The sequence below is a fragment of the Jaculus jaculus genome, chromosome 5 (genome assembly GCF_020740685.1).
Source record: "Jaculus jaculus isolate mJacJac1 chromosome 5, mJacJac1.mat.Y.cur, whole genome shotgun sequence".
NCBI lineage: Eukaryota > Metazoa > Chordata > Mammalia > Rodentia > Dipodidae > Jaculus > Jaculus jaculus.
In genome coordinates this window covers 55,140,198-55,257,843 of record NC_059106.1, presented here as the reverse complement: position 1 = coordinate 55,257,843, position 117,646 = coordinate 55,140,198, and the positions used below count along the sequence as shown (strand labels likewise).

The 117,646-nt window shown below is 46.4% G+C and overlaps 1 protein-coding gene and 1 long non-coding RNA gene across 3 annotated transcripts; one reads left to right on the top strand and one right to left on the bottom strand.

Annotated features, from left to right (window-relative positions):
- Nucleotides 1–30,509: 30,509 nt before the first annotated feature.
- Zbtb40 (zinc finger and BTB domain containing 40) lies at nucleotides 30,510–111,531 on the bottom strand. 2 transcript variants are annotated; one of them, XM_045149426.1, is made up of 19 exons: nucleotides 111,374–111,531; nucleotides 72,021–72,763; nucleotides 71,068–71,201; nucleotides 57,249–57,441; nucleotides 56,528–56,670; nucleotides 52,290–52,482; nucleotides 50,683–50,819; nucleotides 49,524–49,725; nucleotides 48,711–48,844; nucleotides 47,049–47,217; nucleotides 46,259–46,726; nucleotides 45,039–45,245; nucleotides 41,214–41,378; nucleotides 38,056–38,270; nucleotides 36,513–36,675; nucleotides 35,809–35,895; nucleotides 34,497–34,723; nucleotides 32,394–32,584; nucleotides 30,510–31,142 (listed from the first exon to the last, which is right to left on the bottom strand). In XM_045149426.1, the coding sequence occupies exons 2-19, from the start codon at nucleotides 72,694–72,696 to the stop codon at nucleotides 31,130–31,132; spliced, it is 3,717 nt and encodes a 1,238-aa protein (XP_045005361.1). In that variant the 5' UTR covers nucleotides 72,697–72,763; nucleotides 111,374–111,531; the 3' UTR covers nucleotides 30,510–31,129. The 2 variants fall into 2 exon arrangements, with proteins under 2 accessions (XP_045005361.1, XP_045005362.1); XM_045149427.1 differs by having other exon boundaries at nucleotides 30,510–32,584.
- On the top strand, nucleotides 104,315–112,398 carry LOC123460734. The gene is made up of 2 exons (XR_006637162.1): nucleotides 104,315–104,449; nucleotides 111,414–112,398. It is a non-coding gene; the product is annotated as an uncharacterized LOC123460734 (long non-coding RNA).
- Nucleotides 112,399–117,646: the final 5,248 nt, after the last annotated feature.

Genomic DNA, 117,646 nt, shown 5'->3' with positions numbered 1-117,646 from the left:
ACGGGCGCAGGCACGTATCGGCTCCGTGGACCGGGGCTCGCGTGGGGCACAGAGACAAACTCCGCTGCGCTAGGAGTTAAAAACAACAACAATCCCCACTTGGGTTTAGAGAGGCCTCGGGGGACGTGCGCTCGCCCTGGGAGCACCCGACAGGTAGGAATTCCCGCTGTGAGGCCGCAGGCAAGTTTCTCATCCGGGCTGAGCCTTGGCTTCGGTGTCTGGAAAAGCAGGACCCTCTAAACCCTGCCTGGTCGGTAGCACACACCCTTAAATCCCAGCACTTTGGGAGGTCAAGACAGGAAGGTCGTCTTGAGTTCGAGACCTGCTTGGGGCTAAAGAGTGAGTTGCAGGTCATCCTGGGTTAGAGGGAAACCCTACAAATCAAAACAGCAGGGATCCCTGTGATGTCTGAGAGCCAGGGTGAGTTACGTGAAAGGGTCCAGGTGAGCTCCCAGCATCCTTCAGGAGGCACATGGCCCAGCCCTCCATGGTGCTGGGGATCTTGCCCCGCTCCTCCAGTCCCCTGACTCAACCCTAGCCCAGCATACACACACACACACACACACACACACACACACCCGCAGAAGGAAGGGGCTGATCCCGGAAGGCTGGGGCGGGGTTGGGGAGCGGCTTTCAGAAGTCTCTTGAAGCAGGCCACCTTCCAGCTCCTTGGGCACTAGTAGCCAGCAAGAGACCTGCAGCCTCTGGAGGCTGACCTTGACAAGTGTAGGTGCCTGTGGGGGCAAGACTGTGGAGGCCACCATCTCCTGGCTGGCACAGCCTTCTGTGGCAAGACCACTTGGGAAATCACACGCTGGTCCTTTATGCACACTTGCTTTAACATCCCCCACCCAACCCCCATGGCCCTGCAGGGAGGAGCGACTAAGGAAACTGACACCAGGAAAGACCATCACAGACTGCACAAGGTCACCAAGCTAGACGCTAGGAAGGAACCCAGACCATTTGGCTCCAAAGCCCATTTCTTCCCTTGTCATGGAAGCAGGGCACGGTCTCATTTAGGAGCCCTTCCTAGCAGCTTGGACTGACTCAGAGATGTATGTATGTCTCCTGCTCCCAGAGGCATTCAAGCAGATACCAGCTAGAGATCATTCATGGAATGTTGTTGAGGGTCTGGGGGCCTAAGGGGCAGATTTGATGAGACCCAGAGTGCCCATGTGAGACCGCCTGTGACACTTCCTGAGAGAGTGTCCAGCTCCAGCACTGGACATGTGAGCTGGTTGCATGTATTGTTAAGAGCAGTTGTGTATCCAGAGCTGTTAATGTGGTATGGTAATGAGGAATTGATTTTTAAAGCCAGTGTGTGGGATGGCCACAGTTCATCGATGCAGGACCCTACGTCAAGGTTTCTTGGCTAGAAAATCCACCACACCGGGGGAAGTCAACCCTGGGGCATCAGGACCTTGCAGGTCACAGTAGTCACAGCCCCTGGGGGCATTCCCTCCTCCAGATCTAGCTGCCAGAAACCTGTGTTAATGGGGAAGCTTTGCTAGGGGTTGGTGTCTAGTTCCCAGGCAGAGGTGGGATCAGAGGGAACCTGGGCTCTGACCATTGTACAGATGAGAAACCCAGGGACAGCTAAGGATCCTTGAGGGACTACAAGAATCCCAAATCTTCCTTGGCCAAATGAGAAATCCACCATCCCAGCCCTCCGTGGCACACTGTAGCAGTTGTCCTGCATGCACCCTCTCCCGGGAGTCTCTTTTGCCCCTGTCCTCTGCTGTCCTGTGTCAGAGGGCAGCAGGGAGAGAAAGATGCCACTAGGTCCATTCTACAATCCCCTGGGCACAAGGCAGCTGGCAGGGAGCTGAGTGGCAGCTGCAGGGCACCAGGAGGGTTGTAGATGGTCAGAGACAAGGATCCATAGCATTGCCAGTCACTGAGCCCTCAGGCTGGACGCTACCGTCTTGCTGAAGCCTTTTGGTGCGGATGACAGCGAGGTCGGGGAAGACCAGAGACTGAGGTGTCACACAGCGCTGTGAGTGACACGTGCAAGAATCTGACAGGGGTCGTGTTTTCTCCTGCTGGATTCTGAGCGGGGGAAGGGCAGGGTCCTGGTGCACCATAAATAACTGATGAGCTAGCATCCAAGAGGCCACCACCCTGAAGGACAGAATGTCCAGATGGCACACTGCTGGCTGCCTTTTCAGCTTCTGGACAGCTCCACGTCCCCGTGTGGTGTGACTCACCTGGCTGCAGGAGCAGTGACTGCTCCGCCCAGCAGCGCTCTCCGGTCCCTTCAGCACTCTGCAACCCCAAGCTGCCGGGGCCCTTGGCTGGGTGGAAAGCCACACCTTCCCATCTCAGGCCTCTTACAGGCTGTATGTGGGAGCTTACTCCAGCCTCACTGACACCCTGACTGGCTGGCAGTATCCTCATTCGTCTACTTGGGACCACTGAGACTCAGGAAGGTGGCATGAGACCTCTCTGTGGATACGCAAATAATGGGGCCTGGCTGGTGCTCCCGGACTCTTCTTGTCGCCGGGATGGAAGAAATGGCTCAGTGGTTAAGGGCAAAGCCTGCTGGCTGGGGACAGTTACACACACACACACACACACACGAGTGCACATGCAAATAAATAGATAAAATTTTGGGGGGCTGGAGAGATGGCTCAGCGGTTAAAGGTGTTTTCTTGGAAGGCCTAATAGCCTGGATTTGATTCCCCAGTACCCATATAAAACCAGATACACAACGTGGCCCATGTGTCTGGAGTTTATTTGCCGTAGCAGGAGGCCCTGATATTCCCATACTCACTCACTCTCTGTCTCTGTCTTAATAAATAAATAAATGGCTTAAAAGGGGGGGGGTACTGTGGATACAGCTCACAGTTACAGGCACTTGTTTACAATGCCTCATGGCCCAGGCTCAACTCCCCAGCATCCACATAAAGAGAGATCCATATGTGGTGCACACAGTGAAGTTGATTTGCAGTGGCAAGAAGCCCTGGTGTGTTCATTCTCTCTCTCATCCCCTCCAAATAAATAAAAATATTACAAAATAAAAAAGAATTTATTTTATTAATACCTTTGTTTTTTTTAAATTTTATTGTTCATTTTTATTTATTTATTTGAGAGTGTCAGAGAGAGAGAGAGAGAGGCAGATAGAGAGAGAGAGAGAGAGAATGGGTGCGCCAGGGCCTCCAGCCACTGCAAATGAACTCCAGACGCATGCACCCCCTTGTGCATCTGGCTAACGTGGGTCCTGGGGAATCGAGCCTCGAACCGGGGTCCTCAGGCTTCACAGGCAAGCGCTTAACCACTGAGTCATCTCTCCAGCCCTTGTTTTGTTTTTTTTTTTTAAATATCTTTAATATATTTTTATTTATTTATTTGAGAAAGAGAGAGAAAGAAAGAGAGAATGGGCACACCAGCGCTTCCAGCCAGTGCAAATGAACTCCAGATGTATGCGCCGCCTTGTGCATCTGGATAACATGGGTCCTGGGGAATCAAACGAGGATCCTTTGGCTCTGTAGGCAAACACCTTAACCACTAAGCCATCTCTCCAGCCCCTGTTTGTTTTTTGGAGGCAGCGTCTTATATATCTCAGACTGACCTCAAGCTCCCTGAACTTCTGATCCTCCTGTCGCCACCTCCCCAGTGCTGGGATTACAGGTGGATGACACCATGCCTGGTTTGTGCAGTGGTGGGGATTGAGCTCAGGGCTTCATACCTGCCGGGTAAGCATTCTGCCAACTGCACTACATCTCCAGCCCAGTGTGGGTATGTTGAAGGCAGGGCAGAGCTGAGTGGGTCTGTGTCTCAAGCGCATCATCTTTGGCCAAAACAGAAGTTGTGTGTGTATGGGTGAGCCATAGGGGAGCATGGCTGTGCATAAGGGAACAGCCAAAGGTTGTAACCCCACCCAGACCATCCATGTTGCCTTGCCATGGACACCTCAGAGGAGCCACCCCACATCCCGCTGCTGGCCTGGTCCAGAGCTGGCTGGAGGAGGGGCTGGAGGAGAGCTAGAAAAAGCCTGGATACCCAACCGTAAGGCTTCCTCACTCAGTTTCCATTTTGGGACATGCTGCGATTGGCCTGCAGGAGTGTGGCACTGGTCCTCCACTGCCCGAGTGCCAGGCTCCCAAGAAATACAAGATGACCTTGCCCTTGAAGAGCCTGGGGCTGGAGGGGAGGCAGCCCTGCAGCAGCGGGGAGTATGTAGCTAATGTCCTACAGCCAACTGTCACCACACCACAGACAACACGGCGAAGCTTTGTTCGCCACCTCGAGAGTACAGGCAAGAGCGTCTGAAACAGAAATATAGCGTGTGCCACATACGCAATTCAAATTTTTTCCATATCACATTAAAAAGTAAAATGAAATAGAAATGAGATATACGAATATATGTGTTGACTAGATGTTGCTGCTATAGAATATTAACTTATGTATCAATTCACCAATTCAGCCAGCATTGGGCTCATGCCTGTAATCCTAGCACTTGGGTGGTGAAGCAGAAAGATCAGGAGTTCAAGGTCATCCTCAACTATATAGCAAGTTTGAGACCAGTTTAGGCTACATGAGACCCTGTGTCAACAACAATAACAAAAACAAAAAAGGGGGGGGGAGGAAAAGAAAGGGAGGGAGGAAAGAAGGGACAAAGAGGAAGGGAGGAAAAGAAATTCACTAGTCCGGCAATCATAGATGGGGTCCTCCTGTGGCTCAGTGCCAGATCTCCCTAAAGCTTGTGGACCATCCCAGACCCAGCTCCTGTTCTTGATGAATTTCTGTATAACCTCAAAGCAGATAAATAGACAAACACCAAGATCTCATCCCAGGTAAAAGGATATTACAGAAACTGTAGGCGCCAAAACTTAAAATCAAATTTACAATTTAAAAATACATATTTTAAAAGTTCTGTTTAAGCACAAATGCTGAATGTAATCTAGTCCTTTCTCAGTGTCTCAGAGTCATCCTGTAAAGGATTCTTTGACTCAGTGAAGAAGCCCAGAGGTGAATTGGTTTGAACCACTGTGTGGCAGTCTAAGACAGGTGTCCCTGGGACCATCAAGGTGGGTGGACTGATTTGTCCTTGCACTAGGTGACCCTGGGCAGTCCTGGAATTATCCTCTTCTTCTCCGGTTGGCGCTCGCCTCTTCCCTTTGTTGTAAGGAGAGTTTCCAGCCTCCTCTGAAATTGCTGCTTCTAACCCATTGTGGATGTTAGCAATGGAAAAAAGTTGGAGTCCATGGGTTCCAAGCGGGGGACTTCATGAATAAAGTCTGTGGGCTGAAGTGGTTCCCAGGTCTCTTCTGCCTATCCCAGGCTCTCCTCAGAATGTTTGTTTTGGGGGTATTTGGAGTTGGGTAAGGGAAGCACTGTTATAAATACATAAGAAGTTTATTAATGGCCGGGCATGCACATACTAATTGCTTCCTGCTGTTTACACACCATCCATCACTTCCACATTGAGACCCACCGGCAGGCTGAGAGTGGAGTGGAAAGATCCCTGGACCGGGAGGAGCCTACCCCGCTCCATTCTTCAAGTTTAAGTCTTTTGTTCTCTAAAAACAAAATAACAAACTAACAACACAAACAATCTTGACCTCTTCCCCTCCTAGCAAATGTATCCACATCTGGGTGTCTGTTCTCACTGCCTCAAGTTCTCATCCCCAACCCATTCTCCGCTGCTCACCTCTACTCTCCTCAGCATTTTTTAAAAATATTTTTTAGGCTGGGCATGGTGGCACTTTGGCGGCAGAGGTGGGAGGATCACTGTGAGTTCAAGGCCACACTGACACTGTATAGTGAATTCCAGGACAGCTCAAGCTAGAGTGAGACCCTACCTCAAAAAAAAAAAATATATATATATATATATATTTTTATATAAATTATATATACATATATATAATTTATAATCAGAGAGAGAGGGAGAGAATGGGCATGCCAGAGCCTCTTGCCACTACAAAAAGAATCCCAGATGCCTGTGCCACTATATGCATCGGGATTTAAGTGGGTACTGGGGAATTGAATTTGGCCTATCAGGCTTTATAAGCAAGCTCCATTAACTACTGAGCTCTCTCTCCAGGCCCCTAACCCCCAGGGCTTATTAAGGCCTCAGCAGACCCTCAAACACCACCAGTTGTGGTGACATACCTGATACTCTCACAGCTGTACAAGAGAGTGAGCCTGACCTCACTCTCTCACTTCCCGGCCTGCCTCCTGAGCCCTCAGAACTGCCCATGGCCTATGATAGGTAGCATAGGGGAACACATCTGGATTATCCTCACCTGTTAGCCCACGTCCATCTCCTGGCCACTAACTAAGCTGAGCCTCTGTCAACTACTACTGCCCAACTTCTGTTTGGCATCACTGACAATAGGCATGCCCTTAGACATTTAATGCTATAGCTATCAAGGCTATTTGGTACTCAAGATCATGGTTGCCCTGTCTATGCTCTTCCCTATGGATTCACACCTTCTCAGAGTCATCACTGTGCTGTGTGGATCTCCTCATGGGTCCCTAGGAGGGTGCTGTATGTAGTCACCTCCCGCTGTGCTGTGTGGATCTCCTCATGGTCCCTAGGAGGACCCTGTATGTAGTCACCTCCCACGTGCTGTGTGGATCTCCTCATGGTCCCTAGGAGGGCCTTGTATGGAGTCACCTCCCACTGTGCTGTGTGGATCTCCTCATGGTCCCTAGGAGGGTCCAGTATGTAGTCACCTCCCGCTGTGCTGTGTGGATCTCCTCATGGTCCCTAGGAGGGTCCTGTATGTAGTCACCTCCCACTGTGCTGTGTGGATCTCCTCATGGGTCCCTAGGAGGGTCCTGTATGTAGTCACCTCCCGCTGTGCTGTGTGGATCTCCTCATGGTCCCTAGGAGGTTCCTGTATGTAGTCACCTCCCACTGTGCTGTGTGGATCTCCTCATGGTCCCTAGGAGGGTCCTGTATGTAGTCACCTCCCGCTGTGCTGTGTGGATCTCCTCATGGTCCCTAGGAGGTTCCTGTATGTAGTCACCTCCCACTGTGCTGTGTGGATCTCCTCATGGTCCCTAGGAGGGTCCTGTATGTAGTCACCTCCCGCTGTGCTGTGTGGATCTCCTCATGGGTCCCTAGGAGGGTCCTGTATGTAGTCACCTCCCGCTGTGCTGTGTGGATCTCCTCATGGTCCCTAGGAGGGCCTTGTATGTAGTCACCTCCCACTGTGCTGTGTGGATCTCCTCATGGTCCCTAGGAGGGTCCTGTATGTAGTCACCTCCCACTGTGCTGTGTGGATCTCCTCATGGTCCCTAGGAGGGTCCTGTATGTAGTCACCTCCCACTGTGCTGTGTGGATCTCCTCATGGTCCCTAGGAGGGTCCTGTATGTAGTCACCTCCCGCTGTGCTGTGTGGATCTCCTCATGGTCCCTAGGAGGGTCCTGTATGTAGTCACCTCCCACTGTGCTGTGTGGATCTCCTCATGGGTCCCTAGGAGGGTCCTGTATGTAGTCACCTCCCACTGTGCTGTGTGCATCTCCTCATGGGTCCCTAGGAGGGTCCTGTATGTAGTCACCTCCCACTGTGCTGTGTGGATCTCCTCATGGGTCCCTAGGAGGGTCCTGTATGTAGTCACCTCCCACTGTGCTGTGTGGATCTCCTCATGGTCCCTAGGAGGGTCCTGTATGTAGTCACCTCCCACTGTGCTGTGTGGATCTCCTCATGGTCCCTAGGAGGGTCCTGTATGTAGTCACCTCCCGCTGTGCTGTGTGGATCTCCTCATGGTCCCTAGGAGGGTCCTGTATGTAGTCACCTCCCGCTGTGCTGTGTGGATCTCCTCATGGTCCCTAGGAGGGTCCTGTATGTAGTCACCTCCCGCTGTGCTGTGTGGATCCCCTCATGGTCCCTAGGAGAGTCCTGTATGTAGTCACCTCCCACTGTGCTGTGTGGATCTCCTCATGGTCCCTAGGAGGGTCCTGTATGTAGTCACCTCCCACTGTGCTGTGTGGATCTCCTCATGGTCCCTAGGAGGTTCCTGTATGTAGTCACCTCCCGCTGTGCTGTGTGGATCTCCTCATGGTCCCTAGGAGGGTCCTGTATGTAGTCACCTCCCGCTGTGCTGTGTGGATCTCCTCATGGTCCCTAGGAGGGTCCTGTATGTAGTCACCTCCCACTGTGCTGTGTGCATCTCCTCATGGGTCCCTAGGAGGGTCCTGTATGTGGTCACCTCCCGCTGTGCTGTGTGGATCTCCTCATGGTCCCTAGGAGGGTCCTGTATGTAGTCACCTCCCGCTGTGCTGTGTGGATCCCCTCATGGTCCCTAGGAGGGCCTTGTATGTAGTCACCTCCCACTGTGCTGTGTGGTCCCCCTCCTGGATCCCCCGTAGGACGATCCTGCAGCCATCTCCTGCCTCCCCTACTTCCTCTCCACTTCAGCTCTTGCCCCTCCTTCAGCTCAGCCCAGGGTCCTTCTGGCTCCTGCATGGCCTTCTCCATCTCCACTAGTACTCTGTATTTTTTGGCGTCTTACCTACTTGAAGTGACTCCTAGGTTGGCATCTCCCCTCTGAGGGATCAGGGACTCCTATTGTTTCTGTACCTCAACTCCTCAGCACAGAACAGTCGGCTGCCCTCAAAATGTACCTGGTACTTTGGCCTGGCCCCGAGGCTTATCCACCAAGTGGCCCTAATGTGGAAAGGAAATCATACTGCCTGTCTGGGGCGCTGTGCAGTGTTTGGGGGAGGGGAGCCTCTGAGGACTTTTCACATCTAGAATCACATGACAGAAAATTCACTGTTCTTATTAATCTTAATAGCAGCCCTTTGAAGAGAGTTCTATTCTTATCTGCATTATTGCCACAGAATGAGAACCGAGTGGGGGAGGGGTGACATGACTTGTCCAAGATGTCGCAGCTGTTAAGTGACAGGCTCATAACCACCAAATTGGAGCACTTAACTACGAGGCTGCTGGTAATGGGGGAGCCAGAGCACTGGACACCGTGCTGGAGGGCCCAGGAGCCAGGTGAAAATTGATGCCCTTACTGGTCCCAGGCTGGTGTGTTGGTTATCAGTGGCCTTGCCAATTGTCCTCGACCCCTAGCCTGCCTGGGGTGGGGCAAGAATCAAGCAGACCCAAGGAGAGCCTGTGGCGAGTATTAGCAGTGGGGGGCGGGGGGCAGGATGGTGCCGCCCAGTCCAGGGGCCAGAGTAGGGCCCGGCCTCCTCCTGGGAGTGGGAAAAAGCAGGACTTCCCTAAGCAGAACCGGGACGCAGGGTTCCCAGGCAGCAGCAGGGACCATGTGGAAATTTCTCGGGAGGTCACAAAGACTCCCGCATACTGGTGCGCACTCAGACCTGGTTCCAACCCCACACTTAGCCCTTGTTGTGTGCTGTATGGCTGTGGGAAGTCACAATATGTAAAACGAGGACATCCTTGCCTGGCCAGTGAAGATTAACTGCATACCTGGCCCATGTGTGTTTCCACCCTGTGCCTGCCTCACCTTGCCCAGCCCAAGACCTTTCTTGGGAGCAGGAGGGGGCAGACCAGGGCTCATTATCAGAAAGAGAAGTGTTCATATCCCTGATATTAAAAGATAACCTTCTTGTCACCCTGCTCATTGGGAGGTGAGCCCACATGGCATTCTGACAGCTGGGAGCAGCTCACTGTGTTTGTGGCAGTTTCCAGAGATAGAGTGAGAGCAAGAGGGCAAGAGGAAGAGAGAAAGAGGAGGTGGGGAGGAGAGAGAGGGAACACAAGGAGCAAGCAGTAGGATGGCAAAGCCAACAGGTCAGCACCTGACGATGGGCCTTGCTGGGGAGGGGATAAGTGGCAGGGTGGTGGCACTTACGTACACCAGGGATCCCTCAGGAGGGAACCTGGCAGTAGTATCCAGCACTGAAGGCAAAGCCATCTGAAGACCTGATCTTGCTGCTCCTTGCAGATGCCAGGCAGAGGGGTGATGGGTGGGGCAAGTGGCTTGGCACTGCTGGGAAGATCTGGTTCCAGGAACAGAGCCAGGGTCATGGCCAGCATTAGCCCCTTATGTCCCCTTGTTCCCACCCTGCCAGCTGCCCCTCTGCAGGCCAACACCACATGCTTGAAGTAAGCTTTTCCACCCCACCCCACCCCACACGGCAGCCTATGCTGGTAGCCAGAGCCAGCCTCCATAGCTGTTCCTACAACCCAGGGCTCCCACGTAGGCTGCTCACTGCCCTGTCTCTGGTGCTCATCTGTCAAAGAGAGACACTGACCCACCTCTGTCCCATTCCTCCATCTGTTTTCTCCAGCGTGGGGGCTGTGGGCTGGGCAGCACATTGCCTCCACTTGGGGCACTGCTAGTCTGATGACAGGGACAAGACCATGCCATCTGGTCATCATGTCAGGTAGGAAGACAGGAGCATGAACAGCCATGGAGGTGTCCGCAGGAAGGAATCTAAACAGCAGGGCAGAGTGTGCACGTGGAGACAGAAGACAGTGACTCCAGGGTTAGAGAAATGAGGTGACTTCCCTGAGGTCACACAGCCCATCTCCTGGCCCACTGTGCTGTGGTCCTCCTAGGGGACCAGAGCAGACAAAGATACCAGGCTGTTGTGTGCCCACATTCATTAGCTCTGGGGACAGTGGAAGTGGCGTCATGTTGTTCAGCAGAGGAGGGGCAGCACACAGTTGAGAGGGGCTATTGTTTGCGGAGTACCCCTGGTGGCTGGGTGCTTTGTAACACCCCTCACCCCCGCCCCCCCGTGCAATACCAGCTTCACTCCAAGACTGCAGGTGTTCCATATCATTTGTATTAGGCCCAGAGCTGGTAAGTATCTTGTCCAAAACCAGATAGTCGGTGGGCTGAGACATGAACCCCAGGAGGCCAGCCCCTAAGTATGTCCTATTAGCCAGACGAATTCCTGAGATGGGCTTCTTGGTGGAAGCTGGAGATCTGAGGTTCAGAGATCCCCCTAGAAGAAGAGATTCCAGGTCAACTTGGATTTGTCCCAGATGCAGATGTATGCCCAGGGTAGAGAGGGGAAAGTCCCGTCTTGTTCCCACTGCAAAGCCCAAGGCCTCCTGGGGCCCAGCTGGATGCCCCTGCAATCAGGCTGAATAGCGGCCAAGCAGCTCTGCAACCCAAGGTCATTGCCTGGAAGAAAGGCAGCTCCTGCCCGCCTGTACTGCCCGCTGGGGCTGGACCAGGTTGGGGCTGACAGACAGCTCCTGGTGAAAATGATTACCTAGGGAGGGGCTGACTTGGGGGAAGGTGGTGACAGGTCCATCAGGCATGTCTCCATGGGGTGCTTCCCGGGGCTGCTGTGACAGCCCCACTTCTGGCCATGGAGGAGTGTGAAGTGAGATCAGCCCACCCGCATCCCTGTGGCGCAGACCCGGTACCACCTCCTCTTGGGGCCTTGAGGCTCACCTGTCACCAGGGACCAGTGATCAGATCCCATCCTATTTAACTCCATCACCTCTGTCTCCTTGACCACAGCCTCCGGGCGTCTTCCTGCCTCCTGCTGCAGCCCTGGCCAGGGTGCCTCTCCAAAGCAGGACACCCAACCCCTGCTGATCACCTGTAATGATGCCACCGGCTTCTATTTCCCCTGTGGCACATCTTATCCCTCATTGGCCCCGGGTTCTGCAAGTGCCGTTCCTTCTATGGGGCGATGCAGTTGGGAGGGTTCTGACATTTGTGAGGTATCCACAGTGACTGGAGTCTTTGTAACACCCCCCTGCACCACCAGTTTCACTCCAAGGCTGTGAGTGTTCCATGCCATTTATATTAAACTCCCTAGAGGTCCAGGGCAGGAGAGCGTCCTGTTGCCTCCCAAGACACAATTCAGATGTCAGCTAGAACAGCACCGTACACCAATGCCCCAATGTTGGACTGGGTGAACCAGTGCCCCCAGCAAGTCCTTCTTTTTTTTTAAAACAAAATATTTATTTGAGAGCAACAGAGAGAGAAAGAGGCAGAGAGAGAGAGAGAGGGAGAGAGAATGGGCACGCCAGGGCCTCCAGCCACCACAAACGAACTCCAGATGCATGCGCCTCCTTGTGCATCTGGCTAACGTGGGTCCTGGGGAATCGAGCCTCGAACCGGGGTCCTTAGGCTTCACAGGCAAGTGCTTAACCGCTAAGCCGCCTCTCCAGCCCCCTAGCAAGTCCTTCGTAGACCACTGGTCATGGCAACAGCTCCCTGGAGCTGGCTGTGCTATTTACCCATGCTGTGGAGGTCCACCCTGGCTCTGACCACAGCCCAGTAATGCTTGCTTGTCCTTTTATCCACCCAACCAAGTGCCTTATAGTGGCCCCCTTCATGAGTAAATGCAGGGAGCATTTGTGAGCAGGAATCCAAGGATGCTGACTTACCTAGCTCTCTCTCCACATCCTACTCAAATGTCTCAGCTCCCCGGAGCTTCTTCCAGCTCGGCTGGATGCCTGCCTGTCGGTGAGAGGAGCCTGCCAGCAGCCCAGTTCCTTCTCCAGCTCTCCCAGCTCATTGCTGAGCCCTGACTGATCCCTCAAGTTCCTGACCTCTGTCAGTCATGATGTCACCTCCTGCTCATCCTGGGCCCCTTCCCATTTCCCACTAGCCTCTTGGTCCCATTAGGTTTGCCTCTGGCTGGCTCTGTGTCACCATAACCTGTGAAGTGTCCCTGACCCAGGATCCCACCAAGGGCTTGTGCTAAGCTCGAGTACGTTCTCTCCTCTGTCCCCCAGTGGAGCTTATAAACCCCATTTGAGCTTAGCTTGGGCTACACCTCCTCCTCACCAGCACAGGGGCTTTGGGGCTGCAGATGATGAAGTTGTCAGGAAAGGAGGACGCTAAAGATGTAAACGAACCCATGAAATCCCCGGTGACAGCCGTGACCGCTGTGGCTCCAGCCATTAAGCACGGAGCTTTAACGGCCCTGAAATACACCTGAGGCGCTTGTAGCTATGCAGGCTTGACACACATGCACATGCGGCTGTGCACATGCACGCATGTTTCTGTAGTGCAGGGGGCTGCATGGAAGGGTGGGAGAAGGGAGAGCAGCCTTTTGAGGAGGGGACAGTGGGGCTCTGGGTGGGAGGTATAGACCTCCTTCCACAGTCTGCATCTCGTGTGGTCTCTCCTTCTCCCGGGTGATGCTGATCTATTTGTATAGCCCTCACTCATTCCTTGCAGCCTTTCAAAAAGGCTATGGATCCCACGCTATTTAACCATCCAGCCTCCTGGCCCCTCAGCCCACCTTCTGAATATACAGTCTGGTGCTCATGGGGTACAAAAGGATGAGTCTAGCAAAAGCGGTTTGGCCATTAAGGAGCATTCAGGGACCTCATCGTTTATCGAGTCTTCCTGATCAAATTTCAAAGCCTGGATAGAGACTCTGGACTCTGGGTTCAGGCCTTGGTTGTGACCCCTAAGTGGACAAGGCCTCCCATCCCGGAGATCAGTTTTCTTACCTGAAAAGTTTCCATCCTGTCCTGCCATGGGGCATCCTGCGGTTTGTCCAAAACCAAAGGCTGTGTGTTGGTGGCCAGTGGTCCCTGTATAGTCTGGCCAGCGGCTTAGCACCTGACAGGCACCCTATGCTGTCATTTCTATTCACCCAGCAGCAGGCACAAGGCTCACAGGAGGGGAGGCACTTGGGGAATCCTTCCAGTGCAGGGAGCATTCAGGCAGCCCCAGCAAGCCAGCCCTGTGTCCTGGCTCTTGCTTCTCCCTTCTCTTGAGGGTTTAACAACTTCTGCACCCTGCATCAGGCAAGGGCTCCCCTGGAACTCCTTTGCCTTGTCTTCTGTGGCCGCTGCTTCCTTTGGCTGGGCACTTTCCCCTCCCCCTTGCAGCAACCCTCTATCTGTTGAATTCAGCTTCCAACCATCAAGTACCAGGTCTCCACAACCCTCCCAGCACTGGGCATGGTTCCTGCACACATGTGGTCCCAGCACTCAGGAGGAGGAGGCAGGGTCATGTGTTCCAGGCCAGTCTGGGCTGCATAGCATGACCTTATCACAAAAACCCAAAGCCGGGCTGGAGAAATGGCTCAGTGGGTAAGCTGTTTGCCTGAACAGCCTAAAGACCTGGGCTTGATTCCCCAGTACCCACGTACAGGCAGATGCACAAAGTGGCACATGTATCTGGAGTTCATTTGTAGTGGCTGGAGGCCCTGGCACAGCCATTCTCTCTGTCTCCTCTCTTTCTCTCTCTCTGCTTGCCAATAAATAAAAATATTTTAAGACATTAAAAAAAAAAAACCTTGGGCTGGAGAGATGGCTTAGCGGTTAAGCGCTTGCCTGTGAAGCCTAAGGACCCCGGTTCGAGGCTCAGTTCCCCAGGTCCCACGTTAGCCAGATGCACAAGGGGGCGCACGCGTCTGGAGTTCGTTTGCAGAGGCTGGAAGCCCTGGCGTGCCCATTCTCTCTCTCTCCCTCTATGTCTTTCTCTCTGTGTCTGTCGCTCTCAAATAAATAAAAATTAAAAAAAAAAAAAAAAAAAAAAAACCAAAGTCACCTGTTTCCCCATCTGGGTCAGGTGTGTTCTTGGCCACCCCAATCCTGGAATGTCCATCTTCACAGAACTGATCATGGTGACATATCCATGTTCACCACCTCTTGAGGTTTTCTGGGGACATCTCTTGACTGTAGTCACATGCCCACCATTCTTCCTGGGCACCTTTTCTAAACACAGAGCCCCTTCTTCCTGCTCCATCTTTCCACCTCAGTCCAGTTCCTTTAGTCCTTTCCAGGGGTCAGCTGCCATAGATGATGGGAAATAGGGAGTCAAGGACTTTTATTTTGAAGTCCACGATAAAACAATTGGTCCATCCTGGCCCGATGGTAGCTGGTAATAAGACAAAACCCCAGAGAGCTTTCTACAGCAGAAAAGGTTGGTCTGGTGAGAGCAGGCACTGGTGGGCAGACAGGTGCGCAGATATAGGCAGGAAGCTGCTGGATCAGAAGTGGCTGTTGTAGGATCTGTGTTCTGAAGGACGCATACAGATGTTACCAGGGGACACTGAAGTGCAGGCTCATGAAAGAACTTAGGACTTAGGAAAGCAGCTACAATTAACACTACACCAAGCACAGGCAGGCCTGAATTTAGGGAGCCTGGCAAAGGGTCTGGAGAGGCAGGAGGGTAGTAGGTTGCAGGTGTGAGAGGTGTGAGAAGTTCCTTAAATTCTCAGCCCATCTATAAAACAGACAGGAACAGAAGCCTCCTCCTCGGATTGTTCTGAGGAAGACACATTACTGTGATCACGGCTCTTAAAGCCGGGTATGTAGGGTTTGCCGACAGCTGGGGGCCACAGGTCAGCCACAGCCAGGGTGCTAGTCTGCTCATACCAAACCTGATCCTCTCCACACCCAGAGAGGGAAAACTCCTCTGCAGTGCAGGCCTGGAGAAGAGAGGCCCGTGGGCCCAGGTCACACAGTAGAGGCGTGAGGACCTAGGAGCCCACATCTGACCTCAGCGCTTCCACTCAGACCTTGACCCCAGGGCCAAAGGCCCTCAGCTATCACTTTCCCCTGCCTCTTGCTGGTGCCCTACCTGCTTTCATGGTTCAAGATCCCTTGGGGAGAAGTGAGGAGCCTGAAGGGCAGTAGAGCTGACCCAGTGAGCCCGTTCTATGGGGAGTCCCCAGTGGTGACCATCAGTGCCCGGGTATGGCTGGGGGCTGTGGTCAGCAGTGACACCTTTTCCTGGCCCTGGGACATGACCCTGTTCCTTTTCCAGAAGCCTCGGCCTGCAGCTCGTTTCCCAAGAGGACTCATTTAAGAGCAATGACCATCTTGCTGGGGGACTTCAAAGATAGTATTTGATGAGTTTTGCAGCTTCAGCAAGACTCTAATTTGAATTTCAGGCACTGGCGTGTGATTTCCGTGCTGACAGCTCCGAGGGACGCTCGGCTCGGCTCGGCTCGGCTGTCATCTAGGGGCTTCTCCGCTGCTGCTGCACCGCCTTCCAGAGGAGAGGGAGGCTGCTGCAAGGAGCCTGGCTCCATTTGAAGCTCAGGGAGGCAGGAACTAGAGGGATAAAGAAGTGACAGGGAGGGACAGCTGTGGGAAGGAGGGAGGGAGGGACAGAGAAAGAATAAGAGGAGGAGGAAGTGCCTGGGAGAGACAGAATGTGAGTGAAGATTGGGGGGAAGCAACAGAGACCGGCAGAGAAAGGGGGGGGATAATTAGACCCAGAGGAAAAATGACAGATAGAGAGGAAAGACAAGCAGGCAGGCAGACAGACAGAGACCGACAAGGCAAAATCTAGATTGAGGGAGAGCAGAGACCTAGTCAGACTGGAAGGTACAGAGCTCAAAGGAGAACAGGGAAGAACAAGGCCAGGAGACACCAAGAGACATGCTGGGAAAGGTGGGGCAGGCAAACAGGAACCCAAGATGCCCACACAGCCAGCCTGCATTCACTGAGCACCTACTTTCCCCATGCCAGTCTGCCAGTGTGAGGCCAGGTCCCAGCCAGCACAGCACAGGCCACATCCTGAAGGATGGGCCTAGGAAAGAAAGTTCTACCCCCCAGCTCCTTCTCCCCTGTCTTATGCCCCCCGCTGCTCCTGAGGTAAGGGGTGCAGTTCCCTGTGTCCCAGTGCAGGCCCAATTTTAAACCACTTTGACTTCCACTGTATGCCATGAACCCCTCAATTGAGGGGGTGGTGAGGAGGAGGAGAGAAAGAGAGAGACTGGAAAGGACAGAGGAAAAGACAAGGCCAAGTGAAAGAAGGACCCAGGAGCTGTCTCTGAGCCTCAGTTTCTTCCTCCATAAAGATCAGGATGAGTGCCTTGTCCCTTCCTTGGATGCTTGGGAGAATAAAACCTGACTTACGTGGGAAGGGCTCAGCCCAGCACCTGTGGCTTCCAGATCTGACTTGAAGGGACTCAACAGGTTCTGAGCCTGCCACCCTCACCTTGGTACTGTCCTTCCTGGGGAGAGGAGAGACACTGTCCCCCTCCCATCTTCTCTTCCCAGGCTAGGCAGGGCTGAAAGCTTCATAGGTACATAGCCCTTCCAGGCCAAGCTCAGCTCCAGGAGGCTCAGAGCTGTTAGCATCACAGGCCCCGAGTTTACTGTGCAGGCTGGCAATTGGCCAGCGGGGAAGGAGTGGGAAAGAGAAGGCCTACAGCCCCTGGGAGCACCAGCACTCCTGGACGGGCGAAGGGACACGTTGAGTGAACTCCAGAGCTACCCTCTCCAGAGAGCCACCAGCCATAGGTGGCTGCACACACCTCCATAGGCTGGACCGATGGCAGTAGGGAAAAATGCAGTCAGTACTTGGTACTGCTAATAACTTAAGATGAAAGCCATGCTGATATCTTAGGTTAAGTGAAATATATTAAAGGCTGGAGAGATTGTGCAGTGCCTAAGGCACTGCTTGCAAAGCCTGGAAGCCCTTGGTGGTACATGCATCTGGAGTTTGTTTGCAGTGGCATGAGGCCCTGCTATGCCCTTTCTATATCTGTTTCTCTCTGTGTGTTTGCAAATAAAACATATTAAAAAAATTTAAGCTGGGCGTGGTGGCGAGTTCTCTGGGCCTTCCTAGCACTCGGAAGGCAGAGGTAGGAGGATCACTGTAAGTCTGAGGCCACCCTGAGACTTTGTAGTGAATTCCAGGTCAGCCTGGGCTAGGGCAAGACCCTACCTTGAAAAACAAAAATAAATTAAAAAATTAAAAAAATTAAGGCCTGGAGAAATGGCTTAGTAGTTAAGGCACCTTCCTGCAAAACCTAAGGACCCAGATTCCATTCCCCAGTACCCGCATAAAGCCAGATGCACAAGGTGGCACATACATCTGGAATTCGTTTGCAGTAGTTAAAGGCCCTGGTGCACCCATTCTCTCTCAAATATTTTAAAATATTAGGGCTGAAGAAATGGCTTAGTGGTTAAGGCACTTGCCTGCAAAGCCAAAGGACCCAGGTTTGATTCCCCAGGAACCACATAAGCCAGATACACAGGGGAGTGCAAGAATCTGGAGTTTGTTTTCTGCCTGTCAAATAAACAAAGAAAAATAAACTATTAAAAAATTAGGGCTGGAATAATTATCCAGTGGTTAAGGCCCTTGCTTGCAAACCCTAAGGACCCAGGCTCAGTTGCCTAGTATCCACATAAGCCAGATGCACAAGGTTGTGCATGTGTCTGGAATTTGTTTGCAGTGACTAAAGTCCATGGCATGTCCATTCTCCCTCTCTCTCAAATAAATAAACTATGTGTGTGTACACACACACACACACACACATTGTTGGGCAATGGTTGCCCACACCATGGTCTAGCTACTAGGGAAATGTGGGGGACAAGGGGACCCTTGTGCCTAGGAGTCTGAGGCAAGTCTGGACAGGATAGTGAGACTTCCTTTCAAAAGGAAAAATTAAATCTACTTGCTTCATTTCCCCCTTATTTACGCATTTGTTTGTGTTTGCACTTGTGTGTGTAGCGTAATATGTGGGGGGTGGATGTGTGCATATGCCCCGTGTGGAGACCAGAGGATGTCCCCTCCATAGCTCCTCCATGTATTTCCTTGAAATGATAGGGCTGTTTTCATTGGGTGATATTTGAAAGCATTTTAACCTGAAGCTGCCATTTTTTGGTCAGCCTGGCCAAACGGTGAGCCCTAGCATCTCTGGTCTCTGCTCCCCAAAGGACTGGGTAACAGGAATTAGTGGTCATGCCCAGCTGTTTATGTGGGTGCTAGGGAATCAAACTCAGGGGGAGTCAGGCCCTCATGCTTGCACAGCAAGCGCTCTTAACCACTGAGCCATCTCCCTAGTCCCCCATTTCCCCCTTTAATGTGGCTATTAGAAGATTGAAAATTACACCAGTGGCTCGTGTACTATTTCTGTTGGGTGCACTCTGAGCTAGAAGAAGCCCTGGACATCAGAGATTCTGCACCTCACTGCACACGTCAGAAGACTGGGACCCAGATGGAAGTAAATGGCTCTAGGTGGCAGGGCCAAAAAGCATCTGGAGCAGAGGGAGGGTCTGTGGGCCAGAGCTGGGACAGAACAAATGCTCAGCTCCAGTCTCTTCCTGGTTGGGCTCTGGCTCAGGTTTCATTGGAACGAGATTTGAAAGCTTAATTTTCTAGAGTTCAAACACCTGCCAGGTGAATTAGGTGCTTGAAAAGGCTCCTGCCAGGGCTGTCAGAAGATCCTGACCTTAGCTGGAGGCTTCACCAAGGATGGAACCAGAGAATTCATGACACCACAGCCCTGAAGGAGTATGCCATTTCAAAGGCTGCAGGGGGTAGGGGACAACGGAGCTGAACTTCTGATGACTACAGACTATGCAGTGCCCTTCCATACCTGAAAGAAAGGTAGAACAGAAATCCTGGAGAAAGTCCTGGAAATGACCCACTCTGTACACAGGCCCTTGGGTCCCAGAACACTGTCTTGAATCTGTAGCTCCTTCCTTTGTGGCATGATGTCAAGGAGTGTGAGCTTGGGGATCAGACCAGCCTGGCCACCAGGCTCTGTCCTCATTAGTCCTCTGCCACCCGATCTGCGCCCCTGCTTCCTTATCTGAAGATCATATGCTACTTGCTCAGAGAGTGGTTGGCAGGACCAAGTGGGTGACAGATGTGTTTGGCCACATGGTGAGGATGAACATTTCCTGGGCATCTGTACTGCCCAGTAGTGGGGAACAGATCTCACCCCTGGGGGTTGCAGCATGATGGAAGAATAAAATGTCAGTGTGAAAGAAACGGAAGTCATCTAAGAGAATATGGAGTTCTCCGGGCCACAAGACAAAGACGTTGTCCCTGAAGGTGACATCTGCAGAGTGACATCAGGATCCTAGGGATGTGCTTTAGGTCCCTGCAGAGGCCACTCTGGAGCTCCCAGTAGAACTGTGGCTTTGATGCCAGTCTTTGGGGGTTTCCATCCAGTGCCACCTCACAGCGTGCCCTTGGACAAGTCACTTCACAGCTTGTTTTATTATTTAATGGGACATGGAGGCTGCTCTGCCCACCTGTTGGAGTAGCCTTCAGCCCACCCCAGAGGCTACTTGTGCCTGGCCCTGTGCTGGTGAGATAGACACAGGCAACTGTGGCCAATCCCAGGTTCATGGAAGAAGAGCCCCTGGGAAAGGTGGCAACGAGGCTCCAAGAAATCTTTCTTTTGTCCAAAAGTGAGGTGACATAGTGCCTGAATGAAGGACAAAACAGGGAGTAGAGTGATGGGACTGGAGGGTGGCAGAGGTCTGGTCTCCAGGGGACTGTCTGGCCAGATAAGCCTCCAGGACTTCATCTTGGGCACTGCAGGGGGGCAGAGCAGGCTGCTGTGTGCCTGTCCCGAGCAGTTCCTTCTGACAGCTGAATGACTATGAAGACAGCTTTCGGGCCCCTGGGCCTCCCTTTCTCTGGCTCAGAGTCTCCAGGGCCTCCAGCTGCCCCAGCCCATCTCCTTAGCACGTGCTCTGCTTGGAAATGGTCCTAGAAGAGCAAGATTGTGGCTGTCTGATGGACAGCCTAGGCCACCTGTGGAAAAACTGAGCACAGAGGACCTGTGGGTGACTGTCTTTCTGCCCTACCTACCCTCTCGCCTATTCTGCTCCCCTTGTGACCTTGGGTGAGTGGCTGACTTCTCTGTTCTTGTTTCTTCGCCTATAGAATGGTGCAGGAGCCCCTTATCACAGGTAAGCTCACGTATCCATGGCTGTGACAGGTGGTGTCCATGTACTCCCCATAGTCAACAGCCAAGTGAAGTGGGTGGTGGCAGTAACGAGGGACCGTGTTTATCACTCACCCTAGAGATGAGAAGTCCAGAGAGAGATGGACTGTCAGCATGCCTGGCTAGAATTCTTTCATTCAATCAAGTTGCCACAAGCATGACACTTCTCACTGAGGGACAAAGCTCTGATGGTGGGGGGAGGTCAGGCAAGGAATTATCCTGAGCTGAGCCCCTTGTCTGTACCTCACTCCACCTGTTTGAAGGGATCAGTCTGTTCAGGCGGGTATGAACTTCATGTGCCCCCGTCCTGCCCCCCCCCTCCAGCCCCTAGAACCTTCCAGTCATTTGACTGCTTCCTTGGCCTCGATGTGGCCCCAGGCATAGGGTGTCTCCCTACAAGCCCCTCACTGTATTATGGGTTTCCTTTATGTGTGCACAGGCATGCAGAGCCAGAGGGTGACATCAGGTGTCTTGCTCAATTGCTCTCCACCTAATTGAGGCAGGGTCTCGTGCTGAACCTAGAGGTCACTGCTTCGGCCAGCCTAGTTGTCAGAGCGGGTCCTCTGACTTCGTAGTGTTATGCTTACAGACATGCACTACTGTTTTGTGAGTGCTAGGGATTGACCTCAGGGTCTCATGCTTGCATGGCAAGCACTTTACTCACTGAGCCATCTTCCTAGCCCCATCTTTGTGGGAGTTTCTCTAATCTTGGTCACCTTTGTCCTCACAGCACCAGGACTGCCCACTGAGTGTGACCCCAGCGCTGACTGTCCTCCTCTCGTTGGTCTGGGCTTTTTCACCCTCTTTTTTCAGTATTATTTCCCCATTCATGCGTGTGTGTGTGCGCGCGCATACATCAGGGTCTCTTGCCACTGCAGTTGAATGCCCAGCTTTATGTGGGTGGCTGGGGAATTGAACCCAGGCTGGCAGGCTTTACAAGCAAGCAACTTTAACTGCTGAGCCATCTCCCCAGCTCCTCCCCTGACTGGAAGTTTTAAAGATATTTTCTACCCTAATGAAAGTTTTATACTATAGATGACGGCATACTTGTAGGTATACTGTGTGCGCATTTGTGCTTTGTAAGTAAAAAGGAGCAAGTGTTTCCACCCCAACAGCCCATCATCGCCCCCTTGAGGATGCATGCCTGACCCACGCCGCTCTTGCTTGGCATTGCAAACCCATGTTCTGGCCTGGTATAATTGCTTCACCACAGTTAATCACTTCTTAGAGTGCAGACAGCAGCAAAACTGATGTCAGGGCACACTGCTGGTCAGCTGTGTGTTCTAGGAGAGCAGGAAGCTGACAGAGAGCCCAGAGGATGCGGGCAGGCAAGTTAGTCTTGTGAGGCAATGGAAAAGCTGAGTTTGTGAGAGCACTTAAAGATCATCTGCGTCTGTAAGTACAATGATTGAGATGGGGAGGCACTATGATGGAGAATGGAATTTCAAAGAGGAAAGTGGGGGGGAGGAGGGAATTACCATGGGATTTTTTTATAATCATGGAAAATGCTAATAAAAATTTAAAAAAAATTAGATAATCTGGCCAAGAAGAGTTGGCCTAAGGAAGGTAATTTGGCAGAAAAATAAAAAAGATCATTTGCATCACAGCCACTTTGCTGATGGAGAGACCGAGGCCAAGGAAGACCCAGGGCTGTGGTGGGAGCAGATGTTGGAAGGGGAGGTTGAAGAGTTTAAGGACAGTGTGATGAGAGATCAGGCCAGCTTTTACCCATCTCTGAATCCCCGTGCGTGATCCATGCCCGACACAGGTTAGACGTGGAGGGCATGTCAGAGTGTGGATGGGTAGATGGGAGGGCAGACTAACCCCTGGCCTCTTCCCCATGCTGAGGCTGCAGCTGGGGTCCCTTGGGAGATCTGGGATGACATGTGCCAGTTAGAACTTAAAAGACAACAGAGGAACACTGGCCAGGGTGATTGACAACACCTAACTCCAGGTTCATCGGTCCCTATATGAGCACTTATTGGGGTCCCAAACTGCACACACCCAATGCACTCCTTACCCCTCCCCCCACCTGCCTTCTTCAGGTCCCTCCATCATAGCACCAAAACCTCGAGGAGTCACTCTTGAGCCCTTTCCCTGCTCAGATCCCATGTCTAACCCACCAGCAAAGCCTGTTGGCTTTATGCGAACACTACCACCCTGGCCTAAGCCATCATTTTCCTTGCTTGGCTAACACATGAGTCTGATGTGTTTTGGTTGCAACCTCATTTTCATGTTTACGATGCTCTGCAGTGGCGAGACACTGAAAAGCCCCTGAAGTAGACTCCAGGCGCCCACCCTTACCCTTACATTCCCAGCAAAGTACTTACAGCAGCTCTGCTCAAAACTTCATCTGTAAAACGACCCACAAGGTCCTACATGATCTGGGTCCCAATTATTTCACTAGTCTCATTGCCAACTCACCTCCTGCTTGCTCACTGCACTCTAGCCACACTGGCCACCACAGTGTTCTCACAACACGTCACACAAGCTCCCGTTGCAGGGCTGCGCCCTTTGCTAGGAATGGTCTCCTGTGATGGTTGTGGGGCTGCTCTGGGAAAGCCACCAGGCCTTTGATCAAACCATTTGGTCAGTGAGGCCATTCCTGGATGGTTACATTACCTGCCAGAGTTTGGATATGGTCCAAGTGTGTGTTCCAAACCATCACATGCTGGCAATTTAGTCCCCAGTGTGGCAGCATACAGGTGGTAGATTCTAAGAGGGTGGGAATTAGGTCCTAGGACACCCAGAATGGGGGAAGATGGAGACGAGCGGGAGGGATAGATTTTCTACAGGAGTCTAGGGCAAGAGACAGCTTTTGTGAACGACAGTGTCTTCTGCAATGTGCCTGCACCTGGGTGCCTTTTCTTCCCCACCTGGCCACCAGTGCAAATGTCACAGGCTTTGGGACTGATGAAAGAACTGAGTTGGAGGGTGGGTTCAGCCATTTCTTTTGTGCCCTTTGTTCCTGAGGCTCCATCAAATTTAGTGCTGTGTACTGACCATCCCTGATCACAAGTGACTACTGAAACATGGGAACTAAAATCTGGCCCCTTGGTCATATAAGCCACAACTCAAGTGCTTACCAGCCATATGGGACTAGTGGTTCCTACAATGATAATTCATGCACCTCCAACTTCAGTACCACTGCCAGAATCAACAAGTAGAAGCAGCCTGTGCACGGAAATCGGAGGAGCTGGACCCCAGCCCCACTCCTAGCTAGCTAAGGAAGCCTAAAAATAAGGCTGATGTCTTGCTGTGTGAATCCCTTCACTGTAAAGAGGATAAAATGCAGAGACACCTGCTCTGAACGTCCATGCTATTCTAAGATCAAAGAACAAATGTACATGAATGAACATGAAAACAGCAGAGTACTACCTGAGAACAAGGCATGCTGGGACTCTTGTCCCACGCATCCAAAACGAAGGGTGGCCATATTTGGTCGTGCCTTTGCCATCTTCTTACCTACCATGCTCAACCTTCAAAGGACCCCTGCTTCCACCAGCTTCTTCCACTTGGGCCAGAGCAGGGGCATATGGGTGACCTGTTCTGCCAATGAGAAAGTTGAGCATTGAAGGTCTGGTTTTCCAATGTGCCTCTCAGCTGGTGGGTCAGAGAAGCACTGGCTTGAGGCCTCTGCTCCAGGCCCTGCTACCCCCAAATGTACAAGACATATGTCTCTCTCTTTTTTATTTTTGGTTTTTCGAGGTAGGATCTCTTTTAGCAAAGGCTGACCTGGAATTCACTCTGTAATCTCAGGGTGGTCTTGAACTCATGGCAATCCTCTTACCTCTGCCTCCAGAGTGCTGGGATTAAAGGTGTGCACCACCATGCCTGGCCTTGGGACATATGTCTCTTGAACACCAGCTGCATATCTGGTAGCAGGCAAGTGGGGAGAGACAGTGGGGACCAGGCCTTGTGCCCCATCACGTTTACCTTTTTATCATCATCGTCTGGCCCACAGAAAGCACCCAGAAGGACCTGGGCACCAATGTCTCTGAATACTGCCCACATGCCAGGGCCAGGATCAGACTCTTTTTATGTATTGCTTTCCTTCTCTGCTGCTGTTACCCTGAGCACCCTGCACATGTGTGCCAGGCATTGTGTTAGCCTTAGATGCCCACACAAGTCGTGGTGGGACCCATGGCCATCCTGTATTTCAAGGAAGCCCTGACTGAGCTGGTAGGTGTCAAGTGAAGATGGTGAGGCTGTGAGGGGCACAGGAGTCCCAAAAAGGGACTCAGCATGGCCACCAGCCCAAAGCAAGCAAAGGACATGCGCACTGTTGAGTTGATGAAAGTCAGATTGTGAAAACAGGTTAGGCGGAGGAGGAGGGAAGGAATGTGCAGGCGGGGAGGTTTGGAGCTATGACCACAGGCCAGATGTAGGAAGGAATGGAGGCAGAGCTGACCCGACATTAAGCAGGAAACACTTTCATACAGCAAGACTTAAGAGTGCTCTGGTCAGACGGCTGGGTTCAAGTCCCAGCTGTGCTCTCATCAGCCACACAGCACGTTCATTTCTCTGATTCTGGTTTCTTTGAAAGTGTCCACGTGTGCTAAGCAAGAAGTGCGACTGTTCACTATGAGAATATTTTCTGCACATATATGTAGTACGTATGCATGTGTGTGTGCATGCATGTGGTCAGAGGTCAACATCGAGTGTCTTCCTCAATCACTCCCCTCAATTTTCAAGGCAGGGTCCCATTTGTGGAGAATAGTTAAAACAGCAAGCCCCTTATCCACCACACTTGGATGCTCCAGTGATCCACTATGCAGATGCACTTGACCTACTGAGCCATCTCCTTGGCTCAAATTATGAGAATGTTTCTAAAACAAACATCATTCACCTCTGTAAGACAAAGACACACATAAGTGAAAACTGTTCATCGTTTGTAGACCCTGCAAGCTGTAGAGCTCCAGTCTAGGCTGGCCTAGGTGTACTGGAATGGTCTCACATGTAGCTCCTACCCAGCTAACAAGGTATAAATTCCCCAGGCATAGGAGCTACTCACCTTTTCAGCCTCACCTGGCCCACTGTCCAACACATCTGGCATGGGAACAACTTTTCCCAGGACCCCAAGTCAACTAACTAACGCAGACACCTGGTGTACCAGGCTAACTGCCTAGGTGTGTAGGGAAGAAGGCTGTGTGATCTTTGCTTTTGAAGGGGTCATAGCAAGGACCTGAAGTCACCCAGTGACAAGTTTAGTATTTCCATGCTCCCAAACTCACCCATGCTGTACTTAACAACTCTTTTGCCCCCATGCCATGATCCCTTTACTCAGGTGCAACTCTTGGGCTCCGAGTCAATTCCAGAAATCCAGCTTTGGGTTAGACCTCATATGGACCCAAGGACTTCAACCTTCCATAGAATGAAAAGCTAGTCGGCCCTGTGCCAGACCCCTAGGCCTCTGGATCCCCTCCTGTCTCTTGGCCATTGTTATCAGACCCTCCTGATGGCAGGTTCTGAATACTCTCCTGGAAGGGCCTGAGGGTCCCTGGACTGACCTTGTTCGGATGTGTTTGATCAGCTGTCTCTGGCCTGCGTGGGGGGGGGGGCGGGAAGGGGGAAGCAGTGTTTGATGAGAATGGCTGGGGAGCTGGGGCGCTAGCTTTCAGCCTCTGAGCATCTCCTCAGAGGACAAAGAAAGGAGGATGCTCCAACAGACTCACTTGCCCGCCCACCTGGCAGCAGGTATCTCTGGGAAGTCTTCTCTGAGATGTGGAAGCGGGGTTCTCCTGAGTGGGGAAAGGAGGGCAAGCACAGTGCTCCCCAGCCCCACAGAAAGATCAGGTGTGGTCCCTGTCCTCAAGGCAGTCAGAATCCAAATTGAGAATTATGGCACACTTTAACTTTGGTTGCCTGGGATTCCAGTTGTGTTGTGTCTGGACGGAGAAGTCAGGGGCAGGAAAGCTGGGGATGCCCACCTCTGGGGCTGAGCTCGGGACACATGCTAGCAGTCCCTGGAACTCAGGCCAAGAGCCAACTCTGGGATCTGGGAAATGGCAGCTGTGCCACGAGTTGGGCAGAGTGGGTGGAGTTATGCACTGTGTTGCCCAGGCCTGGGAAACGGCTCAGATCCCAGTCCAGCAGTGAGTCTGGGGCTGGAGTCGTCTCCAGCTGCAGGCCATGCTTACCAAGCGTGAGTCTACTGTCCAGGACCAACTGCAGAGGAGAGATGCGCACGTCCCTAGGGCCATGGGGCCCATGCTCCTGCAGCCCTGAGTGATGGGCAGACAAGACAGATGGAGGAAAAAGGCTTGCTCTACATCATGTCTGGCATGCCCCTTTTCTGTGAGTCCTTGAGTCCTGGGAGTATTTCTCAGGAAATCGTGCAGACCTCCACAACCATAACCTGCCTTCCTTTTTCCCCTGGGAAAAAGAGATTTATTTTGGCTTACAGGCTCGAGGGAAGCTCCACGATGGCAATGGAAATAGATGGCATGAGCAGAGGGTGGACATCACCCCCTGGCCAACATAAGGTGGACCACAGCAAGAGGAGGGTGTGCCAAACACTGGCATGGGGGAACTGGCTATAAAGCCCATAAGCCCACCCCCAGTGCCTTCCTTTTTATAAATAAAATTTTTTATTGTGAGAGACAGAGAGACACCGAGAATGGGTGCGCCAGGGACTCTAGCCACTACAAGTGAACTTCAGATCCATGTGCCACTTTGTGCATGTGGTTCTACATAGGTACTGGGAAACTGAACCCGGGTTGTTAGGCTTACAGGAAAGCATGTTAACTGCTAAGCCATCTCTTAAGCCTTCTATTTTTTTTTTTTTTTAAGAGATGGGATTTTGCCAAGAAGCAGAACCTGACCTCTTTCTCTGTGGCCTAACTACCCTTGAACTGTCCCCACCTCCCAAATTCTGGGACTACTCACACATCCCTGAACACAAGCTCACTACACTGAAAGGCAAGGAGAGCAGGGAGAAGCTGCTCTTTTTTTCCACTGGACATGCTCCCGTACATCCAGCAACCCGTGCCTTCACTCAGATGTGACACCCAACTGTGTTGCCAAAGACTCTCAAAGCCCCTGTCTCACCCTGGAGACCATTCCCCCTTAGCAGTGGGCGGGGACTGCAGCACAACCCAGCGGTACTGTCTCGCCATGGTCTTTCTTGGAGACACTGGGCACTCCTCTCCAGCTGTCTTGGCCCCGACTCTTCATCCAGGCCCTCTGAAGTATAAGCATTAACAGCCATCATCCAGGAAGCTTCTGCAGTGTGAAGTATTTCAAAATGCTGACAACTTCTCACCTCAGTCAAGCTTGTCCCAGGCCATCTTTTAGTAAAGGGGTCTCTCCAGAAGCTCCCAAGTACACCTCCTGCTGCTGTGTTTTGCTCTCCCAGCCAGCACCCTGGCCCAGGAGCTAGCTGGCTCACATCCTGTCGCATATCTAGCTGATCCCTCAGCCCATTTCCTATCTGCTAAATCCAGACTGCGCGGCCACACTCCACCTTCTCCATTATGACTGAGGACCAAGTGTATGCCAGTTAGGTCTTGCAGCTGCTCCCAACTACTATCCAGACAGCTTTGTGCTGTACAAGGACCCTGTGTGAGCAGCAGTTCCGTGGCCTGTGGACACATGTCTGCTTGTGTGCTCCAGGACTGTCCCAAGAGGAGAGCATGGAGCTTCCCCTTGCCTCCCAGGCTGGCTGTGGACCTAGCTGTGCAGCTCCTCTGCTTCCTTGTTGGCTGCCAGCTACGTGACATTTCAGCTGTTTGAAGGGAAAGGCTTCTGCTTATTTTACAGCTATCTTCTCAGCACTTGGTGCTTTGGAGGCTGAGATTCAGAAGATAAATGAAAAGTGGTGGGTGTTGTAAGGCTCCCTAAGGACTCTGTGAAAGAAGACACACACAACAGGAGAATAATGAACATTCTCCTCTGAGCTAGGGAATGTAGAATGGTGACCCATCTGTGACATCTTCCAAAGTCCAGTAAATCCAATTTTTTAATCTTGTCTTATAGTCCTGTGGGGGAGGAGCAACTGTGTTCCCCATTTTATAGCCAGAAGCTTGGGAGGTGGTGGGGAGCAAGCACCCACCCAGGGACACTCAGAGCATTGTAGGATGCATTCAGGTGGGACGTCAAAGCCTGGCTTTGAAGCACGGCCCATACTTGCTCCTCTGGAGGGATTAGGAAATGAGACTCACATGACCAGAGCACCTCCCCAGGCCACAATCAGTGTAGCACTTTGAATGTGAAGTGCCCCCATTGCTTCATGTGCTTGTGATGAAGCCTCAGTCAATCCCATGTGGTGGAGCCTTTGGGAGGAGGTGTGTGCGTGTGTCACCGGGGGCACCTTGGGGTTATCAGTAGAGCACAGTCGACTGCTTTCACCCAGATGTGAGGCAGCCTCCTGACCATACCATACTTTCCCTGCCATGACAACACTTCTCCTTGAAACTGTAAACCTGAAATAAACCATTTCCTCCAATAAGCTCACTCTGGTCCAGTGTTTTGTCCCAATGACAAGAAGGCAACTGCCACACGTGGCCTGAAGGTGCACAGCAGCCCTTCAAGCCTGGGCCCAGTGACAGTTGCCCACAACCAAGGAGAAAATGGGTAACACCAGTCATGTCAAACTCCCAGGGCATGGTTTAAGGTCCATGTTTTATTCCCTTCACTAGTATATGCAAAGCAGGAGCACTGTTTTGTACTCCAACCTACACAGCATCACATGGGGCAGGCTGCCAGGCTCAGGATGGAAATGGGCGTCACCGACCCTGCTAAGGAAACCATGACCACATCCACGATTTGGAGGCAATACAAACGAGCCCAGACTTCCATCTTCTTCCAGTCTCCCAGGCATACTGGCACACACAGGGCCTAGCAGGACAGGGATGGGCTGCTGCAGCTTCTCTTTGGAAGGCCGACTAGGGATTGGCACATGCTCTCCACCCCAGCAAACCTCCCTTAGTAGAAATACTGCCTGTGTCCCTAGTGTACCTGTCCACTCTGTGTGAGACTGACAGTTTACTCTGACTAGTTAATACAGGATCTCAGGCACACGAGATTTAGAGGCACACCCTCCCACCTCTGGACACAAAGGCCCTGTCTCCTTATTAAGAATCTGTCTGTCCCTCACCTTCATTCCTCAGCTCTGATCAGAGCTCAGGCCCGAGAGCCAGGGTTGAGGTGCCTCCCACGGCCAGCACTACAGGCAGGCCAGTGCTCACACAGCAGACCTGGGTACTGTCTGGGCTGAATGTTTTCTGAGACAGAAGAATTGGCTTTATAAAGTAACTGTGCAAGACCTGTGCCTCTGTCCCACTGGTCTGGGTTCTATTCATGCATTAGGACAGCGAGTCTTATCGGAGAGGGCCTGCTCTTCAGTCACCTACTTGCTGCCCACTTACCTGAGGTGGGTCAATTTCACTGCACAGCTCAGTCCATTCCATAGATAGCCCCACACAATCAGATTCCACCTTGGAATCTGGAGTCCCACTGGTCAAAGCCATGTATATGCCATCAACCAACAGAAACACACATGGATGACATCTCATGGGGACAGGAGAAACAGAACTACACTGTCATCAAGAAAGCCAGCAGCACGGATGAAGAAGAGCCATCGGCAACACCCTCTGCTTGGGCAGCGGTAGGAGAACCACCACCGTCTTCTGATAATCGACTCCCTGCCTGATCTTCTTGAGTCACTGTAAAACCTCAGGTGGCCAGCACAGAGGTACTGGCACAGACGCTGGGTGCAGGGTGGGCCTTCCCTCACTCCTGTGAGAACCCATGCTCCCTGCCGTGCGCGCTCTGGAGCTGCACATCTACTGACTTGCACCAAGTTCACCTGCTCCCTGGCTCTCCATGCAACAAGCCTCAAGTTTGAGGACTGAAGGAAACCAATGTCCAGTCAGCATCTAAGTCCCCATCCAAACCTGAGACAGGGTTTCTCAGTGCTGGAAAGGATCTGACACAGGTTTACAACTCTTTTTTATTTAGAAGACTGCAAAAAAATTCATTTTCCCTTAGTCCCTTGGTGGTGGTGGTGGGGGGGGGGGTCGACACACACGTGTGTAGAGTTTTTTAATTTTGCCTTTTGGCAGGAAGTTTTGGTGATACAGCAGTTCCCATCTCCACCCCATGGCTTGTGAGGTGCTGGGCTGGCATGGAAGCCTGTGCCATCCACTGTCTTCAGTGGACTTTGCCTAGTGCCAAGGGGAAAGTCAGTGCCGTGCTGCTGCTTGCAGATCAAGAACTCTCCTGGCCTGCGAGCATAGGTCTGAAGAGCTGGGAGCCTGGGCAGCAGCAGTAGAAACAGCATGTTTTCCCAGCCAGGGAGGTGAAGTCTTAAGGTTTGAGCACCATCTTCTGGTCAGTGTTTGGCTTCTAAGGCTGACTTACTTAAAAAAAAACAAAAAAAAAACCACACACCTACTTCCTTCAGCATGTGATTTCTCCAGCTGACAAGCTCAAACTATCTGCATATAAAATGAGGGGTGGCTGGCTAGGATGGGTTTGGGAAGCTATCCCACGAAGTGCTGTGTGCACCAAGCCAATTTCACAGGCCAGCTCTGGACACATGGGCAGGGTGAAGTTTCTACCTTCTGCTCCTGTTGAAACATGACCATATGTGAGCAATGACATTTCTTCCATCCATGACAAACTTGACCCCTGCCTCTTTTTACACATGACTACAAGTGAGATGTGCTGGAAAGAGGCGAGCTTATCTCTGACAGCAGGTGGCTTAGAGGAGAGTGACCAAATCTGGGTGCTCTCCTTTGCAGGAAGTCAAGCCACACAAGTAGCAGGCAGCCCCGAATGATGGGCGAACACTACTCAACCACTCAACCTTTGGGCTTTCAGGAGAGGGAGATAAATTTGAGTCTTCCTTTGTACATGGCAGGAACCAACATCTATCTAAGGGCACTTCCAAACAGATCCCACAAACCACTAATTACCAGATTACCTTTAGGAACTAAAGATAAAGGCTCTGTGTAATGCAGACTTGGAAAGATCACTGACTACACTAGCAGGGGCTACTGTGACTGCTCCTCCTATACAGACACAGGCCTGCCTGCCTGGATGTTGGCTCGTCAGTGTGGTTAGAGACATCAGATGCTCCAAGGAAGCCAGGGAGAGGGCTCTGCGGTAGGGAGATGTTTTAGCCTCGGTTAGCACAGGAGTGAGGAGTGCTCTGGGAAGGGCTGGCTGGTGAGCAGGTGGGAACAACCGTGGCAATGAGGGCTTCCTGCATCAGCACTTAACCTGCTACCTGTCCTACTGCCACACTCATGGTGTAGGGCACAGCCACTGGCTACAGGGGGCATGAGCAGAGGGAAGGAAGTCCAAGTGTGCCATGGCTGGGGTCCCTGGAGGCTGTGCTGGTGCTCCTCACCCATTTTCTTTCTTCGAGGTAGGGTCTCATTTTAGCCCAGGCTGACCAGGAATTCACTCTGCAGTCTCAGGGTGGCCTTGAACCCATGGCAATCCTCCTACCTGCGTCTCCCAAGTGTTGGAATTAAAGGCATGTGCCACCACGCTCGGCATCTCCTCACTCATTTTTAAGTGGCCAGAGGCACCAGCAGAGGCACCAAGGGCAGCTGGCATGTCAGGCTTCTCTAGCTGCCCTGGTCTTCAGCTTGCATCCACTGCTTTTTCAGAAACCAGACTTTGCCTATGATTGGGATGGTGTCCCAGGCCTGATAGCTAGCTGCCTATGGGGGGGGGGGGGGGGTCTGCCTGCCATAGAGAATGGTGGTGCTGCTGTTTTCCAACTGACAGTTCCAGGGTCAAGCTGAGCCAAGCAGCTCACCACTCAGGAGAGCAAGACAGGTGGAGGGCAGACTGGACCAGCCACTCACTTGGCCTCGCCACAGATCAGGGTAACAGTACCGTCCAGCAAATCCTCCACAGTCACGGCCACGAGCTCGGAGCTGGTCTGAGAGGTCTGAGAATCTGGCAATGCCACAAACACCTGGGAGCCAGCAAGTTGTGTCTCCTCTAAAGTGATCACTTGCTCAGCTGTGGCCGCTGACTCCGGAGTTTGGATCACCTGAAAGAAAGACCAGGAGGCAGCTCTGGGCAGTGTCCACAGGGAGCTCCCCAGAATTTACATGGCTCCTGTCTCATACTGTAATGATGATATTTATGTTTTCACCTGAGGAGAGCAATTACTTGTGCCTAATGGGTAGAGGAAATCTCACATACCAGTGATGCAAAAGAGAGGCAGGCAAACAATTTAAATAACTCTGTGCACTAAATTGCTATAATTTTGCTCAGTATGCCATCTCGGGGCACACGGACTCTATGATTACACACCAGCTAACACTGGCTCAGCTACTCAAACTGCAGAGGTAAGTGCCATGAGAGGGGAATGTCATTAGAGTGGTTGCTGTCAGCCTTGACCAAGGAAACAGGAGTGACTTACTAGAGCTTGGGCCTCCCAAGGTGGCATCTCAGGCTTCTTTGGGGCTAAGAGCCTTCCAGCAGGATGCATGGCCACAAAGCTTAGGAGGAAGAAAGTGGCTGAACTGTGGCTTTTGCTACTTCATCCACTTGACTCAGCAGCTGGTGAGGCAGACAGGGCCCTTTTCCCCTCCACAGGCCACAAATGTCCTTCCATATCTGCACATTCAGTACTAATGATGACCTTCTTGGCTCTGGTTAGTCACACCCATTCCTGCTGAACCTCCAAGATGATGCTTCTGGCAACTTGATGCCCTGGCATTTTTAAACCAGTGTGCCCAAGGGCATAGCCAGCTGGCTCCTGAGAACTACCCATGAGTGGTGAGCAGGCACAGGGGAGGCAGCCATACTCAACTCTGTCCCAGGAGTGAGAACAACTGTACTGACCAATCAACAGGGATCTATGATGGTTATTCAACAGGAATCTATCTATGGTGGTCAACCAATAGGGATCTGGCACAGTGGTTTTCAAACTCCTTTTCTGTCTTTTAAGATTCAACTTTTCCTCACCCAACTGCAAAGGACATCTTTCCTAGAAGTTTAATTTCTAGAAAAGATACAAGCAGAGTGGTTCTGACTGGCATGACAGACAGGGTTCTGTGCATCTGACTTGCGCTGTTCCCCAGAGGCTGCAGAGCATAGCTGGTTTACCAATGACTGATCCATGCTTATGGGCAGGAACAGTCGGACAGAGGAAACTCCCATCATTTCACAATCCCCTTTGCACCTCTGCACAAAGCACTGGCAACCAACAAACTCCATTTCTTTTCCTTCTCTCTGAAGAAGATGGGAGGCAGAGAACATGAAGCAGGGCAACAGGCTGGATCAAACTTGGCCTTCTCATATCAAGAAGGCTTTTCCTTGGGTAAGTAAAGGCACAGCCAAGGGCAAACATGTACTCTGTCTAGTCACGAGGGGCTTCATCTGTTGGGAGGCTTGCCCAAAACGAGCTCAGCCACCCTTCTTACCAATCTTCCCACATCCCCCAGTGCATCTCAGAAGGTGGGGAATGTGTGAGTTGGGAGGAGAAACCAAGGTCACTCTACTTTGTTAATTCTTTTCTTTTTTGTTTTTGTTTTTTCGAGGTAGGGTCTCACGCTAGTCCAGGCTGATCTGGAACTCACTATATAGTCTTAGGGTGGCCTCAAACTTTCAGTGATATTCCTACCTTTGCCTCCCAAGTGCTGGGATTAAAGGCGTGCACCACCTTACCTGGCACTTTTTGATTTTTTTTTGAAGTAGGGTCTCATTCTAGCCCAGGAAGACTTAGAATTCACTACTTTTGCAAATTCTTGTTCCAGCCTCCCTCCCCCTAGGGGCCACCAGAAGACTAGAACTATCTATTGGTAAGCAGTCCAGAGACTCTCATGAAGATCATGATACATTACTTAAGGACCCTTTGAGGCCCAGAGTCAGACTGCATGTTAAGACAGAGGAGCCTCTAGAGGAGCTCAAGGAACCCCATGTTCACATTCTGTATCCAAAGGCCCCAGAATCACCTGCACCATCTGAGAGGTGGCTGCCTGGGTCTCAGTGCCTGTCACCTTTGGGTGCTCAGATTCCAAATGGCCTTCAAGCTGAGTCTGGGATGTGAAGAGCTCCCCACAGAGCTCACAGGGGAAGGTGCTCTCCGACTGCTTGAAGTGCTCCGTGGTGACATGGTGCTGCAACGCTCCAGGGAAGCGAAAAGTGGCTGCACAGTACAGGCACCGGAATGGCTGCATCCCTGCAAGAGGAAAAGACAGAAGGATGTGCTGTGGGGATGACTGACACTGAGCAGGGGAGGCAAGAGGAAGGAGCAGTGAGGACGCAGAAACAAGAGTGAGGTTTCTGTGGGACTTTAAGGTTGCCTAGCCTGGAAGGGCTCTCCTTATAAAATGCCAAATAGAGTCTTGGTGCAAGGGAGGGACCCTCAAACTATGCCGTGTGATAATTAGATCTTGGCTAAATCTCCTCTGCTGATGCCCATTATTCATTTAACAGCAGCCACCCATGCTAAAAGTATTACATTTTCACAATCCCAAGAGGCACATTTAAGGCCTCTGAATGGGATCAGTGGTACCTCCCTCTACCGCAGGTCAGACTGCAGCCAGGTGCAACTGTCAATGACTGTATGCACAAGCATCCAGGCTTGTGGGTCAAGTTACTGACTTGGAAGATCTCTAAGACAGGTTTGTGTACACCTTCACCTCCTAGAGCCCAGGGGTCTAGAAGGGCGAAAGTAAGTGAAGAAGGGTTGGCTACGTCCCTAAAATCAGAACAAAAAAGCAATCTCATTTTATGTAACATTCAAGAGAACAAAACCAATGGCTTTCAGCTCTTAGATGGAATCTCAAGCTTTGTGCTCCAGTCCTAATGCTCTGATGATAGAGTGAACGCTAGAAAAATGGCACTGAAGACTACTCCATAAAGCTCAGCTCTCCCTTGGTCAAGTTATTTACGTTTTCCTTTTTATGCATATGTCAAGTGAGAAACAAGATAAAAATCTGTCAGATTAGACTAATATTTAGAATAACCTACAAATACTAAGTGATAAGAAAGCAGTTTAATTGGCAGCATTTTTAATATTTATTAAAAATGGTGCACGCTATAATTAGCAATTTAGATTTGATGAAATATGGCAACAATGACAATCACAACATTCACCCAGGGTTGTTTACAGGTATGTCACCATTATCCTCTGAGGTAGGTATAAACTCCATCCTCCAGATGAGGTCCATTAAGGGGGTTAGCCTAGGCTGCATAGCTGTGAACGATGGAACTAAGATTCATACTCTGCAGGAGCCCAGGGCTACGCAGAAGGCCACTCACCTGAATGCTGGCACTTGACATGAACTTGTAGCAGGGCTGGTGTGGGGAAGAGCTCCTTACACTGGTCACATTCATGGAACTTCAGATCTGTGGAGTGTGAAAGGAAAGAAGTGGTGGGGATGGACAAAAAGATGGCTCTTCAACAGATGGGGGAGATTTGGCCTGGGATGGACTGAGGACTCACACCTCACACTATTTGCTCAGTATCGGGAGCCTCTATCTTTTGGGTAGCGGGGGTGAGCATTCATGTACCTCGTGTTAAAGAGCCCAGATCTGGTTCAGACTGGTTGTGAGAATTAAATGACAACACACACAGAGTGCTTGGCTGGAGCCCTGCACACAGGAAATGCTCTGTAACTGACAGCTGTTATGATTATCCCCAAATGTACCTGCAAGGGAGGTATTAATAACTTCCATTCTGAAGAGAAGAAAATAGGCTCAGAAAAGAGAAGTCACTGCCAAGGTCATGCAGCTGGTAAGTGCTGGAGCCAGGATTTTCACCTGGATCTGTCTGCCATGAAAACTGACACCCTTCCCAGGTGCTGGCCAGCCGTCTCATGAGGGCTTTGGGGGCCTATACTGATTTGGGCTTCCAGGTTTGAGAATCGTTGCCACTTATGCGAGTGCTACTGATGGACAGGCATGACCTGGCTCTGGTGTGCTGGGCACTAGACATGGAACCCGCCCCAGGCATCTCCCTTCACCTGCATGCTCCATTTTCATGTGCTTCTTATGTTCCATAGAGCTAGAAAAAGTTTTGTCACAGGAGCTGCACTGCAGTGATGAGAACTTGGATGACCGATGGTTCTGTGCAGCAAACACATCTGGGTGGTGAGTTCGATTGTGGTACCATAAGCCAGATAATTGCTGCAAGGAATTTAACATGTTAGGTCTTAGAATGTTCCAGTAAGCTGGGTATGATGGTGCACACCTTTACTCCTAGCACTTAGAAGGCAGAGGTAGAGGGATGGCAGTGAGTTTGAAGCCAGCTTAGGACTACAGAGACCCTACCTTGGGGCGGGGGGGGGGGGGGGAACAGCAAAAGTAAAAAAAAAAAAAAAAAATCAAATGACTGGTGGTGGAACAGAACGTTCCAGCAAGATGGAGAGCTCACAAAAGTGGGGGAGGGGGTTGAGACAAGCTCATGGATCTAGAATCATGCTGAGTGCTAGAGGTTAGAGTAGTAGGAACAAGCAGCTATAACTAGCTATGAGCAAATGGAGAGGCCACTATAGGGAGGCCCATCTGGGTCCTGTGAAAGCCCTCACTACTCACAAGCTTATGTGGAGGTGCTGGGATCTTCCCTGTGATGCAAACCCTAAGGCACAGAGGGGTTAAGTGACTTGCCCAGGGCCATATCAATAGTAAATGGCTGGCCCAGGATCAAAACCTGTTCTTCTGACTGGAATATGGGTTTTGCACACTGGGCTGGCTGGCCCTCAGCACTTCTCTGGTCCAAGGATGTGGCAGAAACATGCTGGAGCATTGGGAACAATCTACAAGTCTTAGGCTCTTAGGGAACACACCCAAGTCTTACTTAGCTCCACCCTACTCATCACAGCATGAGGCCTGGCAGAGTCAGCCTTCCATTTCTGAATCATTGGCTTTGTTTCTGTCTATACTTCAATCTTGAAGATGCCAGCAAGGACTATTCTTTTCCTGTGACCAGTTCCTGACAAATGTGTTTTCTTTTTAGACCAATATGAGGATTCACTTTAATTACATTTCACGTTCCACAGAAAACAAAGAGCTTCCCTGGGAATTAAGCAAACAAACAATAACTGTCCTAAGCAACTTAATTCTGGCTGGTTGTTTTGACTCCTCCTTTTTGTGCTCATTTCCCTTGATACCTGGGTTCATTAGGCTCTACAGAATGTGAGCACCCAAGGGGAAAACCAGCATTCATCTCATAAAGCTGAATCTAAGAGCACTTGCAGCAAGAACTTTCTGCTCTGATGAAAGCTCTCCCTCTGCATCATCGCGGCCAGGCCTCCTCAGAGAATGTGAATTGCAGGTTGCATGCTTTTCTGTGTGGTGCTAGGAATAGAACCCAGGGCTCTGTACAGGCAAGGCATGTGCTATACTACTGAGTCCCTCTGCCTCTACTCACTCATCCTCTGTGAGAATCAGTCAACTGGCACAACCTGGAGACCAACTGGGACAACTTGCAATTCCCAAGCAGGGCAAAAGGGTTACCAATGAAGAGCAAGACAAGGACAGGCAGGTGCTCCCGGCTGTTGAGATCACCTGGTAGGCCTTGTTGCAGATCCCACAGCTAAAGGGCTTCCCTCCAACGTGGGTAACCATGTGCCGCTCCAGCATGGACGGGGCGCTGAAGATCTTCCCACATGTGGGGCAGGGGTGGTACTCCTTGGAGTGCACTTCATGGATGTGCTTCCGGTGATCCTGCAGAGTGGGGAAACTCATCCTGCATTTCTTGCAGTCATAAGGATCTTCTATGTCTGATTCCAGGAGGGCCAGCCACGGGAGGAAGAGGCAAAGAAAACATCACAGGTAACAATCAGTGAAGTGCTGGCTGCTGTGCACAGCAAGACTGAAGAATGTTCAGATTTCACACAGGGCCAAAGACTCCAAGGACCAGAAGTTAGGGCAGCAAGCCTGTGCCCTTCCTTCTTTTGGCCATGGGAGGTGGACTCTTCCAAAGCTTCTGGACTAATTACCCCTCAGCATCAAGTAGCTCACCTCAGTCTTTCACTTCCCACCTTACATGTCAAATTCTCCCTCTACAGAGCATCATGCTTGTCCTCCTGTCTACAGAAGACTTTTTCTTTTTTCGAGGTAGGGTCTCATTGTAGCCCAGACTGATCTCGAATTCACTATGTAGTACGGTGGCATTTTTGAGCCTTCCACTTCCCTAGGGATTTCCAACATGCTCCTAATTGTCACTGTTTCTTTTGTCACCACCAGTAGGAATAATGTTTGCTTATCTCCCCCCCACCCCACCCCTGCTTGGGATTCAACAGTAAAGCCTTCACAGCTTGCCCCTGGCGAGTGTCTCTGGCAAGCATGCTCCCGGTGCTTTAAACACATTAGTTCCTGAACCCTCCCATGGCCCTGGGAGGAAGGTCTAGCTAGCACCAGTCTTACTTTGCAGATCAGGAAAATAATAACTAGGAAATGGTCTCTCTCAAGCTCATTACCTGAGCCACAAGTTTAACTCAGTGGGACCTCAAAAATAAGAACTAGGGGGGGAGGGAGGGAATTACCAGGGTTTTTTTTTTTATAATCATGGAAAATGCTAATAAAAATTTTAAAAAAATTAAAAAAAATTAAAAAAAGAACTAAGCTGGGTGTGGCTGTGCACAACTTTAATCCCAGCACTTGGGAGGCAGAGGTAGGAGATCACCAAGAATTCCAGGCCACCATGAGACTACATAGTGAATTCCAGATCAGCCTGGACTAGAGCAAGACCCTACCTCAAAAACCCAAAGAAAGAACAAAAGAAAGGGCAGGGCTAGAGTGAGACCCTACCTCAAAAAAAAAAAAAAAAAAAAAAAAAGAACTAATGCTGATGAAGGACACATTTTCCACCCAGATGCAGAAAACGTCAGTCTTTTTCTTAAAGCAACAAAAAGAAAGATATCTTAATAATAAAATCCTCTGCCCACAAGAAGGGCCTAACCTGTAAGTCAATCTCAATTGTGCAGGAATTCATTAATTCGGAAATCCTGACATGAAGCCACTTTTAGCGTCACTGGCCAGTTTCCCTATGGACAGAGCTCTTGCAATCAAAGGTTTCACACTGTCTTTTAAGATGCTTTCACCCCAGTTTCCATGAGAAATGATATGGTCCTGGGAAACACCCAGGAACAGGAACACAGTCTGGAAGGGAAAGGAGGGCCTGGGTGCTGGGCATGCATGGGTCTTTTTGAGTCATAGAAATTAAGTCTTCCCCTTTCCTCATTCTCATGTAATTCTACTGGGAAAAGACTGAAGTAGAATGTCATTTCAAGAAGTCGAGAAGACATCAAAATTGTGGTGCTGGAACCAAGCCAATTCCCACTCATCTGGAAGTCTACCGCAGTTGGACTTCTGGACAGCCTTGCTAACTCCTTGGGGAGAACTGGTCATACTTTATGTTCTTCCTGCATGACCTAGTGTCCAGCCACATGCTGAGCACACTGGCACTCTGGCAAAGTCCTTGCTGGATAACTGACAAGAGATATGGGTGTGTTTACAGGAAGTACATGCTGTGAGACACTATTTGCCAACAGCTAGAAGCTAGTATGTGGGAAGAAGGGTGGGGGAAGGGAAAGAAGGCATGCTCCAAGGGTGACAGATGGCACTCACCAGGGGTGCTCTTATCACCAATAACAACAATATCTGGCACTGACTGAGCATTTCTGCACCAGGCATAGAAGTTCATTCAGTACATGTGATATCTCATTCTGCCAGCAATCCAAGCTGGTGGCATTACTGTTTACTCTTGTTTGGAAGGGACAGAGGAAGCTTAGTAAAGTACAGACATTATTGAAAGTCTCAAGAAAAGTAGTGGGGCTGGAGAAATGGCTTAGTGCTTAAGGCGCTTGCCTGCAAAGCCAAAGGACCCAGGTTCGATTCCCCAGGATCCACGTAAGCCAGATGCACAAGGTGAGTCATACATCTGGAGTTCATTTGCAGCACCTGGAGGCCCTGGCATGCCCATTTTCTCTCCACCCCCTCTTCCTCTCTCTCAAATAAATTAGAATAAAATGTTTTTTAAAAAGAAAGAAAAGCGGCAGGGCCAAGATTCCAACCCCCAACCCACCTGCTGTGTGCTGTGCTGATCACACTAAGGCTGCAGCAAGGGAGGCTGAAGATGACACGAGCCGGTTAGCCAGCTGATACATCATTTCCTTTGTGTGGGTGTTGAATGAAAGTGAGTCTGTCTCTATCAGCTCTGGTAGAAAGGGAGGGAACTGGGTAGTCCCCAATAACTCAGTGAGATCAGGAGGCTCTGGAGGGAGTATGTCAGGTGCCACCTAGCACAGTGGACATGAACTCAAAAAGGGCCAGGCATGAATACAGGATGAGTATAGAGGAGGGTGAGGTAGAAAATGGAAGCTGGGTAGATTGATTGAATCTCTCCAGTGTACTTCAAGCCTGTCAGCAACAGTGGTTTGCTCATTCCAACATAATTTGCTTCCATCAGCCAAACACTGCAAGGTGAACTAAAGATGAAGACAAGAAAACAGCCTAGACAGAGAGAAGCAAGCGTCATACGCTATTTGGAAATAGGACTCTTCCTGAAGTGCAGACGAGCGCCTATGGATTCTGCAGGACAACAGGGGTGGACAAGGCCCCGAATGGTGCTCAGATGTGGTAGAATCTCTGTTACAACCCTATGTGTGATCTCAGTGCCAAGCCTGGCCTATATACCTGATGTCCAGGATAGCAGTACGTACTGTGAAAGGTATGCAGGTGGATGGAGAGGCCATTAGCTTGCCGGAAGCCTTTGCCACAGTCCCTGCAGACATATGGCTTGTCCCCAGTGTGGGTCCTCACATGGCGGGACAGCTCAATGGACTGGGCGAACACAGCATCACAGTACTGACATGCATACATTTTCCCTGCAAATAAACATGAGCTTGTGAGAGCATGACCAAACACATTCCTACAAACAAAACTGAATTCTAAGACACATACCACAGAAATACGGTTACTCACAACCTACAGTAACTGGGTGAGTGTGTGAGCCTCCCTGTCAAATGCATGCACATTACAAATAGCCTAGCACAAAGTGGGTGGGACAGTTGGACAGGAGGACAGGGACAGAATCTGTCACCAAGACAATCTGTCCATTTATCAGGCCACCACAGGAGGAAGAGTTCATTCTACTGTCGGCAACTGACAGGTCCTTCCTTCTGTCTAGAAATAGAAGTTTACATCTCTTGGCAAAATCCAGTGTGCTGTGAGTCTGAGGCCAGCATAGCCTGAGACTACATAATGAATTTCAGGTCAGATGGGCTAGAGTGAGACCCTACCTAAAAAAAAAAAAAAAGAAACCAGTGTGTATTCCCAGCTGCACACAAAAGAGGCAGATGAAAGCCTTCCTGCAACTTACTATAAAGTTATCACACATCCCCTGATTCCTTCTTTTCTCCATAGGCATGAGAAACAAGTCTATTAGTAAGCCTCGAGAACTGGCAACTGTAACTGAGTCTCCCAGTTCAAGAGAGGAAATGTCATGGAGCAGGTGGGGCTCAGACCTGCTCCCCCAAGTTCAGACTCCACTTTAACTAGAACAGGCAGCCTCATCTTTTTCTGCCTTTTTAAAAAAGAGCTGGTTGGGCTCTGACATAGGATCTTGTTGGGGAACGAAGGATTTCTTGAATCAAAAGCTGAAATGCTGAGACCCTCCCTCCTATCCCATTCCAGAGGATGTTACCTTAGAGCTCTGTGCCATCTACACACTGCTAACTTCACCTTTCCCAAAACTCCAGACTTCCACATCTGACTCCCTTCTGCTCACCTCTCCACTCAGAGCTTCAACGGGCATCTCAAACTTACCACTCCAAACAGAGCTCACAAGGCTCTGGCCCTGTCAACCTCCTGCCACCCCACCCCATACCCATTCCAGCTTTTCCCACCTCAGGAAATGGCAGCTGCTCATGCCCATGCCCTAACCCCAAAGCCATACAAATCCCTTTCCTTCACATCCCACATACAACCATCATGACTTTAAAAACCATATCCCCAAATTTGAATATTTTTCAATCTCTACTAACAAGTCCTCTGCTTTGGACTACAATAACCTCCCACTGTCTATATGTCTATACTTTCACCTAACAGCAGTATGTGCCCAGAGATGGCTGGAAGTAACTGCTAAGGGTGTGAATCACCTTTATCTGAGCATATCACTCCTCAGTTCAAAACCCTCTGGTGGCTTCCTGTGTCAGAAGAATAATGACCACTACAGATGTCCACGTCCTACATGGAAAAGCTTGTGACTGAGATTGTCCTAGCCTATCCTGGTGGCCCAATGGAATCCTAGGTAAGGAGGGCAGAGAGTCAATGGAGGAGGCCTGTGGTAGGATCAGAGGCTGGAGTGAGGTGGCCCAGGGCCAAGGCAACCTCTTGAAGCTGGAGAAAACAAAACAAAACAAAAAAGGGGCTAGGAACTGAATCCCCTGAAACAACAAACACTGCTGAAACCCTGGCTTAGGCTTCATGACCCACCTTTGTACTCCTAACCTCCCAAATAGTGGGACAATTACATGTGTGCTTTTTAAAAAACTAAATATTTTTATCTGCAAGCAGAGAGAAAAAAAGAGAAACACACATTGGGGGGTGGGGGGGAATGCCAGGGCTTCCAGCCACTGCAAAGGAGCTCCAGATGCATGTGCCACCAGCTTTATTTGGGTACTGGGGAACTGAACCCAAGTCTCTAGGCTTTGCAGGCAAGTGCCTTAACTGCTGAGCCATCTCTTTAAGCCACAGTTTTTGGTTAAGTCATTAAGGTGGGATAGGACAGAATGAAAGCTAACAGGAAGACCTGCAGGGCCCAGCCTTTGTCGGACTCTGGGGATTTTCTCTGGACTCTCCCCTCTCAATTCTATTTCAGCTACCTGCAGGTCTCTGTGGTCCAGGCAAAGCTCATTTGTGCTGTGGGAGGGGCCAAGCCTCCTCCCAAGTCTCCCACCATCCAGGTTTCTACTTCAGTGTCTGCTAGCTGCCCATCTGAAGCCATCACCGACAGGTGACTGGCCTACTTCAGCCCGTTACTCCCCAGTGCTCCGTGGCTTTAGTTTCCTCCCTCCCAATGACTACACTCTGGATTTCGGGCACTGATGTCTGTTCTGCCCATTGCAATGCAAGCTGCTCAAGGGCAGGGTGTGCACATTCACAACATTCCAGGCTCAGAGCAACACTCAAGAACTTTACTCACCAGCAAGTGTTTCTTTTGGGTCTATATCATGATTTCAAGTTCCCTTAAGAAAGGACTAATGACCATCTTCAAAAGCCTGCATTCTAACAGGGGAGACTAACTAGGAATGAAATAAACTAATAAACAGATTCTTGACACATGATAAGCAGGGGAAAACACAGCAGGGAAGCTGGCAATTTCTTCTATGGTAGCCAGGGAAGAATCATAAGAAGACAAAGTGTGAGAAAAGCCTTGAAGAGGGAGGAAGTGAAACAGAGACACACCCGAAGAGAGGCATCCACAGAAGGGGACTGGCAAGAACCAAAGTCCTGGAGCAAGTACCTGGTGGGTGTGAGAGTTAGCAAGGAAATTACAAGAGGCAGGAGAGCAGTTGAGAGTGGAAGTCAGAACAGTCACCAGATTTAATCATGCATGGCCTGGCAGGCTATTACAAGGATCGTTTATCTTTTCAAATATCTTTATTTAGTGTGTGTGTGTGTGTGTGTGTGAGAGAGAGAGAGAGAGAGAGAGAGAGAGAAAGAGAGAGAGAGAGAGAGTGAGAGAGAGAGAGAGAGGGACAGAGAGAGTGAGTGAGTGTATGGGCACATGAGAGAGAGAGAGAGAGAGAGAGAGAGAGAGAGAGAGAGAGAGAGAGAGAGAGAGGGGGAGTATGGGCACATGTCAGGGTCCCCTGCCACTGCAAAATAATTCTAGATGCATGGGCCACTTTGAGTGCCTGGCTTTAAATTGATACTGGGGAACTGAACTCCAGCCATCAGGCTTTGTAAGCAGATGCCTTTAACCACTTAGCAATCTCTCACCAGTCCTACAGCTTAATTTCAAAAGTATTCGGGAAAATGCTGAGAGCAAGGAGGCAGGTGAGGTCAGTGGTACAATCTAGGTGAGATAATGGAGGCCATCATTTCTCATACTAATTGCTCCAAAAGACCTCTTCCCCAACTGGAATGGACCCAGACACATTCTTCTCCACTGTCCTGGGATTACTCTCTCTGATGCTGCTAACACTCTGTTCCATGGCTATCCCTATGTTCCCTCCTTAGCTCTCCCGCCAGAAGCTATGTGGGCACAGAGATTTCACTTAGTCACATGGCCCAATCCACAACAGATACTCCATCAGGTCTCTCTCCAGATTCAATTATACATCAAAGCACAAAGAATTCCCCATATAAACTCCAAGCACAAAGCCAGTCTCTTCAGAAACCCTCCTGGCAAGCACTCCACACTGCTGTGCACACAGGGGTTCTTCCTCATGTGCCTGGAGTTCAACCTGGATTTCCCAGTGCTATCTAGCATGGGTTTTAGGCAGCTCCCCCAGTGGCACTGCAGAAAGAGGGCACCTCACCTTCTGAGTGCTTCTTCTTGGTGTGATAGGCCAGGGCGGAGGCCTGCGTGAAGGTCATGAGGCAGTGCTTGCACATAAACGGGCGGTCGCCAGTGTGAAGGCGGAGGTGATTCTTAAGGGTGGAGTTGGCCGCAAATTTTGCTCCACATTCCTCACAGGAGAAAGGCTTCTCATCAAAGTGTTCAGTCAGCTTGTGGTACTGCATTCCTGAGGTGGGGAGGGGGGTTGCCAGGGACCAGAAGGGATACCCGCAATCAGTGTTAGAAGTCCAGCAGGAGGAAGCCAGGCATGCTACACTGGCAGGCTCAAGAGGAACAGCCTGAGCTGCAAGAAGCCAGGCCACCCTACTTTCAGCCTTACCTGCCACAATGCTCACATGCTCACCAACCCACACCCAAGGCCACCCCAGCCTCCCTCCTGGTTGGATGGTCTTACTGCATTACTTTGTACATCAGGATACACTAATCAGAAACAGGGAAGCCAAATTCACTTTTATGTTTCATTAGGGTTACCTGACATCTGGAGAGAGGGAAAACAATTTTGATCTTACAACCCATAGTTTCCATGACTTGTTTAGCTTTGGTGAGAAAGTGGTACGTGGGAACCTAAGAGCCAGTTGTTAAATTGCTGGTTAGGATTATCATAATCACTTAAGTTACCACAATGGCACTGTGCTAGGTGTTTAGTTCTGCTAGTTTCAGATTTCTTAACACTACAAAGTGTGAAGAGGGGACGGGAGAGATGGCTTAGCGGTTAAGGCGTTTGTCTACAAAGCCTCAGGACCCAAATTCTATTCGCCATAACCCATGTAAGCCAGATGCACATAGTGGCACATGTGTCTGGAATTTGTTTGCAGTGGCTAGAGGCCCTGGCGCACACATACGACATCACAGTAATGCAAGTGTGCAAAGTCGCACATGCCCAGAAGGGGGTGCATGCACCTGGAGTTCTATTCTGTCTCACTCTCACATTTAAAAAAAAAAAAGCAGTCTATTGGGCTTGCCTCAAAACTATCTATCTTTTTTTTTTTTTTTAAGTGGGAAGAGGGAAGTTATTTAACAGATGGAAAAGCAAAGGTCAGGGAACTGACTCAAGTCCAGTCGCTCTCCATCCTGACTCTAAGAACTTGTTCTGTGGCCTACGTCCACCCATACTGCATGTGGCATACAGCAGGAAGCCAACCTACACTACCTTATCCTCCATGACTGCCTTGTAAGTACCTGAGGCATGGGCAAACTCTCTTCCGCAGAGGTCACATGTCACCGGGAGCCTCTTCTTCTTCTTCTTGGGGGCGTCGGGCTCTCTGCCTGCGCTGTGGGCCTCTAGCTGATGCTTCTCTAGCTCCTTCTTGGAGTCCTTGGTCTCACTGCAATCCTTACACTGCACCTGCTTGCTCTTGGCCACCCGGCAGCGCTTCACGTGCACCTTGAGACGGCAGTAGAAATGGAAGCTCTTGTCACAGGCTTTACAGACGAAACTCTTCTTGGCAGAGTCTGCGGAGGCACAAGTGTCTTTTTCCTCTTGCTCTGGCAGAGACCCAGGCTCTCCCTGGTCCTTTTGTTCTGCAGGCTGGCACTCTCCTCCAGCAGCCTCAGCTGCCTTTTCCTTTTCTTTGTCCTTGGCTTCAAGGCGAAATCTATCACTCACCTTCCACCTTTCTGTCTCTCCGTTTTCCTTTGTCAGGAAACCTGTGTGGGAGAGGAACTCATGGCTATGGAAAGTCTGTTTCTATTATACATTATAACTTTCTAACATGCACTTAGAAGTACTGGAGACTATTTGGGATCCTTAAAAACCTCGGAGGTATCATCACTGTCATGTTTACTTCCTGCTGAACGCCATCAGCATCATGTCGCATCTGCACCTCCGGGCTGTTAGGTATAGGGAGCAAAGAAGTGGAATAAATATCTTGAGGTAGGGCTCCTTCTGATATGAACTGCAGTTTCTTTTCCTCAATAAAGAAAGAAATAGCCTTAGGGTGTAATGGGCACCTGACCCCCTCTTCCTTACCAGTGTATGCCAGCTCCTGCATGATGGGTTGCAAGCGGGGGAATGAACTGTGGACAGTGCACAGGAGGCGACAGAGTGCAACAGCTGAGACTGACTTCTCCCTGGCTCTGCTCAGCACTGCTCTGAGGGAAGCTTCAGGGCTGGCTGTCTCCAAGGAAATGCTCAGCATCTAAATGGATTCCACAAGACAGAGGCACCAGTTTAACACCAGCAGATTCTCTCCATGGCAAAAAACACTTCATTCTGGAAGATCTAGCTGCATCTATAAGTGGTTCACACTTCTTGTGATACATGTGGACAGACAAGGAAATTAGAAGGAAAAAAGGGGAAGCACATATCAAGATAGATGTACAAATAGAGATGCATTAGTGTTTTCTGTAAGAATTACCTTCATGGTAACTAGGATCCTCCCCAAGAGCTTTTCTAGATTCTACATGAAAAAGCCCAGAGAGCTATAGGATTTGGCAGCAGCTGCTTCTGTTAAGGAGATCAGGATAATTTTTCATAATATATAATTGTCTCAATGTCTAGAAGTAATTCTGTGCGAATAGTGGCTTCGTATTTTTAGACAGTCAGATGTACTCTTTTAACCATCATTTTCTTTCATAAAGAACTCAGCGTTTTAAAGCAGGTTCAAATAGGGGCTTTAAAGAGGCCAAGAATATGATTTCAAAGCTGTCCTCTTTCAGAATGTTAGAGCTATCAGCAGAGAGTCAGCACACTGAGAAAATAAAGCGAAGCCATCCACAGATGGCCACATGGAATTTTCATTTTGGAAGATATTTTATTTCTGCTCTTTTCAAGTCTGTCTAAATAAACCTGATATCCCTGGAGGCAGGCATGAGACTAATTAGTGAGGCTAAAACGATCAACTGCAGAGGCCCCAGCTCTGAAGTACATGGCGCTCTGGAGAGAGGCGGGAAGATGAGCCTTTCCTCTGGAGCCCCACAGAAACGTGCACCGCCTTCTTCCTGTCTGAGAGGCAGACCAAGGTGGGCTGAAACCTGCCCTTCTCCTATGTGGATCAAACGGACACTACAGGTACATCTCTAGATTATTTGATGTTCATTATTCTTTGCTGCTCAAGACACACACGATCCTGGGCTGGACACCATAAATCCTTCTCAGTTCCCTCCTGGATTTTCTGGGACTCTGGCCACATCATGAGAAACCTGACAGAAAATGAGCTGGCACTAAATGTTATCCCATATGGGTAAAAGCTTTGTTCTGTGTTTATCTTGGTTCCTTCAAGAAGCCAGAAAGAACATGTAATAAGACCAACTTTCTTTTCCTTCATCTGAAAGCAGCTGCTTTTGAGAACGTGGTAAAAAGACAGAATCACTGTTTCCCTTGAAATGTATCTAGGCTTGGACACTTGGAAGAAATGTAAGTTTAAGTTGCATGACTGGTTTCAAATTCTGGCTTTGTGCTTACTTGTGGGAGAGTCCTAGACATGTGACTTAACTGTTTAGAGCCTGAACTCCTTTGTAAAAGGAGGTATCCTCATTTATTACTCAGAGCTGGAGGGCTACAAGCAGAGGTGTTAGGAAAAACTTAGCAGGGTGCTAGGCACACATCTGCAGAGAATGAAGATAGTCCCAGGCTCTACCCTGCAAAATTCTCCAGAATGTGACTGCTCCCCCTACCCCCTCATACACATACCTCTTTCATGGTCTCAGCCAGGTGCTCTTCCTCTGAGGAAAAGTGCTTGAGCTCGAACTTCTGCTGGATGACCTCTGTGATCAACTTGCTATGCCTCAGGATTATTTCCAAGACAGCACTTTCTGGGGAGGTCACTGAAAAGATAGGGAAACTGGAAATTCAGCCAAACCGTGGATGCCATTTTCTCTTTCACCTCGCTATTCCATTTTTTGTTTTTTGACGTAGGATCTCACTCCCTCTAGCTCTGGCTGACCTGAAATTCATTATGCCATCTCAGAGTGGCCTTGAACTCATGGAGATCCTCCTACCTCTGCCTCCCAAGTGCAGGGATTAACAGTGTGCGTCACCATGCCTGGCTTCTGTTCCATTTTTCACAATGAGAACACATCTCATCTGCCTCCTCTCTGGGCTTGAGGGAGAAGTAAATGGCCAACAGCACTATACTAGAGAAATAATGAACTAAGCATAGAATAACTACTGGGTCATTCCTTGCTTTTTTTGACATGTAAATGTTGCATATATTTACAATGTAATGTTCTGATTACATATACATGTTGTGTACTACTGCAGCCAGGATTCATGTACCTAGCTCCTCAAATATTTCTCTGAACAAATTCAGCTCTTCCTTCTAGCCTCTCTGAAGCACACAGTTACCTTCAGCCACCTTACTGTTCATGAGAGCATGGTAACTTACCTATTGTTACTCCCAAGGGAGGGTCATGGATGACTACCTTAAGAGAGCTCTTCTTAGGTTCTGGGAGATGATGGCTGTCTCTAGTGGGGTAACACCATGGTGAAGGGCAGCCAACTTACCTGCTCGGAAGAAAGCCCTGGCAGCAGGCTCCCTTCCTATCTCTTCAAGGAGCAGGTTCAATGGGCAGGTCTTCGTCTCCTGAGCCGCTAGCAGCAGTTGCCAAATGGCTGTTGCAGACAAAGTCTGTCTTTCCAAAGCGGCTGACAACAAGGAACTAAAGCCACTTGAGCCAGAATCCCGTTTCACGATTGTCTCCATGACCTTCAAGATGCAGTACAAATATGTGTGAGATGCCGGGGTAGGTGGGAGATGAAGATGGCTCAGCCAGTAAACTGCTTGCTACACAAACATGAGAACCTGAGTTTAGACTCTACTACCCACATAAAAGCTGGACATGGGGGCGTGTACCTGTAATCCCAGTGCTGGGGAGGCTGAAAACAGGAGGCTCTCTGGGGCTTGCTAGCCAGCTAGCCTAGCCAAATTGGTAAACACCAGGTTCAGTGAGACTGTTTCAAAAAATAAGGGGGAGAGCAAGCAAGGAAAACACCCAAGACACCTGACATCAACCTCTGACCTCTACATGTATGTGCACGTGCACCTGACCACTAACACACACATACACATGCCAAAGAGAGACACAGACATTATGGCGCTGGGCCAGCTGCAGAGCTGTAAGTCTTGGTACTAGGTTCAGATAAACATTCTGGGGAGGGGTTTTCCAACATCCTTTACCTCTCTCAACCCAAGACATTTCTTTATTTTATTTTATTTTTTTTAATTGAATATACTTCATTGGAAATAGAATAAAGGACATAGGTCAGTGGGTTTAACCACCAGCATATACACACAAAAATTAATTTTTTAGCTGACACATTTCTCACCAAGCAGCTCAGGCTGCCCTTGAACTTGCAATCTTCCTCCCCTCAGCCTTTTGTGTGCAAGATTGTAAGAGTGTGCCAAATCTGGCTAGGGAGACTTTTCATCTGTAACAAAGTTCTTCATTCTTTTTCTTGAGTGTCTTTCTGTCTTACTATTGAAATCACAACTCTGCTACATGGTACTTTGCCTCAGAAAATGAGTCACCTTTTATTTCTTTTTTTCTGCTTAGCATTTCTCAACAAGCTATGCATGTGTATTTATAGCAAACGTAAATGAATATGTGTACATATGCATGTATGTATTCATAGTTTCCCTCCTTGCTCTCCCTCTCATGCTTACCTCTCTCTCTTCAGGAGCTAGGCTCTTCACATTTGAGATCACCTTTAGTAACACCTGGTTGTCTGTGAAAATCTCAGCGAGGTTTTCATGATACTGTTTCAATAGCTCAGCACCATAATCATCAGGGCTTGGATGGACTGTAAGGATATGAGAAAACAATATTGCATGATGCAGCAAGACTCCCATAGAGCTTCTCCTACAGTGGACAAGGGAGGTTGGGGGGGGGGGGCACACAAAAGAATTGTCTTTGCAGTGGAGTCAACCTCACAGCCAGCCTGGAGCCTCACACATGCGGTTCAGACTGCCCCTGGTCTACACTGAGTCACCTAGTGCCCCAGAGTCATAAAATCATTCACACTTTGAAAGCCTGTGCCTGGTAGTAGCAAGCAGTTGCTCTATAGGGGGGTGATGAGAAGGCAGCACTTGCAAGAGACTCAGATGTACAGATGCGAGGGCTGCTACTCGTGACGCCTGAGGTAAAGGACCCGTGTGGTGATTGCAAACACAAGTAGCTGCAAGTCAAGATGCTGCTGTGATGCTGAGCGGCTGTTCTGTTTAGATGCCCTCTGAGCCCATCTGTTAGGCGGTCTCTCTCAAGAATCTGTATTTCCTTGGAAGTAAAGACAAATCCAGACAGTTGGGTATCTCCCTTGGCTTTGCAGGGACTTAAATTCCATGTGCGTGTATGTAAGGGTGCACATGCCATAGGGACACATGCTCTAAGGCCAGAGGAGAATGCAGGAATGCCCTCTATCGCTCTTCTGCTTTGTGTTCTTGAGACTGAGTCTCTCACTGAACCTGGAGCTTCTGTCTTTTGGCCAGGCTGCTGGCCAGCAAGCCCCAGTGATTCTATTGTCTGTCCCCTCAGGACTGGGGTTACAGGCATGCAGAACATGCCTGGTTTCTATATGGGAACTGGAGATTGAACGTGGGTCTTCATGCTTGCTCATGCACTCTGAACCATCTCCCCAGCCTCTAGATATTTCTATTTCCCTCTTGACACAATAAATCTACTTCTGGAAACTAACCCTAAGAAATGATCTAAAGGCAAAGACCATGGCCTGCCTGTATTGTGCATGGTGACAATGCTTATGAAATCAACTGTAACTCGCCCAGTGCCAGACATCATTTTTAGTGGCCGTGGAAATGAATGTGACAGGTCTTATTCTTACAGATTCCAGAGAAGATGTGGATGAGAAAGATGAAGCTGCTTAAGGTAAGAGAGCTGCAAAATGGTGGAGTCAGGCTGCAAAGCCAGGCTGTTGAGACCCTAAGACCCACAGTCATAACCACTGTACCACATCTGTCTCCAAACGAGGCACACCAACACACTTACACACCCTTAGGATGGAAAAGTACAGCCTCCATGGGGCCCCCAGGGGACAGCCTAATAGAGAAGAGTTGTTCTTAAGACTTCAGATACAGACTTCACACAGACTGAGAATTACTTATTTGTACAACCTAGTTTCTGCTCTGCAATGCCATTTCTTAAGATTATCTCACCTCCCCAGCATGGAGCTGGGGGCGGGGGAGGGAGGAGAGCATGTTAAGTTGTTATTTCTCTGAAGGCCTAGTTCCTGTCCAGAGAGTGCACAATTAACTAATACCTGTGGTTCTGGGCGAAATGGCTAATTTTTGCAAATTCTCTAGCAGAAGGCTCAAGTTTGGGAACGTCGCCTTCACAGCCTGGAGGAGTTTTACCAAGCTCTCAGCAGTCAGGGTCTTCTCTTCAGTTATTCTCTGCAACAAATTCTCCACTGTCTCCTGGGGTGTTCCGCCCTCACAGCAATTCAGAATCACCTGCAGGGGTAAGCAATCAAGCAGACACCAGTTACTGGCAATTCAAAATGTATCTGACACACTGCAGGAAAAGCCAGCAAGACGGCATTACAGGATGCCCTGTCTCCATGTCCTCCCTGCTAGTCTCTAGCACCACTTTCTGTCCAAGTCCCTTCCTTATTCTGTTTAAATAAAAATCCACAGCATTCTCTACACAAGTAGCTTTATGAAAACATTTCCCAATTACCAGTGTGCATTATTCTTTGCTTCCATCTGCTTATATTTTTTGAAAAACTTAAAATAATTTTTGGGATAGTCTTACTGTCTAAACCCTAGCACACCTTGAATTTGCTCCATAGCCTCGGCTGCCCTTGAACTTATGGCAATCCTCCTGTCTTAGTCTCCCACAGGCTAGCACTGCAGGCATGCACTACCATACTCAGCTAAAAACCTTCTTATGCTGGTCTACATGATACGGTACATAGCATGTAACCTGAACTGTATCTTTAAAGAGATTTAACTTGTTCAAAGCCGGGCATGGTGGCACATGCCTTATTCCCAGCATCAGAGAGGCAGAGACTGGAGGATAGCAGTGAGTTCAGGTCACCCTGAGACTACATAGTGAATTTCTGGTCAGCCTGGACTAGAGCGAGATCTTATTTTGAAAAACCAAAAAACAACAACAAAAGATTTAGCTTGTTCAGACCCTGAGAATGAAAACAGATTGGAACCTAATTAACACATTTAAAATGTTTCACTATCTCTGTCCAATAAAGTTTATGATAGTACAGGTCATAATTTTAAGGGGAAAAATCTATTATTTGACTACCTTTTACTTTGTTTGCATGACTTGAATATCAGAAAATTTAGTGTGTGGCTCCTAAATAACAAAATAATAAAATCGATTTTTTTTTTTTTTTTTGACAGAATGTTGGTATGCATGCCAGGCTCTTGCTCTGTACCAGACCGGCCTCAAACTCTGGGTATTCCTGTTGACTCAGCAGCCACACTCCATTCCCAGTGCTGAAATTAACATGCCCTGATTCTTGTGAATTTTTTTTGTCCATTTTTTTCACTCAGTGGCCACATAGAAACAGTTCCACTCTCTTGTTCTTCCCTTGGTGTGCCAATGGCTTTCGGAGTCAAAAGGTCACAGAGCTCTAGTAAAAGATTGAAAAATAAAATGTGACAAATACTTCCCTATTACAATAGCATATTTCTTAATGGACCATGCACAATACAGGGGATTACTTCAATATAGGTAATCCAAAGATTTACAGTGACAGAACTGTGAGCTTTCCTTTGGGAAATGCCAGCTCAGCAAATCAGTCATGAGAGTATTGCCAGCAGATGCCATTATCAAATTAACTCCCATTTTAAAATAATGAATTTAGCTTTAAAATCAAATTGGATATGTGTGTGTGTGTGTGTATAAAATATATACATATATATAGTAAATCAAGTTGTCATATTCCCTGTCAGTACAGAGCACAGATGTTCTCATTGGGTAAGGTCTAATATGCAATAGACTTCCGCTAAATGAATCATAATTTAAAATATAAGAGTTTGGGCTAGAAAGATGGCTCGGCAATTAAGGCTCTTGCCTGCAAAGCCAAAGGACCCAGGTTCGATTCTACAGGACTCATGTACAGAACCCATGCACAGTGGCCCATGCATCTGGAGTTCTTTGCTGCAGCTGGTAGCCTTGGTGTGCCCATTTATTCTCTCTCTCTCTGCTTCTTTCCCTCTCCCTCAAATAAATGAGTAAAAATAAAATATTTTAAAAAATAAATAAAAATATAAGATCTTGAAATTAAAACTCAACTGACTTTTGTACAATCTTCATTCCAAAGCAGTCATCTGATGCCCAGTGAAGCACAGTAGGCACGGGTTTTATAGCCAGACTGACCCACTATGTTCCAGTCCTGGCATTCATTTCTGTGACTGTGGGCCAATAATTTCATTTGCCTCATATACAGACAAAGATAACACCACCAACTCTTGTATAGTCATTTACAGGATTCTATAAGATGAGGCTGTTGTTTGTACAGCCTGGTGTAACTCCTAGGCCACGTATGCTCCTTAAGAAATGACAGTGTGCTGATACTCACAGGAGCTACCTGCAAGTGTGGAGAGGATATGAAGTCCTAAGACTGGCCAAAACAGAGGCTCTCATAGACAGCTTACCCACCCTAAGCTCCTGCTTCTAAAATAAGGGTAAGATCTATCCATGAGGTCATACAGCTGTTGGGAGGGAAAAGTCAGTAATATTTAAAGGGTCTTCAGTATAATGCTTAGCACATAGTAAGCAATAAATAGGTAGGGGCTACAAAGACTACACTTACATTTCTCTTCTTCATTTCCTGTAAAAAGAACTCAAAGTATTATAAATAAAGCCAGGCACAATAGGCATAATTTCATAAAAGAAGTTCTGAAAGGCCTGGGCACATGGTCCCCAAGACATGGTGAGTGTGATTACAGATAGACATTCACCTCCTCACTTCCACCTGGTTAGGCTGCTTCATTCTTCTCAAGACAAGCAGCTAATGCAAATCTCATGGACACCCAGCTTAAGAAGTGTCTCTGTGATTTAGAACTAATTTAAGTTCTTCTGCTCCAGCCTTTTTTGTCAAGTAAACTGAAAGTGACAGAAGAAAATGACAGTGTGGCCTATCCTACTGCAGAGAATGAGGCTGGGGTTGGCTCTACCTCCAAGTGCTGTTTTACCAAGATAATGGAACAGTTTGGAGTCCATGTTCCATCTAGCTCATCAGGAAGAGGTTGGGAGGAATAATCAACTGAAATCTCCTAACAGGGAGTCAGGGACTTCTAGTGCTGTAAGCAACTTACTTAAAATGCATACTTGAGATTATCCCTAATTTAAATCTCAGGAGAAAAACAGGAGTTACTTTTTTTCTGTTTTATTATCTTTGGCTAAGTTCAAAAAACTTCAAAATTAAATATAATTTCCAAAATATAATTTTGAGATTAAAGGTTATTCCCCTCATCGGCCTCTGTGGGCACACAATATAAGATGACTAGGATCTAGGCATCAAGATGAATTCAGCACTCAGCCATTATACCAGTGCTTTCAAGACGCCTCTCCGGACGTTTAAGACACATCCTACAGTTCTAAGAATTGATGCCACAAAAGTTCTCTATCCCCATCCTTCCTTCCAGACATAGACATATTTTTAGCACAAAGTTGAAATCAATACCACCAACAAATACAGTTATCTAGTTGCCCTGAGAAGTCATGCTAGCAGTTTTATGAGGATTTTAGCAGATAGCTTGTGGGAGAGTAAATTGGTGCGACCTTCCTGAAGGGCAATTTGGCAATGTGCACCAAACACTTTCATACTCTATTCTGAAATTCTGCTGACAAATTATTCTAAGGGGATAACACTGAGATGCATGTAGAGCTTTAGCAACAAGAATGTTCTCTGCAAAATCATTTGTAGCAGAAAAAGTTGGCAACAAATGCTCAAGAATAAGTAATTAGTGACTTATAATATGCCCATTAGAATATAACGTAGCTACCAGAACCCATGCTGTAGGTACAGAAATGCACACACACTGAACAAACAACCAAGAAGAGGAAGAACTATGAGCCTGTATAACCCCTCTTAGCAGGGCTTAAAGCATGTACAAGCTCAAATCTGTTAGCTGATAATCATTTCCAAGTGGTGAAATTTGATGTTTTCTTTTTGTTTGTTTTCTTTCCTCTATTATCTACCTATTAATTATGTATAGTTTCTGTACACAAATGCCAAAATAATCACAAATGTGCCTTGACTTTCCTCACTTGGCACAGCTGCTTCTAGGGTGTCACTGGGTTGGAGCAGGAACAGCATGTTTTATCCATCCACCCACCCAGGTGTCGTGCGGCTACAAGGTGCTCAGCCTCAGTGAGCTTCAGCAAGTGACATATGGGGGCATGTGCCATGAATCTGAACTTCAGGGCAATTGCTGTGCAGGAGGTAGAAAACAGTGTGTGGCAAAAGTGCAATGTGCCACAACAGAGGCTTTCAGAGCCAAGTGCTGAGGCGATGCTTGACACAGTTACCCTTTTCTCAGGACCAGGCAGGAATTCCTCCTTGGCTGTTTCCAGGAACTCCACAATAGGTCTCAGCTGTGTTACACAATGTATCAGGTCCTCTTTGTGTTCCAGTAACAGAACAGACAAGGTCTTTCCCTCCCCTGTGCTCCCTGGGGGAGAAAGAATTAGAGACACACAAGAGAAGCTAGTCAATTTGAAGAAAATGACAGCATGGTTTGTCGAGAGAGATCTAACAGAATAGTAAAGTGATTCTCGGCATATCCTGCGCACCTGAATGCAGAATCACCATGGAGAGGAAAATACTTTATTATTCTGTTTAAACTCTATGAAAGGAAAAATGTTTCATTTATCTGTCGAAACACAAAGCTTCAGAGCCAGCCAGAGGTTAACTTCTGGTTGGCAAGGCCAGTGCTTTGTACCTAACCCAAATGAGAGCAACTCCAGCCTTTAAGTGCTGTCAACGAAACAGTCACCTGGGCACTGAAGGCACTACTTAGGACATGTGGCTTTCTGAAAAGCAGGAGGCTGTGATGGCAGAATCCTGTCTGCTGCTAACTAGGGGACAGACATAGCAACTCAGTTAGCCTGGGCATATTCAACACACAGTTTTTGAAATGACATGTAGAACCAATGAGAAAACCATTTAGTAACCAGACCACCAGGTTCCATATCACTGGGTGGGCCTTTAAAAAGCTGGGTCACTCAGTGGTCCATGGCTCCCTCCTACCTTCTGGCTGCACCAGCACCATGTCTTCTGGCTCTTGGGCAGGCAGAGCAGCTTTTACTGCAGGCATGGAATCCTGGCACAGCCTCAGCAATGACACAGCAGCCTGCATATCCAGGCTCTCATCTCGTACTTTAGCCAGGAGTCTCTGGAACACCGAAAGTCCTCCTTCATCCTTGAGACATTCCATTATGGTCTGTGAACAAAGTACCCAGAAAGACAGATTAGTCACCTACAAGAACTACATTTGACCCTCCACCTCCCCGGCAGTTCTCACCCACTGCCCTCATTTGCCTGGCAGCAGGTACAGCAAATTGCACCATCTTGTGCCTCCAGCTCTACCACACAATTCCTCCCTATCACCTCATTCAGGGGCACTTCTGCTTGAAGGCCTGCCTCAGCCATGGCCCCTCCTCTCTGCTGCTTGTCCTTCTGTACTTGTCCCACTAGACTAGAATGGTCGATTACTTTTTTCTCCTACTACCTTTCCTGAAAACAAGGGATATGCTTTCTAGGGCTCTCTATCCTCAGCAAGTAGCACAGACCAGCACACAGTAGGTCTTCAGTGTGTTTTTAACAAACTCCAATGCACTTCTCACCTAGTTATACCTTTCTGAAACTTATGACAGTGAGCATTTCTCAGGCAAAGATATCTGAATTTCAAATCGAGTGAACTGTCATTTTATTACTTGAAAATGCAATTAAAATCTAGCAAGTTAGGAAAAAGAACATTTTAAGTCATTCATATTATAAATGATAGACTATTTAGAAAGACATGGGCCCTATTACTTTTAGATATATTCTGCAATAAGGCTAACAATGTGTTGGCTTATAGGTGCCAGCTGTCAAGGAACATGCTTCACATATTAATTATCCCATGTTAACGACTGCTTCCCCTCCTAAGGAGCTTCAAAGTGTCTTCCTATAACCAGCTCACACACAGACAGCCTTGCCTCTGGCGTTGAGCCACCTGACCTTCCTGTGGCACTTGGCCTCACTACTGCCTCCAAATCACATTCTCCTCTGTCTTCATGACACTACAGTCCCATGTTGAGAATTCACCTTTGGACCAGCTCTTTTCAGCTTCTCCCAAATCCATACCTGTAAGCAGAACCAGGACTGGCCTAAACCCTTATTATTTGGGAAGACAGAGTCTTATGTAGCTCAGCTGGTCTCAGACTTGTGATCCTCCTGCCTCAACCTGTGAATGCTTTCTTTTCTCTTCCTTATGTAAAGCCCTCATATGTGCAATCCTCATGCTCCTTTATGCAGCCAGCCATGAACACAAGCTCTGGTCTCATGATCTGTTTGGATCTAGGGTCACAAAGCTCTGTGAGACATGCCTTAGATTCCAGGGGCTCGGGCCACACATCAAACAATATTCCAGGCCAGAGTAAATTATTGACAAGCCTAGTGGTCAAACAGATGAAACTAGCATTCCTTCCTTTGGGGCTGACAGAACATTTATTACATAAATGGGAGGATGGCCAATGACATGGTAGGGCCAATAGCATTACTTTGGCAAAATTTTTTTTTTTTAAATCAGGTTACAAAAATGGATTTTTTTGGGGGGGGGGGCTAGAGACCCTGCATCTCTCTCTAGTCTAGAATGACCTAGAATTCACTGTATAGTCTCAGGCTGGCCTCAAACTCATAGCAATCCTCATACCTCTGCCTCCCTAGTGCTAGGACTAAAGGTGTGTACCACCACACCCAGCAACAAAAATGGAATTTTATATGATAGTTAAATGTGTAATTTTTAAACGTTTTTTTTTTCTTCTTTATTTGAGAGCAACAGAGAGAGAGAGAAAGAGGCAAATAGAGAGAATGGGCATGCCAGGGCTTCCAGCCATTGCAAACGAACTCCAGACGTGTGCGTCCCCTTGTGCATCTGGCTAACGTGGGTCCTGGGGAAACGAGCCTTGAACCAGGGTCCTTAGGCTTCGCAGGCAAGCACTTAACCGCTAAGTCATCTCTCCAGCCCAAAATGTGTAATATTTTTATTACTCTTTTTAAAGGTACATATCTATACTACAGTATAATAATCTACACTAACGTTCCATTAGAAAATAACTTCCATGAGCATTAGGTAGTTCACCTTCTATTCCAAAAATAAAATAAATAAACAGCTGGGTGTGGTGGTGTACACCTTTAATCCCAGCACTCCAGAGGTTGAGGTAAGAGGACAGCTGGGAGTTTGAGGCCAACCTGAAACTACATAGCAAATTCCAAGTCAGCCTAGCTTACAGTGAGGCCCTATCTTAAAACAAAACAAAACAAAACTAACCAACAAATAAAAAATCATGCCTCTGGAATGAAGGGATGGCTCAGCAGTTAAAGGTACTTGTTTTCAAAGCCAGACAGCCTGGGTTCAATCCCCCAGTACTCATGTAAAGCCAGATGCACAGAATGAGCATGTCTAGAGTTCATTTGCAGTGGCAGGAGCCCCTGATAACCCATTCTCTATCTGTTCCCTTTTCTCTGTCTCTCTCTCTCTCTCTCTCTCTCAAATAAATAAATAAAATATATTAATAGAAATAAAGATATCAGTTAATTGCTTAATCCCCTTTGGCCAAATTAACTCAACTTTCATACTTTTTTGTTAGCTGGCATATAATCTCAGAACTCCCTTAACTGACAGCAGACAGGGCCCTGAAGTTAACAGCCTGCAGAACAGCAACCAGAACCCTGCCTCCTGGTATTCACACCCTTAGGCTTCTCCTGATAACTTGTTTCTGAAGAAAGGAATAAGGCAAAAGCAATGGGATGGTCCTTGAAGTTAGATTACTATGACTCACATCTGGCCTGTGTGTGTGTGTGTGTACGCACATGTGGACAGGCATGCATATGAAGGAGCATGGTGTGAGTGAACATGCATATGGGTCACTGTGCTCACCTGCTATCTCTTTCTGCTCTGCTCTGCTCTAGGGAGAATCCCTTGTGAATGAATGGCACCCCTGGCTGCAGTCAGTGAGTAGTGCGGGTGTGGACCTTCTGGCATCTGGTAATAGCCATGGGAGTGAGCTCCCCAAATGAGCCTGGAGATGCCCACAGCCCAGGCTGACATCTCAGCTGCAGCTGCAGCCTTGTGAGACTAAAGCCAGAGGACCCAACCAGGCTCCATCTGAACTGTGGGAATCAATCTGTTGTTTCAAGGCTGGTAAATGTTTCAGTCACTTCATACACAGCACATAACAGAGACCCATTCATTACTAATACCTTCAATAAACATGCTTCTTCTATTTTTCCTTGCTTTCTTTCCTTTGTTTTATTGTCTCTTAATTGATATCACATATAGCTACCTCATTCCAGCCCAGGCCAGGACTTTTTGTTTTTTCTTTCTTTCTTTTTTGGCCTAAATCTCTCGGAATACCCCAATCCTCCTCTATGGGTATGTGTGAGTCTGAGTCTGGCATTAGCATGTGAGCTGAGGGAGTGATGCTTTCACCAGCAGTGGCTTCCAAAGAGCTGCTCATTATCCTCTCTGCTGTCTCTCCCTCTGCAGAACCACTCAGCAGTGAAATTAAAACATTTGTTAACTTCATTGCTCAGCAGTGGTGCTGGGGTGACCATCTGGGAAGAGAAGCAGGGGTGGGCTGATGACAGGCCCGGGAGGGAGCAGTCAGCTGCCTGGACAGCCAGTGCTATGGCAATTACCCCAGGCTCACTGGGGCTCTGCAGGGCAGTAGGCTCTTTGCTGAAACTAAGCTCAGCCCAAATAGAAGGATGCCACATACTGCCACTGCCACAGGCTGCTATCACGTAACAGAGCTCCCAGGGCCGAACCAAACCAGTTTTGTCAAAGCAGCTGAGTTCTGTTAATCATGTATTTGGAATACCTATGACCATTAGGAAGTTGTAAGTACTTCAATAAATTCATGTCAACACAAAAAAGACTACCTATAGGAAACATGGGTCAATGTATTTAAAAATGACAGTTTCCTTTCCTTCTATGACACAGAAAAACCCAGCCAGCCTTGCCCTGAACACAAGTGTTTTCATTGAATTTTAAAACTTTCATCAGTTTCTTTCTTTTTTTTTTTTTGACCCACCACTTTTAGATTTGTTTGGGGTACATTGTTGTGCACTTGAGCCTCCCTCAGATAGATTCCAGGTAACAGAAATAATGATACAGATGAGGCTGGGGATGGGGATGGCTCAGTGGTAGTATGCCTGCTCAGCATGAACAAGGTACTGGTACAATCCCCATACTACACACACACACACACACACACACACAAGGGGGGGGGAGGGACACTACAATAGCTCCACACCATAATGGACCCAGGAGACTTGTTGCCAACATCCCTTTTCACACCAGTCCCAGGTGGCATTCCTATTGTTACCTTCAGATGTGCACCAGAGGTTAAGGAACTTGCCTTAAGTCACAAAGCTGGTAAGCTGAGTAGCCTGGAAGAAATACTAATAAATTAAACCCATTTACACTGGATTCTACCACTTACTACAATCAGTGTCACTGAGTGCTGGGTAATACGCAGGCAATGTGGACCAGTCTTCTTGGTCTCAATGATGACTATGTAGACTGACACATAGTAGAAGCTCACAAGTTTATGTGAACAAGATTCCTTTTCCTTAGAACTCTACATCAGCTTCTGGTCTGCAGCAGCATATGTCAGACTTAATGACCAACATATCTGGAAAAAGACCAACTGACTTTGACCTCTCCCAGACCTGTACAAGGAATGCCATTCACTTACTCTCAAGTAGTTACCCCAGGCAGTGAGCAATGTCCTTACAACACAAACCTTCCTACTACACAAACCTCACACAAACCTCCAAAGTGGTGACAGGGTCGAAAACAGTAGGTTCACAGAAATGGAAAAACTAGCCTTTGAAATACAGTTGAAGGAGAAAATATTACTATGTCTTCAGATTTGGGAGTCTTTCTAGAACTTTATATGAAAAGTGAATCAAGCAGCCCAGAAATTAATATTGCAAAGTTAGTTCCTTTTTTCAAGAAAGGCCACTTTAATTAATTAAAAATAAATTAATTAAAAGCAGGGGCATGACTAGGAATAAAGAAGGAAGGCAATTACAAGTTGTAGCCCAAACTGAAAAAAGTATGAGTCTAGCTAAAACAAGAATTTTCCTTAGTTCAGCCAGAAAGCTTGAGCCACTACTTGCTTTTTCAAATAGGCAAAGGATGTTACACTGGGGTCCTGGTGGCAGGAGACACTTTCGTATACCAGCCTCCAGATGGCTCCATAATCAGCTTGCTGTGGCTTCACACAATTCCAATGCCCTGCCTCTTCTCCTATGGTGGCAATCATCACTCAGGGAAAGGCCTTGCCACCTTCCATCACGATTGTTAGGAAAACCATCAGCGTCCTCCTAGAACTCAATCCAGGCCAGATGTGTGCCCTGCATCTGTGTCTCAACGAAGCACCACATCACTCACCAGGTACAACAGGCCTGAGATCACACAGCCAGGTAGGTTATTTCTACTGTTGCCAAATTATGTTATGGTGGCTAGTCCAATGTCAAAAAAATAACCAATGGCAAAAACCAACCAAACAAACAAACAAAAAACCCCCACAAAGTGTGTTAGGGGTAAAAAATGTGTTAACAGAAAAAGAAAACACAAAAAAGTCCTTTAAGGTTGTACTAAAACTTCAAATATGTTAAACAACTGAATGTTCTTGAGATCTTGTGACAATGTCTGTGCACACCCCATCTAGTACACATGTTTTGGCAGGAGGCCTTCACTGTGAAGTTGCTCTGTAACAATAGGGACTAGAGTAGCCTCAGGTTTTCTCCCTAGCAACAGGAGAGCTCAGTGCTTGGCTCCTACCAGCTTCCCAGTGAGCTAAATCAAGAGGCAGAGTGACACCTGGAGAAAACCTGGTCAGTGGCTTCCCCTAACACTGAAAGGTGCCGGCATGGATGTTATGCCATCTGCCATCATATGGGATGAGGTATGTGGATCATTCACTTCTCCAGCAGTGCTTCTCAAAATGTGGTCCACAAACCCCAAGAGAGCAAGCCACAGAGAACTTAGAGACACATCCCTGATTTTATATATTTCATGTAGATTACAACATTATTCTGGAGACTGGCAGCTCCTAGAAACAACCCCTTCACTTCAGGAAGGTATTTTCACTGGGAATGGCAGCTATCTGAAAGTGTACCTTCTGGATTAAGCCCAAGGCCACAACAAACCATCTTACATGTCAGAGTAAACAACTATAGCACCAGGATACTATAGCACTAAGTGAAAGGGGCTGAAAGACAGAGTAAGTCTACAAATACGGATGTAATGTATAAGTAAATGATAAAAGTTGCTACCTTTTGAACTCCTACTGTGTGCCTGGTATTTTACTGATTTCACGTAAATAATCCTAATGAGTTCATGATGATCCCATGATGTATGGACAACATACCCAGTTTATAAAGAAAGAACCTAAGGTATGTAAAGACTAAGCTGCTCAAGGTTACACTGCCAGAAAGTGGTGAAGCCAGGTAAGTAAAACTGTTATGTTAATACACTATTCGAGAGTGAGAAAGAAGGAATGTATGACAGCAGGGATGAGTCTCCACTGATTATGTTAAATAAAAGCAACTAGGTGAAAAAGAATACATATTCCATTAAATGTACACAATACTAAAAAAAAAACTTATCTAAATTGATAGAAAGCCAATGAGAATATTAAAGACCAGCTTCTTAAACTATAAGTTGCAACCTTATTTGGGGTGGCATAACTGAAGGTAGAGATCATTAAAAAAATGGTAACAAGGGCTGGAGAAATGGCTTAGTGGTTAAGTGCTTGCCTGTGAAGCCTAAGGACCCCGGTTCGAGGCTCTATTCCCTAGGACCCATGTGAGCCAGATGCACAAGGTGGTGCATGCATCTGGAGTTCATTTGCAGTGGCTGGAAGCCCTGGCGCACCCATTCTATCTATCTGCCTCTTTCTCTCTCTGTCTGTCGCTCTCCAATAGATAAATAAAAATAAACCAAAAAAATGGTAAAAAAAAAAAAATGGTAACAAGAGCTGGAGAGATGGCTTAGCGATTAAGGCACTTGCCTGCAAAGCCAAAGGACCCAGGTTCAATTCCCCAGTCCCTACGTAAAGCCAGATGCACAATGTGGCACATGTGTCTGGAGTTTGTTTGCAGTGGCTAGAGGTCCTGGCACACTCAATTCTTTCTTTTCTCTTTCTCTCAACATAGTACAAAAAAATTTTTTAAATGGTAACAATACAAGGTTTCTAAACAATCAACAACCAAAATCAATTCAAAATTAATTCAAAATCAAACATAATGAAGCTGAGGCACTTCTGGCTGTACTCCTGTGTTACATCAGGAGGCTTTACTGCAGCCTTGACTCTGAACACATGTCCAATTTGCATAGCGTATGCCATCACAACAAGCAACGCCAATAAGCACTGTCTGAAACACCTCAGCTCCGACTTCAGACCACTGTAAACTATGAATTTCATTATTTATTTATTTATTTATTTATTTATTTATTTATTTATTTATTTATTTATTTGAGAGCAACAGACACAGAGAGAAAGACAGATAGAGGGAGAGAGAGAGAATGGGCGCGCCAGGGCTTCCAGCTTCTGCAAACGAACTCCAGACGCGTGCGCCCCCTTGTGCATCTGGCTAACGTGGGACCTGGGGAACCGAGCCTCGAACCGGGGTCCTTAGGCTTCACAGGCAAGCGCTTAACCGCTAAGCCATCTCTCCAGCCCTAAACTATGAATTTCAATGTTTCCACTGGACATACAGAGTTTTGTGCTCTTATAGAACCATTCTGGATTACAGAAAGACTTTTAGTGTTTTTCTATCATTTCTCAGCATAGAAATATCAAATAAGTATGCCTTTGGATTTTACTGTTTTAGAATGTTTTATTTTAAAAGTTGCTGAGGGGCTAGAGAGATGGCTTAACAATTAAGGAGCTTGCCTGTGAGGCCTAAAGACCCAGGTTCAATTCCCCAGGACTCAAGTAAGCCAGATGCACAAGGTGGTGCATGCATCTGAAGTGGTTGGAGGCCCTGATATGTCCATTCTCTGTATCTGCCTCTTTCTTTCTCTCAAACAAATAAAAATAAATATTTAAAAGTTGCTAACAGGAATTTCATAAAACACAGCTAAATGAATTCTGGCTTGGAAGTAAAGCACAATTTACAACCATTTCTAAAATTGTTCTGAGCGTACTTTTGCTACCTTGTACCATGTATTTATGCACAGCAGCATGCTCAGCACCGACAATTATAAACTCAAAGTACTGATCAACTCTGAAAAAGTTGAAGATGCTCTATGTCCTGCAGTATCAGATCTAATTCTTTTTAAAAATAGTTTATTCATTTATTTATTGGAGGGAGAGACAGAGAAAGAGGGAGATAGAGAGCATGGGCATGCCAGAGCCTCTAGCCACTGAACGCAAACTCCACATGCACCATGTGCATCTGGCTTACATCGGTACTGGGCAATCAAACCTGGGTCCTTAGGCTTTGCAAGCAAGTGCCTTAACTGCTAAGTCATCTCTCCAGCCCAAGATCTAATTCTTTTTTTTCTTTTCACAAGTTGTATTAACATTTTCCATGATTACAAAAAATATCCCATGGTAAAACTGGATATATATCTGCAGGAGGATGAAAATAGATTCTTCTCTCTCTCCATGTACAAGAATTAAGTCAAAATGGATTAAAGACCTTAACATCAGACCTGAAACTCTGAAACTGCTAGAGGAAAAAGTAAGGGAAACCCTTCAACATATTGGTCTTGGCAAAGACTTTCTGAATACAACCCCAATTGCTCAGGCAATAAAACCACAGATTAATCACTGGGACCCCATGAAATTACAAAGATTTTGCACTGCAAAGGACACAGTGAAAAAAGCAAAAAGGCAACCTACAGAATGGGAAAAACTCTTCGCCAGCTATATATCTGATAGAGGATTAATATCTAGGATATACAAAGAATTCAAAAAGTTAAATAATAAGGAATCAAACAAGCCAATCAAAAAATGGGCTTTGGAGCTAAATAGAGCATTCTCAAAGGAAGAAATATGAATGGCATATAAGCATCTAAAAAAAATGTTCGGGCTGGAGAAATGGCTTAGCGGTTAAGTGCTTGCCTGTGAAGCCTAAGGATCCCGGTTCGAGGCTCGGTTCCCCAGGTCCCACGTTAGCCAGATGCACAAGGGGGTGCACGCGTCTGGAGTTCGTTTGCAGAGGCTGGAAGCCCTGGCGCGCCCATTCTCTCTCTCTCCCTCTATCTGTCTTTCTCTCTGTCTGTCACTCTCAAATAAATAAATAAATAATGAACAAAAAATATTTTTAAAAAAATGTTCCACATCACTAGCCATCAGGGAAATGCAGATTAAAACTACACTGAGATTCCATCTCACTCCTGTCAGATTGGCCACCATCATGAAAACAAATGATCATAAATGTTGGCGGGGATGTGGAAAAAGAGGAACCCTTCTACACTGCTGGTGAGAATGCAATCTGGTCCAGCCATTGTGGAAATCAGTGTGGAGGTTCCTAAAACAGTTAAAGATTGATCTACCATATGACCCAGCTATAGCACTCCTAGGCATAGATATCTGAAGGACTCATCTCATTTCCTTAGAAGTACGTGCTCAACCATGTTTATTGCTGCTCAATTTATAATAGCTGGGAAATGGAACAAGCCTAGATGTCCCTCAACCGATGAGTGGCTAATGAAGATGTGGCACATTTATACAATGGAGTTCTACTCAGTGGTAAAGAAAAATGAAGTTATGAAATTTGCAGGAAAATGGATGGATATGGAAAGGATTATACTAAGTGAGGTAACCCAGGCCCAGAAAGCCAAGCGCCACATGTTCTCCCTCATATGTGGATCCTAGCTACAGATGATTGGGCTTCTGCGTGAGAGGGAAAATACTTAGTAGCAGAGGCCAGTAAGCTAAAAAGGAGACATAAAGGGAAGAGAAAGGAAGGGAGGAGGGTACTTAATAGGTTGATATTGTATTTATGTAAGTACAATGATTAAGATGGGGAGGTAATATGATGGAGAATGGAATTTCAAAGGGGAAAGTGTGTGGGGGGTAGGGAGGGAATTACCACGGGATATTTTTTTATAATCATGGAAAATGCTAATAAAAATTTAAAAAAATATATCCCATGGTAATACCCTCCAGCCCTAGAATGGAATTTCAAAGGGGAAAGTGTGGGGGTGGTAGGGAGGGAATTACCATGGGATTTTTTTTATAATTATGGAAAATGCTAATAAAAATTTAAAAAATAGGGCTGGAGAGATGGCTTAGCGGTTAAGCGCTTGCCTGTGAAGCCTAAGGACCCCAGTTCGAGGCTCGGTTCCCCAGGTCCCACGTTAGCCAGATGCACAAGGGGGCGCACGCGTCTGGAGTTCCTTTGCAGAGGCTGGAAGCCCTGGCGCGCCCATTCTCTCTCTCCCTCTATCTGCCTTTCTCTCTGTGTCTGTCTATCTCAAATAAATAAAAAAAATTAAAAAAATATATCCCATGGTAATACCCTCCAGCCCCCACACTTTCCCCTTTGAAATTCCATTCTCCATCATATTACCTCCCCATCTTAATCATTGTACTTACATATATACAATATCAACCTATTAAGTACCCTCCTTCCTTTCTCTTCCCTTTATGTCTCCTTTTTAACTTACTGGCCTCTGCTACTAAGTATTTTCCTTCTCACGCAGAAGCCCAATCATCTGTAGCTAGGATCCACATATGAGGGAGAACATGTGGCACTTGGCTTTCTGGGCCTGGGTTACCTCACTTAGTAACATCCTTTCCAGATCCATCCATTTTTCGGCAAATTTCATAACTTCATTTTTCTTTACTGCTGAGTAGAACTCCATTGTATAAATGTGCCACATCAAGATCTAATTCTTTATGTAAGCCTATACAAGCACATCCATCTTATTGGTATGCAAATTTGCTTTTGTCTTTAGTAAATGGTCAAATACTATGAATACCAAGGGATTGTTTGAAAATGAATTTGCTTAGGATTTACTATCAGTAAATGTTTGATGTGTATACTTATATATTCAGGGTAACATAAAAAGTTGCCAAGCAAAAAAGTAGTTTTGAATACAAAAGTTTAAGAAGCCTGGACTTGGGAATGGGTGAGTAGAAGGTGATAGGAGAGATGGATTACTAAAGGACATAAATAAACTTCTGGGGGTGATGCATATTTACTGGGACTGTGATGATAGTTCTGGGGCATACAGCAAAAGTGATCAGAGGGCTGCAGAGATAGCCTAGTGGTTAAGGCACTTGGCTGCAAAGCCTAGTATCCATGTTCAAACCCCTAGGTCCCATGTTAAGTCAGACACACAGTGACCCAAGTGCATAATGTTATACATGCGCACAAGAGGGCACACATGTCTGGAGTTCGTTTGCAGTGGCTGAAAGCCCTGGCGCATCCACGCTCTCTCTCTCTCAAATAAATAAGTTAAAAAGAAAAAGTGACCAGATTATTCACTTTAAATATGTTATTTACTATGTACTAATCACACTTTTATAAATCTGTCCATAAGAAAGTATGGGGGGGCAGAATCTGATATAATATAGCAGTTCCCTAACTCTATAGTTAATTAACTTTTTTGTTATGCTGGGGCTCAAACCCAGGGCCTTACGCTTACTAGGCAAAAGCACTACCGTTAAGCTGCATCCTCAGCCCTCATATTTAATTTAATCTTACCTTTTTTGTTTATATTTATTAATTTATTTGAGAAGGACAGACAGAGAGAGAGAGAGAGAGAGAGAGAGAGAGAGAGAGAATGGGCGCACCAGGGCCTCCAGCCACTGCAAATGAACTCCAGATGCGAGCGCCCCCTTGTGCATCTGGCTAACGTGGGTCCTGGGGAATCGAGCCTCAAACCGGGGTCCTTAGGCTTCTCAGGTAAGTGCTTAACCGCTAAGCCATCTCTCCAGCCCTAATCTTCATTTTTAAAGTATTTGTTATCCTTTTCTTTCTGAAATTTTAAAATGATTTATAGACCATAACACAGTTTTAAATATAGCCACCGGGTAATTTTTAAAATTTTATTCTAGCCTCTAAAATAAAGGAAGAAATAACATAAGCCTATAATGATCACCAACAGTGAATCAGAGTTCTAAAGGAGTATTAAAGCTGTTGTCATCAAAAGATTAGAACAAGAAATGGGGAGAGGGAAGAAGGGAGAGAATGTTGTTGAATGAACCCCCATGTATAATGGATATTTTCTAAGTAACTGTTAGGTGGAAGGCACTTTTAGGCACCAGTGTTATTTAAAAAAAAAAAAGCAAAGCTTATTTTTTTAACTTTCTTTGTTTAGACTAGTATGTGAGTTGGAGTACAAATCAGTAGCAAAGGCCAGTAAGCTAGAAAAGGGAGGACTTAAGAAAGAAAGGGGAGAACTTAAGGGGATGGTATTATATATACGTAAGTAGATGAACAGATTACTGGGGGTACAATGGCCTAAGCAAGATCATGAGAAGAGATTGAGGCCAAAGGCAAGTAGAGGAAGTCTCAAGGGAAAAAATGAAAAGGTGTGTCTAGAAGTTATCAAGGTAACTGATGACAAAAATGATTGAACAGTTAAGAGAACATGCAAGTGCAAAAATATAAAACCATAATGTCCTTCGGTATTACTGGACAAAGAACACTAAAGATTTATGACCTGAAACCTCCCAGGAAAGCCATCAGGGCTAAACCAGCTGTGTAAAAAGCATATCACCCAAGACAACAATTTATGGTTACAGCTAACTATCGACTGATGTGGTTAAAAGCAATACTAGGTATTGAATTTGTTTTTTAAAAAGGAACCTGTGATGCATCAGGAAACAATGAATTGGAAGGCATCTACTGGTTGAATTAACAGTCCTTAACACTAAACTGCCTGCAGCAACAGGGGAGGACTTCCTCATCCCACACCCCATCAGATGGGCAAGCCTGCTGGGAGAGGAGGGCACCTCACTCTGCCCAAGCTCTGAGCAGGGAAAGCAGGCGGGGTCTTAGTGTGGAGCCAGCCATACAGGGTCAGGTGCTGGAGCACACAGATACGTCTGTCTCAACTGCATTTCTGCAAAACAGAAAAGGTCAGCTAAGAAGCAGAAGCATGACCATCTGGCAGTGTTCTGTCAGGTGATCCCTAAACATGTCTACACATATGTATGGTTTTCACCCTGCTGGGTGGCAGGATCATGCAGTGTGTAAGGCTTTAGCCAGAATGTGCGCTGGGGTAAGGGGAGGTAGCTCAGTGTTAGAACACTTGCATAAGTCATGGGAGGTCCTGGGCTCCATTCCTAGCACCACACAAGTTGGGTTTGAATTTTGGCTGAGTTTTCTCACCCATAAAGTAGGACTGAGAAATACAACCCATAACTTTTGTGAGGATTAAATGAGATAAATTTGTGTCAAGCTTAGCAAGTGAGTGTTAAATAAATGTTTCCCATCATGTTTTCATTCCGAAAGGTTAGGAATTATATTCCTAACCACTAAATGGCATTTGCTATGTAAGTTTATAACATTCTTTGTACATGTTTAAGTATCTGTTGTTCCCATCTCTGATATGGGGTCATCTATGACTACCATCTGCTTCATTTTCCCCTTGCTTAGTCAGGAAGGAATGTGTGATCAGTGAAGTATTATGGATCACAACTGTAGCAAGGCCAGACATTGTGATATATACCTATAATCCCAGCACTCACTGGGGAGCTCTGAGCAGAAGGATCATGAGTTTGAAGCCAGTCTAGGTTACACACAAGACTGTCTCAAAAACAAGTAACAACATGTACTCTTGAGAACACTAAACTAGAAACAAATGTAGCTCCAAGGCACCTACCTCCTTCTGTGGACCCTGAATTTCTGAGCATTCTTCCAGTCTTTTTAATAAGTCTTGGGTAACTAAGAGTGCATTTGCGAAGACACTCTCATTTTCAAGGAGAAAATTCAGCTGGTATGTCTTCCTCTCAAGCTCTGAATGCACAACAAAACAAACAGAACGCAGCTCTGTTACCTGAAATGACCAAAAAGCCACTGTAGCTGCTGAGAACCTGAAGTCTTTCTGCCCGCCCAGCACCAGTGCCAAGCAAGGCACTAGCACCCATCGCATGGCTGTCCCCTCATGCCCCCTCCACCTGGTGAAGGTAAGGGGCAGTTCTCAGAAGCAGGGATCGATGTTTCAACCTGTTTTTCTCATCTGTGGCTCACCTCGATTTTCAATTCCAAAAACCAGATAACTCTAAAAGTTGAATGCCCCAGTGAAGAGCACCGGGGCTTTTGTTTCCTACCTAAGAGAAACCTTGGAAAATTTATCAATAAAACAAAAAATTTACCAAGTGTGGGTGATGGTGCTCACCTGTGTAATCCTAGTAATGAGAAAGCAGAGGCAGGAGGATTACCTACCAGTTCAAAGCCAGCTGGTCCACATAATGAGTTCCAGGCTAGCCAGAGCTACACAGTGACACTATCTCAAAACAAAACAAAACAACAACAACAACAAAAAACCCCACAGGGCTGGAGAAACGGCTCGCCAGTTAAGGTGCATGTCTACAGCCGGCAGCTGCTGCAGCTGCCTAACAAAGTGGCACATGCACCTGGAATTCATTTGCAGTGGTTAGGGGCCCTGGCACGCCCAATCTTTCCCCCTCTCTCTTTCTGTGTGTCTCTCTACTTGCACATAAATAAAAAATTTTTTAAGTTAAAAAAGCCAGAATTTAATTTTAAAAATATCAGATGTAATAACTGACGATAAAGTACAGATTTCAATTCAATCCAAAATTAAGAGATTATTACCTGGTTCTGTGCTTGCCTCCTTTGCCTCAGGAAGTGTTTGTCCAACAGGAGAGGGGGAACGAACTTCTGCTATGTGAGGTGTCTTGCCTGGGCTCTCTGTGGGCCCCTGGCTTCCTGAAGCAGTGGGAGGGTCTACACTCATCTCCTGGGTAACCATGCAGATTGCTCCCTGTGTGTCAGCTTTCTCAGAAACCTCCAGAGTACAAGAGGGCTCCCCAGCACTCTCAGAGGAAAGGACTTCTTGAGGCTTTTCAGATTCCTTACCACACGACTCTGGGGACAGCACCGAGATGTCTCTTACTACCTGACCCTGGACAGAGCAGTTTACAAGGCTGGTCAGGAGATTTTTACAGCTAACAGCCACATCAAACATCTGCAGGCTGTCTGCTAATGAGATGATTTTGGAAAAGTTGTGCTTGCCCACAGGTAGCTTGCCAGTATACAACATTTCTAGCAAGAGGGCAAACTCCTCTGGGCTCACCACAGAGGCATCTATGGAGATGGTGTCTGTATTATCCAGGAGGGTTTTGAACAGGAGGCTGGCTGCGGCCAGCACAAGCTTATGAGCCCTGAAGTAGATGGTGCCGATGGAGATGGTGCAATCACAGAACTGCTGCTCCTTGCACAGTGTGTACAGCTGCTGCAGCAGCTGCCGGCTGTAGTTAGGGAGCTCCATGGTGGTGGCTGTGCCCCTGGACTCTTCTTTCTCTCTCCTTTCAGAGTCCTCTTAGTAAGGATCAGTCCTAGAGAGACCAACACAATACAAGTTAAACCCACACACGCACAACGGGAGGCATTGTTGTGAACTGCTGAGTATACCAAAAGGCAGCTCACTCATTCATTCGACAAGTGTTGCTCAACAGGGTAGGGCAGAGTACCCAGGCTACTAAATTAACAGTAATGACAGTAATTACATGCTTATCTAGAGAGGGACTAAACTTAGTGCTTTGCATGGATGATCTCACTTGAGCCTCATGATGACCCTGTGGAAAAGACATCATTTCCTCCCTACTTCACAGATTGGGTATAAGTGTACAGGGTCCGAGAGAAGCAGCTGAGGGAAAGCAGCTATGAAATGAAATGGTCTACCATCACCATCCACTGAGCTCCAAGCTGCAGCAACTACCTACTGTATGATATTTCTACCCACAACCCCTCTCGGGTTGGAGCTGCTGGCCAACTGAGAGGGACAAACACAGACACACAAACTTCAAACACAGCATCTGTGGAGTGCTCAACCTGTCACAGCACCAGGCAGAGGGCATCATCCCCTCCCCTTTCATATATACCTGTCACTTGGTTCTTTATCTTCCCTTTCCTCTTCATCACTCCTCCGGGGCAAGGCTCTCTTCTGAACTCCCAGTGTTTACCTCCAACTACCTTCTCAGTATCTCCAACCAGAACCTAATGGCTTTCTGAAACTTGATGTCTCCAAACCCCTCCTGACATCTTCCCTACTTCCCAGAAAGTCTACCTTCTACCCTACAGGTCATCTTGGTGCCTATGTTTCTCATCTGTCTCCTTGACTAAGCACAAGCTTGCTGGGGGGAGGTCTTTCCATCTGCTGTATCCCAGTACTAGAAATTCTGCCCAGCATGCATATTGCTGCAGACCTGGCAGAGGAAACACTAGCCAGAGGGAAGCGCAGTGCCAGGGATTTGTAACAGCAACCCAAAGTGGGACAGGAGAGCCCAAGGAAAGCTGGGTGGACAAGGTAACAGCTAACATACATCTTAAAAGATGTACCCACACGGGAAGATAAGAAAGGGGAAGACAAGGCATCTGCAGGTAGGGAAGCCTGCAGGGGGCGCAAAGTAAGAAAGCAGATCTTGTGGGAACACTAGGAAGGGAGATTCGAAAAGTAAGCCAAGAGACAAGTCTGGAGAGGCAACCAGTTCAGGGCACAGAGGAATGTTCAGGCCACACACAGGAACTTGTATTTTCTCCTAAAGATAAGGAGAAACCATTGACTGATGCAAGTCACATGGCAAGATATACATTTTATTTTTTAAATATTTTATTTATTTTTATTTATGAGAAAGAGAGAGAGGGCAAGCCAGGGCCTCTAGTCACAGCAAACAAACTCCAGATGTATGTGCCACCATGTGCATCTGGCTTACATGGGTACTGGGAAATTGAACCTGGGTCCTTAGGTTTTGCAGGCCAATGCCTTCACCACTAAGCCATCTCTCCAGCCCAGATATGCATTTTAAATATGTTACTTCAGTGTTTTTTCTGTATTACCTGACAAAAATAATATTAAAGCTGGAAGACAATCAATGAGGGCTGCAACCAGAGATGGTTACAAAAGACGGGGAGTGGGAGGGGAGAGTCAAAATGATTTCGAAGGAATAACTGTCACAATTTAGGAACTAAACATGTGAAGAAAGGAGAGAAGCAATGCCCCAGGTTCCAGGTGTGGTGAGTGGTTTGCTGAGGGGATGACATGGATGTTCGAGTGGAGGCCAGACAACCTCAAGTGTTGTTCTTCAGGAACACAATCCACCATTAAATTGTTTGTTTGTTTTGAGGCAGGGCCTCACTCTAGCCCCAGCAAGACACATAGACCTTCCTGTGTCCTCACCCCCAGCATTGGGGATTACAAACCACAACACCAGCCCAGCATTCTTATATGGGTTCCAAGGATTCAACTCAGCCCTTGTGTTTGCAAAGTACTCACACTTGCCAGGAGTGGTGGCACACGCCTTTAATCCAGCACTCGGGAGGCAGGGGTAGGAGGATTGCCATGAGTTCGAGGTTACTCTGAGACTACATAGTGAATTCCAGGTCAGTCTGAGCTAGAAAGAGACCCTGCCTCGAAAAACAAAAACAAAAAACAAGCACACTTTACTAGCTGAGCAATTTCTCCACCCCTTTTTATACATTTTCTGACCCACGAAAACAAAAATAAAAATATTTGTGAGTTCTGGCTTCCAGTCTTCACATGAAAGGCTTGGAATAACCACTGTCTTAACAACAATTCAAAAGCTTAGAAATTAACAACTCTTCTTTGATTCACTTGAGAAGAGATATCACTGTCTGTCTCTGTAAAATGGGTGACAGGCAGAAGCAGAGAATCTCCATTTAACTATCAGAAACCCAGTAGAAAAGCTTCCATGGGAACAAGTGCTAGGAACAAAATCCTAATGACGACTACTGTAGGCTGAAAGCACACACTTGCAGAGCCCGACCCTCTAGGGACTCAGGCATAGGGTCCCCCTCACACTTTCATGAAGGCTCTTACCTGGAGCTCTACTAGTTCCTCACAGGGAGTGGCACAAAGCCCTCTCTTGCTTCTTGTGTTTCTGGCAAGGAAGACAAAGGCAGCCTTTTGGAAACATGTCAGAGCACCGTTTGCAAAAAGGCCTTGCTTCAAGAGAAACAATTTGACCAGAGCCCACCTGCCAAGGTGTTATGAGAACCAGTGATCTGGAAAAGGGAATACCCAAACCCAGGTCTCTCTAGCCATTCTGTATCACCTGTGAGGCAAAAGGCCAGAGAAGCGCTAGTGAAGTGTGCAAACGCCCAGAAACCCGAGCGTAAGCATGGAAATACAGAAGACTTCCTCCCTGACTCCTCACCACTACTTCACTAACCACCTATTTACAAGCCAAATGTGAAAACACACTCCTGTAATCCCCTCACTGGGGCGGGGTGGTGGGACAAGTATCAGTAGTAGGTTCAAGACTGAAACACATACTGCGTTCCAGACCAGCCTGCCTCAAAGAACCAAAATAAACAAGACCTATTAAGTTGGTGTGGTGACTCAAGCATATAATCCCAGCACTTGGGAGGCTGATACAGGAGGACTGCTCTGAGTTTGAAGCCAGCCTGGGCTACACAGTGAGTTTCTGACCAATCTAGATTACAGAGTAAGGCCCTGTGTCAAAAACACACTCAGGAGGGCAGAGGTAGAAGGATCACCATGAGTTCAAGGCTACCCTGAGACTACATAGTGATTTCCAGGCCAACCTGGGCTAGAAAGTAAGACCCTATCTCAAAAAAAAAAAAAAAAAAAGCTGTTTATAGCAGCTCCTTTTATTCAATACAGCATGACTTTTCTTCAAAATGTATAAGGCATTCTGAAGGCAAAAAAAAAAAGTAAAAAGAAAAAACACAAGCAAGTATGCAAGCAATGGGGCAAGCAAGCAACACATCTAGGCTCAGATGAAGCAGGAACATCAGAATTATCAGAATAGGAATAAGAAAAAACATTGTGATTCACATGCTAAAGAATTTAATGGAAACATACAGGAATAGAGTATAAACTGATAAAGCTTATAAGAAAAAAAAGAAAAGAAATGCTGGAGGGAGATAGCTCAGTAATGTTTGCCTTGTAAGAATAAAGACCTGGACTGGAGAGATGCCTTAGTGGTGGTTGAGCGCTTGCCTGTGAAGCCTAAGAACCCTGGTTTGAAGCTTGATTCCCCAAGACCCATGTTAGCCAGATGCATAAGGGGACGCACACCTCTGGAGTTCATTTGCAGTGGCAGGAGGCCCTGGTGTGCCCATTCTCTCCCTCTCTCTCTCTCTCTCTCTCTCTCTCTCTCTCTCTCTCTCTCTCTCTCTGTGTGTGTGTGTGTGTGTGTGTGTGTCTTTCTTTCTCTGTCACTCTCAAATAAATAAATAAAAATGAACAAAAGAATTTAAAAAAAAAGAATAAAGGCCTAGTTTAACCCCCAGAACCCATGGGATTGATGGGATGTACTTGTTAACTCCAGTGCTAGGGAGGCATAGATAGGTGGATCCCGGGGCTCACTGGCCAGCTAGTCTAAGCTACTTGGCAAGCTCTAGGCCAATGAGAAAACTGGAGTGATCCTGCCTCAAACAAAGTGGAAGGTGAGGACTGTCACCCAGAAGTTGTCTTCTGACCTCCACACACACAGCAGCATGCACCTATCCATACTCACACACATAAACACACACACACACATATGAAAATATAAACCAAGATATATGTTAAAACAATATACACAAAACATAATCAAATTTTAGAGAATCAAGTACAGTCAGGGGAACAAAAAAAGCGAACATACTTTCTTAATTTTAGAAATGAAAGCGAAAACATCACCATAGAAGGCCAGTACATTAAGAGGATAAGAACATTATGAATCACTCTATGCCCACAAGCATAAATAACCTAGATGAATGGTGCAACCCTGATGGCATGCTCTGTGACAACTCACACAAGAGACAATCTGAAGAGGTCTACATTTGTTAAAGACTTAGAATGAAAACTAATTCTCCCAGAGTGAAACAACAGGGCCGGATGAGTTTCGTAGTGAATTTAAGGGCTACACTCTACTCATGTTCTACTTTTTCCAGAAGAAAGAAACACAGGGGTTACTTCCCAATGCATACACTCTTCTCAAGCTCACACAGAACATGACCACCACATTCTGAGGCATAAATACGCAAATTTTAAAGAACAGAAATCAGGGCTAGAGAGATGGCTTAGCGGTTAAGGCACTTGCCTGTGAAGCCTAAGGACCCAGGTTTGATTTCCCAGGACCCATATACTCCAGATGCACAAAGTGGTACAAGCATCTAGAGTTTGTTTACAGTGGCTAGAGGTTCTGGTGCACCCATTCTCTTTCTCTCTCTAATACATAAATAACAATAAAATAAAACAGGATAAAAAACAAAAGGCACATAAAAGGACTTTTATCAAAATACACAAAGTACTCTTAAACCTCAACAATGAGGTCTGGGGAGATGGCTCAGTGGATAAAGTGCTTGCCACATAAGTGTCAGTACCTGAGTTCAGATCTCCAGAAGCCACATTAAAAAGCAGGCACCGGAAATCCCAGTATGCCTACAGTAATTAACAACAGAGGCAAAGACAAGAGAGTTTCCTGGAAGCTCATGGGCCAGACCCTCTGCCTCCAAAAGAGTGGAAGGTGACGACAAACACCTGAAGTTGTCGTCTCAGCTCCACAGATTGTGGAATAAGCACACTACGCAGACAACAGGAAGACCAGTGATGGGGGTGGAGAATGAGCCAACAAAATGCAGAGGACTTAGTTCTGTGTGAATGTACAATGGCAAGTATATGTTACTGTATGTCAAAACCTACAAGTGCCCAATACAAAGAGTGATACAAACTGCTGGCTTTGGACAACAAGGATGTGTAGAGGCTGCAGAGATGGCTCGGCAGTTAAAGGTACATGCTTGCAAAGCCTGATGACCCAGGCTCAATTCTCCAGTACCCAAGTATAAAGCCAGATGCACAAAGTGGCACATGCATCTGGAGTTCACTTACAGTGGCAGGGACCCTAGCGAACCATTATCTTTTCTCTGTCTTTCCCTGCCTTCTTGCAAATAAATAAATAAATATTTTTTAAAGGGTGTGGAATACAAGCCCATGGAATCAGAAAGGTGGGCTGCTGGCAGTGGGGAAGTACGAGCTGTGGAGACTGGAGAGCACATGGAAGCTCTCCGTTCTTTCTAACCAACTTTGCTGTGTACCTGAAACTACTCTCAATAACAATTCTGATAAATAAATTTTTCTTAAGAACATAGAATTTTGGGCTGGAGAGATGGCTTAGCAGTTAAGGTGCTTGTCTGTGAAGCCTAAGGACCCAGGTTCAACTCCCCAGCAAGCCAGATGTACAAGGTGGTGTATGCTTCTGGAGTTTGTAGTGGCTGGAGGCCCTGGTATGCTCAATCTCTCTCTGTCTCTATCAAATAAGTAAGTATTTTTTTTAAAAAATAATAAAATTTAAAAAAAAAGAATATAGAGTTTTTCACCCCACCCCTCCCAAGTCCCACCAATAACATGGAAGCTGACTAGTGATTTGAATGTAAAATGCTCCCCAAAGACTCATGTGTTGGAAATCTTAATTCCCAGTTGGTGGTGCTGTTTAAATTGTGGAATCTGGGAGGTGAAGCCTTGCTGGAGGAAGTGTGTCACTGGGGGCTGGAGGCTGGCCTTGAGGTTATTATTACAGCTCATCCCCACTTGCCGTTCTAGCTCTCTACTTCCTCCCTGTGGAAATGACCATGCGATGGCGGATGTCTTCTCCTGGCAGGCTTTCCTCAACATGAAAGAAACTTCCCCTACAAACCACAAGCAGAAATAAACCTTCTCTTTTCCTCAGTTGTTTCTGGTAACTAATATGCTACCATTGTTGGACATTCATTAACACATAATTGGTCAGTTTGCTCAAACAGAATCTTTGGGACTATTTAGCCTTACCATTTAGGTATAGTTTGTTTTAATATCTGTACTATAAAAAGGCATATAGCTTGGTGTGGTGGTGCAAGGCTGCAAACCCAGCACTGAGGGGGCTGAGGCATGATTGCTGTGAACATGGGGCTAATCTGGTCTACACAGAAAGCACTCATCTAGCCAGAGCTACACAGTGAGACCTTTTCTTAAAATAGCTAAGTGAGGGCTGGAGAGATGGCTTAGCAGTTAAATGCTTGCCTGTGTAGCCTAAGGACCCCAGTTCAAGGCTTGATTCTCCAGGACCCACATAAGCCAGATGCACAAGGTGACACATGCATCTGGAGTTTGTTTGCAGCGGCTGGAGGCCCTGGCACGCCTATTCTCTCTCTACCTATCTGCCTCTTTATCTATTGCTCTCAAATAAATAAATAAATAAAAATATTTTAAAATAGCTAAATGAAAAATGTCACATGTATTGTAAGTAGGTGAACAGTCCTCAGAGCTAAGTGACTTGCTATGACAGCAGCACCAGCAGCAAGAGCAGGACAGAATTTGTATCTATCTCATGAAACTTAGGGAAAGAAAAAAATTCAAGGATATTTAAACATTATAAGTATTAACTATAGGATTTTGTGGCCAGAACTATATAGCATTTCCATAAACAACTAAGTGAAAATAGAGTAATTTGAAGAATAATCAACTGGGCAAGGAAAAAAATCCAACCAAATTCTATGTCTTGCCAGTATACAGATATTAACAATGTGGTAATAAATTTGATCAATAAAAGGAGAAGATAGTTAAAGCCAAAACATTCAAGGACCGGTAAGGGACATGTAGCGAATATAAGTTGGCAATGTTAAATTCTCAAATTTACTATGATTAACAGAAATACTAAAGAACGAAATAATATTAAAGAACAGACCTGCAGCAAAAGGCGCACTGTGGTTATGATTTAAGTGGGTCTTTTACTACAGACACACAGAAATACTGGATAAAAATCCATAAAAAATGTTTTAAAAATACATAGTCAAGTTAAAGAAAAAATCCCCATGCACCTAAAATGAAAGAGACATCACTATCAAAGCTAGAAGAATAAGTGGGAGCTGAAACTACAGTGGCCCAGATGAGTTTCAAACCCTGTACCGGCCCAGGCTTGCAGGATGGTACATTAATGCCCTCATGAAGACCAGAGAAGCAGCTTGTAACTGAAACCACACACAGAGACCATGGCTCGGTGCCCACGCCTCCTGGGTGCACAGCTAAAGCCCCTCTGCTTGCAGCTCATGGGGTGGACCACAGCTGATCGGGAGTCCTGAAGTAGGGAAACGGGCCATAGGAGGTCTGAACTGCAGGCCTCTACCACACAGAGATGTAGAAACCAAATTCCCATTCTGTATCACACAGGAAACCCAAGCTAAGAAATTAACAAAAAAAACTTGTCTCCAGTATGCATCAGAAGAAACTGGAGTACTTTCATAGCCCAAAGCATGGAGACTCACACAGGGAAAAAGAAAAACCCAGCAAAGAGGCTCACGGTCACAAACCATGTAAGGAAGACCTAAATGTGAAGGGTAAAGCCATGCAGGGCAACAGAAGAAAATTTCAGAGGACTTGAAACAGGGGTAGGAAAAGACTTCTTTTTTTTAATTCTTTTTTTGTTGGAAAAGACTTCTTAAATAGTGCCTGAAAAGCCATGTATTAAAATAACTCTGTAGACAGATTCACAAATGGGAGATATTTGCAAAGTTTAGAAGCATAGAGGAACTTAAATCTAGAAAATATAAGAAATTCCAAGAATGCTTAGAAAAAAACTTAAAACCTGTTGAGGGGAGGGGAAAAGACAGACAAACTGGCCAACAAGTAGTAATAATGGTTGTTAATAGTCACTGGTATTTATTTGATACTATTACACTGAATGAGACCAACATTGACATTATTCCCTTCTAGTGGTAAAAAGACTAAGGCCCAGAAAGGTTGAGTAATGTCTTCAAGGTCAAACAGTAATGGTGGTAGGACATGGATTTTAATCTAAGGTATTATAGCTAGGTACATAAAGTGCGATAGCTATTCTGGAAAAGCAATCTGGCAATACTTAGTGAGGTATTTTGTACATGTACGCCTAGTAGCCCCGAAACAGCCTCCTGAATATATACTCTAAAATAGCATTCACACGTGCACTAGGACATGATGCTCACTGAAGCAGTGTTTGTGGTGGTACAGGTGAGAGGCACTCTACATGTCTATGGCTAAAGGACCATACAAGTAAAACCATAAAGTGTACACTGTGGAATATGGGGCATTTGACAGGAAAAACATCCTGCTATTCAGACAGAAACAAGGACGCACCTTAAACACCCAGGATTGCATGAAAACAAAAACACAAAATAAAACAAACAACAACAACAACAAAACCCAGGGCTGGAAGGATGGCTTAGTAGTTAAGGTGTTTGTCTGCCTGCAAAGCCAAAGGACTCAAGCTTGATTCCCCAGGACCCAGATTAGTCAGATGCACAAGGAGACACAGGCAGATGGAGTTCCTTTGCAGTGGCTGGAGGCCCTGGCATGCCCATTCTCTCACTCTCTCGTTCTGTGTTAAAAAAATAAAATAAAATAGGGGCTGGAGAGATGGCTTAGCAGTTAAGGTGCTTGCCTGCAAAGCGAAAGAACCCAGGTTCAATTCCCCAGGACCCACATAAACCAGATGCATAATGGAGTGCACACGTTTGGAGTTCCTTTGCAGTGGCTGGAGGCCCTGGTGTGCCCATTCTCTCTCTCTCCCTCTTTCTCTCTTTCAAATAAATAAATAAAGCTAATCATATTTTTAAAAATAAAATAAAACAAAATAACCTAACCAGATCTATACATAACACTATGACAGAAGTTACAAGCACATATAATGACACCACATGTTAGTCAAGAGTATATACACAAAGACAATTTACCAAATACATTATAGTGGGTGCTTGTACAGCGAGAGAGAAACCACAACAAGAGCTAGGGGTGGGCTGGAGAGATGGCTTAGTGGTTAAGCGCGTGCCTGTGAAGCCTAAGGACCCCGGTTCAAGGCTCGGTTCCCCAGGACCCATGTTAGCCAGATGCACAAGGGGGCGCACGTGTCTGGAGTTCGTTTGCAGTGGCTAGAAGCCCTGGCGTGCCCATTCTCTCTCTCTCCCTCTATCTGTCTTTCTCTCTATGTCTGTCACTCTCAAATAAATAAATAAAAAACGAACAAGCCGGGCGAGGTGGCGCACGCCTTTAATCCCAACACTCGGGAGGCAGAGGTAGGAGGATTGCCATGAATTCGAGGTCACCCTGAGACTCCATAGTGAATTCCAGGTCAGCCTGGGCTAGAGTGAGACCCTACTTTGAAAAATCAAAAAAAAAAAAAAAAAAGCTAGGGGTGATAAAACAAGAGGAGCCCTACTCAGACAAATACTAAAGCATCAGAGAAGAGGCAGCTCCCCAACAACACCCCCCAACAGAAGAAAAACATAAAAGAACAGGTTGTATGAAGAAATGAGCCATGCAGCATCACCATGAAGGAATGCAGTACATGCAGGAACCAGGCAAAACACAAACCTTTCCTAATTCTCACCTACTGATGCATTACAAAGACCAGACATAGCCAAGAGAAAGTAAGTGGCTTTGAAGAGAAGCCCAAGCAAATTGCCCAGAAGGCAGCAGAGCTTACAGGAGGAAAGCAAAGCCAAACTCAGGGGCATGGACCACAAGGAGAAGGCTGGTCCCACCTGGCAGGTCTTCCAGGTAGAGGCAATAAAGGGAATATGCAAGAGATGCAATCTGGAGACACCACATCTGAATTTTCTGAAATTATAGACAGTCATGAACCTTTACAATGAGAGTTAAAAATATCACCAACACAGAAAGAATTTAAGCAAACCAAATGATATCATGAGAATGACAAATAGGATACAAGCTTCTCATTAAAGCCACCTGTCAGAAGAACTACAGGACTATTTTTCAAAGCTTAAGGGATATAGCAACCAAGTACATGTAAGACGGTAAACGACCATCTGAGATGAGTTTCAACTTAAGAGATTCATAAGACTGTCATCTAGAGAATTACTGGAAGAGGGAAAATAAGCCAGAGAGGAGGAATGATGTGTAAGGAAAAAAAAAAGCCACAATTCATAAGCTTCATACCCGCTAACTTAGTTAAGACAAAAAGGACTGATAACCCCAATGTTGTAAATACTGAGTAACCAGAACTCTCTCATATGGATGGTGAAAGTATAAACTAGAACTACTGGAGAAACTGCACAATTTCTTCTAATGAAGAATAAATTATGTAAGCAACATGGGTGAATATTAAAAATGCTATGTCAGAGAAACAGACACAAGAGGGTACATACCACAGTGGCCAATGCTCAGGAAACACAAACACAGGCAAGCTAATCCTTGATAAAAATCAGACTGAGGGCTGGAGAGATACTTAGCAGTTAAGGTGTTTACTAGCAAAGCCAAAAGATCCAAGTTTGATTCCCAGTACCCAGGTAAAGTCAGACGAACAAGGTGGTACATGTGTCACGTTTATTAGTAGTGGCTAGAGGCCCTGGTGTGCCCATTCTTCCCCTGCCTCTGATCTGCCTCTTTCTCTCTCTCAAATAAATCAATAAATAAAATAAATCAGATTGAAGTCATACGGGACTTGCAGAAAGAGACACAAGGAGAACTCTCTAAAAATGGAAATGTTCTAGACCTTACTTTGGGTGGTGGTGTTTGTCCTCTGTCCCCACCCCCTTTCTGCTGTGGATAGAATCCAGAACCCCAAATGTGCTAGACAAGCACTCTCTACCACAAAGCTACACCTCCAACCCCCCCCCCCCCCAGTGAATGGTGGTTCTAAGAGTAGGTATCTGTCGAGAATGCATGACCCATATACCTCAACGGGGAGGAGGCAGGTCATGGATGAACCTCATAATGGTACCAAATTGACTGTATTCACTGAGTACAAAACTAATAAATAAGAAAATAAAAAAATGTAAAAAAAAATTCATCAAGTAGAGAATATTTTAGATCACTAATAAAGCCAGGTATAATATAGTACACAACTGTAATCCCAGCTATTTGGAAAAATGAAAATGAAGAATCTTGAGTTTAAGACTGGCCTTAGCTACCTAGTGAGTTCCAGGCCACCCTAAATGACATAATGAAACCCTGTCTCAAAAAATGAAAGGGAGCTGGTGTGGTGGCACATGCCTTTAATCCAAGTACTTGGGAGGCAGAGGTAGGAAGATCACCGTCAGTTTGAGGACACTCTGAGACTACATAGTAAATTCCAGGTCAGTCTGGGCTAGAGTGAAACCCTACCTTGACCTCCCCCCCCCCCCAAAAAAAAAGCAAAGGCAGGCTGGGTGTGGTGGTGCACTCCTTTAGTACCAGTACTCGGGAGGCTGAGGTATGAGAACCACTGTGAGTTCAAGGCCAGCCTGAGAGTACATAATGAATTCCATGTCAGCCTGAGCTAGAGTGGGACCCTAACTCAGAAAGAAGGAAGGAAGGAAGGAAAGAAGGGAAGGAGGAAGGGTGGAGGGAGGAGAAGAGGAAAGAAGGGAGGGAGAAAAGAGGGAGGGACTAAAGAGATCAGGAACTGGAGAGACAGCTCAGTGGTTAAAGACACTTGCTTGCAAGACTTGATGGCCCAGGTTTGACTCCCTCATACTCACATAAATCCAGATGCACAATGTGGCACATGTGTCTGGAGTCCATTTGCAGTGGGAGGAGGCCCTGGCACACCTATACTCTCTGACTCTATGTCTCTTTCTCCCTCTCTCTGTCAAAAAAATAAGTAAAAGTATTTAGAAAAAGAAAAGAAGAAGAGAAAGGCAGGGTTAGAGGGATGGCTCAGTGGATAAAGCACTCTCTGCTCCAGCCTGAGCTCAATCCTCAGACCCCACGTAAAAAGCAGGAAGCCATGGTTAGCTTCTATAATCCCAGCGCTCTGATGAGAGGGGAAAGTAGTTGGAGACAAAATTTTCCTGGAAGCTCTTGGTGAGCACAGCAAAAAGAGCAACAGAAGAACAAGTACAAGGAAGCTTTCCTCAAATGAGATGGACAAGCTGAAAGTTATCCACTGACCTCCACATGCACTGTAGCACCCATGTGTGCGTGCACACATGCGCGCGCGCGCACACACACAATTTATGTAAGCACTGACATGTAAGGACAGAAGGAAATGGAAGCTAAGTCTGGGGGCACAGGTCAGTAGTAAAGTGCTTACTTGCCTGGTATGCATGAGACCCTGAGTTTGGTCCGTAACAATGAACAAAAAGGAAGGGCATAATAGAAGTGGAATCAGTGTTTACATAAGAGAGGTATAAAAGAGAGTAAAGAAAATGTGGCTAATCCAGTAGCAGGTGCAAAAAAAGGAAGAGTAGTATAATAAATAAAAAACAAATTAAGAGCTAGAGAGATGGCTTAGCAGTTAAGGCACTAACCCGCAAAGCTTGAGGACCTATGTTCAACTCTCCGGGTCCCATGTAAGACAGATGCACATGGTGATGCAAGTGCACAAGGTGGCACACATGTGTCTGGAGTTTGATTACAGTGGCTGGAGGCCTGGTACACAAATTCTCTCTCTCTCTATCTCACTCCCGCTCATAAACAAAGGAGGGGGACAGTCAGTTGGGCTTGCCTCAAAAGAAAAAAAAATTAAGCTGGAAGAAATAAATCCAAAAGCATCAATGATCACAATACATATAAGAAACTTTCGTGCTGAAAGACAGAGATCCTCTGCTTGGACTTTTTAAAACCACACTTCACACTGTGATTCTTTGTGTGGGGGTGTGTTTATACTTAAAATAGTGTTAAGTATGTAGTAATAAGCACAATTATGTGTTAACTGCTATTACTGTCACCAAGAGAGGCTGTGAAAGCACATTCATTAAACAGTTTTCATTAAACTTCATTAAACATCTGACTTATGCATCTACCTGAAAATAAAACAATTGAACTACATAATCTTTGCAGACCACTTTCTGGCACAGAATTCTGTTACTAAGTAAATACATGTGATTGTGAAGGATAAGCAGTGACTGGGAGCTACAGAAACAGTGCAGAGGCTCAGCTATACTTTGCTGATCTCACAACTGAAATGCCAAGATTTCTAACACACTGTTTTTGTACATAATGCCCTTTGCAAGGAAATTAAATGGAAGAGAGCAAGAACTGAACACCAGGTGAAAAGTAGTGAAAATAAACATTTCAGGGGTAAGAAACTATGATAGAACACTCTATGTTGAAACCTCCAAATCCTGTAGATTGACTCATAGAAGCAGCCTCAATTATGTTATTAAGCACTTACTGAAACTGCTAGGCTTGGGAAAACTGTCAAAGGTCCCGTGGGGAAAACGTTTAAGCAACAAAAAAGAACACCAGAAAGAGGGATGCTCCTCAAAGGAACAATATTAAAGCCTCAAGAAAGAGTATACTATACAGAATAAAGACACTCCGACAGAAGAAACTTAATTGGCTGAACCAAGTGCTGTATAATGACCCAAAACGCAAATGGGAATTCAACACAAGGCAGAAAACTAGGCCAGCTTTCTAAAAGGAGCACAAAGACTATTTATTTATTTAAATTTCTATTCTGACTACTTCCAAAAAGGACTCGGAAGTTTAGAAGTTCTTTAAGTTACAAAAAGCTCATAGACTGTCAATGAGAGAATTACCAGAAGAACAAAATGAACCGGAGAGAAGGGATAATGCATAAGAAAACAATAGCCAAAACAGCTAAGCTTCATATCCAGTGAGTTAAAATAAGAGAGAAAAAACAGAAAAAGGAAGTGGGAACTAAGTCACAATTTGTAGGAGCTGTGGAATCCTTCAATGAACAGGTCAGATTTACATTGCCAATGTACACTGAATTTTAAAAGTTGATGTTTTACAAGCCACAACTGTTGGCAAGTTCCCCAGTATGGCACTGAGGCAGTCCTTCACCGCCACTCACCACTCCTTTGTTTCTGCTGGCCTGCCCTGCCCCCATTTCCTGTACTGCTTTCCCCCTGAGTCTTCAGTGGCCATCCACACATGCTACCCAATAATTAATTATGGGTCAACTGTCCACCACTTTCTCAGCATACTGCTAGATCCATGTGGGAGCCAAGGAGAACATACACTAAGTTCTGTCTGCACAGTGAGCTGGTAGGAAAGTTCACCCAATGCTGGTGTGATTAAGAGCACTAGATCGGTAGGAGCACACAGCGAGAAAAAGAACAGGAGGGGAGGGAAAAACAAGCCCCCGTGAGCAACAAGGAAAGGAACAATTGCAGCTGGCACCTGCAAAGTAGGCATGATTTCAACAGAAGAGGGGCCCAGGTAAGGAGTCCCAGCCAGGGGACAGCGTGAGCCCCTTCCAGAAAAGACGCCCTCGGCAGAGCACCTGGGGTAGGAAAGACACTCTGTAAGTAGCCGCCCTGCTATTCAGGCACCACGCAAAAGGAAATGTGGACCAGACACTGAGCACAAGTATGAGCGCTTGTCTTCTGAGGGATGAGCTCCCCAAATAAGAAAGGCACAACTGACTACAGCCTCAGTTGTGAATGGATGCAAGAAAGAGTGGCACTAGGATGGGCCAACAGTATCCTACCCACACTGCTTGCCATTTGCCAGCTGCAGGTTTCAGGGCAAAGGCCAGCCTTGCCTCGGCTGGGTTCCAGTATTTCTCTATCCAGGAGAGACGAGCCATTCTAATTCTTGATCAAGAGTCCTCAATTCTGGTTCCCCTACCAATTCTGCCCCTTTCGTCTGGCACACCAACGTGCCAGAGATGGCTCACTCTACTCTGGCTTGATGAGATCTTACCTGTTTCAAGTGTTCCTTTGTTGTTGCTAGCGATAATCCCTATCTCCTCAATAACATCTTGACTTCTGTCTTGATGCCTGGGCTCTGCTGGAACCAGAGAGCTGGAAGGGACCTTAGAGAGCCCTTTTCATTGCTTTCCTGGAGCAGGAGTTCATTACTTTATCTATCACGTACTCCTGTCGCATGACCAAATGACCTTAGTCCAATCTCTTTCTTTTTAAGAGAGGAAACTGAGGTCCTGAGAGGCTGAGTTGCTCTCTGATCTAGTCTGCCTTAACCCTGTGGCTATTTAGTAGCTCACAAACAACCAGAACCAGGTGAAAGAACTGGCACTCTCAACATAATTAGAGCAAAGATCACACACTCCGAGACAAGAAATGGGGGATTTGCTACATACAAAAAGATGATTTAAAATGTAAGGTACCTAAGGAATCAGCTAAGTTAAAAGAGAACCCCTAGCAATTATTTCTGAGAATGCAAGGAGGATTGGTGAGGTTAGAAAAGGGTGACTGTAGCTTTCAGCAGGCCCAGATTTCTGAAGTTCAAAAGCAGCTGTCATTTCGTATCTTTTCTTACACTGTGTGCCTGATGGGCAGCTATGTGTAGTAAAAGGAATGCAGATTTTTGTGCATGGTGCTTATAGGCTCATAGCTGTCTCTTACACGTGTACTGTTGTTGTACTTCTGTAACCATCATGATCATCATCACTCCATCCCAGTTACTAGTCTAGCTTGGTTCCATTATTCTAGCTTAGGGTAATACCTGAGTGGCCAGTGTTAATTTCCAAAGTACACTCTCTGGTCACTGGGAATTCCAAAATGCCAGGAGAGCTCCAGAGAACACCAGCATGGAAGATTCCAAACAGAATGACTGAGGCATAATATGCACCTCTGGGGATTTGGGAGACTATCTTCTGACCAAGTCCGGAGCTCCTTTGATGAGCTTATTTACATACTCAATTTACATCTCAAGATCACATTTATTCTAGCTTACAGATGAAGACTGAGGTTGCTAGAGGTGTTAAACATCTTGTTAAGGGCTAAAGAGTAAGTAATAAAGAGCAAAGTCTGTACTTGGGCCCAGGTTTCTGTTACCAAGCCATGGGCTCTTTGCTCTACAATGGCAAGGCTTTGTTGATGCCCCTTGCAAAAGCTGGGCACTCATCCAGAAATTTAGCTGTCAACGCTGGGTTACTTTAACAGGAGCACCCCTTAGTCCCAGTCTGGGAAAATGGTCAGGGAGCCATTCACATCCATTGCTCCATCAACTCAAGATATCATATTTTCTTTCTTCCTTCCTTTTCTTTGCTTCTTCTATCTTCCTTTCTTTCTTCTTCTTCTTTTTTTGGGGGGAGGGTTCTGGGGGTTAAATCAAGGGCCTTATGCATATTAAACACATGCTATTCCACTGAGCTATAGCCCCAAACTTTGGCTTGAGATAGAGTATTGCTACATAGCCCAGGCTGATTTTGAACTCATAATGCTCCTCCCTCAACCTTTTAAGTGCGGAGATTACTGTCATATATACTACCATGCCTCATTACCTTTTCTTAATTACTCAACCATGCCCCAGCCAGCCCTAATGATAGCTTCATCTTTCTTGTCATATCCGTCCAAATCACTAAGATATTATTTATCAACAAGCCATTAACAGCCACGATAAGTACCATGTTTCTAATTTCTTTTTACCTACTATGTTAATACAAACAACCCAGTAAGACTTTTAAGCCCAATTTACAAATAAGGTCCTGAAAACAGAGACGTGAGGTCAGAGCCCAAGTAAACACAGCAAGTCAGTGTTAGAAGGGAAAGTGTCAACTCACCTGTTTGACCTTAAACACACAGCTCTTGTTATTCACTAGTGCAGCTTCTCAAACTTTACTGTGCAATAGAACCATACGGGGAGCTTATCAGCCTGAGGCCTGACAGTAGGCACCTCTAAAACACCCCAGCCCCAGCCACACAGCTGCTGCTCAGCTGTGCAGTAGCCAAGCATGAGCTGACTCCCCTCACCACAAATCACACTGCTCATACTAAGTATCAGCAGCACTGTTTGAGCAACTAAAGTCACCAGTTATCCTTCCTTCTGCACCTGCCATTGGGCTCCAGTCAAAACAACAAATTTCAGAGTGCTCTGAGAATGAATCTACAAAATATGGAGGGTTCTTTACGAGGCTGTATGCAAATAACTCTATAGCTCTTGGCATCAACCCAAATGCCTTTGGCATGCATTCCAACAACCTGGTCTTCCAAGGCCTCCAGCTCCCCTGGCCACTGCCAAAGTAACTAGATCCAACTGGGCTCTATCCCAGGTCAAGTTGCTCCTGACCTGGAAAGAAAGTGATCACCAGGACCTGGTTAGGCCTTTGAAGGGCCAAGGATGCCCAAGATGACCAATAAATAAATACATGTGCACTGAATTTGGTGAACAGATCATAGCTCCTGCCACTTTGTATGACCTACTGTGACATTTTCTTTCTAGACAGAATGCATGTGTCTCCCCCTTCCAGGCACACCCACATGCACACAAAACACAACTTCTCTTCAGAAGCCTCCCAATCCATCCCCCCCAAAAGCTGTTTGAAACAGCATTCATGACTACTTCTCTTTTGTCTGTCAAATCAAAACCTGGATACTAATACCACACGCTGCCTGACCTTCAATAAAACTGGAAGAGAGCCTGAGTATGGTGGTGCACGCCTTTAATCCCAGCACTTGGGAGGCCACCCTGAGACTACATAGTGAATTCCAGGTCAGCCTGAGCTACAGCAAGACTACCTCAAGCCCCCTCCACAAAAAAAAAAAAAAAAAAAAAAAAAAAAAAAACCCTGCAAGGGAAGCCAGATGTGGTGGCACATGCCTTTAATCCCAGCACTCAGGAGACAAAGGGAGGAGGACTGCCATGAGTTCAGGGCCACCCTGACAATACAGAGTGAATTCCAGGTCATCCTGGGGTAGAGTGAGACCCCTACCTCGGTGGGGGGTGGGAGGGCTGGAAGGGAAAGCATACCTTAGAGGATGCATTGAGTTCCAGGTCAGGTCAGCCTAGACTGAAGTAAGACCATACTTCAAAACAACAATTAAAAAATTTAAAAAACTGGGAGGACCTCAAAGGGTGTAACCCCAAGACCCCTCCCTATTCTGCTGCACCAGGTCACTAGTCACTTTATCTTCCTATAAAAGAAACCAGGTGCAGCTCCTGCTCATCTTAGTAGTGGTCCCTGCCGGCCCCCAAATTAGTCAAAGAAGCCAAACACATCCTCTGGGAGGAACCAGAGAGCATCTCACCTTCTACTATAAAGGCTGACTCCCACAGCCACTTGTTCACTCTGCTCCTAGGACCAGCCCCGCGGGGCCTGGCTGGTGTGTGTGATCCCCTTCCAGTCTGTGAAGCTAAATGACTGATAAATGGCTGTAGACCTCCCCTGTAACTGGAGGGTTTATGTGTTTGGCCATCTACAGAACCCCAGGGTGGGAATCCTTCCTCATCCAGGTGTGAGCAGGAGGCAATGAAAACATGGCTTTTGCCCAGTCTGCTGGTCCTGTTCTTTTTCATATCCTTGACTCTTTCAAATGCTGGTTACTAAGCTACCCACATCTCAATCACAGAACTAATGTCTGACATGGTACAAAGCTCTTTCCACATACTTTCTCATTTAATTTCATTAACATCCCTGTCAGGTAGACACCACACTATCCCCATTCTACAGACCAAGAATCTAGCATTTAGCCAGGCCATGGAACTTTCCAAAGAGCCTACAGCCACTAAATTTGAATGATGTGTTTGACTCCCTGTTCTTAAGTACTGCTTAGTTCCTCTGGCTGACAGGACTTGTAGGTTTTGGTAGCATTCACCAGTCCCTCTCTTGGGAGCAGCTGACTGCTGACTGGCCTGACATGAGTGCCTGTGTTTGTGTACCTTGTTTTTACTAGTCTTTGCTCGAAGCTGAACAGAGATGTGTAGGTAGGAAAGCAGAGGCCAGCTGGCTACCTGCCAACAGGCTTCCTCAGATGACTTGAACTTTATTTACCAGAAGGTCTAGTTTGGTTGCTGGCCCTGCAGAAAGAGAAGCCTATCCTTTCAAAGTCTCATAGTTGGCTGGAACTGAGATACATGCATAACTTGAAACTCAGAAAAAATGCAAATCAGGAGGTCAGTTCACTAAGTCATACTGGGAGATGTGCCTATTCTTTTGCAGTTATCTATGAAGACATTCAAGTGGCAGAAAGTCCCTTACCAACTGCAGAGGAGAGCAAAAAGGAGCTAGCTGTATGAGCCAGCACCCAGTGGAAGCCCATTACATGGCCCTGGCTGGTCAAGTAAATGCCCAGCCCCCATATTGAGCACATAGTTTGAGGGTCCAGGCATACCGCCAACAGACATTTTATCTTGCTCCTTCTACACCATGTTCCTGGACTCTACTACAGCTCCAGTCTCTCCTGTGACATGGGTGTATGGCTTGACACTGCTTTGTCTGAGGGAGCTAACAGCATTGGCCACAGATTAATTACAGTCACTCCATCAGAATACAAGGAAGACCACTTGCTGACATTGGCCACAGGCCTTCCTTCTATTGTCCCAGCATGTATCAGTAGCAGGTCAGAACTCCTTAATGGAACCTAAGCCCAAGAACGCTTCCCACCCACTCCCAACTTGCTGCTTGTCCTGCCTCCTCCAGTAACACTTGTCACTCACTGGCTACAGCAGACTTACCCTCATTCCTTCTCTCTCTGCTCTCTTAGGCGTTCTACCCCACACTTTACTCTCTACCACTATGTCCTCCTTCCACTCACTTGTCACCAGATGACAAGGCAGAAAATACACACCTACATGAAATGATTCCTTATCTAAAGACAAAAGCTGAGTATGGTGATGCTTATAAAACCAGCACTCAGTGGCAGAAGGATGGCAATGAGGAGGGCAGCTTGGACTACTCAGCAGGACTTTGTCTCAAAAATTATCATAAAAATCAGAGAACCATGCAACTAGATTATCCTCAAAGACTAAAGAAGAACCCTGTCACAGATGAAGAGACCAGTGGGAATTAAGTGGCCTGTCCAAATAATATGTATACGCAACAGCAGGGCCAGAACCAGAACTTCAGTTTCTGACCCTAAGTCAGAATAATTCCCAAAAAGACCCTAGAGGCCCTCACTGGGGAGGGTACCATGTGTCTCATGATAGACTAGCTGGCTTGGTCCACAGTACATTTACCACTGGTTCCTTGACTGATTAAGATACAAACCATCAATAGCTCTTTGTTTTTGGCTGTGTGTAGTATTTGCGTATATTATTATATTTATGATACAATGTGCAGCATGTCTGTACATGTATGTGTTCCATGTACACACCTGTGGAGGTCAGAGGAGAATGCCAGGTGTCCTCCCCTTTTGTTTTCTACATTGTTTCCTGGAGACAGAGTCTCTTACTAAACCTGGAGCTGCTGTTTGAGTCAGAGATGGCCAGCGAGCCCCAGGGATGCTCCGGTCTCCACTTCCTATGTGTGTGGACTTGCCCAGCTTTTCACATGGATGTTGGTGGTCAAATTCAGCTCAGGCCCTCATGATTATGCAGAGAGTGTTTTTACCCACTGAGCCATTTCCCAGTCCAACAGCTTTTTCAATAAGAATATATCTCCAAGCTATAAAACTGCCCAAGAGTGTCTCAGTGAATATATGACTGCATATTTCCTGATCCACTACTATTAGAACTAAAAGGTAGATTTGTGATTCAACAACAACAAATGTAACTGGTCACTTAAAATATTTGAAAGGCAATACATTAATGAAAACTTAACAAGTAAGAATGGAGATGCCTTTCTAATAAAATGATCAAACAATCAATTTTAAAAAAGCATTGGCATTTAAAATTTTCAAGACAAAGGGAAACCAAATAATTCACAAAGGAAATAAAAGTCAATAAACTGATTATAAAAAATATATTGACTCTCATGAGTAAAGACATTTAAATTAAAACATGAATATAGGAGCTGGGAAGATGACTCAGAAAGTAAAGTGCTTATATGTGCAAGCATGAATACCAGACTCTGAATCTCCAGCCCACACATAAAAGCTAGGCATGGCAGCATAGTCCTATAATACCAGCACTGGGGAGGCTAAGACAGGAGCATCCACAGGGCTTACTGCCAAAATGGGCTAGCAGAATCAGTAAGTTATAGATTCAGTGAGAGAACCTGTCTCAGAAAAGAAGGGGGAGAAAGACTGAGAACACTCAATCTCAACCTCTGGCTTCCACACACAGGCATGCCTATGTACACTTGCACCTGCACACATATTTGCACCCACACACATTGAAGATGCACAGCATGTGCACACACACATATACACCACAGATGTATGAGTAAAATTTGGAGGGAATTAAATCAGAAAGGTTTTCAATGATGATACTTACTTAGGAAGCAGTGGTTTTAGAACACAAGACTGCTACTCTACTCTGTTTTATTCAGTGACCTGAGCAAACCCCTTTACTGACTAAACTTCAGGATTATAAGTTTGAATGTGAAGATGAAGTGAGGTAATAGATGTGAGTCACTTTAATAAAGTGACTGCCGACAGAAAATAATAAATGTTGTTATATTTTATTGTTTGCTTGAGACAAGGTCTCATGTGGTCCAGATTGGCTTTGCATTCACCATGTAGCATAGGATGACCTGATCCTCCTGCCTCTATCTCCCAAGAGCTGGGGTTATAGGTGTGCACCACCACGCCCAATCTAGATGCTTTTATCATACAAATACTACTTGCGAAATACTCCAGAAGAGGGAAGAATGACTAGGTTCTCACACAATGCATGGTGATGGAAGGAAAGTATACACTGGCAAATAATCTGGACGCTACATACCCACCTAGAGTTAGAAAAATGTCCTTGGACAGAGAGAGAGAATTTAGGGTATAAAAAACGTTGTGGTTTGAATATGAAATGTCTCCCACAGGCTCAAGTGTTTGAATACATTTCCCAGTGGTGGCACTATTTGGGAAGGTTGTAGAGCCTGTGGATGGGAGGGGGGAGGACTTGAGATTTCATAGCATGGCCCTACTTCCTATTCACCTTCTGCTTCCTGACTGTGGATACATTGTGACTAGCCACTTTCTGCTCCTGCCTGATGCCTGTGCCTTCCCCACCATGGTGGACTATATCCCCTGGAACTAACTATAAGCCAAAATGAACCCCTCATCATTTAAGCTGCTTGTGGCTAGGCATTTGATCACAACCAGGAGCAAGTCACTAATACAGAGAGGAATATATTTTACTCATGTTGTTTGATTGACTTTTACCAAAGTGAATTTACATATGAAGTACGTAATTACAGATAAAGACAAGGAAATGAGAAATCCAAGATAGGAAAGAAATTAATGTTTATGTCCTCTAGGACACTATCAATACAGGAAGAGAGGAAGTGAAATACTTATCTGCACTGTATTTAGATGAATAGCATTAATGTGAAAAATAAAAAGAGGGGGCCTGAAAACATAAAATAGAACAGATTCTTAAAGTAAATATGGTACACAGCCATACTGTTGAATATCATGCAGCTATTAAAATAAGTGGGGCCTAGGGAGATGGCTCAGCAGTTAAAAGCACTTGCTTGAAAAGCCTGATGACCCGAGTTCGATTTCCCAGCACCCACATAAGCCAGGTGTACAAAGTATGCATGCATTTGGAGTTAATTTGCAGTGGCTGCAGGTCCTGGCATGCCCATCACCACCTCCCCACCACCATTTGGAAATAAAAATATTTTTAGAAGTAAAGTAAGTTCTCAGCTGGGGAATAGAACCCAGTACTAGAGTAACTGCTTGACTAGCATGTGGGATGCCCTGGACTCAATACTAGTAACTGGGTTCTTTATGACATCTGTAGAACAAGTAAGCAAAGAAATTATAAATTGGATCTTAGCAAATTTAAAATTTTTCAGAGCTGGGTATGGTGGTGCATATCTATAATCCCAGCACTTGGTGGAGGCAGTCAGATCAAGAATTCTAAGTCAGCTTGGGCTACATGAGACCCTAACCCAAAAATAAATAACCAATCCAGGCATGATGACACATGCCTTTAATCCTTGCACTTGGGTGGCTGAGATAGGAGAATCACTGTGAGTCTGAGGACAGCCTGGGCTACAGACTTGAGTTTCAGGCCAGCGTGGACTAGAGTGAGATCCAATCTGGAAAAAAACAAAAATAAACAAACAAAACAAAACACACACACATATATGCCTATACCCCAAACAACTTTTCTGTATGACAGTGTAAGTGGTGCTATCACACATAACTTGCAGAAAATCATGTATCTAATAAGGATCTAGTATCCAGAATCCATAAACATATAGGTAGCACCCAGAACTCCAACAACTCAACAACATATAAACCAAGCAAAAATGGACAAAGGACAAACCTATCTTCAAAGAAAACAGACAAAACAGCCAATGAGCACAGGAAAAGGTATATGACAGCATTAGTCATTCAGAAAATGTACATCAAAACCATCCTGAGATACCACATCATATACTCTGGGCTAGCTGTAATAAAACACGATAGAAATACAAGTATGGGGGCTGGAGAGATGGCTTAGCAGTTAAGGCATTTGCCTGCAAAGTCTCACAACCCAGGTTTGATTTCCCAATACTCATGAAAAGCCAGATATGCAAAGAGGCACATGTGTCTGGAGTTCATTTGTAATGGCTGGAGGCCCTGGCATGCCCATTCTCTCTGTCTTCTCTATCTCTCTGCTTGCAGATAGACAGACAGATATAGATTGAAAGAAATACAGGTATAGGGACTAGAGAGATGGCTTGGTGGATAAAGCAATTGCTTGGCAATTATAAGGATTTGGTAGTATCCATGTAAATGCCACTTATCATGCAGCTGCCCGTGATTCCAGCATTCAAGAGGTGAAGAGGGAGAATCCTCAGGGCAAACTCTCAGTAAAAGGGAAAGACACTGTGCCTCAGTAAACACAGTAGAGAGTGATCTAGGAAGCCACCTGACATCAACCTGTAGTTTCCACACACACCTGCACACAAGTGAACACACATGAAGAAAAAAAGGTAGTGCAGATGTTGATGGATGTAGAGAAACGGAAACCTCATAGAAGTGCTGGTAGGGGGCTGGAGAGATGGCTTAGAGGCTAACGTGTTGCCTGCAAAGCCAAAGGATCCTGGTTTGATTCTCCAGGACCCACGTAAGCCAGATACACAAGAGGGTACATGCATCTGGAGTTTGTTTGCAGTGGTTGGAGACCCTGGCATGCCCAGTCTCTCCCTCTCTGCCTCTTTCTCTCTCTCAACTAAATAAATAAAATGTATTTAAGGAAAAAAAAAAAAAGGGCAGGTAGGGACAAAAATAGAACAGCTCATGGGGAACACACTTTGGAAGTTCTTTACAAACTTAAATACAGTAGGCAGGTTTAGGCACACACCTATAACCTAAACCTTTGGTGACATAGGCATGAGGATCCTGAGTTTAAGGTATGAGACTTGATGAGAAAGAGAAACACTATATGACCAGAAACCCCAGTGATAGTATACATCAAAAGAAAAGAAACTAAACACCCAAACAAAAGCTTATGTATTAGTATTCATAGGAGCACTAGACTCAATGGGCAAAAAGTGTTAACTTAAAGTCCATACTATGAGACAAAATGTGCATCCCTCCAGACAGTGGAATAACATTCAGCCATAAGAAGGAGTAAGTTACTATGTGCTATATATTGCATGAGCCTTTTTTTTATTTTCTGGGAAAAAGAGATTTATTTTGGCTTACAGGCTCGAGGGGAAGCTCCACGATGGCAGGGAAAACGATAGCATGAGCAGAGGGTGGACATCACCCCCTGACCAACATAAGGTGGACAGTAGCAACAGGAGAGTGTGCTAAACACTGGCATGGGGAAACTGGCTATAACACCTATAAGCTCGCCCCCAACAATACACTCCCTCTCCAGGAGGCATTAATTCCCAAATATCCAGCATGAGTCCATTTATACAAACATCCAAAATAGGCAAATTCAGAGACAAGAAGTGGGTTAATGGTTACCAAAGGCTGCAGGAAAAGAAGAAACGAAGAGTAATGTTATATAACAGGTACAGGGTTTTGTTTGTTTGTTTGTTTTTAAGTGATTTTTTTTAAAAAAGTCCCAAAAGGCCGGGCATAGTGGCATATGCCTTTAATCCCAGCACTTGAGAGGCAGAGGTAGGAGGATTGCCATGAGATGGAGGCCACCCTGAGACTACAGAGTGAATTCCAGGTCAGCCTGGGCTAGACTGGGACCTTATCTTGAAAAAAAAAAAAAGAAAAGTCCTAAAGAGTAACTTGCATAAGAAGAGACAAAAGATTGTTAGAACCACAAGTTGGGACATTTTTCACAGAGACATTGCCTCTACCCCCAACAACGCATGACCCATAATCCCCATGGGGTTGACCTACATCCCCAATGAGGAAGGCCCCTTCGGAAAGTGGGCAGGAAGGAGGGAAAGGATGGTACCAACATGTGTTATTTATATACTAAATATGTCCATATCTAATAAAAATAAAAAATGCCTGAAGTAGTAATGATTACAGAGATTAACTGTACAATTTGAAATGGCAGGTTGTATAGTATATAAATTAAATCTAAATATTTTTGAGAAAATCAGGCACTTAAAAGATTTGTAAGGGCTGGAGAGACGGCTTAGCAGTTAAGCACTTGCCTGTGAAGCCTAAGGATGCCAGTTCAAGGTTCGATTCCCCTGGACCCACGTTAGCCAGATGCATAAGAGGGCGCATGTGTCTGGAGTTTGTTTGCAGTGGCTGGAGGCCCTGGCACGCCCATTCTCTCTCTCTCTCTCTCTCTCTCTCTCTCTCTGTCACTTTCAAATAAATAAATAAAAATAAAAATTTTTTTTTAAAGATTTGTAATAATGTGGGGGAAAAGATTTTTTTAATAAAGGGTTCCGTGTAGCCCAGGCTGGCTCAAACTCCTAATCTTCCTGCCTCCACACCACAAGTGGTAAGATTACAGGGGCATAGCACAATGCTCAGTTTGGGAATATGTTCTTAATCTATTACAAGAAATACGACCAGCATGCAACATACTCCATATACAACTAGCTCAATGTACAGGCATGTGTATGCATACATGTATTTGCATGAAGAACACTAAATGTATACTTGAATCCTAAAAGTGGTTATCCCCAAGTACTCTCTTTATGGTGGGCTTATTTTTTTGTTCACACATTGCAAAATTTTCTGTGGCATATACTATTTTGTTTTGGTTTTGGGTTTTTGTAGTGCTGGGGATCAAACCTGGGCCTCACACGTACAACGCAAATGCTCTATTACTGAGCCATGCTCCCTGCCCAAGTGTACTATCCACCCAGGAAATTTAAGAAGAGAAACAAGATAAGTCTGCCTGGCTTTAAAGCTAGGGTCTTTTCCAACACTGTTCACTCTCTAAACATTTCTGTTCCCGCCAAGTTCCAAGCACAGTAAAATCGGATCCTTTCTGCCAGAAGGAATTACTTAAGTGTAGAGTGGGGCTCAAGCCCAAGTCCATTCACTGTGCTGGGAAGCCTTCATGCTTCTTAATTACATGCAATGCTGTCCAACCGCAAGACTTCTGGGAGAGAACCCACCTCCCCCAGTGGTTAAACCAGACAGCATAGGTGTAAAACCTGAATGCATGATTACCAACTATGTAAGAAATTATCTAATCTTCACAGGGATCAGTTTCCACATCTCCAAATAAGGGCAGTCATCTCACACCGGGTAACTGAGCTAACATATCTGAAGCGCCTGCTCAGTATGCCACAGGCACAGAAGGTGCTCAAGGAGTCAGAAGCATGGAGAAGACTCAGGACCACCAGCAAGCCTGGGTTCCACAGCTGTACACTAGTAGTGGGCCATGATCTCAGATGCACCTCTTAGAACCACTCTAACCAACTGCCTTTTCCAGATTCTCTCAATTTCTAATGAAACTCTTCTTGAGGCATTCTACAAAACACAATGAGGCAAAAACATCAAAATCGTCTAACAAACTGTTTATGCCCTCTTACCTTCTAATTCATAGAAACAGAAGATTTTTCAGGGCTATTACAACAGAAGGAGACTCTGCCAGACTTAGGTGCCTTTCTGAGCACGCTGCTCTGATCCAGTTCATCCAAGATTACTCTTCAGACTCCGTGGCAAAATCCCCTGAGCAACACATGTGTCTAATGAGTGACTAGGGATTGGGACTGTATTATACCTAATGCCAACTTTTCCATCTTGCAGTCAAGAGTCTCAACAAGCAATCACCACTTTAATGCGTTCAAATCCAGCCTCTTAGGTGTACAAAAGACCCTTGGCTTTGTCACTGATAGGCCTTTTGCTCTGACCTGAAAAACAGATGACTTCTGCATTCTCATAACCTGATTATCATTCCCCTTCAGCCGGGAACACACCTGGACCACACATCAACACAGTACTAAACTCAAAAATCAAAGATCCCCAGCTAATGTAAAATGAAAAGGCCCTGAAAACTAAAGCAAATCACATCAGGCACTGTGAGGCCAGAGGCTGTGTGCTCAACATCAAAGGTTGGGAGCACACCCTCTAGAAGGCCAGTCTGGGGTGGGAAGATGCCACCTTGCTCCTCGCCCACCACCATGAGCTGAAGATTGAGGCAAGTTGCTAACTCTCAAGTTGAGAATTCAGTCTCCGTATGTAAAGCTGGGAAATTATTAGTGGTTTCTCTCATAGGTAGTTGTAAGAATTAATGGCAAATGAGTCAACATACACAAAGAGTAAGTACCTCCTATTGCACTGTAAACATTGATTAAATATTAGCTATTACCTAGCATGGCATAGTGCTTTTGGGAAAGGAAATGTGAAAATTCCTCTGCCACAATATTTGTTTTTATCTCTGTGCTTCACTACTTTTAAGCTATATGTGTACCTTCGAGATACACATCCAACATTACATAATTGGTTTTGAAAGCAGAGACTTCACAGACAACCCACTGCTAGTCTCATACAGCCAGTCTGGGATGAAAGCCAGCTGGGAAACAGAGAGGGAGGCCGCTCATAAGAGCGCCCAGCTGTACTCTGACAGATTTCATACAAAACCCTACCTGCACTGAAAATAAGGAGCCACCAAGAACCTCTGAAATGACCTGGCCCAAATCTCACATGTCATGAGCATTTTCACTCCCAGTTCCCTAATGAAAAGAAACGATGCCTGGTTCCTGAGATACAGACGCGCAGTTGTATCTCACAGGGACTGGTTCCAGAAGTCCCTATGGGTACCCAAATCCCTCACTGATTGCTGACTGAAGCTGAGGATTAATCCCAGGGCTGAGCACATACACTCTGCCATCAGCTACACCCCCAGCCCCGTGTCCTTTGTAAATTCATACCTTCCCTTTGGTATCCACATGGGATTTCCAGGACTTCCGCGGACAATGAAATCTTTGTATACCCAAGTTTCTTATATAAAATTGTGTAGACCTTGCAATAACCTATACACATCCTCTGTAAATTATCTCTCTAGATTACATAAAATACCTAATACAATGCAAATACTATGTGATCAGCAGTTACAGGATATTGTTTAAGGAAAAATGACAAGGAAAACTTATGTACATGTTCAGAACAGATGCAACTTTTCCCCATTCTCCATCCAAGGCTGGTTGCATGCATGGATGAGGAGGAGCACGCAGACATGGGAAACTATGTTCTAGATGGGAAACAATGAGGACAGGTGCAGGAAAAGAAGAAAGACACAGTCTAGGAGGTTACAGTAGGGACCTAACTATAGCAGCTATCAATGATCAGACATTTAGTATGCCCTATGCACACTGTCAAGCATCTATATGAGTGGCTTTATGTAATTTTTGCAAAAGCTGTGAGAAGTTGCTATTATTAACCCCACTCTCCACCACGAAAGTGGAGGCCTAGTGAGATGAAATAAACTGCCTAAAGAACTAAGCCAGTGAGTGGCAGTTGGGAGATGTCAGACTCAATATGAGACTTGCACCAATGTTACATTGCCCAAGCTTGAGAATTTCAAATGCAATGAAGCTTAATCCTATAGTCTTTATTCTAGTAAAGTTTTAGAAAGCTTTCTCTGGTCAGAAATATGTGTGAGCATACCAGTAAACAGGAGGTCTTTCTTTCTTTCTCTCTCTCTCTCTCTCTTTCTTTCTTTCTCTTTCCTTCCTTCCTTCCTGGTTTTTTTTTTTTTTTTTTTTTTTTTGTGGCAAGGTCCTGGAATTCACTATGTAGTCTCAGGGTGGCCTCAAACTCAGGATGATCCTCCTACCTCTGCCTCCCAAGTGCTAAGATTAAGGACATGTGCCACCACGCCCATATCAACAGCAGTTTTTAATTAAATAAGAGCAGAGGGCAGGGCTAGCTAAGCAATATAGCTCTTTCTTGGCATGCATGAGACCCTAGGTTCAATCCCTAGCATTGTAAACAAGAAAGTACATCAGGGGCTAGACAGATGGCTTAGTGGTTAAGGTGCTTGCCTGCAATGCCAAAGGACCTCAGTTCGACTCCCCAGGACCCACAATAACCAGATGCACAAGGTGGCACATGCATCTGGAGTTCAACTGCAGTGGCTGGAAGGCCTAGCTTGCACACATTGATATTCATTCTCATTCTCTCTCTCTCTCTCTCCCTCCCCCCCCTGCCTCTTTCCCTCTCTCAAATACATAAATAGAAATAAGCTATTTAAAAAAATAAAAGCATAGATGGCTTAGTGGTTATGTGGTTGCCTGTGAAGCCTAAGGACCCCGGTTCAAGGCTCGATTCCCCAGGACCCACATTAGCCAGATGCACAAGGGGGCTCACGCATCTGGAATTCCTTTACAGTGGCTGGAGGCCCTGGCATGCCCCCCCCCGCCTCTTTCTATCTGTCTATTGCTCTCAAATAAACAAATAATTTTTTTTTTAAAGCACATCAGACTGAGTAAACACAGAGCCTACTTAAATCTCAGCTGGATGAGGCTGCAATGTAGTGTGAATCTGTTTTTTTTTTTTTTTTTCCTGAGACGGAATCTCACTTCAGCCTAGGCTGGCCTTGAACTCATGGCAATCCTTCTACCTCAGCCTGTGTTCTCTAGAATGGAGCTACTGAGAGGTAGTAGACATTTCAAAGGCAGTGTGTAGGGACAGTCTGGTCATTGGGGGCCTGATCTCTTCCTTCTCATTCCCTCACCATGAGGTGAGATCTGCTCCTGCCATGACACACTGCCTCACCACAGGACTCAAAGAAATAGGGCCAATCAACCTTGGACTGAAATCTCCAAAACCATGAACTTTTCTCTCTATAAGTTAGTATACATGATGCATTTGCTACAGCAACAAAAAGCTAGGTAACAAAGACACCATGCAAACATTCCTGTAGCACCCCCCCCCACATACAACACCAAGGCCATGACAATAATAACAGTGAAGCTGAGAGACATGGGAGTCCAGACAACCAGAGTGGCCCTAGGCCATCTTGGATGAACTTGGTGCACTTTTCCATCCAGCAGATTTTCACTGAGCTCAGCCAAATGCCCTTCACAGAGGCTTGGCACTACAGTAAGAAAGACCTTCGCACATTGCTCTCAGGAAGCTCCCAGTGCAGCTGGCAAGAGGCCTCTCTGCTTAAATTGCCTCTCTTTACACCTTTGTAGAGAGCAGAGAAACAGAAGTGACTCTGAACCTCGTCTTCCTGACACATGTCCTACTGACTACTCAGATCACTTAAGACTCAGTACCCCTCTGTGTCCACTCCACAGAGGAACACCACTCTTATACTAGAAGCTCCTTCCTTTTGTCTTTGAAGAAGTGGGAATTGCTTTCACAGTCCACCATCAGGAAGTTTAACAAGAGGGTTATCTTAAGGAACAAAAAAAAAAAAAAAAAATGCAAAGAAGGGTAGCTTCTCTACTGCCTTTAACTCTGAGAGAGAGCCTGTGGGATTCATCGTATTTTCTCAAAAATGTTCAAAGAAAGACATGGAAAACTTTGTCCTCAACATTTTGCAGCCCAGGAAAGAAACCTGAAACTCAAGGGGCCAATTATCCCACTGTCTTGGACTCTGACCTTCAGAAGCCTCCCTCTGGTTTTAACCTGACTGGAACTGAGGGCGGCTGACAGCACAGGCCAGCTAAAAGCAGCTTGTGTCTGGGGTGGTCATATTTAATGACTGCCAGGCCTTCAGAGCAACATTCAAAAGTTAAGTGTCACACCAAACGTACAGGCTAATCGAGCAGCAAGTTTCACTGTCACTTTAAATGTGTTAATTCCGCTACGTTCCCTACATGCTAGGAGTGAGGCACTTGGAACAAGGGCAGCCCTTTGAAAACCAACCAACCCCGAAAGCATTAGGAGAACCAGAAAGAGGAAAACAGCAAGCAGAGCACGTAGAGAGGCAGCGAAGCATGGAGGTGGAGGGCCAGCTGTGTGCAAACAGGGTAAGGAGCAAGCTGCATGGGATGCAGAGGTGGGCGGCAGACACACCATGACCAGCGTGGGAGACCCTCCATTATCGCCCTTGCTTCTGCTTTTTGCAGGCCAATGGGAGCTTTATATTTGAAAGGAGTCTGCATAAGGACTACCAGAGCTAGATCTGACTTTAGCTTTGTGACCTTCAGTGCTTGGTCTTCAAATTGTGCTTTCCCGAGTGTAAGAAGAAACTAACAGCAGGGGACCTTATCATGGCACTCTCAACTTTATGTTGGCATTTTCTCTTAGTAATTTTTAGAAACGGGAGCTGGGAGTATAGATGGTGGATTCTAGCTCAGCAGCAGAGCACCTGCCCAAGATGCTTAAAGCCCTAGCACCACCACCACCACAACAAAGTTCTAAAAGGAGAACTCATTTTGTGCAATGAACATAAGACTGCTTCTGTATAGGTTTTTCTTTTTTAAGTGACAAAAAGCTTTGCTTAAGGGGGGCACGATTTTACTGGAGAAAATCTGAATGGTCCTGCTCCTCTGGAGTAAAACTAAAACTAAAGCTTACTGGCTTCCACTGGATTTATGTTCTTCTGGTTGGAGTCTGAAAGCTGTATAAAGATGGTGAACATTCCCTGATTACTCAGGTTAAATACTACCTAATGCCTAGCTGCTGTGAGGATTACGTAATTGTGCAAATAGCAACACAGTATTCCTGGGATGGAACAAGAGAATGAGCTCCTCTGACCTAGTGAATGAATGGCTGTAGACTCAGGAATACCTGGATGTGCACACAGAGACCTTTCCAAACACAAGTCTTGCTTCCAGCCACCTCTTCCTTCCCCTTTCTTCTTTGTCCAATCAACAGCACGTAAGGACTGCTGACTGTATGCAGGACACCATACTAGAGGCAAACAACAGCACTGAATTTGAGGGGACAATACAAGAGGATGAGTTTTGGGGTATCTATGAATTGTCTGAAGTTAAATGCTAGAAGGCTGTTTCTATAATTCAGGACAAGAGGTCGTTGTCTCTTTAAAGGAAGAAAAGGGGAGCAAAAACAAACTTGTAGTTTTAACTAACTCTTCCTTCTGTTATCCACAGAGACAAATATGTAATTAATTTGATTTTACCATTCTATAACATGATATATATATATATATATATATATATATATATATATCAAAACATGTTGTACACATTAAAAATCACTTAATTTCCACACTAAAAAATTACTATAAAATTAGGTCTGGTGAGATAACACAGTGGTTAAAGGCACTTGCTTGCAAAGTCTAAAGGCCTGAATTTGATTCCCCAGTACCCACATGCACAAAGTGGTATCTGCTTCTAGAGGTCTCTTTTATAGTGGCAGGAGGCCCTGGCTTGCCTATTTTCATTCATTTGTTCTCATTCAATTTCTCTCAAATAATAAATATTTTTTAAAAATACAAAATTAGGGATGGGGAATGTAGCTCAATGGTAGAGCACATGTTTAGCATGTGTAAAGCCCTGAGTTTGATCCCTAGCACTAACAAGAAATGCATCAACTTTCTTAAAAAGCAGCAGCAAGCCAGGTATGTTGGCTGACACCTCCAGTCCCAGCATTTGGGAGATGAAGACAGGAGGCTCAGAGTTCAAATCATCCTTGGTTACATAGAGAGTTAAAGGCCCACCTGGGCAACATGGAAGAAGAGAAGGAGGGAGAGGACAGACTGTAGCATCTGTTAACAAAACTGCTGAGACATCACATCACCACCTCACAGTGCAGTGCAGCACAGGGTACTAACAGTCATTTGAAAGGCACTGCTCAAGTATACTACTAAGGAGATATCTACAGACATGCTTGACCATTAAAGTCAAGGAACCAAACCTAAAGAGAAACTTTGAAACCTGAGGCCAAGGTCACAGCACTGTCACGACTCCAGTTTGGTGGTGTTACCTGTGATGTTCATTATTGGCTCTACTCCTTTTGAGGGTCAAGGACCCTCTGAGATCTAATTAAAATGATAGGCTGGCATCTTCGAAGGACTCATGAACCCTTTGCAATCCAATATTTCACTGCAAGATTAACAGTCTCTGACTCAGGTAGAACAGCTATACCATATTTACTTTATGTAAGAAAATGAATACTTAATGCCATGATTTTGAGCATTTGGAGTTAAGTAATATCAGGGAAATAGGAAACAAGCCCACTTTCTTTCCTTGCCCTTCCTTCCCTTGAGTGCTGCCAGAGTATCACAGCTGCATACTCTCTGAAAATGAAATGCTGCACCCTCTGCATGACTTACAGAAAATGACAATTTCATCCCTGGATTTAAATGCTCTTAATAGTTAATCCTCTCCTCTGTGTGGTTAGTAGCTTCCTTCTTCACATTATCAAGAGATGACTTTAGAAGGCAGACTATTGGAGATCCAAAAAAGCACACCATACTGCAATTCAATTTCCTCGTGGAAATCAAAGTGCTCACCGGGTTGGGGAGTTGAAAGAGGCTGAGGGTCAGCGCCTTCCCCCAGGGTGCCAGCCCAGGCAGGACTGAGAAGGGTAATATAAGTACTCAGTATGAGGCATCAGGGCACACCAATTTGTTTTTCAATCTATTTTATTTCAGTACACAGCATCGCTACAGTCAGATAGCACAAGAAAACAAGCCACACTTTAGTTTTTCTCAGTCTTCCTCAATCTCCAAAAGCAGCTGAGTATTGCCAAAGTGCAGCTTGTTTTGCTGGGCTGCTGTCTGCGTGGATGCTTTGAACTGAAATAAAATAGATTGAAAAACAAATTGGTATGCCCTGGCTCCTCCTGCAGCTCCATATTATCCTTCAAAGCTGGCGCCACCACCTACTCTTTACTGGAACCCAGCACACACAAATCACAAAGCAGAACCTGTGGTGCTCAGATGGGAAGGTCCACCCATACCTAAAATAGCAATTTAATTCTGGGCTTGTTGTTTAACACTGCATTAACATGCCACTCTCTGTCCAGTTCCCTGTTCCATTTGCCAGCCTGGATTATATCTTCAGATGACATGTGCAACCACAGTTTACAGCCAAGCTCGACACTGCTGCTCTTATAGCTGTAGAGTTCCCCCGATTTTATTACAGCCTGTAATGTCTCCTGTTCATGGACCGAACACCTTTATTTGTGCCTCCTCAAAAAGCCTGCTACTTTTCAAGCATTCAGCACTAAGGATGCAATGTTATCATGAAAACTTAGTAGCTATCCAAAATCATCTGCAAACAAAATATTCTGAAATCACCAACTAGAAGCCCAACATTGTCTCAGAATGCCTTATGAAAAAAAAAAATGTAGCCAGGCATGGTGGTGCACGCCTTTAATCCCAGCACTAAGGAGGCAGAGGTAGGAGGATCACTGTGAGTTCCAGGCCAACGTGAGACTACAGAGTGAATTTCGGGTCAGCCTGGGCTAGCAAGACACTACCTCAAAAAACAAAAACAAACAAACAAAAAATAATAAAATAAAATAAAATAAATAAAAGTAGACACTGGGGTTGAGGGTGTAGCTCAACTGGTATGCTGTAAGCCTGGGTTCCTCCTTGAGGACAAATCCTGCAAACTTCAGTTACCTTTGATGGAGGAAGAAAACAATTCCAAGCTTTAAGCGCTGACATGATGAAAAAATGCTCTGCATAGACAACTGGAAAATTTGGGTTAAAAAACTAAACTCCACTTGGAAAAGTTGTTCTCTAGATACATCCTAGAAAGAGCTATTCCCCTCCCCCTGAAGACAGAAAAACACACATCCCTAACACCCCTAATTTTGCCTGTAACACACTTGTGGATTTAAAAAATATATATTTATTTGAACAAGAAAAAGACACAGAGAGAGAGAGAGAGAGAGAGGGACAGACAGAGGGAGAGAATGGTCATGCCAGGGCCTCTAGCCACTGCAAATGAACTCCATATATATGCACCACCTTGTGAATCTGGCTTACATGGGTACTGAGGAATAGAACCTGTGTCTTTAGGCTATGCAGGCAAGCACTGTAACCACTAAGACATCTTTCCAGCCCTTTAAAGATTTTTTTACACGTGGTGGCGCATGCCTTTAATCCCAGCACTCAGGAGGCAAAGGTAGGAGAATCACCATGAGCCTACCACAGTGAATTCCAGGTCAGTCTGAGCTAGTGTGAGGCCCTACCTCAAAAAACAAAACAAAAGAAACAAAAAAAATTTTTTTTTTACATTTGTGGATTTTTTGTTGTTATTTAATAGTTTATTAAATAAAGTTCCATCTGGGGCCAAATTTGGTTACTTCTCTCACTGGAATTCAGCAGTATATGTAATAACATGCACACATGTAGCCCTGGCATTCTTTTTTAAAAAATATATTTATTTATTTCAGAGAGAGAGAGAGGCAGAGATTTAGAGAGAGAGAAAGAGATAGAAAAGAATGGGCATGCCAGGGCCTCCAGCCACTGCAAACAAATTCCAGAAGCATGTGCTCCCTTGTGCATCTGGCTTATGTGGGTCCTGGAGAGTGGAACGGGGATTCTTTGGCTTTGCAGGCAAACACTTTAATTGCTAAGCCATCTCTCCAGCCCCAACCCAAGCACTCTTGAAGCTAAAGCAGGAGGATAGCTTGAGTTCTCCAGTTCAAGATCAATAAGACCCCATATCAAAAAGAAAAGATGGGACCTACTACTACATTTTTTTCCTATTTAGCAAGCAAAGCTCTTTGAAGGGTCCTGTCATTCACACAGCTGAAAAACATTTATGACATGCCAAGAGGCCCAGCTCTCCCAATAGTAAAGCAGGTTTCTCACCGTTCCCTGGCTCCCCAAGTTTTCACCACCTCACTGTGTCTGAGCCTACTGACAACTGCTTCCTCCTGGCTCTCTACCTTCTCCCTTCCCACTGGACTGGCATTCTGTTGCTGGATAACTTTTAACTCAAACCACTCTCTCAAGAGAGGTCTTCCCAGACCACTCCCCAGATTAGATTCTGTCTCAACAGTCTTTTTGCTTCCCTAATAGCAGCTGCCAAAATTTTGAGTGACTGTCATCCCGTACTGTCTTGACAGTAGGTTTTAGCATGGGGACCTGAGAGCCCAGGGCACTCCTAATCACCCTGGGCATCACAGGGCCTATCATAACGTCACTTGGTACATATGAAACATTCAAGTATTTACTCAATGCATGCTCTGGATTTACTTGTTTAATATCTTCTTAGAAACACCAGGTTGTGGGCACCAGTTGGCAGCTATGGAGACAAAAAAGGTGTTGGCACTGCCCTTAAGCCAGCCAGAATGACAACACGTTGGAACATAGTATGGTGCAATCTATCCAGCTTCAGCTCCCAATTCCATTGTGCAAAAATCACGTAATCTTAGTCCTTTATCCCTTATGAGATTATCCCCTCATTTGTAAAATGTTAATTGTCATAGATTAAGTGGCAGTGCACATGAGGAACCTAGAGCCTGTACAAAGGAATTTCTCCATAAACACCAACCACTAATTTTATTGTTACAATGCTATGACAGTGGTATATGAAATTATCTTTGTGAGCCAGGCATGGCAGTACATAATTATGATTGTAGCACTTGGGAGACTGAGGCAGGATGACCTCAAGTTAAGGACTGGCCTACACTCATAGTGACATCAGCTTATTTCCTGGGATTTGAATCATACCTGGCACATAGTAAGATGTTCATGAAATACTAAATCCACTCACTGACGCAAGCACAGGTATTTCAAACTATTTGTTAAATCAATTATGAAAAGCTAGGTTTGGAGCTGGGCCCTGATGGGACATTCTTATAATCCCAGTATTTGGGAGTGAAGGCAGGAGGATCAAGGTTCAGCTATATATCAACTTCCAGACCAGTCTGTGCTCCATGAGACCCTGTCACCAAACAAACAAACAAAAGCTAGACTTGGGAACTAGTGACATGGAATAAAAGGGGGATTTACGCCAAAGCACAGAAAAAAAATCACTGAGATTGCTTAAATCTCCATAACCCATACCCAAATTCGGATACAATCCCATAGAACAACACTCCAGAATGAAGAAACTCGAAAGAAACAAAATATGAAGCAGTCTGACATTGGCCATCAGACAGAGGGTTCTAAGGGACAGACTCAAATGACCAGCCCTTCTTTTGCAAACGGGAAACAACTAAAGCAGCTGCTGGTTTACTGCAAGCGCTGGGTGGATGATATCGCTGGTGTACAAAGAGATACTCCTACCTTGGTAGGGATATGAAAGCCAGAGTGTTTTGTCACCTAAAGAGTTCTAGTGACGATGGTAACTTTCTCATTCCCTGCGTAGGGACTCGACGGATGGCTTTAGGACAACATTGGACCAATCCACTTGGGTTTTAGCCAGGAATGGACACACTTTGTGTAACCTACGAGACCGACATGTTTTGGTTTTGTGGACCTTGCCATCCCGGTCCAGTAGCATCCAAGCAACCGTCTGCTTGGTTAGCAGGCCAGCAACCAGAAAAAAGTAAAGGAACATGGCCGCGTCCCCCGTGAAACTTCGCATGTGGGCACCGAAGTTTAATTTCCGATGACTTCCATTTCCTCCCGAGCATTTCAAAACGTAAACAACATCCTTAGCTGCCAACACACAGACACGGAGAGCGGGGAAGGTGGGGGAGAGGCGAGGAGCGGAGCCGCGGATGTAGAGGGCCGAGGCCGGTGTGGGGAGGCGAAGTGCGACCTGCAGACCTCGGGGCCCGACCCAGCTCCCGCAGGAGACCGTGACATCTGCAGCGCCCGAGGTGCCGGTCACCGCCCGAGGGGTCGCGTCCCCGAGGCGGATCACGGCCGTGACTGAGGCCAGCCCCGCGGAGCTCGCCCCGCCACACCACGCGCCAAGGTCCCGCCGGCGCGCCCCTCTCTTCCGAGCCTCTCCGGCCTCAGTCGCAAGGGGGGGGGGGGTCTCCACGCTGAATCCCAGCCCGGTTTCTATGGTTACCTGTTCAGCACCGATTCAAACTGCCGTTCTTTATTGACAGCGCCATAGAGGACACGAACACTCCTGCCCGAAGGGAACAATAAAGCTTTCGCCATTCAACAGCGCCGAAGACGCCAGAAGGCAGCCATCTTGAGGGCGTAGACGCAGACAGCGCCGGCCAGGATGTGAGCACGGACCACAGTCACGTGCTGAGGGGAGATCTCGCGAGAAGAAGGGGGGGGCTGAGTCACGTGCTCCCTCTCCACCAATGGTAAGGGCCTTAGGGTCAGCTGGAGCAGCTGTCCTGTTCTTGAGCAGCCCCTACCCGGACTTTTACCAAAACTGCTTGGAGAAGTTCTGCTGGATTCCACCGCCCCTGGCTGCGGTAGCTCTAGGGTTAGGAGTCTCTCTCAGTGAGTGGCAGAGAAATGGACACCAGCGGTCTCCAAAGAACAAGTTCAACAGCGGAGCGGGGGCGGACCCGAAGCGCACCCAAGACCCTCTCTCATTGGTGAAGGATTCTTTGCCGCTAGATGTGATAGGTTAACCGACTACGTATCAGCCAATCACAGTGTCCTGAAGGCACCTTGGTCCCGCCCCTGCTGGGCTGGAGGCGGTGTTTGTAGCTTTCCTTTTGCACGTGTCTCCTCACTTTCTTTTGGCCTTGCGCTCCTCAGTTCGCTCCTTGCACGAACAAGTTGAAGTCAGCTGCAGGCGGTATCAGATGAAGTCACATCTGCGCTGGTCCAGTGAACGCAGCCACTTTGTGACATGTAGCCTTTTCTTTGCTACTGCCAGCTAGGCGCGCCGCTAAACAGACTTCTCGGTACAAAGGCGCGCTCCTTCTGCGGTGACAGCTGTCCTGAGATCGGTCGCTGTCAGGCTGACTCACTGCATCACCGTTTAAATCAGAAATTCGACCTACCGGGCAGAGCTGTCACTCGCATTGTTACTGTCACCTGAGCCATCGTTATCTACTACTGTCCCTGCCCGGTTTGTAACTACTGCCACCGACATTAAACTTCCAATAGTTCTGTTCAACATAGCATTCTGTGGCCAGCTGTCACCCTTTCCGTTGTTTTTTCACCATCATTATCCTTCAGCTCCCTTTCCAACCACAGTCAAGGCAATAATACTAAACAGGCTTCTACCTGGTACAGCTGTCTTTGTCACTATTAATCACCTTATTAGTTATTCTCACAGGTCTCCATCACAATCAGGTAGCTGACACTGCCTAACTGTAACTGACATTCACTTACATATATACGTGTATGTATATGTATATATAATATATATGTATATATATTATTGTCCGTGGCTGCTGCAAATGAATGCATATATATATAGAGAGAGAGAGAGAGAAAGAGAGAGAGAGAGAGAGAGAGAGAGAGAGACTTCAAGTAGACAGAGAAAAAAACTACATGAAAGAGCCTCTTGCCACTGCAAACAAACTCCAAACATGTGCCACTTTGTGCATCTGTCTTAACGTGGGTACTGGGTACTCAAACCCTGGGCCAGTAGGCTTTACAAGCATCTTTAACCACTTTAACCCAGTCCTCGATTACTTTTATAGTGTCAAGGCTACACCTACATTCACCTATAATGGAATCCCACAATGTAGAGCTGCCGGGTTTAGCACACACCTAAAACTTAGGTGTTCAGAAAATTTGTGCCAAATTAATAGATTTTTTTAAAAGAATTTTTTATTTATTTGATAGAGAAAGAGTTATAGAGAAAGAATGAGTGGGCTAGGGCCTCTAGCACTGCAAACGGATGCCAGATGCATGTGCCACCTAATGCATCTGGCTTTACATGAGTATTGGGTAATCAAACCAGGGTTGTTAGGCTTTGCAGGCAAGTGGCTTAACCACTGAATCATCTCTCCAGTTCCTGAATTAATAGATTTAAAAGGATACAACACTATGGCTGCAGTACTGTATGGAAATATGATTAGCTTGAGTCTCAAGCAATGGCAATAAGTGTCAATCTCCTTGGGTTACCCAGATTCTGCATCCTGCAGGGATTAAAAGAAAAGATCACAAAGAAAGAGGCCACTATGTACACAGGAGTTCCAGGACCATGTGTATAAAATAGATGTGTGTGCTGGGAATCAAACTTAGGGTTTGCAAATGCTAATCAAGGGCTCTGCCACTGAGCTAGACCCCAATCCCCAAAATAGGATTTTTGTTTGTTTGTTTTTCAAGGTAAGGTCTCACTCTAGCCCAGGATAACCTGGGATTCACTAGGTAGTCTCAAGTTTGGCCTCGAACTCACAGTGGTCCTCATACCTCAGCCTCCTGAGGGCTGGAATTAAAGGTGTGAGCCACCATGCCCAGCTAAGATTTTGTTTGTTTGTTTGTTTTTGTTTTTCGAGGAATGGTCTCATTCTAGCTCAGGCTGACCTGAAATTCACTGTGGAGTCTCAGGGTGGCCTCGAACTCTCAGTGATCCTCCTACCTCTGCCTCCCAAGTGCTGGGATTAAAGATATGTGCCACCGCATCAGGCTTCAGCTAGGATTTATTTATTTATGTGTGTGTGTGTATGGGCATACTATGGTCCGTGGTTGTTGCAAATGAATGCCCATCCTGCTTTCAGCTGTACAAGAGTGGCTGTGGAATTGAGCCCAGACCTGCAGAATTTGCAAGCAAGCACACTTACCTACCGAGCCATCTCCTCAGCCCCAGGAGTACAATTTTCACAAGGTTTTTGGTTATTTTTAAAGGAATACATGTTTATTGTAGAACATTGAGAAAATGTGGAAAGGAAACTTTTCTTCAGAAAAGTATTTAGAGTAATAGAGTGCGTGCGCGCGCGCGCGCACACACACACACACACACACACACACACAGGTGCATGCACATATAGACACTGGGTCCATAGTTGCAGTTGCCCCATAATGTTTATTTGAAGTTTTGCATTATGGGTTGAGCATTCCTGATCCAGAAATCAAAATTCCAAAATGCCCCCAAATCAGAAGCTTTTTGTGTGCAACTTGGCATCACACGTAGGAAACTCCACACCAGAACTCATGGTACAGGTACAGTTAAAACACAGGTGGGGCTGGAGAGATGGCTTAGCGGTTAAGCGCTTGCCTGTGAAGCCTAAGGACCCCGGTTCGAGGCTCGGTTCCCCAGGTCCCACGTTAGCCAGATGCACAAGGGGGCGCATGCGTCTGGAGTTCCTTTGCAGAGGCTGGAAGCCCTGGCGCGCCCATTCTCTCTCTCCCTCTATCTGTCTTTCTCTCTGTGTCTGTCACTCTCAAATAAATAAATAAATAATTTAAAAAAAACACAGGTGCACTAGAAAAATAGAAAATACTTTCAGTCCATGTATGTAAGTATGTGTATGTAGCGCTGATGACTTCTGTATTTAGACTTGGGTCCAGTTCCATGACTTCTCATTATGCGTGGCAGATATTCCAAAATCTGAAACCCAAGACCCTTCGGGTCCCAAGCATTCTGGATCAGGAATGCTCAACCTGCATGCAACATTCCTGGGGAACCCACTTGCCTACTTCTCAGAAACAAGAGTACAGGAGGGCTGGAGGTGAGCTAGGGGTGAATGGCTCCCTAGTGTTGCAAAAACAAACAACAAAACACTGGTTGGGCACAGTGGAGCTCCTATAGTCCCCGTTTTACTTAGGAGGCTGGGCAAAAGCATCACTTGAGCCCAGGCATTGTGGGTAGCATAGGAGAAGCGGGAAAGGGAGTGGAAACATAAGGTCTTTGAGAACAATATCCCTCGCCTCTGGCCGGTCATCACATGGAAGAATAAGAAAACAAAAGACTTTTGGATAACTTTACTTTCCCAGAGAATCTCAATACCTTCGGAAAAGTGTGCACTTCCCAATTACCAGAAATTTGACCTTGAGGGAGAAGATACTCGAGGATTTTTCTACTTTCCTTATACATTAACAGAGAATCAGGCCACAGCTCCACCTATGATGCCTGAGAGGGCTCCAGTTACATTTTCTACTGCAGGGCTTGGGCTGTGGCTCAGTGCCAGAGTATGTACCTAGTGTGTGTGTGGTCCTGGGTTCAGTTCCCAGCACACACACAAAAAAAGTGAAACAGGATTGGGGAGCTGGCTCAGTGGGAAAAGTGCTTACTGCTCAACCTGGAGTACCCAAAATCAATTCCCAGTCCCTACACAAAAACCTGGAAGCCACAGTGGGCTATCATCACAGCATGCTGACATTATTAGCAAGATGGGAGGAGACAGGAGGAATATCATGGGAGGTGGAATTTCCTGATAGCTCAAAGCAATCACAGCAAAGAACAGCAGAACAAGAAACCAGAGAGAAACCCTGGCTCAAATGAGGTGGGCAGGTGAGGACTGACCTGAAAGTTGTCCTCTGACCTCCTTATATGTGCCCTTGTACTCATGAAGCCACACATACAAACACACGCACACAGGAATGCACACAGATACAAATAAAAGTAAATAACAATCTGAACAAGGCTGAGGAGATAGCTCAGCAGTTTAAAGTGCTTTGTCCAGGTTCAATTCCCCAGCAACCACATAAATCCAGATGCACAGTGTTTGTTTGCAGCTGCAAGAGGTCCTGGCAAACCCATTCTCTCTTTCCACTCCAATTTGCTTTCTCTTTGCAAATAAATAATTAATTTTTTAACATTTTATTTTGATTTATTTATTAGAGAGAGAGGGCAAGAGAGAGAGAGAATGGGCATGCCAGGGCCTCTAGCCACTCCAGACACATGTGCCATCATATGCATCTGGCTTATGTGGGTTCTGGGGAATCAAACCTGGGTCCTTAGGCTTCATAGGCAAGCACCTTAACCACTAAGCCACTCTCCAGCCTGCAAATAAATATTTTTTTAAAAAAAGAACAAAGGTCACATCTCTCTCTAGCTCCCTGTCACATACCATGCTACACTTGTACCTAGTTATTGGGTTTAACTGTCATTATCACTCAACAGAGTGGGTAGCATCTTCACCTTATTTTATTCAAAAGGAAACTGACTCAGAAAGGGAAATCATTTTCCCAAAGCAAGGCAGGTGCGGAATGATGGAATTAGGATTTAAACCAGGAGGTCTGACTCCAGAGCCTATATATTTTTCAACCTAGGATATTAATTTTTGGTTCACATAATCAATGTGTTCACAGTGAATATGAAAAGATTATAGAAAAATACAAAGAGGGGAGTGAAACGTGAATTATTGCAGATGCCACCACTTAGTTGTCCCCTGTCATTACAGATGAGCATCTCTCCATCTCTGGTCATGTTTATGTAAATAGGTGGATGTAGAAATAATGACAGCTTTTATCCAGGGACCACCATGTACTGGGCACCATTCTACATGCTTTCCATGAACAACACATTTAATTTACTCAGAGGTAGCTAGACATAATTTTATTAAAATGAGCTCATATAACATATTCAGAGTTCACATGAACAGCCAACTACCTACTGATGTTTTTCCCCTAAAATCTGGTTCCTTCCTCTGTTTTGCTGCCTTCCCTCTGCCTCACAATTAAATCCTAGCCCAGAGTCCTCAGCTGGAAAAAAAAAAACAAAAAACAAGTCTTTAAATAACACTCTGTGTGCAGCTGCTGCTGCTGCCCAGTCCGCCGTCTCCACTGCTCCCCGAGGCGGCAGTGGTATTTGTGGAAGCGCAGTTTTATTTCTCAGCGTAGGTGTCCCAGCCTTTGCAACCTCCTTCCTGGGTCTTTGGAAATGTTAGACTTTCACTCTCCTTTTCATCAGTCCATGAAGCCTGGTTGTCAGATCTCAGCCCGTGGATACCAGAGTCCCAGAAGGGGCTGTTGTTGGAATATGCCCGAATGCTTCAGAAAGGTCAGCCACCTGCACATCCATTCCACATGACAGAGGACAAGGAGGGAGGACGCCTTGCTCCAGTAGCATGGCCCAGACTGGGCCTGACAGCACTGTAACCTTCTCCTGCTGTTAGATTATGGAGGAAGCCACTATCTCATTTGGCCCCCAAGGCCAAAGACAGTCTCACATGCAGAAGGCTGGATTCAACCCCTCCTCTGAGACAGTGTACAGGCCATTCATATTCATGCCATCCCAAAACAAATGATGGGTTTTTCCATAAACCCGTTTCTCCCCCGGGCTCTTGAGCTCAGAGGTGATGCCCCACCTACTGTTCTTAGGCCTTCTGCTCAGATCAAACACCTGGGTGTCACCTAGGACATTCCTCTGTCGTGTCCTCCACCAGTCACCATCTTTGGTGGGGTTTACCTGTGGTGTAAGCCCTTCATACCCATGGACAAAGTCTAACTACTATAAACCCCTTCTATTGCTATG

Excerpts from the sequence above, each read along its gene's own strand:
- Zbtb40 (XM_045149426.1), bottom strand. The coding sequence starts at position 72,696 with ATGGAGCTCCCTAACTACAGCCGGCAGCTGCTGCAGCAGCTGTACACA. Across the intron at positions 71,202-72,020 it reads GGAGGCAAGCACAGAACCAG|AGCTTGAGAGGAAGACATAC; the intron begins GTAATAATCTCT and ends TTGTGCATTCAG. Across the intron at positions 41,379-45,038 it reads CAAGAAGAAGCACTCAGAAG|GGAAAATGTATGCATGTCAG; the intron begins GTGAGGTGCCCT and ends GTTTATTTGCAG.